Below are 144,179 nucleotides of genomic sequence, written 5' to 3'. Positions count from 1 at the left end.
AAATGAAAATCCAAACAAAGTAAAATTTTCAAAAATCGAATGTGGTCATGTGGATTGTTGCCAACATGTTTACCCAATAATCTTTAGTTGAATTCAATCTTATCATATTTTATCCATGTGCATTACATATATAACTACATATACGATCCATATTAACTACGAATATAGTTGATGTTAACGATATTCATAAATATTATCTACACATACAAGTCATGTTGTCTACATGTATATTTAATGTTAATTACATATACATGCCATGTAACATGTATGTGTTGATACCTCAATTCTAATTATGTTAAGAGTAAACATACTCTATGTTAACCAAACACACAACCATATTAAAAGCCATGAAACCTGTTAAGGGAAAAGTTCCTCAACGAAAGAATCCGCGTCGAACGTCGCGGGAACCTTTGCCCGTCGATCACTCTGGCATCGAAAACTAGGGTTTGTGCGTTTTCCACAAAAAAAAAAGACTTGAAATCTACTTGATCAAGTGTCTTGCTCCTAATGACTATTGATTGACTAGATCAAGTGACTAAATCTACTTGATCAAGTGCTTCATTTCCAACGAGTAACGAGATAAACTCGGGGAAGTTTGATCAATAACAAAACCCGTGTCAAACAGGCCTACTAAATTGGGACGGGGGGAATATTTATAGTTAGACAATATTTATATATAGATTCTATACTGATATGGAAATCAAATTGTGGAATTATAGGAATTTGAAATAATTCAATTTCTTATTCAAAGAATTTTAGGATACCAAACAAAGGATTGGAATTGTAGGTTTGTAAACAAAATTTAGTTAACTTAAACATATATTCGTTTTTACATCAATATTATAGGTTTTGAATTTAATTTAATAGCAGCTTTCAATTTAATGGCAGTTGACATACAAAACTACACTTTATTATATAGTATTTATATAATATATTTAATTATATATGCTACAGTAAAACGGCCCGACCAGTGGTTGGACCGGTCAGACCAGTTGAACCGTAAACCAGTAGCTTCGTCGGTTCGCTTGCCGGTCCGGTCATAAACTTTCCGAAATGGAAAAATGACTCAACTATAGTGAAACGGAGGGAGTAGTTTTTTTTTTATCTTTTTCGATTTAATTAATAAAAAATTGCACGTGGCAAACAGCTGGTTACGGTTTCGAACCGAAACCGTGAGAATTTACCCGAACCAAAATCGTCGATTATTTAACGTGGTTCGGTTCAGGTTCAAAATTTTTTAAACTGAAACCATGCCGGAACCGCTGGTTCCAAACCGAAACCGCGAAAAAATATCAAAAAATTGTGAAATCAAACCGGAACTACAAAAAATCGACTGTTCAGAACCGTAAATAACCGTTAGAAAACCGTCGGTTCGGAACCAAAACCGAAAGCGGCGATTTTGGAACCGGAATCGTAACCGCGAAACACCCTCGTGGTTCGGTTCCGGTTCAACAATTTCCAAAACCGGAATCGGCAGTTCCGAACCGTAACCGCCGGTTCCTGAACCGTGGGCACCTCTACTTGGGGCTGAATCTAGAGATGCCCACGGTTCATGAACCAGCGGTTCCGGTTTTAGGAAATGTGGAACCGTAACCGAACCGTGAGGCTATTTCACGGTTTCGGTTTGAAAACCGGTGGTTCCAGTTCCGGTTTCGAACCGGTTTTTAGACGATTTTTTTACGGTTTCGCGGTTTTCCAGCGGTCACGGTTCCGGTTTGGAACCGGCGGTTCCGACACGGATTCGGTTCCGGAATTTTGGAACCTGAACCGAACCACGGTTCCAAAAGTGACGGTTTCGGTTCGATTTAAATCTCATGGTTCCGGATCGAAACCGAAACCGTCGGTGACGGTTCCACGGTTAACTGCCTGAACTGAAAACCTTGGGCATCTCTAGCTCAATCTTGGTCGGGGTGAAGGATGTTCTAATTAAAGCGTGGGTCACGAATATATTCTTTTAAATAAGAAATATGTAGATAATGTGAGGTGGGCCTAGTAGTCAAATCAGAAAGTCCAATATATGATTTGGGCTGAGACCAGCTCTAAATGGAAATGTCTCCAATTCCAAACTTTCGATACCTTGATTTGACAACCATGGATTCTGGAATTATTCTTCTTTCATTTTCATTCTGTGAGGAGAATTTTGGTGAGGGTATATTAATTTTGATCCATTATTGGCGAATTGTTCGTTATACTAAGCTTGTTTGACACAATCATAAGTCGTAAAGTAATTTATTTATTCTATATTATTATAAAATTTATTTACTTAAGTATCACTCATCGTCTCAAAATAGGTGACTAACAACATATACTATGTCTTCACATAAGCATAATTGCAGAAATAAATCCTACTAATAGTTACGAAATGTACTATTCAATTTACTATATCCCAAAAATATTTCTCGAGTTAGTGTGCGGCAAGCTCTCATGTGTAAGTAGTAACATCTATTGTTAAAATACAAGTAATAACAATAATATTTGTAGAATAGGAAATACAATTATATTATGTGGAGTACTAGAAAGATTCACGAAATCATAATCAGATTTAATAATAATGATAAAACTATGTCTCAAATTAAAAATAATGTACACTACTTTGATACCAAAAATCTGAACACACCCAAATAACTAAATTATATGGAGTTGTGTGATGTGTTTCTTATAATAGAGTAGGCATAGGAATCAATTATTATAAATAATAAAACATACTTCAACTTAAATTGTACTCCAATATATATGTTTAAAATAATTATTATTTAAAATTATTTATATTCAAAATAATAATTGTAGATATGATTTATTATTAATATTTATTGTGTTGGAATCCACGAGTATACCAATTTATGGATATATAAGGGCATTTACAATGGTGGCTGATCGCAAGGGCCGAGTATCGACCACCCCATAAGCTCTCAATGGCCTCCATTGGAGCAAGGGTCAATCTCCACCCACCATATGCTCTGCCCCAAAGCCGATGGCGGATCGCCTCATCAGACGATCCGCCATCGGCATGGGCCCTGAGATAGGCCCCCATTGCGGGGCGCAGGGGCCGATTTTCAATTTTTTTTAAAAATAATTTATTAAATTTCTTCCTCTATAAATACTCATCCTTAATTAGGTGTGAGAGAAAAATGTAAGTAGAGAATTAATTTATTATGTATTTTAATTTAAATATTTTGATATTGACATTGAAATTAAAAGAAAATAGTGTTGATGTGGAAATGAGATATGCTTTGTGATGGGCTCCCCTCGTAGAGAATGGGCTCTGAGATAGATGTGGCATGAGAAAATGAAGATAGGCTCTAAGATGGGCTCCGAGATAGATGTGGCATGAGAAAATGAAGATAGACTCTGAGATGGGCTCCGGATTTAAGTCTCCCATTGCGAGTGCTCTAAAAGTAATAAAACAATATCGAAGATATTGAATCTGATATCCTCTCACATAGATATATTGAATAGTATTAATAATTAAAATCCAAATGACCAATTTATTTGAACTAATCGATTAGACTTATTATATATACTTTTCATGTATAAAAAAAGAAAAAAATTTATACTTTTCATGTGAAAAAAAAAATTTATACTTTTAAAAGGAAAACAATCGGTTGTTGTACTTGAAAATTGAATTTCATACAGATCTAAAATGATACTAGTATCTTATATCCATTGAAGTGATAGAAACTAAAATATAGTTAGTCTTCTAGGGTCCCCATTACACTTTGCAAAATTATTCTACAACAAATTTGTCTGAGTGTCTCATGCACATCAATATATATTCACTTTCAATAATCATAACCTTCGAGACCATGAGACAAGTGTGGGTCGACTTTGCTAATGTTTCAAACTTTCAATTTTGACATATATACACACGCATTTGGCACATCAATTTCCAGCTGCATAATTCAGTTTCTTTTTTATGTGCTCTTCATATTGACGTGTGGTTAATTCTGGGCCTGACAAACTTAAATCTTTTGAGTTGTAAAGTAGTTCCATTTCATTATTTACAAAAGCATTAATTAAATAGGTTGTTGATCTAAAACATGCTCAACAAAATTGGGGGAAGGATAATGTATATATTATATAGTGTTATATAAAGTGGGAATTCAACTATTCAATTCAACATAGAATATTAGGAACTTAAGCTATTATTTCTTGAGCAGAAACTGGCCAGATATTGGGTTTTGTAGGATGCCCCTAAATTTTAGTTTATAAATGTGATTTATGGTGCTTAGAAATTCAACAAATGAATGATTGAGGAAGGGCAATCTTGTGTCAGATTTGAATTCATAAATCACAATCCAAGCAAGCTCTGATTAAAGGGTTATGTCTACCACCTTACAACACTTATATATGGTGTCCCGAATGATAATGGTACGAGCTAGTGACACAACATATATACAGGTACTACTAGATAAGATAAATAAGACCATGTGATGGACAAGTGAGCAAAATCAAATCCGAACCCTAGCATTTCAGATGTGAACTTAAACTGCTAGAAATTAAATCATGAGTTAGCAATTGATCACATCTCATAACGAATATATGTTGTATTGAATATGTTATTTATCGTTTGATTGTTGTCTGATCTATGGTAAGATGTTGTTTAATTGGATTATTTTAAGGTCATAGTTATTCTTGTTTGATCTTCTGACTATTTTTGCCAATAATAATTATAAAAATGAAAATTGACTCAAATTTGAAGTTTGAAGTTTTGTGTTCAAGTGAAACGACTGAATGCACGCCTCAAGATTAATAACAAGCATGTGATTTAAGCACCACCCTAATCAATTAAGTGCATTGCCTCTTCCTCTTTTGGGTTGGAGAAAAATTAAGTTTAACACTTGTTGAATTATTGATCTTTTAACATAATTGTCTCTAGCTATGCATAATTACAGTATTTTGTTGAACTATTGAGTATTGACCTTTTAGTGGACGTATCACACATTAAACACATCCAGCATAACTATAATTGAATACCCAAACTATCACAGTCCTAAATTCCAAAATTGACTAATGAAGGATTAGGTTGCTCATTAGACAATAAAAAATAGACATTGTTTTGATGCTAGCTCATATCATATATTCTACGTTATCATTTGACAAACCACAAAATCTTCATGTGACCAGAAATTGAATTTCAGTACATTTTGTAGTTTTGTGATATTTGGGATATATTACTGTAGGGGAGTGTTATATTGCCAACTCATAACTTAATTGTTAACTACAACTAAATAATAGCCATTAGATATTTAAATTAAGGGCTTAGATCATTAATGCCTAAATGTCAATACGATCAACTAAAAACGTCAATAAGGTCATAGGATTAATTCCAAAAAATATCAATAAGGGTATTAATGTCAATTAACTACATGTTTAGTTATAACTAACTTTTAAAAGAAATCCTAAAACTTTAAATTCATGTAACATATATCAAATTAAAGATAATTTCATAAGGATTGCAACGATATCCTACATGCATATGTTCCGACGTCAAAATTTGAAAAAAAATTCAAAATTTTTTAATTTTTTCGTACAAGCAGAAAAGTCAACATATTATATAAAATATGTCAATATAATACATGTAGAATGTCAATATAAGCAATGAGTTAACATTCTTATAGCATTGTGTTGACATTCTCAAAGCATTATTTACGAAACACTATATTAATATTTTCATCCAAAACCCTAATTTGGAGTTTTTTTTATCTTTTTTTATTTTATTAATAAAAACGAAAATTACACGTGGCAAATTGTAGACCACACGTTTTCTAAAATCCTATGGCCTTAAATTAGTTGTAGTTAGCAATTAAATTATGAGTTAGCAATTGACCACTCCCCTATTATTGTAATTATGGATAGTTCAATATATTTTTCCTTGTCAATACTTTGATTATTTGATTCTAATTATGTATAGTTATAACATTTTCATAAAAAATCTATAGTCAGATTATTGCTAAAAGAAAAGCTCAAGCCCAAAAAAGGCGAACAAGCATCAACAACCATCTAAGAACCTCACAACACAAACAAAGACAAATTCAAAAGAGTCCAAAAGACCCCTTAGCCAGCAAGGCTAGTTCTAAAGAAGGACGAAATGTGTCACCCCATTCGTGTCTCTAATAACACTTATATATTCTATCGGTGAAGTAACAAGCCTTTATTACGTGAGAAATCGCAGAGCTCTCAATCGCTCATACTCCCTCTTTGTGATAGCTCGGCTACTATAATCTTCCTCAATTATCAATAGAATTTCCAATTTTTGTTTTTTTGATTATAGCATAAGAGTATTAGTGAGTTGTTGAATTGTGTAAAGCTAAAGAAAATTGGGAGAAATATCAAATACTACTACATAGTGTAGCTCTACACAATGTTTCAAAGTAACAAACATTATTTGATTGGAAGTAAGCAAGACCAAGGGACATATGTCGCACTCAAACAAGAATGGCTTGTCCAAGATATTCCCACAACCTATCTATCCATCTCTCTCTCCCTCTCTCGTGTGAGATTAGATTCCCTTCTTTCCTCCTAACAACTTGATATTATATTGTCTGTTGGACCATGTATTATGTAGTGGATTTTCTTCCTCTTCCCTTTCAAACTTTATACTACTACACAATCTTGGTAATGGAGTATTACGTTTAAACAATAGCTTGGTAATCTTAGTCATCTAATCTTTGAATTAGGCGATCTTGACAGGACTAGTTGAATGTTTGTTTGCATTTGTAATTTGCAGATTTCACTTCCACAGTCAAAATCAGATTTCTGCCTTTATTTTCAGACTTTTTGCTATTTTTTATGTATATGTAGGACCATTCTAATTGATGTATGATGAATAAGCAAGCTAAGTGGAGGGCAGAATGGACCATGCCACTTTGTGCTACTATTATTTGTCTTTTTTATATTGATAGCCTAGTTCTTCAAATTAATTGTGTGTTTATTTACTTTTACGTAATTAAGATTGAAAAGAAAATCCATATAAAGAGTTGAATACTTGAGAATTAAGAAGGTATGGTAGTTAGAGTTTTCAATTTCAAAGCTTTAATTAAGAGAATTAAATGAAGCCAAATTAGGACACGACATAAACCTAGAAGCCAAATTGAGGTGGAGAAAATGATGATTTTGCCTTATTATAAAGTCCAAAAGAAATTTGGCATTTATGAATTAGGGTGACACCACCTTCTCAATCCTCACGCGTGCTTAACTTTGTTTGCATAAATACACTGTCTAAATCTCTCTCTCATTTTTGTCTTTCCGCAAGAACCGATTTCTTTTGCTTTTATGTGTAAATAGTAAATACATGTGCTACACAGTGAATTTGTTTACGAATGATTAGATGACTGCTTAAAGCGTTTAATCACATTTGATTTTCATAATGCATTTATAAAAAAAAATTGGTATCTCTCGTTCTAGCCTTTTCGTTCGGTTGAAATATTTGCATGCGTATCTTTTCACTTCTAATCATTTTCTCTGTTCAAATGTTGGCTGCACTATTTCCATGAGGAGCGTTTTAGTACTTGGTGCTCTCTCCGTCCCAACTAAATTAGAGTCATATTTTTTTTAGATATCCAAATAAAGTTGAGTGATTTATTTTGATAAAAATTAAAATATCTAATCATTATTATTTTATTTCATCACCTACTTTACTATCTCTTTATCTTTCCTATCTCATTCTTGTTTTGTACTTTTAAACACAATTTCTTAATTTCTGTACTCAAAAGTTTTGACTCAACTTAATTGAGACGGAGAAGTATAGTATTTAGTTTTCACATTATTTTGGGACTTTTAATTGCAATAATATACTGTAATACTATAAATTTTATGGAACTATAACATTTTTAATTTTTAGCAATAAAAATACTATTATAGTTTAACTTTTTTAAAACCATATAAAGTTTATAAATTCGGGTGATGCGCTATTTTCAACAATTTCTGTATACTTTTATGGGCTTTGGATCCTCTATGTAGGATTTGGATCCTCTGCTACTCAAAGCTACAGTAAGGTGTACTATTCCAAATGACACAATATATAATTAAATAATAATAATAATCTTAATTTTTTAAAATTAAATATAATGTTGTGAGGAATAAAACATCCTTCTTAGCTTTTAGCATAGCAGGAGATTCAAACCCACTCTTACGAGTCTTTTCAATTGTGATTATACTTTAGAGCATCCTCATCCATGCTCTTAGCTAAGAGCACGGAGGTGGGCCCGGACCCACTTTTACTCCTTGTCCTTAGCTAAGAGCACAACACCCACATCCGTGCTCTTAGCTAAGGACAAGCTCAAGGGTCCCACCATTCTATTATTCAATTTAAATACTCCAATTATTAAAAACATTTCAAAATTATAAAAATACATTAAATAATAAAAATTACATAATTAAAATCCTAAAAAATAAAAATTACATAATTAAAATACTAAAAAATAAAAATACATAATTAAAATCCTAGAAAATAAAAAATACATAATTAAAATCATACAAATTAAAAATTACACACGTGGAAGACTGTGGAAGACTAGTCCTCTATGCCCAATTGCCTCTTGAGACCCCGGATCATTTGCTCATGTGTTGCAAGTTGATCCGGAGTCATCCGACGTATCGTTCATATAGAGTTGACTCAAGATGGCCCACAACGTGTTGTTCGGGGGTGGAGGAGGCACAAAGGGAACAGGGGGGGCGGGGGCGGATGGAGTCGAGGCGCGACGGCGGGGCGGTTGGCCGCCGCCTTCTTCCTTCCTTGCGGGCGGGAACTGCTCGGGCCAGCGTCGGGGCTACCCAAGTTAGCTCCGGCAAGCTGGGTAGCCACATCATCGGAGGCGCCGTCGGATAGGGCAACCGACCTGGACCGTTTGCTGTAGGAGCTGGAGGAGGATGCTGCTAGGCCGCCCCTATACTTCGGATGTTGGCGCCCCTCCTGCCAACAATCGAGGTACTTGAACGGTTTGAACTCCTCCCGTTGGTATGCCACCAAGGCGGCAGTGATGATGTCGAGCTCGTTCGTGCCGCTCCCCGCCGACCACTCTTCCTGGAGGTAAATCCCCTGGAACTTCCCGATTGCCTCGTTGCATCTGAAGATGCAATTGCGAACCATACTATCATTGCGATATATGGTTCCCGCCGGTCAGGTTTCATTGTAGAGGCGAGTGATGCGCCACCAATAAGTTTCCCCGGTTTGGTTCGTGCCGACGTCCGGATCTTCGGAGACTGCCAAGTAGGCTTTGAACATCGTCATCATCTCACCCGGAGTGTACGGGGTGCGGGTGCCACGAACAGGAGGAGTAGGAACAGAAGTAGGAGTAGGAGTAGAGCTGCTGCTCCCTCCCGATCCGGGTTCGGGTGCCCACCCGAACCCGGGGGCGTTTAGGTCGTGCACCGGGTAAGGACGGTAGCCACCCGGAGCTTGCGAACCTTGCGTTTGAGGAGGGGGCGTAAATTGGGTTTCCGGACTATATCCGGCCTCGGAGTCGAACCAATCGTGGTTCCAACCGCGATTGCCGGAGGGGTGATCGCCAGAGCCGGACATTGTGTAGTGTGGTGGGAATTTAGATGAGAGAGTATGAGGAAAAAAGATGAGAGAATGTAGATGATGATAGAATAGATAATATATGAGAATGTGATTTTTTTTGTGTTGGAGTGAGGGTATTTATAGATGAAAATGTGAATTTTGGGGAAAAAAATTGAAAAATAAATTAAAAGTGGGTAGAAAACGGATATATTTTTTTGGGAAGTGGGAAAATATTTTTTTTTTATTTAAAAACATTTTTAAAAATAAATTTCGAATTTTTTTTTAAAAAAAATAAAAAAGCGAAATTGCCAACGGCTATGCCGTTGGCCAATCAGAAGCTGCCACGTAATGGTGCTCAGCGGCACGGACGTGCTCTTAGCTAAGAGCAGCGCCGTGCCGCTGGCACGGACGAACGAGCACCGTCCCTGCTACCGCTGCGGATGCTCTTAAGATTGATATATTTGTGACCAAATATGAATTGGAACGATCCGGGAAGCAAAATGATATCTTTGTCTTTTATTTAATCCTATGTTGCGAATAAAATATTTGTATGGTCAAATTAATTTCTTTTTGTTTAAACTCAGTAAAAGGTATACACCTCTCCTTTGTGAAAATATGGCAGCTTCAATGAAATTTGAAGCCAATGTTATGATTGAAAATTAAGTCATTCTCAGCTACATATATTCTAATTAAATCTTGATTATAATTAATAGTAGCAATTAACAATTTTTAACTAAAAATTATCAATCATATTTGAATTTAATTCGGTAGATTCAAAAAAAGATATTATGCTTTTAAAATATTGGGTATGAAAAGCTCAGTTTCGTGGACAGCATGATATGTATGTTAATGATGAGTTTCAGTAGTGGTATAACGAGACTTCTGCAACTACCAAATATATTTACACATGTTTTCTAATTTATATTAGTAATTTAACAAACATACCATAAATAACAAACACGTAGTGTTATAAATTAGATCTTGGTACACGCATTAAAGCATTTTATAAATTAATACTAGTAAATAGTTTGTTTTATTTAAAAATTAATACAAGTTATTTGAGTCAATGAAACGGGTTAAGTCTTCAAATCAGAACTCAGTTTAATTTAAATAAACAACTAAACATTAACAATAACTACGGAATATATAATTTAAAAATAGTAAACAGCTTAATTAAAAATCATGAAGACATCTAAATTAAAATTGAAAAAACACATAATTTAAAACTCTTATTTACTTATGTGATAAATTGGTCTCTAAGTTCAGCAAGCATCTCTTGATACCCATAGTCGGCTCTCCTCGATCATCGACTAGGTATCTCGTGCTAGATACAACTTCAATTTGTACTAGGAGTAGTATTTTGTGACAACATTCTAACAAAACATTTTGATTTTGGTTTTTCTCAAGGATCGGGTCATCAGAGTCGTATAGTAGATTCAGGCCAACAACTTTGACTCATCATATAAGTACTTCTTGGTACCGCCACTTTCAGTTGGCTTATTCCCTTTTAACATTGCCCAAAAGCCTTATGGTGCCATGTTAGAGTCTTTGTAGTCTTTGACATTGAATCCCGACAACGGATAGGAGATATCGTTTAACCACGACAACATACGAGACATGATATTGTCAAGTTCTATGTTCTAACTTGTTGATGGAGCTGGATCCTAATCTCTTTGCCGAATATAATTGTTGACATCTTTTCGTGTGTTGGGGTCGAGATTGGAATCTTGATTGTTGGGATTGATTTGAGACAAAATAAAGATTGGAATAATGAAAATGGGGCCGAACATAATTGTTGAAACCTTAGTCGTATTCCATTTCTGATCATCTCACGTTACGTGAGTAATTTCCATTCATTATTTATTCTATAATTTCATAGTTACTTAACTATTAAACACTATTTATCTTAAATCTCATGCAGAAAGAAATGACTCAAGTAACATGAAAAACTGATACTACCTCTGTTATGGCCTAATTGGGACGTTTCTATTTTGGCACATAAATTAGGTAGTGGTGTTTATTTAATTAAATTATTAACAGTAAAGTAATAGAGAAAATAAAGTGAGAAATAGAAAGAAAGAATAAAGTAAAAGAGATGATAAAGTAAGAAAGATAAGATCTAAGAGGGTAAAGTAGAAGAGATGAGAATAAAATAGGAGAGATGAGTGAGTTAATATTACTAAAATAAAAAGTCTCACTTAAGTTGGGATGTACCAAAAAGAAAAACGTCTCACTTTAGGATGAGACAAAGGGAGTTAGTAATTTTATTGAATAGTAGTATTATTTTTTTTGAAATTCTTCCAACTCCAAAATTACTCAAATAATGTGAAATGAAGATAATAATTGAAAAGAACAATTTTTTTACAAAAAATTCCACAAACCCCATGTCCGTTACTGCGTGGGCACCCATCTCATCTTGTAATGTTCAGGGTTGGATCGTACCTCTAAATTGGGGTATCCCTCCTTATGACAATTGTATCCCTTCTAATGACAGCCGAAGGACTAATCTCTTGTGTTAAGTGTTTAGAGACTGATTAAATAATTTACTCCATTTATATGGATAAAGATCGAACCTTTGAACTCATGCTTAAGGCATGGATGATGTGTTAAACCACTAAGCTAACTATGTTGGTTCAGTTTTCCTTATTTTCGTTATGAATAGTCTAACATGCATTCCGTCTCGTTCTTTGTTTTATGAATTAAGTGAAGAAAATAAAATAAAAAGAGAAAAAAATAAAGTGAGCAATATTTTTATTTTTAAAAATATATCATTTAAAATAAAATATTACAATAAAAAAAAATGGTACAATTAAAATGGGACGGTAGGAGTATTATCGATAGAAAACGGCAGAAGTAGGAAATTGTAAAATAGTGATGGATGATGAATATTAATTGGTAGTGAATGAGAGTAAGAAGAATTAGTAGAGCAATGAACATCCCCCGCAGGCTGCAGCCGTGTTATTACTTTCGGTGCTGCCCACCCACATGTGACCTATATATACACTCTACCTCACTTATTTTTCAAATAAATATGGTTTCATTACATGCCAACACGCATCTCCATATTCCGATTTCAACACCCAAATAAGCACACAATTATAAAAAATAGATAAAGCAAACTACTAATTACATTTGATTACTCCTCAAAACACTATCACCATTATCTCTAACCCCCCTCTGCCATTTCAACAAACAGTTGGCGTGCATCTTCTCTTCTTTATGTGTTGAGATTAGAATGATGGGCATCATTTGGGGCTGGATTGCCGCCGCCCTCCTCCTCCTCTCCGCCGCCTCCGCCGATCCCAACGACGAGCGCTGCCTCACCCACCTCAGCGAGTCACTGCAGGATCCCCTCAGAAATCTCCAGAACTGGACCAAATCCACCTTCGCCAACCCTTGCCAGGGATTCACCTCCTTCCTCGAGGGCGCCATCTGCAACAACGGCCGCATCTACAAGCTCTCTCTCTCTAACCTCTCTCTCAAGGGCTCCATTTCCCCCTTCCTCTCCAATTGCACTAATCTCCAAGCACTCGACCTCTCCTCCAATCAGCTCTCCGGCCCCATCCCGCCCGACCTCCAGTATCTAGTCAACCTCGCCGTCCTCAATCTCTCCGCCAATCACCTCTCCGGCGACATCCCCCAGCAATTAGCCCTCTGCGCCTACCTCAACGTCATCGATCTCCACGATAACCAGCTCTCGGGGCTAATTCCGCAGCAGCTAGGGCTCCTGGTGAGGCTCTCCGTCTTCGATGTCTCAAACAATAAATTATCCGGTCCGATTCCGTCGTCGCTGGGGAACCGGAGCGGCAACTTGCCCCGCTTCAATGCCAGCTCATACGCCGGGAATAAAGGCCTCTACGGCTACCCCTTGCCGCCGATGAAGAGCAGCGGGCTCTCCGTCCTCGCAATCGTCGGGATCGGGCTCGGCAGCGGGCTTCTCAGCTTGATCCTAAGCTTCACCGCCGTCTGCGTTTGGCTGAGAGTGACTGATAAGAAATCGGAAAACGATGAAGGCAAAATCAGCCAGCTTATGCCCGATTACTGAGATCGCCATTCATTAATTGCTCGGATTTGATTGAATTTTGCAGGTATGCTTCTTCTTCTTTTTTTTTTGTTTCTTTTTTTTCCCCTTTTTAAATTGTTAATGGGGATTATTATTGTAATTGGGTAGGTTTAGCCATTGCATTGTTGCTTCTATCTTCTCTTCATCTTGTGATTCTTTTCCTATGTTTAATTAATCAAGCTTAGTAATTTTCTAGTACAAATATGTAAAGCAATGAATGAATTTTGGAGTTTTCAATGCCATCTCTCTCTCCCAGCCTGAAATGTTGGGTCCATAATTGAAGGTAAGAAGTTATCATCTAACCTTACATGGAAATATCTCCTTTTCCACTCTACCAATTTCTTCTTCTTTCCTTTTCAATTTCATTCCATCCATAAGCTTTGTTAATTTTGTAAATTCAATAAAATAACTATTCAGTCCATATTTTCTTGTGGAGACATTCAGTCAACTCTTTTATGATTTCATCATGTTTATTGTTTCTGGAGCTTATCTGTTCCCTTTCTTTTTCATTCCTTTTTCTATTGCATTGTAATGTAATGAGAGTACATGAATTTTGGGGCCCACTGTACATGTTAATTTTGTTTTTTTTAATGGGTTATTTCTACATAGGTTAAATTGAATTGGAAATGGGAATTGAAAAATTAATCAAATTGTTTAATTTAATTCGATATGGGTTGCTTTTGATGTCAATTTGCGTTTGGTTTAGCTTTTTATTTGTGTGTGGAATCACGATGTAGATTTGATGGGTCTAGTTTTGTGGCCCAAAAGCGTAAATTGATGTAATTTTTACTTTAAAAAAAATGAATGCCTATGGAGTGTACACGATTATAAATATAGTTTAAAGAATGATTTTTTTGGATTTGTGGATTTGTGGTGTTATTCTTTTATGTTTGGTGCAAATTAAATAAATGTAGAACGTGTTCTTCACTATAAAAAATTAAAAGTTCCGAATATCTATAAAAGTTCGATATTTTTCAAATTTCTATAATTTTAACATCTATTGCGTTTGGACAAAAATATGTTTTGGATTCTCCAATCCCAAACCACGTTATTTATTCTGAGTTATAGTAATATTCCGTATTTCTCGCATCGCAAATATTTTTTGTGTAGTTTGAGGTATAGTATAAATCACTTTTATTATTAGTAAATGAACAAAAAAATGAAAAAAAATATATAGATCACTTTTTTAGCTTGGGAGAAGGTGAGCAATGTAGTTTGATCAAACTAGACAAATTAGGAGTATTTCTTATTTAATCACGAAAATTGAGCTATGTGAAAGTATATATCTAAAATAAAATACTATGCATAGTCGATGTACGACTCTTGCAAATTGTAGTTAGACAATGTTTTCTGATTTTCTCAGAATACACACAAATAATAATAAAAGCAAGTATTTGTGAAATTAAAAATGTAGGTATAATTTTTTTAAAAAAAATTATTGAACCTTTTGATTAACAGCGAAGAGCAAAGCTGATTAGCTGTTGTTAAAGGAGCAAGAAGTTCGGTTTAGGCATATGATTGAGGTTGGTGGGTTAGTGGCTACTTTGGTTTGTCATGATTTTAATGATCTAAATTGCTTTGACTTCAATTATTTTGCCGTGGTTCATGAAACTTTATCACATGTCTCATAGGCATGCTCAACGTCATGCTTAAGCACGCGTGTGGTTGTCCAAAATTAGGCCAGTTAAATCTGGGTATCCGATCCCGAATTTTCCAAAAACTAATGATCCGAAACTGATTTTGGGTATCCAGATATCTGACTCGGGTATCCAGTCCCGAAAAATTGGGTATCCAATCCCGATTATGAATTGTTTTTTTAGAAAAGTAACTACTACAAACTTGTAGTTCGAATTGATACAAACTTGAAGTAGTTCGAATTTAAAAGAAAATAACTAGAAACTTTTAGAAATACAAAATTCATGTAACATCTGAATAAATTATTTAAATATTAAATAACATATACTCCTTCCGTTTGCTATTAGGAGTCTCATTTTTTGGCAGCACGGGTTTTAAGAAATGTTAAGAAAAGTGGATGGAAAAAAGTTAGTAGAATATGAATACTACTTGTATATATATTAGTTTTAAATGAAATGTAGTGGAATGAGTTAGTGGAAGATGTGACCCCATTACAACTTAGGGTAAAAGTGAATCGGGACTCCTATTCGCGGACGGACTAAAATGAAAAAACGGGACTCCTATTCACAGACGGGGGCCCATTTGAGTTCGGCACAAATTTTAAGAAATGTAAAGGAAAGTTGATGAAAAAAAAAATGGTGGAATGTGGATCCTACTTTTATATACTATTAGTTTTATAATAAAATGTAAATGAAAAATGTTAGTTGAATATAGGGCATATTATCATTTATGGAATATTTCAATCGGGACTCCTAAAGTGAGACACCAAATATGGTTATCAGGACTCCTAAGGTGTGATGGAGGGAGTATTTTTTAGAAAATTAACTATAAACTTTTAGAAATACAAACCTTTAGTTCGAATTTGATACAAACTTAAAGTAATTCAAATTTAAACGAAAATAACTAAAAAAACTTTTAGAAATAAAAAATCCAATAAATTTTTTAAAAATTCAAATAACTTATTGGAGTTTATCTCTCAATTTATCTCTCAATGAGTTTAAATTTAAACTCATTGAGTTCAATGGATGCCAAACTCATTCCAATCATTTAAAAAATAAATCCAATTAATTATAATCAAATAAAAAAATGAATTTACAGATTAAAATTAATTTCATTAGAATTCTTACCACTCCCAACACATTCAGAACAACTCTTATTTGGTTCTTATCAATGTATGAAGTTTTCATGGACACATATGTTGGTAGGGTATACATAAAATAATTAAAGCAAATCATGCTTTAAGTCTATTAGAAGCTTGCTTATTCAAATCTCACTGGATCACCAAAAATCATGACAATACTCTATAAATAAGGAAAGAGAAACAGATCACAGTACTCCAATCTTGTACTGCATGAAAATTTTGAAATTCCCTTTTTGGAATTTTTAAAAAGTTCATTCTTTTTTATATGTACTATGATATTCTCCCTCCGTTCCACAGTAATAGAGACGTTTCGTTTTGAGCTCTTATTTTGAAAAAATGATAATAAATAGTTAAAGTAGAGAGAGAAAAGTAAGAGAGAGAATAATGTAGTGAAGAGTCTTATCTACAATATTCTTTCTCTTACTTTACTTTTTCACCACTTTAACTATTTATTATTATTTTTTCAAAATGAGTGCTCAAAACGAAACGTCTCTGTTACTGTGGAACGGAGGGAGTATAAGAGCATCCGCAATGGTCGGCTAGCCGATTCGCGGCGCTGGCCGATCAGCTAGCCGAACCATCGGAGGCGGCCAGCGCGAAATCGGCGAGCCGATCGCCGTGGGCTGGCCGATCGCTCGGCGCTAGCCGATGCGCTGGCCGCCATTGTGGCGGCCCGATCGGCCAGCGCCGAATTTTGTTTTTTTTTTCAATTCTTTTTTTTAATTCTTTTTTTAAAAAAAATTTAATTTTTTTTTTAATTTTTGAAAAACTATATAAATGAGGTTTTTTCTATCTCTAAATTTCTGTACAAAAGCAACATCTAGCGATGGACAACAACAACTAGCCCAATATAAAATTAAGACCTAAAACAGAAACATGTCATACCGTCGGGTAGGGGTGTGCATTCGGGTTTCGGTTCGATTTTTTGCCCAAACCGAACCGAACCCGAAAAACCGAATTTAGGCTAAAATCCAAACCGAACCGAAACCGAAAACCGAAAAACCAAAAACCGAAAAATCGAAAACCGAACTTAAAAAACCGAACCAACCCGAAAAAACCGAAATTATATGAAAAACCGAAAAACCGAATATCCTAAAACCGAAAACCGAAAATCAGAGGGAAAAAAAAGCATAGGAAGTTACAAACCATGACATAACAAATGTCAACCAAAATAAACTAATAAAATTCCATGATACTAGTTACTAAATCCACAACATAATATAACAAAAAAGTCCATTCTAAGTCTTCAATAGTTTCTACATATTATATCAAAATAAATCTAAAATGAAATTCATGACAAGTCATCAATATCTTCCAAGTTTCAACAAATAATGGAAGATTGATTAGTTTGTTGAATCTTGAGTAGACATCAATGCAATACCTACACAAAAAAGAGATATATAAGTAAGGTATATTGATAAAAATGACTTACAACATATGATTTTGTTAAAAACTGGTACTATTTCGGATGAAAATAGATAAGTGGCAGTAAGTAATGTGTTTAAATGTACTCTTTGCTACCTAAACTAGCAAATGTTGTCGGTTAATCTGTAAAACTCATGTCATAATATAAATAAAATAATCAATAACTATAAACTTAAATGCATAAAACATTATAAGTTTAAATACCTTGCTTAATCTTTTTTAGATCTCCTTTTTTAGATCTCCTTTGTCTTGAGGATCCTCGGATGGAGTATCTTCAATTGCATTATTTTATATGGTATCTCCAACCGATTAACATTCATTACTTAGCATCTATAAGAGACATATAGAGATACTTGGCAATCAATTTGCAACTTAACAATACATAAATTACATTAAAATTAATGAATAAACTTACATTACAACTTGATGCTGAATAATCTATGTTGTAGATTGGAGAAAGGCGATCTACTTTTTACTTACTGAAATCTGAAATACAAAATAAAATTGTCATAACAATTGGAGAAATACTAAAATCTGGAAATTAAGATAAAAAAAAGTTAATCTTCAAGTCTAATTCTTATAAGTCAATTCACAGTAGTATAAATGTATAATCTAAGAATAGTTATGGTAAAAAGGTAATCCTGGAGTAGCTTTCTTGCCAAATGTTTCTTTAAACAACTAAACAGTTACCTAATTCCATTAGATGGTAAGGGCGAAGTTAATGAAGAAAATTACTCCAGAAAAAAAAAAGCGCTACTGGAGAAATAGGCAAATAACTAACAACAAATAACTAACAATCAAGTAATCAACTTCTCATAAATCTGAACAATTGGGCAAATGGGTCACATGAGTGTGCAATTGAAGGTGTAAGTAGAGTTTTACCTAAAGCTAGAGCCGTGAAGACGATGGCTTGAAGTTGTGGAGGGGCGACAGCGTGGTGCTTGAGGACTGAGGGGCGACGGGCCAGGGTTCTCTCTCTGACGGCGTGGAGGTGCGCCGGGCCGGAGCTGGCTGCTGGAGGGGTGGCAGTTTGGTGTTGGAGAGGTGGAGAGATTTAGGGTTAGAATGAAGGAGGAGGCGGCGGGGGGAGTATTAACAGAATCACTCACGATGGTTGATGTTTTAGCATTTAGGGTTTTATTTCTAAATATAATTAAATAATGATATATATATTTTATATATATATATATATATATATAATTCGGTTTTTCGGTTTTTCGGTTTTTTTCTTCGTCCGAACCGAACCGAACCGAAAAACCGAAATTTTCAATTGTTAAAACCGAACCGAACCGAAAAACCGAACAAACCGAACTGAATTTCAAATTTTCGGTTTGGATCGGTTCGGATATTCGGTTTTCGGATTTTTTGCTCACCCCTACCGTCGGGTGGCTAGCGGCAAACTATAACAGATTCAAGGTGGCTCGTGTGTGGAAGCCCGGATTTTTTTTTATTATGTTATTTTTATGATTTTTAGTTAATGTACTTTTTTTTATTTAAATAAAATTAATGAATTTTCCTGTATATGTCTCGTAAATTTAATTCGGTAATTTAATCGTAATTTTAATTCGGTAATTTAATCGTAATTTTAATTCCGTAAATGTAGTATATTTTGAATTATTTTTATTGCGGCTGGCCTAAATCTGATGTGGCAGATGGATTTTTTAGTGTTGCTAACATGGCAGGAGAGAGAATGACTAGCCTATTACTGACCTATTACTGGCCTATGTACCATTGCGGATGCTCTAATGCAGTGCATGTAGGTTTCAAAGTTTTGAAAGTTTATTACCCATACAATAATCAACTTTTGAGTAGGGGCAATTAGCTAGAAGATTCAAAGTTGAATCCAACCGGTAAAGTGACACGAGTTGAAAGCATTTGTCTATAAAAAGAAGATCAACATAAAATGTATTGGCAACCTGTTGGAAATAAATCAAGGAAATATGCTGAAATCAATTAATTCATTAATTGATTACGGTGAATGTGTAATTGATTGTAATTATATTTTCCTGATTTATAGCTAGGGTAAATCTTATCGTAAGTAATATATTCTTCAGCCTATTTAGGCGTGTATAATCCCACATAATGATATACAAGTTGAATACAATAAAAAGTATATTGTTCAACACTGTATTGCGTTGCAGAATAAATACAATTTCGTGAATCAACTTGAAATTTTTTGAAAATCATCCTATGAAAGCTTCATAAATCGGGGATTTTTTATATATCCCCAATGAGTATTCCATGCTTCCAAAAAAGTAAAGCTTGTAGATGGAATCGAGAGTATTCACTATTTAGGGGTGTTATTGGACCTTTTAATCTTTTAAGCGTTATAGCTAAGTGATAGTTGAATCATTTTATTTTATTTACTCAAAAATAAAATAATGAAATATATTTTTTTGAAATAAGAAATAATATAATTATATGGATTCTAAAATACCATACTAAATACTAGATAGAGATACAGGCAATATCAAATCCATACTCAGGTATCCTAATTTTATGAAAGTCTCAACTTTGAAAAGAGAATACTATTATCATCTATCTATACATATATAAAGGGGAAGTTTTGGGGGTATTTATGGAATTATCAATGGGAGTTTTGGGAGTATTTTTGGAATTACAATACTTGATGCTAGAATGAAATTCTATCACCAATGGTTGTACATTTAGCAGTGAATAAATAAAGTTGTACTTTCAATTTTATGCTCAATATTTATATAATGTAGGTTTTAGTATTTGGTAGAAATTGTTTATAAAATTGTTTATACACGTTATTTGAATACGAAAAAAACTACTCCATTATATTGATGAATGTGAAAATTATTTGCATGATATGAAGAGATTATGATAAGCATTCATAGATTACATGCTTATTTATGTTATTCTCTCCTTCGATGTAAGATTACAATGAAAAATACAAGTTTATTTACCAATGTGATATAAAATTATGCTAAAAAATGATCAAAAACCAATCACATTGTTTTATGCTTCTGCTCCATCATATTATTTGTGTGTCTTGGCTCTCAAAGAAATGATCAAAATGATTGGTCACCATTTTGTATAATTATGAGAAGGCATGTGAACCGTTTTTGCAAATTAATTTAGGCAATACAAAAGGATATGAGTTGTGCTTATACGTAATCATGATGGATATTTATTTTTTTATAATATAGCTTCAGCATTTTATATGAAAAATTGTCGGATGGAAGTTTAAAAATATGAAAATTAGGCGTTGCATACTAATTGTCCAAAATATAACTCTCATCATCATTGTAAATATCAACATTTGTCATGGCATTTTAGCCATTACTCCATATTAATTACTCAAAAAATAACTCCCATCATTATTGTGTGCATCAAATGCACATCTTAGACGTGGTGAATGTGAAAAGTTTGAGAAAAGCCTCATGGTTCATTTTTTGCCCTATAAATATGACATTTGATCTATCCACACATACCTACTTCATCTTTTTGTTCTTCCCACGAGTAGCAAGGTTGATACCATAAACTATTCCACACCTTGCTTGATGATCTACAACTAACGAAAACTAATTCGATTATCAAAGTCCGTTGTATCCATGTCTATGAAGTTGCCGTTCCTAGAGACAAAACCAATATTGTGAGTTTAGAATGTGTGCTTCGCGATCGAATGGTATGTTGTTTTGTGCTTTTTAGTTATGTTTTTGCAAGTTATATGAAATAATTAGCTATGGACTTTTTTTGTATTCAGGGCATAAGGATTCAAGCAACTATTCTACGAATTCTACACGCAAGATTTGGTGAACTGAACCCAAACATCACAAGCAACTATTAATATTCATTGCTAAAAGTTTGAAACACGTTTACAAACAACAAATAATACCAAGCCCTTTCATTTCGTTAAAAGTGGCGATCAAGTGCCAACCAACATTATCAGTTTCAAAAATTCACTAAATTATCAGCCTTTTCTTCTTCCACATATTTAGGGCATTAATTTTCTATACTCCTTCCAACTTCTTTCCCTCTCTATAATTTTTTATGAATTTCTCCACTAAGTTCGTCTCAGTTCTCCTTGCCATTGTGCTAGAGTCCTCCATCGTGATTCTGGGAAGAAAACCGGAGACGAGTTAGATGGGTAATGAGTTGGTACTTTTTACATACCTCATGATCAATTCTTTTTTGGATATTGAAACGTTGGGTAGAAGGGAAGAGGAGAAGCTCTGAAACTTAAAAGAAGTCGAAGAAGATAAAGAGACTCCAGAGGTATGGATGAAGAAGAGACTCAAAACTGCTTATATTTTAGGCTATGAACTTATTATTCGTTCCATGAGTTGGGCTTGATATTTAGCTAATGTAATTGGTTAGATTATAGTACTAAGTAATTTATAAAAATGCATTTTACATACTATTACTGAGTTCCAAGGTTTAATAAATATGTTTTAACGGCCTTAGTATAAATTAATGAAATCTCAGTTAATAATAGTATTATACAATTATGCATCATTATTGTCAATATTCTCTTACCGGCATGATCGAGTCTTTTCCATTGTATCAAAAGTTTTAAATATTAGATAATAATATTGTGTAATATTTAATGCACAATAATAATGATGATAATTAATTTTTTTAATTCAATCCAATATGTAATATAACTTAAACCTATATTATTTTTTTAATTTTAATGTTTAAAATGATTTCATTTAAATTTTTATGAGTTATATAAAAGTGGAGTTTAAGAAAATAAAAACTCATTATGATTTTTTTTGTTACAATTAAGGTAGTGAAAAGGTTTTATTTATATTTGTGATAATTATGAGAAGTAGAGATGAAAAGGTTTTTGAAAATAAATTGACGAGAGGTTCAAGTAAAAAGTTTTTTTAAAAATAAATTGATTACCTATTAAAAGTTTTCAAGTTAATTAGTAGTACATCACTGCTAAAGTACTAATCAAACGTCTGTTAATATTAATTTTTTTTTATTATTATTGTAGTAATAATTTGGGGAAGTAGAAATGTCTGTTAATATTAATTTTTTTATTATTATTGTAGTAATAATTTGGGGAAGTAGAAATGTCTGTTAATATTAATTTTTTATTATTATTATTGTAGTAATAATTTGGGGAAGTAGAAATGAAAAGATTTTGGAGGTGAAAAGGTTTTTTTTGGTTCGCTTAATAATGGAGAAAAGTGAAAAGGTTTTAGAAGAGGTGATGAAATGAAAATATTTTGCAAAGAGATATCAATATTTTTTGTAATATTAAAGTGATAATATAGAGCAGTAGTGATAATATAGAGCAATACAGTAGAAAAATTATTAGAAAGAAAATTTATATTTATTAAAATAAGAAAAAATGGTAGTGATAATATAGAGCAATACAGTAGAAATGTCTAATTTAAGTGATCCAAAATTATGGTTACATAAATTAGTAACATAAACAAAAATATAACGGGCAATAATATGGAGAATGCCTAAACTTGATGAATAGCCTAATAGTTCATCTCAATAACTTAAACCATATACGAGGTACTAATCAAATTAATAATAGTGTAAATACTGAAAAGGACTAAATCCAAATATGTAAAACGAACAGGTTGAAGTTTTGAGGGAAATTATCATTAAATGTCATATAATTGCAATAAAATCACGTCATAAGTAAAGGGAAGTCAGAATGATTTTAAGTTTAGGGTTTAGTTTTGGGGTATTTATGGAAATGTCATTTTAAATTAGATATTATTATTTACATGAAACTATTTTTTTTTTTTGGCTAAATTGTCGTAAATATTTACCTTTGAACAAACGCGAAGAAACTTTGCGTAGGAAAGAAAGAATAACACATCACATTATTTCAGGGCATAATGAATATGTATATTTTCTTTTACAATCTACCCCATATATTTTATGATTAATAGGCTATTGTATATTTTCTTTTACTAACTAATTTTTCCATAATAAATAAGCCATCGTACATTAATTTCAATTATTTAGTTCATTTCATTTTAATTGATTCTTTAAATTATTTATTTGTTTAAAGTTATTAGATTTATCAAATAGTTAACTTATTTAATGATTTATTAACTTAATGTATTTGATTCATTTTGAGTTTTTATGTTCTTCATAATTTTAATAAATTATTTATTTCCCCCAAATTAAAATAAGTGATAATAAAGTAAAATCGAACTGGGATGGAGGATAATTTTATTGATGTTTGGTTCATTTGTTGGTCATGATAAGTATATTTTAAAGTTAAGGGTTTAGGATTTTAATTTCAAGGTTTGGGTTTTTAGTTTATAGGGTCACTATATTGCAATGAAATGAAGCTCGACTAGAAAGTGTCTCACCAGTGCAATCTTAAATTATAGTAGTAGCTTTTGATAAACAATATCTCATTACGAGAAGTAAACAAACATATCTTAATATATTTTTATTATTAAATACATTTTTAATTTTAGTTCAAAATAAAGGATGAGATTAAAAATCCGGATGTAACTATAATTTGATATAACTATAATAAGTCGTGCATAGCACTGGTGTAATACTAGTTTAATAATAATATGATAAATGTGCATACGTATAGAATAGAAATATAAAAAGTTTAGTAAGTTTGACGATGTACATACCCATATTGTTAATTAATACTACCATATTCAAATTAAACTATTTATATTTTTTAAAGATATTTGACACTTTCAATATCAATAAATCAACATAATTTATAGCTTAGAGGAATATATATAGAGGAAGAGAGAGTTTGTCCAATGTAATTACACTAATACTTATAAAACCGATCTAAATGAAACATGCTAGAATTTAATGTAGTTATATATGAAAAAAATAAATACTACTACAGTGATATTTATCACTATACCATGTATTCGTAGATTTTTTTTATGTACTACCGACTTATGAGTAAATGGAAATTTTTGAAAAATAAGTTCTGGGCTTTTATATTCAAAATAATTATTGTTGGGCCTTAAATTAATAAGGAAAAGCCCTAGAAATCCTAATTTCTATACCTTCTCATTCACACCTTTCCCTCGAAAACTACCAGCATCAATGGCGAAGAGAAAGCGCCAACCAGAAAGCGACAGAAAAGAGCAACAAAAAGCAGAAGATAAACCGGAAAATGAGAAGATAGAGCAAGAAGATAAAGCGGTTGTTATAGTAGAAGAAGAACAGGATGACGACGAGCCGAGCTTCGAAGATTTGGGCCTCGAAGCCCGCCTAGTTCGCGCCGTATCGAAGAAATCAATCGAGAAGCCCACTCCAATCCAGCGCTTTGCTATCCCTCGCATCCTCGTATGTATTCTTCACAATTCATCTAAATTTGCGATTTTTTGGCTTAGTTTGTGTGTTCTGCAATTTAGGCAGGTGAAGATGTGGTGGCTCGAGCAAAAACCGGCTCCGGTAAAACATTAGCTTATCTGCTCCCGGTGCTTCAGAAGCTGTTTGCTGATTCGCCGTCTAAATCGAATCTTGCTCCCGCCGTGTTTATTCTTGTTCCAACTCAAGAGTTGTGCCAACAAGTATGCTTCTTTCAATCTAGTTTCAGTAATGTTAATCTATGCTTGCGAATAATTTGCTTGTGAATTGGCAAGGTTTATTCGGAAGTGACGTCGCTGATTGAGCTATGCAGAGTGCAACTAAAAGTTGTTCAGCTAAGGAGCGAGATGTCTGCTTCTGAATTGGTTGGTGAATTTAGTTTCTCACAATAATCAGTTTGGGATTTGAGTTTTTTATGTGAATTTGCAAAGAATGAAACATCTTATTCCTTTTTATCGTAGAAAACGTCGTTGGCTGGCCTTCCTGATATTGTTGTATCAACTCCTGCTTGTGTACGTACATGCTTGAAAAATGGTAGCCTTCAAGCTGAAGCTCTTCAAGAATCACTTTCTGTTCTTGTCCTTGATGAGGTATGCTGACCCCTTTTGTCCTGTTCACAACTTCGGTTAATAATTTGAACTTAAGTTGAATTTGATTGATATGTGGTCAGTAGAACACAAATAGTATAAAGAAATTTTTTATGTAGACCTAGACCCAATGCTTAAAAGGACGTTCAGAAAGTTTTGTAGACAAAACTTAAAGGAAAAGAGAAGGGACTTTAAGAACGGCATAGACCTGCTCGTCTACTCATGTATATATATGTGTATATATCTCTTTTATCAGCTGTTGATACTATCCGCATAAATAGTACTCCATATCTGTCGCATTGGATATAATATTTGCAGTGAAATACCAGTTTAGTTATTGTATAGCCACTGGCTTTTTATAAGTTATTGATATTCCAGATCTGTCATCACTTAACTGTGTTTTTAGAAGAAGAATAACTAGCGGTCTGCAACAATAAAAAAATGTACTATGAACTTATCAGCCAAGATCACCAATGTATCATTATATTTATAGTGTCTTTGCTGAACTATAGCAAGTTTATTTATAAGTGTGTAGTTTCTATGGATGCTCATCGTATTCACATAATGCCGATATGATTGTGCTATGTGATTTATTCTGAATATTATCTCCCAGGCAGATCTTCTGTTGACATATCGATATGAGGATGATATAAAAGCACTTAAAGCTTATGTTCCAAAGAGCTGCCAGTGCCTTCTCGTGTCTGCTACAGCAAGGTTAATTTCATATATAATACTGCTGCACTAATTAGGTGATAGTTGGGTTTGTACCTTACTATTTAACTGAAGCTAGTTGGCTCCATGGAATACTGTGGCTAGAATCTGTTATGTGTCATTTGTCATTGCGAGTGTGTGACCTACTTGTGTTTGTTAGCCCTGCAAACATCCAAAATTCCACACCTGAACATATACAATATTGTGCGACTTGTGTGCATGCTTCGACTTGTTAGCCCTGTAAACTGTGCATGATATTTTCTGAAAACAATTTTTTGTTTTCCGGATCAGTGGGAGTCCGCTGTTATTTCTTTTTGAATTTATGACATGTTATGAGCTGGGTACTGGGAATATTTTTATAAACTTAATGGGATACATGCTGCATATTTTCCGATGACTTTGATCAACACATGAAATGCATGCTTTCATATGTATTTTATCACTCTTACTTTATAATCCATGTATATTTGCTTTGATGCTGTTCTCACTTTGTGAACTGAGGAACATGGCTAGCTCTAAAGCATCCTTTAATCTGCATGTTACACAGTGCTGATGTTGAAAAGCTGAAAAAGCTTATTCTACATAATCCACGGATTCTAACACTACCGGAGGTGGGAGACGTAAAGGATGATATCATCCCCAAAAATGTTAAGCAATTTTATGTAAGTTATCATTAACTTTTTCTACATGGTTGTTAAAGTTAACTTTCTATTCTAGGCATGCTACTTTTGTATATTATGTGCACTGAATTACTATTTGTTCTATTAATTTTTTATGATGTCTGTAAACTAATGACCCTTTTGAGTCCCACCTGTCTCGGTGGATTTTTGTTTTAATATGTTGCCTAACAATGAACCTTTTGTTGTTGATCTTATTACTTGTGTAGATTTCATGTAGTGCCCGTGACAAGCTTATCCATATCCTTGCTCTCTTGATACTGAAGCTGATTGAAAAGAAAGTGCTGATTTTTGTCAATTCCATTGACACGAGTTTTAGATTGAAGCTTTTCTTTGAACAGGTAATGGAATCATATGGAGTGATATTATATTGATGCCCAATGTGAATGAAATTAAGAAACCTCTTTAAGTTTTTCTTAAGTCGACTGACCATAAAATCATATTACCAATTTACCACCTGTACAGCCACTTCTTGGCAAAACATTGAGAAAGGGTCAAAATGTATCTAAACGTATATCCTTAAACCATTAGCGTTAAGAAAACTGCATTCTGTTGAAGTAGTTTAATATTTTCTGCCTGTTGTGAATCTTGCGATTCACAGTCATAATAATTGAAGAGAAACATTTCTATCACTTATAAGTTATGGGGAAGCAACTCATTGAGAGATTATTGAATAATGGATATAGAAATACTTGCAGATAAACATGTTAATAACTGCCTACTCTTGTAAGTAATTTGGAATTCACCTACATAAATATGGACGTATACATATCACTATAAATAAAGAATAACTATTGCGGATCAAAAGACTGACTACAGTTTGGCCAATGCTATGTTCCAATATCGTGGTATCATAGTTCAACTTGAAGCTTAATTCTTCATAATATTATGTTATTGTGGATCAAAAGACTGACTACAGTTTTAATCTTGCAGTTTGAAATAAAATCTGCAGTTTTAAATGCTGAGCTGCCACAGAATTCTCGTCTACATATTCTTGAGGTACTAGTTGCAATATTCTCTTTGCTAGTTCCGATTGAATGTTAGGTTTTTCTTTTTTTTTTTTGTAAACCATTGTCTTGTACAATCATTAGTCAAACTGAGAGAACTTATGTTTTGCCACTAATTCTAAACCTTTTATATTTTTTAATGTCAGGAGTTCAATGCTGGTCTGTTTAATTACCTTATCGCAACTGACGACAGTCAATCAGCGGAAGAGCAGAATGATAAGGAAACTCGTGCTTTGAAAAAAAAATCTAAAAAGCACTCCAAGAAGTTGGATGCAGAATTTGGTGTAGTAAGAGGAATAGACTTTAAAAATGTGTACACGGTGAGCTGATGACTGCTCAACTTGTACTTAGCTTAGTATTCCCTGGTTGTTTATGTATGCCATTCTGGATGGGCTTATGGAGATAGCCTCCTTCTAATCTATACTACACTCCTTTTATGTGTGAAATGAACTGAAGATTATTTTATGCCTAGTTTTTTACATTGACATTTTGTCGCCTTATCTGTTTGAAACTTGCATGCTTCCCAGTCTGACTTAATTGTGAGTTCCTGCAAACCTGATCATTTGGAAAATTTGTGTTTTCGAATTGTTTCATCAACATATTTGTGCACTACTTTGCTTGTTTATTCGATGATTATTTCAGACAAATTGATGCTGCATATTTGTGCTATCTTATTTTCTTATAGGTGGTGAACTATGACATGCCTCTAACTGCACCGGGATATGTGCATCGGATTGGACGTACTGGAAGAGCATATAATACTGGTGCATCTGTTTCTTTAGTAAGATTATTCATGAGATCTCCATTGCACCTTCAGAAGGACATATTACTTACTATTTGTTTCACCTAATTAAACATGGAGTATTTTTTAGCAGCAGCATTATTGAATATACTGGATTTCCTCATACCCTTTTTTTTATTATGGAATCTGATTCACTAATCTGAATTCTGATCGATCTTTGAATAGGTATCTCCTGAGGAGATGGAAATTTTTGAAGAGATCAAATCTATTTTGGGCGAAAATGACACGGACTCCAAGTATATTGCTCCATTCCCCTGGCATAGTAAAATTGCTGCGGAGTCCTTGCGCTACAGAACCGAGGTAGATTGAATTCATTATTCATTTCAGTAAAATCTCATTTTACAAGTGGAATAATTCCTTGAATAATAGTAGTACTCATGTAGTTCACATTGTGATTCTACTTCTGTTTTCTTGATTCTCTTTTCTTTTTCTCCATAAACCTTTATGGTGTAAATTAGGCCGTAGTATAGAATGTCTGAGGCTACGCTTCTCCACATCCACAATCTATCAGAACAATTTTATTTTCATTTCTACAAAAGTTCGAGTAACATTCTTTGGAAGACGCAATTTTATTTATTTTCAATCCAAATACTACTTTAGAAACACCTAAACAGATATTTGTCTATGATAGTATGATCATCTTAGTTTCCAAGGCGATTGGTGGAAAAAATTATTTCTGAAGTTTGGAAAATCTACACATGGCAACAGTTATATGTTAACTTCTGTACATTCTAAAATTTTCTATCAGTCATTAATTCACTTGGTAACAATTTTTTCAACAATCATGAACTCTTGCCCTTCTCTAGCTTCCAATCCCCCGGCGGAGGAAAAGGCATGGTTTAAATATCATCCCTGCATTAAACATGCATGGTGTTTGATTTTATTTATAATTACTGATGATTGATGCTTAATGCATAACCTTAACTTTGTTATTTCAGGATGTTTCGAGGAGCATAACAAAACTTGCAGTGAGAGAATCACGGGCACAGGATCTAAGAAATGAAATTCTGAATTCTGAGAAGTGAGTTAGTTATCTTCTGACAAACTCTCATGGGAAAAGCAAATACTTCTATTTAAGACTCGACTTAGAGTTACTTTACCACTTCGGTTACGAACCCACACCTTTTAACTGCAATTACATGTCAGTATTGATATTATCTAGTGTTCTCATAGAATGCTTCTTGTCTTATTTCTGAAAATGTGTAGGTTGAAGGCTCATTTTCAAGATAACCCAAAGGACTTAGGTAAATTAAATCTTACTGGGTTAAAAAAAGGATCAACTTTTTTGTTTAAATCTGTTATAACTGTTGGTTTTCTTTGTGCAGATCTGTTGAAACATGACAAAGTTCTGAGCAAAAAGGAACCTGCTGCGCACCTTCGTGATGTGCCAGAGTACTTGCTGGATGCAACAACAAAAGAAGCTATCAAGATTGTGAAGCTTGCTAGAGCTGCCAAGGGGAATACTGGTTCTACTAATCGCAGAGGTTTCAAAGGAAAATTCAAAAAAAGCAGAGATCCATTAAAAACATTCTCTGCTGAGGTAATATACTTTTGAGCTCTCGTGCGACTGTCATCCGCTTTATTCTCTTCTTTGCTAGTTGCCTGATAAAGAACACTGGCCCAAAGCTTGTGAAGCATCCATGTCATTGCAATTTAAACAAAGTCTTGGTTTCAGGCACCAAAGCGGGGCCGCCGTAAAGGTGGAATGAAGAGGAAAGGTAAAAACCAGGATGAGTGACACTAACACCAGAAAAACATTATCGAATTATATTGAGGTACGAATCTCCATATACATCAGATGTGAAAGTCTTGGTTAGGGACACTTCATCTCTATCCGCATTGCCTTAATATAAACAATAACAAGAATCCTTTGTATGAACTTTTCAGGATAGGAGGTGAGACTTAAAGCTTCAATACTAGGACAGAACAGCAGTATGGAACATTCCAAAATAGTGACAGTGTTAGTGAAAGTTTTGGTAGATTGTAGATTGTAGATTACATGCAAGCGAGTAATTTATATATTCAAGAATTGTAATGTCTATTGGCTAATTAATTACTCCTTGATGAAATTTTTTATCGTCCCTTTATTGGGTTTTAAGTGTCACATGCCTTTTGAAATTGAGTGATCAATGGACTTTTTGTCAAATTAAAAATTTTAATATTAAAAATTTTAATAATATTTTTTAATGTATTAGAATCAAATTTAAATATATAAATCAAAATGAGTGTTAAATGAGAGTGATGCTCAACAAGGAGCTAGCATAAGATATAGTCTCTTCGTCCTGAAATATGAGTCCTATTTAGTTATGGCACAAGTTTTAAGAAATGTAAAGAAAAATGGGTTGAATAAGTTAGTGAAATATGAATCTCACTCATGGATACTAGTTTTATAACAAAATGTGAGTGGAATAAGTTGGTCGAATGTGGAGTATATTTATAATTCATGGTAAAAGTGAAATAAGACTCTTATTGTGGGACAGACTGAAATGACAAAATATTACTCTTGTTGTGGGACAGAGGGAGTATAACATATCATTCATCTCTATATATTTACACACACTCTGTTATATCTAAAGTAAAATAAATAATTAAATTAAATTTTATTATGTGTTAAAACCAAACTAAATTCTTCTTAGAGCATCTTTAACCATTTATACTAAACTCTAACTCATTTAATTGTAAATGTCATAATATCAATGATTTTACTCCAATCATTTACACTAAACTCAAACTTAAAAGAATATTTTCTATATTATGTCTTTTTTACTCACAAAAATTGCAAAAAAAAAAAAAAAAATTGGTTTAGGTTTAGTGTAAATCTAAAGATGAATATTTTTCACTTAAAAATTAATAATGTGATTGATTTTGGAATACTATTAGAGCTAAATATCTATTCCATTTTCAATTGACTCGCACCTTGTTCATTGACTCTCATTGCTCAAGTGCAATTTCCAAGGGAAGAGAGACTAATACGAGTGTGTGTTAGTTAGATAAAAGATTTACATATTTTTTTACATATTTTTGTTTTGTTGTTCATTAAATTAGAAATTTAATATTATAAATAGTAGCTATTGTTATTTTTTAAAATCAATTAATGAAATAAATAACAAATACTAGTCTTTTATCATCTTTGTTTTTTATGCATACAAAGCCTAATCCTTCAGAATGATTGATTATGATGATGCTGGATTTTCTCATGATTTTCGGCTATCTTTCTACTTGATAATGGTTAATTTCTATCGTGCTTTCATCGTAATTTCTTCCTCCGAATCACCGTGAATATGTCATACGCCTATACCGGATATCATTTCTGGCAGGTGGATTTCTTGATAAGGAATTAAACCCTTATCGAGACAATCAAATATTCAAATATACTAGGGAAAAGGAAACTTTATAAAAACTTAATCGTATTACTAGCAAATAATGTTTAATGACTTGTTATTGATGCATATGAGCAGATTATTCTTAAAAGTCATATAAATAAAGTAGTCTGTTTAATTAGACAATAAAGTTTAGTCTTATAATTTAAACAGTGTTCACTCTTGCTCTCTTGAAATTCTGCGGCAATTGATTGATCAACAAGACATGCTGAGAAGCAGTCTTCACCGGCGTTCCCCTAATTCCACCCTAAACCCTTCACCAATACTATCTCAATTTCCCCCCTTTTCCCGATATTTTTCGAATTCAAATCAAGACCAAGATGAAACTCACAGGGACCCTGACGCCCCTCCCCGCCTCTTCGTTGTGCAGCCAAGGCTCCGCCCTCAAACCCATTTGAAGGCCAAGCTGGAGGAAGCCCTGAATCTTGCTAATTCTCTCGAGCAACAGCGTCACGAGTTTAGTGCCACGGAGTCTCCGGACAATGAAATGCCGCCGCATCTCGTTGTCCAAAACCCCGCCGCCAAGTCACCTCGCGCCGGTTATTCTTCCATCCCCTATTTTCCTTCACCTTTATTTATCAGTATGCTTTTCAATTTTTTAATTGGGTTTGGGAACTAACTGTGCCTTGTGTTGGATTTTGGCTTAACCTTTAAGAATGGCTTCTCATCTCTGCAGCAATTCATTTAGTCATAGTTGCAAAAGAATGTGTCTTTATTTGTGTTGGTGTGTATTATGTTGTCATGCCTTGAAATGTGTTAACAAAATTCAAAATTTTTTGTGTTAAATGTTGAGTCATGTTGATATGAAATTATGTGGAGCCATGGAGGATTATAATCAATGTCGAACTAATTTCAAGCTCTGAACCGTTGAACACGGAATTCATTTTTAGTTTGTTTTAGTTCATTTTATACGGAGTTCATTTTTTCTAGAATGAACCAAACCGATCTTAAAATGTATACTGTGTTATGTTAGAAAGAACTTCATGTTGGTTTGATGGTTCTGCACTAGGAATCAGTTCTGCATATATCACATCCCGATATATGGATTTGTTGAATTTGGAGAAATGACAGAAAGGTGGTGTCTAAATTGATGGTTAATCAAGTGATAACTAAAATAGTTTGACACCTAGTATGAATCAAGAATGCTTCTTGGGGCTGTTGGTTGCCTTTCACTTTATAGAATTCAAAGTCAGGTTTTTTGACTTATAAATAACTGAAACTTAATGCCGAAACTGCGCAATGTGGCAGATACATATTTTGGACTTGGGACTGTGGAAACAGTTAAGTGCCACATAACTAATTTGGAAGACAAGGTATGACATTTCATTTTAAAGTAATTATTTTTTTTTGTCTGAGATTATGAATAGAACTGATTGAAAGAAAGTGAATGAATTTTGCTGTGGTTGTTTTGTTATCTTACTGATAGGAAGAGGTGGATGCTGTTTTTGTTAATGCTACTCTTAGGGGTATCCAGCAGCGGAATCTGGAGGCAAGTTTTCTGTGTTAATCATATGGTCTTGTCTTGGCAGCTTTTCAAAATAATTTTTCAGAAAGTCTTCGTGGTGACTTTTCTCACCATTATGCGGCTTTCATACACATTCTTACAGAGGGCCTGGGGCAAGCCTGTCCTAGATCGTGTTGGCCTCATTATACAAATTTTTAATGCTCATGCTCAGACCAAGGAAGCTAAATTACAGGTAATCTTGAATTTCTATGCAATTTTCCTAGTCTTGCTCTACAATTGATAATCAAAATTTAGCCTTAACAAGTTTATTACTTTACAGGCTGAATTAGCAGCTCTGATGTGTAAAAGAAGCAGACTTGTCCGAGTTCGTGGGCCCGATGGGCGTAATACATTTGGGGGATTTGGGGGATCTGGAGAAATAGAAGTTGTTAGTGCTAGAGGGTAAGTTTGGTGTTGCTGCAATCAGGAACTTCTTATCTGCTTATGTATTTCTTATTACCTATCTTTTGAAACCTCTTCTCCTCCCCCCTGGAGAGATGTCATGTGCAGAGACTAATATCTGTTGCATTTGTATACAAAAACATTCTCTTCTGAATTTAACTTATAGTGATTCCAGTATTAGGATTGTCATATGTGTATAATTGATTTTGCAGGAGAGCAAGCGGAGGGCGCGGTTTTATCAGTGGTGCTGGAGAGACTGAAATTCAGCTTCAAAGGCAAAGGTATGCTTTAATATTTATCACAACAATATTGCTTCTGTTGGCTATTTTGTATTCGTTGCACTTGGAGAATGATTTCTTGTAGTAAGTATATTAAAGTTCAAATTTGCCCTGTCTTATTTCTCTGAAATTTATGTTTTGGATGGATATGTTAGTCCAAAGCTCTCTGGTGAATAATATGGGTATGGCTTTAAAACGTGTTTCCATCAATGTAATCCAAAATACTAGTATGAAATAACACTGTGCAAGAGTGAATCGTAGTGAATGTGAGACTTCCTTATTTGGAATGAAAGCATGTATTGGCAAAACATAGGACCAGCAAATGCATTTAAAAACACTTCCCTTCTGGTTTTGTTTATATTTCTGCTTTTATTTGCTTTCAGAATCTTGGAAAGGAAGCAGAAGTTGTTAGCTGAAATTGCTGATGTTAGAAGAACTCGAGCCATGCAGCGTGCTGCACGGAAAAGGCATGAAAGGTTACCAGGACAAGAAATCCCTACTGTTGCTGTAGTTGGCTATACAAATGCTGTAGGTGATGCATATCGATTTCTTTATTCAGTCTGCAATCTGCATTTGGTTCTAGACTAACGTGATACCAATTTGTCCCCATAAACTTCTTCCAGGGAAAGTCTACATTAGTTAGCAGACTCTCAAACACCTATCTTTACTCCGATGACCGGTAAGACATAGGAATTTGCAAAAATACTACTTGTGAAGTTCTTTCTCCCATTTCTTAAGCAAACTACTTTATGAGTCCCTTAATTACCAGAACTTCACTTTATCTTTTGGGTTTGCTATACATGTGAGAAACATCATACGATGCAACATCTGGACTTATCTAGCGTTAGCCATTGACACGAAGTTTTTCTCTGTCAGATTGTTTGCAACAGTTGATCCTAAGTTAAGAAGTGTTAAGCTTCCATCAGGGTAATACTGTTGTCTAATTACTGTTTTGATAGTTCCAATTATATCTTAGTATCCGTCATTAGGTATTGATTTTATTTGTATATTAGGAGAAAAGTTCTGCTCAGCGACACAGTCGGGTTCATCTCAGATTTGCCTGTTCAGGTAGTGAAATTCTTCTAAATTATCTTTCCAAATCGACGCCTACTCTCTGTGGTCGCTGATGTTTTATTCTGCAGTTAGTGGAAGCATTTCATGCTACATTGGAAGAGGTTATCGAAGCTGACCTCCTAGTGGTATGTGTTTCATCGAAAAACATCATTCCTCTTCCCGTGAATTGGTTCTTTTGGAATGTCTTAGAAATTTATAAGGTTTGCAGCATGTACTGGACTCGAGCGCTCCAAATCTTGACGAAAACCGGGAGTCTGTAATGGAAGTTCTTAGGAGGATCAATGTGCCTGAAGAGAAGCTCCAAAACATGATTGAAGTTTGGAATAAGGTAAATAGCTTGAAAAGCTTCCAACTTTCACGTTTCTTGATTGCATATCCTTACGTGAGTTAACATGGAGCCCGAATTTCCTTCCAGGTCGACCTTCTAGAGGAGAAATCTGAGATGTGCGATCTTGATGATGAAGAAGAAGAAGAAGATATCGATGCCACGTGTGATCAACATGATGACAACCAAGTTATCAATTGTAACGACCCAGGTGATCTTGAAGAGGACATTTATCACAATCATTCGGATGACGAGCAAGAATCCAGGCTTAGCTTCGATGATTGCTCCAATACTGTCAACGGACACTTTTCAGGGGAAGATGCGACGGCTATAGCTGCTGATAATGGTTCTGAATTTCAATCAGAATCATCCGGACTTCTTGTCAAAACATCTGCTGTAACTGGGGTCGGCCTACAACAACTGCTTGAGCTCATCGACAGCAAGCTGAAACCATGTCGAGCGGTAGAAAGGAATAGCTTCTTCCATAGTAAGTGGAGACCACCGCGTCGAGAAGATAGCGATATAGCAGTCTGAGCGATAGGATTGCCTACTTTGGTTAGGTTTTGGTGCACAATTTGACATATACAACCTTTGGTAATGTATCTTTCAGTTTGCAAGATTATATTCTATGATTAAATTTGAATTGTGTTTGGTTCATGAGATTGAATCTCATGATTTAATCCTAGATGGATAGTCATATGATAATTAGTTATAGTCTCTTATAACTTAATCCTAGAGTATATCTTGCCACTATTTTATATAGGAAATTGAGCATCACCTTATTGTACTCATATGAATGTTATCTTATGATTATTTGCTCATCAATAAATATCATCATTTTAAGAAATCTTTAATTTGGGTTATCACTCTTTCTTTTTTTCAATTATGTACGTGTGACTCAAGATATGATTCATACTAGTTGTTACTCCTCTTTGACGATAGGTCCCAAAATTACTTGACAGAAACATATGGTCTTAAGGGCATGTGCATTAAATAAATGGATCCAAACTGTGAGAATTGGGGGTGCGGTCCCAACACATTGGTTGAAGGGAGAGGGAGACGGGACGCGGTCCGAGACCACCGGGTGCGAAGATGCTAAAATTCTTTATATTTACGTATTTATGAATTTTTGCTTTTATAAATACAACACCAAACAATCACAATTCATCTGCATTTAAAAAATTCTCGTTAACATATGCAATTGATATTGGCAGCCGACTACTGAATGGCCTAGGATGTACGTGCCCCCCCAATATGCGTCCAATATTGTTTTTGTGATAAGCTCCAATCCAATGGGGTGCAATGCTAAGTGGTAACACAATGGTAAAGTGTGATGAATATTTTAAGTGAATTGGACGTGACTCTCGATGTTGATGTTGCACAAGTGCACAATAACAAATCAGCAACCAGCATATTGACGCTTTTGCAAACCTATTTGGCTACTACCTCCATGTCACTGAGTCAACATGTCAAGAGTTGTGTGAACAAATTTTGTCAAAGCCGACCATGCATGACTCCATTTTTTATGTTCGGCATGCACGGGGACTAAATGAATTTGATAATAATTAAAATAGATGAAATAAGATTAAAAAGTTATGCTGTGATTTGACTTGGCCGGGTACACAATGAAGTCAGAGTTGGAGGTGTTATGACATAATTTAGGCTTTGATTAAAATGCTAACATGAGAGCTCAAAAAGTGAATCACATTATGATTTAGGTGAGTTGTGGATAAGCTAGCCCAATTTCAGTATGGAAATGAGCCCATCACAAATTGCCCAAATAATAAAGATTATGAAAAGTTACGTTTTAATATCTGTAATATTTGTACTAGGCACAATCGTAACTAGATATCTGATTTATACACCCTAGATGTCTGTTCAATAAAAATTGTTCCCAACTATATATAATTACAATTAAAGACCCCAATTTAACACAATTAATTATCCAATAATTCAAATTCCGGTCATTAAATACGTGGCTGGACCAAAATAATGGTAAAAATGCTTTTATACTGAAAATTGACTTTTGGATTCGAGCATTAATTTTTTCACAAGTTGTAAAAAATAAAAAAGTTGGGGTGAAAAATGAGGAAATTGGACATGAGAGGGGTCTGGTTTGGTTAAGAAATCCTCTTTAGGAGGCACGTCAACATAATAGCCAAAGCAATGAGATTTTGCCGGCTGCTAATTACTTCTAACATTACTAATTAAATAGTATCACCTAATTAGCAGATTGGGAAACACCTTTTCGCAACTTTTAATCCCTACTTTAATTTCCACATTTTGGCAGAAGCTTCGTTAAGCCTCTAAATTCCCAGCAGCATCACTGACTTTGCCCAAATTGAATTAGATTAATGTTTAAGGATCTTGATGCTGATCACACTTTAATGCGAAAAGATTGCATCGACACTTTGTTTTGACTATAAACTCAGTCTTAACCAATAAACCAAGAGAAACTCAATTATATTATGAACATATATATTAGATGTGCACTTGTCTTCATAGCCTCAAAAGCACCGGAATTTTCCTTCTTTTAAAACAAAATTACGTAGTACTAATTGTGTTAAACAATCTTTGGGCGTATAAGAAATTAATAAATCAAGTACTAGTATTGATTTTTAGGTTATTTATAGAATTAATGAGATCATTTTTTTTAAGTATTAGATTCAAAATAAATGTTGAACTCTTATTGAACTTCTGATAGAGATTAGTAGATGGTCAAAAGCCACGGTAAAAGGACATCATTAAATCAAACCACAATATCAAACATTTTCCCGATTTCCTAAAGAAATGAAAGGTGGATAAAAAATAACTTCCTAGGATTCAAGAAGAAAAACTCATGCCGTGGGCGTGGCAAGACAAGAGATTCAAATGAAAGCGGGCAACGAGGGACAAACAAGGTATTGGTTAGAACATTGGACGGAAAGGAGCATCTCAAACCACTATTTCTTAGACTTTTCACCTTGCCTACCTAGAAAAGGAATATCGTATTCAAGACATGTAACTGCGTATTTTTATGGAGAAGGAATCTCTTTGATTGAGCAGAGAACTTCATTAGTTGGAGATTTGTATCTAGCCATTGGTCATGTAGTCTATATTGCAAATATGTGGGATGTGAGAATTTGGTATTTTGTCAAATCTCCTACTTTCTCTATTTCTAACTTTGTTTTGCAAGTCAATCAAAAGCTAGATGAGGAGAATCCTCATGATAAACATGGTAGAAAAAAATTGTCTTGATGCTTCAGGAGTCGAAGATGATTAGTTTGCTCTATCTAAGGAGGACTACACATCATTTAACTACAAAATTTTCGAACAATTTTTCGTATCACTCCTGCAATCCTTGGAACATATTCATGTGTATCTCTTAAGAATTGTGGTTGTTTGAAAATAATGTGGTTGTTTGTGTTCTTTGTTAGTATTACCTGGTCCATTTGGGATGTTTGAATTAATGAAATCATTTACCAAATTTATTTTCTTCATTTTCCAATGATATAAATGTACATATATCCGAAGAAGACAGAACAAGAAAGAAAGAAGCCCAAAAATCCCGTTTAATTTGGACCTAATATTGAGTGGCCTCATGTTGTGTTGCATTGTGTGGGAACAACAATGTACGATTTCTCTAAAAATCTTGTCACATTCTTTATTTTAAATGTTGGATATAATCACAAACAGAGCTACATCATACATGAAGGTGATTGGGGCCTATGGATCTCCAACAATTCTAAAATTTTCTTAAAATATTTTAATAAATATATTTATGATGATTATTATTTAATGAATTAAATTTGAGAATTTGGAATTCAAATTATGCGGAAACTTCATTCCTATGGCTAATTCATTTCCCTTTCTTTGTTATTTTTATTTGATTTAAGATTAATAACAAGACGTTATAACAAAAATTTCTGACTGGTTGTTAAATTTATATAAGTCGAGTTTAATTAATGTTTCGATTTCAAGAAATTTTGTTAAGGAAGTTGTGAGATGTCGTCTTGAACCCGCTAGTGTAAAACATCTAGCTCTGTGTCTGGATATAATGGCATATGATCACAACTACTAGTTTGGATATATCTATACACTCTTAATCATTTATCAAACTCTAATGTCCCATTTCTTCTATACAAAATTGTTCCCATTCAGACACTAAATCGTGCTATTTCTTAAGACAACATGACCCCAATTACCTCACCTATATTGGGTTTGTGGTGTATGTTAATTTTGAATGCATTAATTCGTACAAAATTTCAACACATAATTAACGCGTCTCGTACAAAATTTCATTGAAAACTCTCACTATCAAGCAAAGCTGGAATAGTCCCATCCAATAAGCCCACAAGCTTTACACTGTATGGGATGCACTATATATCCAAAATTATATACTTTCTTTTACAAGTTCTATCTTGCATCCTTTTACGTTGATTTTATCTACAATATAATATACAAGTAGACATGTCAATCGGGTCAATTCGCTCGGATTATCGGACTATTCGAATTTAGGGAGTTTAATTTATAGGAGTTATCAATTTCCAAATAATATCGGGCTATTCGGATCAATTCGCTGGTTTTAAATTGAATTGACATACATATATATACAAGGGTGATTGCTACATCTGACAACTAATTTATACGTGTATCGACTAAGAATTTGGTATTTTGAAGAAACATCCAGGCCTAGAACTTTCTTAAATGGGGACCTCAAATTTTGAATAAAACAAAGTGTCAGAATGTGATTAATTTGCTATGTCAAATGAATTGTTGCTCAAGAAATTAAACTGATATAAGCATAATTATATAATAATATATGTGAGAATCTATGTTGATGAATGTATTTCTTATGTCTAATATTGTAATATACGTACGTATATATAATTGATGTGTAAAATTGAATAACAAAAGACTTGGTTAATTGCTTATAGAATGAAATTGATAGCGATAGATTTACTATTAGAGCATTACTCCCTCCGTCCCACAACAAGAGTTATATTTTGTCATTTCGGTTCGTCCCATAATAAGAGTCTTATTTCACTTTTACCATAAATAGTAAGTAGAGAGCACATTCTACCAACTTATTTCACTCACATTTTGTTGTAAAACTAATGTACGGAATACAAGTGAGACTCATAGTCATATTCCACTAACTTATTCAACTTATTTTCTTTACATTTTTTATAACCCGTGCCATAATTATATAGAACTCATATTCTGAGAACGAGGGAGCGTAAAGGAAATTGAATATCCTCTGTATATTCACTCTAGATAATTCAACTGTCGCACTTTTTTATTTTAGTGTTTGTCACAAAAGATAGTCACATTTACTTTTTGAAAAAATGTTCTCTTTCACATCAATATAAAAATATATTTATCTTGCCACTTAATATAGTATTTCCTCCGTCTCATAATAGATGTCACACTTTCCTTTTTAGTTTGTCATAAAAAAATGTCACATTTCCTTTTATGGAAAAAGTTCTTTCTCACATTAATATAAATATACTATTTTCTCTCTTCATCTAATACACAAAACAACATTTTCTAAAATTTCGTGTCATTCTTCAACTATGCCATCTACTATGGGACGGATGGAGTACAAAATAACATTTTCTAAAATTCTGTGTCATAACACAAATATAAAATCTATTATGAGACGGAGGGATTACATAATTATGAATTGCTTACTCTTCTTTGTAAGTAAATGTACACGTGAAAATTATTCAGCAATAATTTTAACATAAATAATAGGAGTACTACTTAATACTGATGTTTCAACGTCACCTGTTTTATACTAACCATTGGTATTCTGTTGTTGATTGAAGACGAACAATTTTGAATTATACAATATTAAATCCATCAATAAACTCCAATTTTTTTTTTTACTTAGAACCGGAGGGAACTAACAATTTTCACATATAGCACTATAATCCTTCCCTACTAATTCTTAGGTTTGACTTAATAGCATCAATTAATGCTCAGGTTTGTTGAGTAAGACAAGAATTAAATAGACCGCGCACGCAGAGTTGATTAAGGAGTCGATTTTCTCACGACTTTGTAGTAAAGTCAATAGCTAGTTAATTAATTTATCATATAACTCTCACATAAAATGTAGTAGCAAATTTAGCATGAGAAATGCTGATTCAAGTTTACATGCATATTTACGTTGCTTATGTCGTATGTTATGATCAAGTTGGTAACCGTTGCTTTCATTGACTTTTCAACTTGTCTTTTTGCGCAGACCATAAAGCAACTTCATTTTCAATTTGTAATATTGTATTAATACCATTATCGTTAAAAACTCAATATATATACACTTCTTCCATCTTACAATACAAACAGTTATACACATCTTTTTTTTATATATTTAATACTCTTTCTTTCTAGAAGAGTAAATGAGGATAATGTACCTGGAGAATGTGGGTGTCAAATTTACCTTGTAAGAATATTTGTTAGTTAGTGAGAAATGGAAAGCTAATGAAGCTCATGCTTTCAAAAAGTATTAACATTTTTGGCTTCCATATTTCTTTCTACACATATTGTATGATATGCATAAACAAAGTTACATGTCACTCAATTCAAACGATGCGATTCAATGAAATGACACATTCATCAGCAACTAGATATCTGATCGATAATTAGCTTTAAGTATGAAGTAATTTTAGATTTTTGGGTTTGTTGCTGTACTGATTAGTATATGTATATATTAACAAGGAGTTTAGTCACTGGATCTGCCAATAAAAATTCTGCATAAAAAAAAAATTAACATATATCAGAAAATTGTAATGTAATATAAAATTAATATTTATATTAATAGATAAATGGGATTTGAAAATGGGCCCCCTTTACTTGGAAATGAGGGTGCAAATGGGACATATGGTGTGGGGGTAGAAGTGAGGTTGAGGAATGGAGTGAATGTGGGAGTCATGTTAGATGTCAGCATAAGCAAATCCTTCTCTAAGTCTAATGGTCCATTCATCCACTGTAAGAGGGGGGGTAGTAATCGTCTGTGGTGGGGGCTTTCACATGTCCTATTCACCCTCTTCTCACTACATGCCACGTGGCCCCCCTCTCAGGTTAAACTATGATACTCTCCTACCTTGCTATGTTGCAACAATTAATAACGAAAAACTATTCCTAATTTTGTATTCGCCGTCGCAATATTGTACTTCTAATTATATAGTGTTTATATATATATATGGGGCAATAATTAATATTGAACATAATACTATGTTTTATAATATTGGTATGGGATTTTGGCAGGCTATGAATTAGGAATTGTGTTGGGATGAATATGAATTATGAAGTATGATTGACTAGCTTCAAATTTGAAAAGATATTGGTTGCTTGACTTATGAACTTGCATGTGCTCTTGTTTTCCCTATACATGTGAAAGGAATTGAAGTCCCATATGCCTAATTAAATTTAAATGTAAGTGGAAATCGTGATTGGGCCACACCAACAAAGTCAATTGGTTTTCGTATTAAAAACTCATCAATCATGGTCTTTTCTTGAGTGAATACTATTTTCTAGATATTTCAGATTTTTTTTCATATGTTTTATAACGTTTCAATATTATGGAACCTTAAACTGAGATGTGTATGTGTGTGGTCTATTTAGTTTTCATGAGTTTCATGAAAATTATTCAACTCAAAGAAGTGACCATATTATAAATCATGCGATTGCATAAATAGGTACTGATAAATACTATATATCCCTTGATTTAATTACACAACAATAATGCATGTGGATTAAATTCAACCCAAAAAAAAATAAAAATTGCCAGGCAGTGCTCAAATGTAGGCAATGTAAAACGAGATAACCCAATGAATAAGTAGAAACGCTAAAATGATTGATTTTGACATAATTGATATATAGAAACATGAATTTCTTAGATATGAAAAATTAGATTCTTATAAAATATGATTTTCCAAAATCTCACTACATTAGTATGACTGAGATGTCATATCTTGTCTGTGGATTAACTTCAATTAGTTAACAAGGATTTGAAAGGATGAAACAAGTGTTTACCATTTGGGAGGCCGACTCTGCTCATTGGTTGGGTAGGATTAAACATAATGATCAAGAGATAATTAAGAACTAATCCAAGTCATTACCAAACTTCATGCACGTAGCTCATAACTACAAAAATTAATTAATCTTTTTGTATCTGCTTTTTTCTTAGACAAAAGATAGAAGTCCCTTGATTTCATCCCTATATTTGATCTCTTGATCTCTCTTATTAATTTACAAAGAAAACTTTCATTGCTTGAATTATCCCGTTAAATTAAAAAGATAACTGTATATTATATGGAGTATATTAATATCATATAAATTCACTGCTTGAATGATCTTGTTAAATTTTAAAGATAACTATATTTTAAATTAATTTCATAAATTCACAATTTTTACCTACGCATCCGCGTAATCATTTATCTAGCATATGAAACGCAACTTTGAATCATTTATATATATGTATTGGCATAATAATCAGGACAAAGAGATTTAGTCAAATTCATGTATGTCCCACGATATTAATATTTAGAAGTAAAATTCACGAATTTTAACATTTTTCTCAATTTTTTAATAAGCAAACATTTCAATTTTCATTTTGAGTACATTTCTATTGATTTGGTGCACGCGTCTTTCAAATTGATGACATTGTGAGTTATTTGATATATGTTGAGGAAAATGATAAAAGTAGGGCGATCTCATTTTCGCATAGATTTTTTGAATGTCACATTCATAATTATATACACTTTCACTCATAGACCATGTAGGAAAATTAAAAATAATGTTAAAATTCATAGCTTTTATATTCGATTTTAAAGTTGCATGATGCACCAAAATATTTATCAAATTAATGTCTTTTGACAATTTACCCCATATTCACGATTATACAGTCTATCCTCAAAGATCCTTTGTCATTAACGATTTATTATGGTATTTCATGACATATACCAAGTATTTTGCGATTTATATCTCATAAAAAACAATGGTCGAACCTTTATTGTCCCATTTTCCCAAACTAGAAAAAGGGTTGTTACATCTGATAGTATCATAAATGTTGTTAACCGCTATAGTAATGTTCAAAATTGTTATATCGCTCACAGCCTCACACATAGGCACATAGAATACCCAATTAATTGCTACAAGGACATGCCAACCCCAGTTCCAAAATTCTACTACCGTCCACGAAAAATAATCTATTTTTATCATTTTGAGTGTCCACGGAAAATAGTCTCATTTCAAATAAAACTTTTTCGCATATTTTATCCATTTTTTCTTCTTCCCTCATACTTTATCTCGTACTATATTAATATATTATTAAAACTAGTGCCATTAACAAATGAAACTATTTTTCATAAAAGTAGGAGTATAATTTAAATTCAAATTAATTCCTAGCTACAAATAACATATAACTAGTGTTTCGGTGATACATCGCGGAAAAATGCATAATTAGTGTAACTCATGATTAATAACAAAATTCAAGACGAATGTTACAAATTAAATAAAATATGAAAATAAACAAAATATATTGCACTGAATAATGGAATCAAATTAGAGATTCTAATTAATAGTGCTCTCATTCTTGAACATTTACGTTATGCAAAGTTGAGTATTACATATATGGAGTATGTAAAATCTAAATCATTCGTCGCGAGTTAAATTAAAAAATAATAATTTGAGATACTGCTTCAAAAATTAAATTTCAAAGAATTAAGAGTTAAACATACTCCCTCCGTTCCAAGATAAGTGACTCATATTCTTTTTTGAATGTCCCAAGATAAGTGACTCATTTCCTTTTTTGGTACTCTTTCTCTTATTTTTTCTCTTTATTTTATTAACTCTCTAACTTTATTCACTTTTCACTTTACTAATAAAACCTTATTTCCTTAAATTCCGTGTCGAAAAGTTTATGGTCACTAATCTTTGGGACGGAGGGAGTATATATACTCAGAGGGTAGGTTCAGTATCCAATTTTCCATCAGTACTGACAAAAAAAACAACGGCGGATTTAAACAACATCACTTTAGTAACTTATGAAAATCACAGGTAGGTGGCGATTCTCAAGACATTAATATTGACGCAATATATACCGTTAATTTTCTATATTCAACAGTGATATAAATGTCATGCTTTAAATTTTATTATTTTACATTATAATTTTGGTGGTTTCATACAATATTTGTGTTCTCCTAAGTAAATACCACAGTACACCTGCGACGCAACTTTAAGAGAAATATGATTATAATAAATGTCCGGTTAGTTTTTATTGTTTTGAAGCGGGATGTCAGTGCACCCCGCAATTCGTTGGCTTATTCGAATAGTCCGCTAAATTTAATGGTTATGGTTAAAAATTTTTAGTTGATAAAATTGCAATCCGGTTAGTCCGCAATCCGAGTGGGGCTGACCAGAAACCCACTAGGTTGGACGTATATGCAACTATATATTGTCTATTGTACCATCAACTTGACAACTAATTCGACATTTCATTGATTATTTTTATGACATAAATAACTAAAAAAATATACTCCATATAATGTGTTAGATTTTTTTAATACTATAATAAAAGATAAATAAATTAGAAAACTTAAATTTACTATAAGAAACATTTTAATTTCTAAAACATATTTTAAATTTTTTTGTTATATATTATATCTATATTTTATTTTATTTATAAAATCATATATTAATATTTAATCATGTTTGAGTTTTTGCATATATATCAAAATTATTATAATTTAATATTTTACATCTATGAATATGACTATTTTTTATTATTATACATTGGATTGATGACATGTTAATTTCGTCGGTAGCAGTTCTATTAGGTCATTGGACTAGATGAAACCCGGACCTTTAGGATTAGAGTTGAGCATATATAATCCGTTAAAATTTACAACTTGGTCCGCACACACTTGATTAACCCACAACCCGAGTAGTGTTCCACTTAATCCGCTGGACTGACCCAATTAGCATCCCTAGTTCTGAATATGAAAAACCCATCACCGAATCTTTAACTCAAATTATAGTCAAACAAATGAATTCAAATATAGCATAAAAGAGGTTCCCGGATCATCTATCAAAGATTATGGTTCCCCTCAAATTAAGCAAAAACCAATGTTGCATATTTGCTTTCTTGCATACTTTTTTTTTCTTCTTCAATGATGGGCACATTTTTTCCAACTAGTAGTACTCTAGTAGGTGAAATTGCTGAAGACAATGTCAATATAGGTGTTTATTCTAACTATTAGAATATAATTGTAAAAGATTTCAAACATATGAAAGTGTATATATTTGGTATCCTCTGTTGAAAAAGATGTTATGTGCATTTTTATATTCGATAAAAATAAGATGGAAGTATTACCTAACCAGAAAGGGGAAATAAAACATTGCTTTTGTGGGCATGTTGATCTGTCTCTAACTTTATTGAATATTTTATGGATTCACATTTGGGATCAACAACAATTAGGCAATAGGCCTCCAAATCAGCGGCCATCAGGTGACTTACCATTACTATTTTTTTTTTGTTCTTACAAAAAGACATTTGCTAATTCATTCATGTTTTTGGTTACTTTTCTTTTAACCCAAAATGGGCTTTAAATGCTTTACCTCACCTCTATATTCTGATTGCGACATTTCAAATGAAATCGAGTGGCTCTATTCTATGGGCGGAAACTCATTGTTTTGTTGTTAATTTTATGCAATTATCATATTTCCCTATTTTGACACTTCTACTAAATAGGTGGTTTCCATTTTGTCCTATATTTTTCACATTCCATATTAGTTATAAAATGTTATCTCGTTGTGATAGATTTTATTCCAAATGTAGGTAAAAATCCATATAATTGAAACGTTTCCAATGGTAGGGAAAGAGGCAAATAAATATTTAGAGCAAGTAGGGTGATGAAACAAAATTAATTGCATCCACAGTTTTAAGAGAGAGAGGGAGTGGGAAACATGAAAGTAAGAGATGGGCCCAATTAGCCGGGTGAGATACGGACCAAGCCACGGTTGCGGGTCTAGTTTTTACATGGCCTTTCTTCTCTTTTGCTATTATGTCTTCACTTCTAGGATTTTCCCTGTCGACAACATTATTTTTTTTAATTATATATCCTTTTTTCTACTTCTCTTTCAAATGTTTCGTTTTCAATACCCTTTTTGTCTTATTTTATATCATCCGTTTCACTTTCCCTCAAATTTTATAAATAAAACATGAGGGATAATAATACATTAGTCAAATGTGTATTTTTGTACAGTAGTCTTATCACTACAAAATCACACCATCATAATTATTTCTAGATTTTATATCCATATTTAAATTGAAATAATTGTTCATTAAAATATACTAGTATCGATCAATTAAGGATACTGTAAATTGAAGTCATATAATAGTCTAAAAATTCAATTGAATATAATATTGTAGTAGTAGAATAATAATAATAGAAATAATTGATCTCATTCATAATCTAATAATCGAGTCAAAACATACTGGACCACCTGATGTGCCGAAGCTCCTATATATATACATATGCAATACACCAACTCTCCATCGACAAACCTTCTCTCAACTCTCCATACTAACAACTCTCCCTCTCTCTCTCAACCAAACTTCATTTCTCCTTCAAACACTCGATCTTCATTACAACATCGGTGATTGATCCATCTAGAGAAAAAAAAATGACGCTATCAAAGAAGGCTACTTGCAACTCTCACGGCCAAGATTCTTCCTACTTCCTCGGATGGGAGGAGTACGAGAAGAATCCCTACGACCAACTCCACAACCCCAACGGCATCATCCAGATGGGCCTCGCCGAGAATCAGCTCTCCTTCGACCTCCTCGAATCTTGGCTGGCCGCCAACCCTGACGCCGCCAGCTTCAAAAGAGACGGCCAGTCCATCTTCCGCGAACTCGCCCTCTTCCAAGACTACCACGGCCTCCCCGCTTTCAAAAATGTAAGCATGCATTCTTTTTTTCAATAAAAAAAATAATTAATACTACTACTCTTTTACTTACGTTCAATCTAAATTATTCAGGCAATGGTGAAATTCATGTCGGAAATCCGGGGCAACAAGGTGAAGTTCAACCCGAACAAGCTAGTGCTGACCGCGGGCGCCACCTCAGCCAATGAGACTCTCATTTTTTGCCTGGCCAACCCGGGGGAGGCGGTCCTTCTCCCGACCCCTTACTACCCCGGGTTCGACCGGGACCTCAAGTGGCGAACCGGGGTCGAGATCGTCCCGATCCACTGCACTAGCTCCAACGGGTTCAGAATAACCGGGCCGGCCCTCGAGGAAGCCTACCAAACCGCCCAGAAGCGCAATCTCAAAGTGAAAGGCGTGCTCGTCACCAACCCGTCCAACCCGCTCGGCATAACCCTGACCCGAACCGAGCTCGACCTTCTGGTCGACTTCATCGACCAGAAGGGCATCCACCTCATCTCCGACGAGATCTACTCCGGCACCGTCTTCGACTCCCCCAGCTTCGTCAGCATCATGGAGGTTCTAATAAACCGGAACTACATCAACACCGACGTGTGGGACCGGGTCCACATTGTCTACAGCTTGTCCAAGGACCTAGGCCTCCCCGGTTTCCGCGTCGGGGCGATATACTCCAACGACGACATGGTGGTCGCCGCCGCCACAAAAATGTCCAGCTTCGGCCTCGTCTCCTCGCAGACACAGTACCTCCTCTCCGCCATGCTCTCTGACGACAAGTTCGCCCCGAACTACGTCGTCGAGAATCAGAAGCGCCTCAAGGACCGGCACGCGATGCTGGTTCGGGGGCTCAAGGCCATCGGGATCTCCTGCCTCAAGAGCAACGCCGGCCTCTTCTGCTGGGTCGACATGCGCCACTTACTCACCGCCAACACCTTCCAAGCGGAGATCGATCTCTGGAAGAAGATCGTCTACGAGGTCGGGCTGAACATCTCGCCCGGTTCATCATGCCATTGCCACGAACCGGGCTGGTTCCGGGTCTGCTTCGCCAACATGTCAGAGGACACGCTGAACCGGGCGGTCCAGCGCATGAAGGCGTTTGTGGAAACCGCCCGGGCCGGTTTTTCGCAGAACCAGACCAGGAGCGGTTCGAGGAGGAAGGCATTCACCAAATGGGTTTTTCGGCTATCTTTCCAGGACCGTGACGGCCGCGAGCGATAGGCATCTCAATCTCAATTATTTTTCGACTTCAAATTTTTTTTTTTTTTACTCAATATGTTTATTATAATATTGAGTTTCTGGTATTCTTTTTGGGTTCGGGTAGAATGCACTCTGTCCATGTGGACGTGAAGTGAAATGTACGTGGTTCATTATTTGTATTAAATCGCTCTCATTTTTCAACTCGAATGTCTTTACGTTTTTGTTTAATATTGAATCTTTTTCACCTTTATCGGATTTAAATAATGGACAAGTGTCCTAAAAGTTATTTAAAATGTCGGTTAGTTTCAAACTAAGAAGAGGTCAACGGAGATATTAAAGGGATAATGACGGCTACGGCGTTAAACGTCGGCATATTTTTCAGAGTGACATTAATTAACCGACAAATAAAACTATGCTTAATTGTGTTCTCGTGTATTAATTGTAGTGATAATTATTACATGTGTGAAATATTTTGACTTGGACGGCTGCAAAAGTAAAACTTCATAAAGTCTTAATCTTTCAGTAATTATAATCGGCAAATTAAATTGAAAGGCTTAATTTATTTAATATCCCCAATAACTAGTTAAAAAAAAGGTGAAAATCTCACGAGTGTGGTACAAGTAGAAAATCATGTAAAATGATGTATAAAATTCAGGTTTTGGAGCCTCAAGTTTAGCCGGTAAAAAGGTTCATGCATGAGTGATTAAGCAATAAGCAAATCATGAAGAAGTTTTTATGTGAAATTAATTCGCGGTTGGAATGAAAACCTTGCAATAAAAACTAACAAAACCGCTCTTTAATTATATACATATGTGAAATTCAGGTTCACACTATACACTAATAAAAGAGAGATGATCATTGATTCATTTCTTACAAAACACTCACTTTAATCGTATTGTCAGATTATTATCTAGCTTTTAATAGTGTATTTCTAGCCTCTCTTTTTTTTTGAAATTTATTATTTTCTCATTAAATTATACAAAGAAACTTATATTACAAAAAATAAAAAATGCATATAGTATAACGGTTTTTCTTCATCTAACTTCTTTTATTTTGGTAGAGAAAAGTGACAGTAAGTGCGGCAGGGGGCACGGGTTGAGTTGGCTGCAAGTAATGTTTTTTTAATTGCGAAATAATTAATTCAACGCCGACTTGATTAATTCTGCAATAGTATTTAATTATAATTAACGCGGTTTCCCCCACTAATTCAAATCTTCTTTTTTTATTAGGCAACATAATCTTCAAAAAGTTCACTACTTTCTCACTTATTGAAGCACAAAGATTCTTTATTTTCTAATACAAGTACTTAATTAATTCAGTTTGTTTTCAACTAATTAATTAGTCTTTCGTTTTTTTCTTTGGGAGATAATGACAACATCACACTTAGTTAATTAACTTAGTTGATTAGCAAAGCATCCCCCCACCCCCAACTTTGTTACTCCAAACGACTTTGCGAAAAAAATAGTACACCATCCAAATTAGTCAATTTATTTTTCCGTTCTGGTACATCGATCAAAATTAGTCGACTTATATTTTCAAAAAAAATTCACCACATATTATACTGCTAATATGTGGGTTTTGCTATCTATTAACATTAATTACTTCAATTATTTTTACTTCTCTCTCATATTTTAACAATTTCGTAAGTAAAACTCTGTGTTGTCTCTGATCTATGTGTAGGGCACTCGATGACCTTAAATCCGGAGCTCATCCCATCTTAGAGACTATCTCCATTTCCTCTTGCCATGTCAGCAGCCCATTCCAGAGCCTAGCTCATAGCACATCTCATTTCCACATCAGCACTGTTTTATAGAGTATAAATCACTTTTAATTGTTGGTGTAAATTAAAGACAACATAATTTTAAAAAAAAAACAAATTTCATTAAAAAACAAATTTCGTTAAAAAAACAAATTTCATTAAAACAAATTTCATCCCGGAATTAGTAGTGGACTCATCAAAATTCGCTTAGCTAGAGAGAAGTAAAATTGGGATTTAGATTGTAGAGGGATGAATGTGAATTCACGGGGAATGAGGTATATGTAGTGGATTAAAGATGAATTAAATTTTAAAAAAAATAGGAGATCGGATGGGGTGGAGCCCTTGGTGAGTGGAGATCAGCTCCCTCTTCACAATGGGAGCCGATAAGAGGCGATGGGGTGACCGATCGCTTGGCCCTCGCGATCGGCCACCATTGTGAGTGCCCTTAGGCCAGGGAGAGAGAGCATGTGGAAATCTACTTGAGAAAAGTTAAATTGCCAAACTATATAATCTTTTGCAATTTTGCATAACCCATGATTCCACGAACAAATATTTTGTCAAATACAGTATAAAGTAAAAGAAAAATGGTATTTAAAGGTTTGATGATTCTACTAATTATATAAATATATACTGGTATAATTTAACAATAAAAAATTATCAATGTTTAAGAAACTTTTTTATTTATTCTTAGTATATTTGGACGTATGTATATTTATTGGTCCATGATCATACATTTCTTTGACTTCTGACCAAAAATTATGGGCATGATTTATCCTTGTATATATAATTAGCATGGCTAAGGGTGATAATTGGCACTTGCCGACTTTTGTGATTCTATTCATACCAAATTAAAATAAGAGTCAGTATGATTTCATTATAGAAATCGTTTTTAATATGTATTTTTGTGAAATTGGACTAAAGGAATTAATATTTTAAGATCGTCGTTTCATTGATATAAAAAAGGGCAGTGATAAATTAACAAAAATTGTATGTACAAAATTGGACATTTTAGGCATTTTACATCTATAATTACATTGATGATGATTAATTAGTTTATATATCACATATTTACCCTTTCATAACTATTTAGTGAAAAATTAAGTTGTTAATTAAATAACTACAGATTTAGGAAAGTATAAATAGTTCTATCTCAAAGCTGCATAATTATAGATAGATCAAAACTAAAAAGATGTCATCACATTTTTCATCATACATTTTAACAAAATCTGGGGTAAGTATTTAAACACTCAACACTTAAATGCTACACTATAATACAATAAAATTTAATTGAATAAATTGACATATTAAATTTCAGTCACTAAAAGAACGTCAAATAATGTATTTAAATATTTAGAATTATCATCCAACTAAATTATAATTTATTATTTCAATTTTTAGTATTCCAACTAATTAAAGATTATTATTTAATTTATTTGTAATAAAAATAAATAATTATAGTTATTCAAAACTAACTATTTCATTGTTCAATGGAATAGTAATGAATATTGTCATCCAACTAATTAAATATCATCACGTCGATTTCCTTGATTAGTATACATTTTGACTCGAAAATTATGAAATGAATATAACAATAAAAAATAAATTAAAACAATAATAATCATTTAGTCAATTTACTTGGCTACTCTACATCTTGACTACAAAATTATGAAATAAAATTTATATAGTAATAAAAATTATATTAAAATAATAATAGTCATTCACATTCAACAATTATATTATTATTCGCATCGAACTATTTTATGATTGAATTACTCTAAAAATTATAAATGCAACTACATGTTTTACCTGTGTATACTTAATATCTAGTATAAACACCCTTCATGTTAATTAAGAAATAAATAATGATTAATATTTTATTACTATAAAAAAACTTATCGCTAAAGGTAATTAAAATAAAAAAAATGTATATATATGCTTTTGGACATTTAATAAAAAAGGAACAAGCTTAGGAAAATATTAAAGAAAAATAAAACAAAAATAAAAAGAAAGCGCAAGAAATATTAAATCATTATTTATGACTATAAGTATTTTCTCATGCAGTTGATATTTCGGTTATAAAATTGTTTTATTATTTTAATTTAATTTTTTTCATATATTGAATTATTTCATTGTAACTATATTGATGATTTATATTGCATTACAATTTGGAATGAAATATTAACAAAAAAACCTAGACAAGTTATGAAAAAATAATAGTATGAATGGCAAAAAATAAACTAGATACTAAACTATAAAATGATCAAATATAAATTTCTTTTAAAAAATAAATAGTACAGTACGTTATTAAATTATATACTAGTATTTATTTTATAATTAAATATAGTAATTTAATTATGTAGTGTGTTAATCAATATTACCCTAAATAGTTTAAAACCTAAATCAATGATATTTTCCTAAACTAGTACAGTTAGAAATATCCAATATTAATTACTAAGGGTAAATTAGTCATAAAATTTTATCCCCAAAATAGAATTAAATTAAAGGGTATTTTGTATATACAATTGTTGTTAATTTATCTTTTCTCTATAAAAAAATACGGTTCCATTAGTTGAAAATTGAAATCGAATCACAATTTCAGGTCATTCAATTGTTATTAATTAATATTTACGCGATATCAATGAAAGTATCACCAAAACTTTCTAGTTAGATTTGTATATCTCTCATTATCTAATAATTATACTAACATATCTTAACTCTCTAGTAGGTAATTGTTGCTTAAATCATTTAACTACCATATCATAACTAACTACCAATAATTTGCACTCCCTATTATATACAGATGATAAGAAAATTATATGAAATGATGCATAACCTGATCATCGTCAAAAAAATATTTTTCAGAATTATTTCGTAATAATTGTTCGCACGAATCTAATACAAGAATTCGGTCGTTACAAGATATGATATTGAACATGATTTTTCCAACTCTATTTAATTATTATGATAATATCCTAACTGATCGAGTTGACATGTGATGCGAGAGATTTGGAATCTACATTTTGAATTGATACCCTTAAATTAAAAGATGCAATTATACTCAGAAAGTAACCTTCTTTTTCGGGTTGCATATTTGCAAGTCTTTGAACTAAAAATTGAAGTAGATTAAAATTAATTTATAAGTATTAATTCTAATAAGGGATAAAATTTTAGAGATACTTTTCTCTCTGAACCAAAAAAATTCATAGGCTAAACATACCACCTAGCTTTGATTTGACTGGTTTAACATTATTTCATATATAAATATATGATTTGGTATTATTATTAGGATGTGCTCTTGATTAATTTTGAATTTTCTTATAATGGAAAAAAAAAATCCATATATATCAATCAGGGTGTGCTACTATGCTCTCGAATAATTGTTAATTTTCTTATTTATGAGAAAACAAAAAAAAAAAGAAACCATATTTATGTGTGAATTATTGGTCTTCAAATTGACCATATCCAGTTACCCATGTGCCTTGCATACATATACCTTTGATTATTCATGTGATGATTATTATTTAATCTTCAATTGGTCATTCTTATCCTTTTTCTAATTGTGAATGGAATGAATATTTGATGCTACCAAAGTCCAATGGTCGTACTTAAATGGTTAATGATAGTTAAATTCACAGATTAATCTCTTTAATTTGATATGTATACATTCCTATTATTACTCGATCAACTTTGGGTGAAGCATATCTTATGCATGTGATGGATTGGATCTTCATAATTCGCTTTGCATATATAATTACAAATATTCTATTGCAAACATTAATTAATTTTCTACTACAACTGGGATAAAGTACTATAATAAAGCGCTCCTTAAGGAGTGACTTATTATGAATAGAAAAAAGGCTTAATTACTAATCATAATTAGGAAGATAGATATATTCATCTTTCCGACGAGATTTCCACAATTATTTGGTCAACACTAAATTGTTGTTGAGGGTTATATGTTCGAAACTGTACTACATCCGATCTTATCAAAGCTAAAATGATACACTTTTCTTTTTATTTTGACACAAATAAAATAACAAATTGCTATTTTTAGAAACTCTTTTTCTTCAATGAAAATATTTTAACTCTCTTTCTCTCATCATTTAAACACATTAACCAACAATTGTTTAAATCTCATGATTGCAGCAAAAAGGCAACTCCGTCGCCTTGACAGCCTCCACACTTCAGCCTGAAATTATGTAAGGGGGTTCAATCAGGGTATATAGTAGCCCGTTAAAGGGGAGGCCTTAACGCACTGGCTGCCGAAGCCCATCTCTCAAGGCCTCACATTTGTGCCTGAGAGATGGAAGCAACTACACGATAGTAGTGAGATTCGAACCTAGACTCATTGGGGCAAGATCTGACCCTCCGTTGCCAACTACCCTGCCCCTGCGAATGATTAAAATCTCATTAAGATTAAGAAATATGTCCTCTCAGTGTTTGACAGAGGGAATACTACTTTGAAAACGAAATTATTGAACTTGATTTGCTATTCATTCTTGATTGTTTTGTTAAAATAACTATATAAAGTTCTCAAATTGAACTTTGCACTACATAAAAAAAAGTAAGTGACATTAACATGAAATTGCATTAGATTATTAATAAATGTTACTTCTTGACACACACTAAACATAAGTTGTTATCTTTCTTAACTCGTGATGTTTGAATATTTTATCAAAATTTTATCATCAAATTATAAAAGGAAAAAATAAGGAAAAATTTATGGTCAACTCACTCAAATGTTGGGCCAACCCTATCGCTCTCGGGCCATTCTTTTATTGGCCGACCAAACTTTTTATCTTTAGGGCTATTTTTGACTCTAATCTCCATTTTATGATTTATTTGAGTAAGTTTTGGTTTCCGATTAAATTGACATTCCTACAAATTAGTCTTACAATTTTATACTCCATTATGATAGGACCACGTGGGATTGGCCAAAACCTGATGATTTTCTCGATTGAAATCCCCAAGTGAGACGTAGGAGATTGGATGCAAGGCGCTGCTCATTTTTTCGATTTTAGATATTTTCTTTTTCTATGTCTTCATTTCTAAAGGAATAAATAGTTTTCAATTTGATTTCTTTGACAATTGCGATTGATACTACTATTACTATTTATCTATGAGTTAGTTTGAGTGGTATGGAGGGTCATGAGTCATGTGGGATTCACATGCAAAGAAAAGAGAACATAGAACACCTGCTGAATATGCAAAGGCTAAGATATGATTTTAGGTTGTTTCCCTCCATAAACAACCTGGTATGCTTGCCTCTCTCATCAACACAAGAAACATCATGTCTTGTCTCAATCTATAAATCTATATATAAATGTAAATGAAATAATTAAGTAAGCATTACCCCACTACCCATGCCATAACATTCAATATCAACAGCCACAACGAATTTGGACCATCTTCACCAACACATTCATTAATGACCCCTTAACTTGTATGGTTTGCATGTGATGATTATCAAGGGAGGCCATCTCCCACTCTTTGCACTCAAATATAGGTAGGAGTAATTTACATTAATTGTAGTATTACTATATCATACACATACGACACAACTACAAATCCAAATAATTTTTAAAAAAATCGATATATCATAGCCGTAAATAAAGACCTTATGACCAAGCACATAGTATATTTTGTCTTATTCTTTAACTCTTAATTTTCTACAATGTATCCCTATTACATGAAATCTAATGATTTTCATGGGGTATTCGAATGTCCATTTAATGTACATAGCATTGTGTTTCTTTCCAATTATTCATAAATTCAACAATCCAATACGGTGGTATTACTTCATTAGGAATTTTTCCTAAAAATCATGAGTTTTGATCCAACCCATAACTCAAAAGCTGATAAGAAAAAAAGCACGAGATTTAACATTGTTCGCAATTGTCACGAGGGGCGTTATTCTAGTCACACTCGTGTTATAAATGACGATAATAAGTACATGTTGATAAACTTCTTATTAGCTTACAAATCGCAAGTGTACGATGCAACTATAGCATATATATGTCAAGCACGAGTATGGTATCCATGGCGACTAATTATCTAATCATAATAATTGCAATATCATTCTGTAAGTTCGTATGGGCCGTGTGATTGTCTTGTGGCCAAGCACAGGCTGGTCATTGGTGTATCATGTATGCATGGGTTTGCGTTTTCATGGCCTCGTGCACGGTCCGTGCTTGCATCTTTACATCTATTGCACCTTTTAGGCCTATTTCCTTCGAACTCAACAAACTTATCATTGTTAGGAGTACTAGTTAAGAACTATTTTAAATACCATATAAATTCACAAACTACTAATCCAAACAAGACAATAATAATTCCTAAACATCACTTAAATACCGAGTTTATTATATGTGTCTTAAATTAATGGATGGTGTGGTGCACTAGGTGACACAAACATGTACTATACGCCGTTGTTTTGATTTATACGTATATTTTTTATAAAAACTATATCATTTATTTAAATTTTAAAGTTTGACTCACTTTAATTTTTATCCTTTAATACTAAGAAACAGCAAAGTTCTCCTCCATGTTGCTACGTCGTCGCTAATGAGTTGCAAGTTTAACCAGAATTTAAATAAAATTTATAATTTTTCTGATATTTTATTCCACTTTATTTGATAGTAAGAAAATCCCTTGTATCTCGCCTAGAATATTTCCGAGATTCCTGACATTCATCCATTAAGTAAATTTCTTTCTCAATCCGGATTTTAACGTAAAGAAATTGTAAATCGAATCATTAATAGATTAAGCTTTGTCTGGGATCTAGGTAGCATTTGATTTCTCATGTTCAACTATTCTAGGTCTTTTGTTTCTTTTCTAAATTGATTAGAATTTCATTATGGATTAATAACCGTATAATACTATAATTAATATATTTGCAAAACTGTAGAACGGTACTCCCTCCGTCCAACAAAATATGTCACACTTGTGGGACGACACGAGATTTTAGAAAGTTTTGTTTTGTGTGTTAAATGGGGAGATAAAATATAATTTTTATATTCATGTGAGCGATAACTTTTTCCAAAAAGGGAAACGTGACGTCTTTTGTGGGACAAACTAAAAAGGAAAGTGTGACATCTTTTGTGGGACAGAGGGAGTACCATTTAGGGGTGGCAAATCGTGCGTATTGTGTCGTTATCGTGTCAACACGATAACAACAAACACGAACACGACCCGTTAAGAAAACTCCAAACACGAATACGAACACGACTCGCTACCCTCATACACGAACACGACGACACGAACACATTAACGACACAAATCACTTCGGGTCAATACGACACGATAACAACACATATATGACACGACACAATAATGACACTATAATAATACTATTATAATATATTAATATTATTTCTAATATTAAATTTTAATTTTTAATTTTAAAATAAATAAAATAATATTATTATTATAATATATTAATATTATTTCTTAACGTGTAACACGAACACGACACGACGTTTTCGTGTCGTTATCGTGTCAACACGATAAGGACATGAACCCAATAAGCTTTGACATATACTCATTAATTTCGTGCAGGTTCGTGTCGTGCCAAAAATTATCAGCCCTAGTATCATTGTGTGTTTACCTCATTAAGGTTGCAAAGTCACAACAAAGCCCAAAGGTATTGGTATTGGTATTAGTATATGCTCCAATAAAACTCATCAATTATCATATTGATGGGTAGTCGTTCTGGCTGGGTATTTTCGTTTGACAAAATAAAATTGAAAATTAAATTTTTTTGACTTTATAATAGGGAAGTAATACTGAACAGTCACTACTTAAGGATCCAACCAAAGAGTACTAAAAAAGCTTAAGATGTATTGACACTATTTTTGATCATCTCAATTTGAAATTATCTAAGACGTGTGATATTAATGTATTAGGGAGAAGAAAGTTAGTATTATCAAAATACGAAAGAGGCTGAAAGCAGTTTGAATGTTTTTTATATTTGGGCCTAAAAGCCCAGCAAGTGAAAATTGCAAATCGAATAAGGGCCGGGTTTTGTTGGGCAAAATTATCTTACATTGATGGGATGAATTTTAGTACAGCCCATTTTCTGACTTGAGACGATCATTACTTAATCTCAGCCAGGTAAGCCATTTTCACTTCAAGTGCTTTGCTTTTTGATTTTCAAAATCATTTTTAACAAAATCATGAACCATTTTTATAATAATTAGGAATATTCAATTTCAAGGGGGTGTGATTGAGAACATAAGAATCAATCATTCAATTCTCAATCAACTCATACCTCTCGCATGATTAAGGAGGACGAAAATAGAAAAATACTACGAGTAGCCAAAAAGTACTAGTATAACTTTCGAAGTATGATGAAATTTGTTTTGGTGTCACTAAAGTTTGAAAGATTCAAGATACGATCTCTAAAATTCTGGAAGAAAGATACGGTCTAATGCACGTTATTCTTGCTTTCTGTCAGAACTAGAATCGCAATATTAGACATTGTCAAAATAGTAAAAAATAAAATAAAACTCCTTCCACCTAAAATAAGATCCATTAATATGCATTAGATTTTTTAATCTAATAGTTTTAAATCATGGCATATGAAAATATTTTTTTATTCTTTTTATTAAAAAAGATATTTGATAGTACAAATTTTAGGATTACTAATATAATTGCTCTTAAAGATTAAAAGCCCACATAATAACTAATTGTTATAGTTAGAAATTTGGAATTAACTACTACTACTGTTACTAAATAACTATGCAACTAATAAGTGGCGAAGCCAGGATTTTGACGTTGGGGTTCAAATTACTGTTAACAGTTGGAGGTATTCTTCGGTATTAGTACTGCTGCAAGCTAATTTGGCTTTAACAGTAGAAGTTAACAAACATTGTATACAAACGGGATTGAACTTACTACATGTACACTGGACCACTATATCATTGTAATGTGGTAAACAAACATTGTATACAAACGGGATTGAACTTATGACATTTTCGCACTCGTTAACGAAAGTCCTGTGGTAACTTCATGGCATGTACACTGGAACACAATAATTTCAAGGTAATTTTCTAGTATTTACATAGGAATGTTCCCAAGCAACACATTTTTCTTCTTGACAGAAGTTAAGTGATATATACTCCTAAAATAGACAAAGGAGGGACATTACACACGGGATGTGAAATCTTTATCATGTTGATACAGTTATGATAGTCATAATATAAGGACATTAATCCTTATCTTTACTCATCCCAACAGCTTAAGATGGCCCTTTTTGCTTACTTAACAGTAAGTTTCTAACATAACAATAAAAACATACCGCCATTTTCCGATGCCCAATTTGCTAACACCTAACAACTTGTAGCCAAAACGTCAAACGTGTCCTTTTCTACTTTATATTTTTCTTGAATTTCATGGTACTTTCTCAACAATTATACTTTAAATTCATCCTTGGAAATTATACCTATCCTTGAATAAAATAATACTACAGGCAATAACAATAATAGATAAATATGATGCATCATAATATTTGACTATTATTATTAAGTTAAATATGAAATAGAAGTTAACCAAATAAAATTTTGTAAAATACTTAAGGACACTCGTATGCCCCTTTTTATCCCGCATCTACAAAATGATGATTCTGAATCCTCTATAAATGAGTGGATAATTCCATCTTTACAAGCTATTTTAAAGGGGTGGGTGTCTCATTTTTAACTTAGTATTGGAGCAGGCTAAAGTCGATTATGAGTTTTTATATTGCAAGTGGGGAAGTCTGTTGATCATTTTGGTTCATACAATGGGTGGGCGTATTAAAACCGCTCACCATCTTTCTTAACTATAGTAAAATGCATTATCTTTTTTTCTTTTTCATTTAATAAGATGATTATAATTGGGAAAGTCCAAGAACATGCATATAATCCTAATTTGGAGTGTAGGACGTGATAGGCCAACTCAACAATCAATTCTAACCATCTTAATCCAACAAAATAATTGAAACCGAAGAAAGCACAAACAATGAGTTTGATAATTTTAAAACTAAATGGAAAATAAGAATTGAAGATTCGGATTGGATTTGCATATGAAAGTGACAGTACAAAACATGACAAACGATTAAATTAGAAAATAAGATGGTTATTGAGAATAAGGTAGTAACCTAGGCTCATCCAAAACAATCCAAGGTTGATAGATGTTCATTTCTTCCCAGTTTATAGCATTTGCCATTGGCAAAGAAGTGTGAAGCTGTGGCATCATCGCACTATATATTCCCATTTGTGATGGAAGATCAATCATGGCCGTTGAGTTCTCCCATACGTTGTTGTGATGTTGGAAATCAGCTTCCAAATTATTAGTACAAGACAAGAAACTTTCTTGGAGCAACGGCGGCGGCGGCGGTGGAGGGTCGGATCTGATTCTTTGCTTGGGGAAGAGCTTCTTCTTGAGCCTGGTGTTCCAGTAGTTCTTGATGTCGTTGTCTGTTCTTCCCGGTAATTGAGCCGCGATCACCGACCATCTAAATTATATTCCCACATAAATGAATTAATCTCATCATGCAAAATTCATGTATAAAAGTGTATTTTTTTTAAAAAATAAAAGAACTGGAACCACTGTATAAGTCTTATTACGTACAGACCTGCTTCCGATGGTGAGGTAGAGGGTGCAGATTAAGTTGTCTTCGTCTGCGGTGAAACCGCCGTGCTTGAGGTTAGGCCGGAGATAATTGAGCCATCTAAGACGGCAACTCTTTCCGCATCTCTGGAGGCCTATTTTGGCCGGGAGGGCGATCCAGTTGCCGCCGGTGCCGTGAGTTTGGATGTGGGATTTGAGCTTGGCGTCCTCTTCGGGAGACCATGGCCCTTTCTTCACCTTGGCTTTGTCGCAGCAAGGAGCTCTTCCCATCGCTATTATTTTGCTATTTTGCCTCTCACTCTCTACTCCCCCCTATTTATGTATTCTTAGTTTTATTATTTTATTAATCTATCTTGTTTTAAATACATTTTGTTTTATTTAATAGAATTAATTACTCTTTTATTTTTTAAGAATACGTCATCAAGATTTACTACTAATAATATATATTGACGGTTAAACATTGTAGTAGACTTGGTCAAAAGTATGAAGATAATAACAATGAGAGAGCACTCAATGTGATTCTCGACTTATTGTAAGGTCAAGTATGCTTCCTAGATCACGGCAAATCTGTACGAATAAAAAAAAATTCAACTATAATAAAAAGATACTCCAGTACTCCTAGTATGAAAGAAAAACAAGTACAAATACTTAAAAAAAAAAGTAATGATTTTGGCTTCGTTCGGTATCAAGGAATTGATTAAATACTAAAAAATATTACATTGATTTTATGCAATCGGGATGGGATTGGATTGGCTCTATTCGATATTGTGGAATTGGATAAAACAATACTTAAAAAATATTCATTGATTCATAAAGAGAAAAGGTCCATTACCGAATAGTAGTGTTGTTAAGACATTTTTTCTAACATTATAGTATTTGACAATCGGTTTATTATCCATTTTGAGTGGGAGAGTCATAAACTAGAAGTGTTGAATGGACATATGTTAGCTTACTTTAGCTCAATTAAATCTATTAGTTTTGTGCAATGAGTTAGTCGATAGATTAGGTTAAGAGATATTCTTAGTCTTGCTATTCTATTGTAAGTACTACTTCTCAAGAATAAGAGAGATTATTAATCAATTGAAGTGAATTAATTCGTACAGTAAATTAATTAATAATTTTCAATATAAAATCTTTTGATTGATATAGGTCACATATCTTCTCCTTTGGTCTCGATTGTTACAACAATTGTTTTTCTTATGCCACTTTAATTGTGATTGATATGTCTGGATAATATACCAACTTAAGGTTATGTAAGATTGTATTGGTCTTGGTCTTTAGTCTTGTTTTCACTTATCGTTATTTTAGCTTTTACCTTGTTGGTTTTGATTTTGGTTCATCACTTTGAATGGTTTGAGCGTTTTTTCTTTTGTCAAAATGTAACAAAAGAAATTGGGTCCACACTTTACTTGAATTTCGATTATTTTGCAATGTATGAAGTAATTTTTCTAGTAATTATTCCACCGATACTCTTGTACTCTGACTAATGAGTAAGAGCTTTCAATCCACACATGATTTCCGATCCTATTTATTTATAATTATATCGATCACAAAAAATGTTTTCTTTAATCTATCCATGTATATGCACGCTCTTGTTGGTATTACATATAGGTACTTGATTGGAATGGAATATATATTTCATGTGGGGTCATATTTATTACCCCTCCGTCCGTCATTAGGAGTCTCATTCCTTGGTGGCACGGATTTTAAGAAATGTTAAGAAAAGTGGGTGGGAAAAGGTTAGTGGAATAGGGGTCTCACTTGTATATATTAGTTTTAAATGAAATGTGGGTGGAATGAGTTAAGTGAAAGGTGAGACTCTATTACCATTTATGGTAAAAGTGAACCGGGACTCTTATTCACGGACGGACTAAAATGGAAAAACGGGATTCCTATTCACGGACGGAGGGAGGGAGTATATAAAATTAGGTTATGTAAGTAAGGAGATTAATTATATAGTACTAGCAGTAATATCTATCCACATGCAATGACAAATGAAAACAAAGCACCTAACAAATGTATGTGGTACGGTGCACCTGTAAAGTAAGCTTATAATAAACATCACCTTAATAGGCTGGAAATTTCATGTATACATATGTTTTGTCCATATTAATTTGTAATTACTCATCTTTCGAATCTTTATAATTCCGATTATATCCTAAAATCCATTTAATTTGCTTTAGTTTTTATTTATTTTATTAGTCTAATACTACAATATCCATACATAATTCATTACTATGGGTGTAATTGCGACTTTGCATTACATATATTCTTCTATTCAATTTTTCTTAGAAAAACCCAAAACGGACATAAATGTTCTAACTGTGCAGTGCCAATGAATTATAAAGTTCAATAAAAAGATATAAGGAAGAAAAAGAAAATGAAAGAAAGGAGAAACTATCCACACACTCACAGAGGCACAAGTAAATTATTGTCTTATAATGTGAACAGAACAGACCCTCTGAGGATCATAATTAATAATTGTCAGTCATCAATAATTATAACTAAATTATTGTAGTATGTATAATTATATATAGAGAGGGAAAGAGGTGTTTTCATTTCCGAACGTCTCTTATATGTTAATCAAGACCAATTTTATATATATAAAGAGGGAGGTGTTTTCATTTCCGAACCTCTCTTAGATGTTAATCAAAACCAAATATGGACAACAAGATTTGTATATCGAACTATTGATTAAACGATATATGCCAATGTGATCTAACTGAATACATTTGGGCAAAATTTTGCCAAACACAACTAGTGATTTGAATTTTGATTATGTATTTTATCATTTCCAATAAAGTATGCTTTTAGGAATTCAATTATGTATACTCTGTCTTTTAATAAAACGCAATTTTTAAATTTTAATAAATTTTATTATTTTAATTAAATTGAAATAGATATATTATAACATAAAGTAAATAGATCAAGATAAAATAAGTGAGACCAATAAATAATTAAGGAAAGGAGTGATGGATTGTTGAAATTTTTTCTAAGAAAGGAATGGGTTCAAAAGTGGCTTAAGACCTTGAATGGTGTAGTGAATGAATAGATTTTGGTAATAGATCGTGGATGAATTTAAATATTTTAATATTTATCAATTTGGAAATATGTTTGGGACTAATTGAATTTTGGCCTCATAATCCATGTGATGGATTTTACCGGTTACACATAACCTTTTTTTCATATTAAATACATGTATTGAAAAAGTAAATGTCGTGTATTTGAAAGATTTTGACTCAAAATCTACATTATAAAGTTTCAATAGATTAAAATAATACTCCCTCCGTCCTGCTTTAGTAGTCCCATTGGCTTTTCTGCCTTCTTCTCTATATTATTCTTTCTCTTAATTTACCATTTCTTCTCTTTAACTATTTTTTTTATCATTTTTACAAAAAGAGGACAGAAAAGTCAATAGGACTGCTAAAGCGGGAAGGAGGGAGTACAAATTTTGTCTTTGCAGATAGCGTTAAAGACAAAATTCACTAAAATGATATTTGTAAACGTAAAATCTATTTTACCCGGTATTTCACTATTAGAATGCTTTTGAGTAAGGGTTGCTGAATTTTAGCTATAATTTACAACTACTATTAGTACTTTCGGTTGTGAATTAAAAGTTTTTGTTCCCCATTCACAACAGTAAGTATTCTTAGTTTTGAATTGGTATATTATCTACAACTATAAATTAATACGGAGCATTTTTCACTACTTTAAAATTAAGAACACTCTAATTTGTGAATTGGCAATTTAGTACTTAATACACAACCTAACCTACACTCATTGTAAATGATGATATATAAGGCTAATTCACAAACTAGCTATATAGTCTAGTTGTGAATTATATAATTATTTTGTCACCATTCACAACGCTATGGTTTGAATTTGGTCGCATATTAAAAGTTTACTTTCTCCTATGATCCTATCTCTACCATTTGTTGTTCTTGAAATAGCAATTGAATTGTGTTGCCGTATAAACACAATTAAGTTCAAGTCAAAAGTGAGTAAAAAATTAAAGTACAAATTTATACTAGTTTTTATTCAAGCTTCATTGACAATCATGCAAATTAACATAATAATTCAGATGCTTTTGAACATTTCAAGGATAAAATTTACATAATTGGTCGATTAACCCACGGTTCTACTTGTTCTAGAAAAGATAACAAGAAGTTAAAAGAGGTCGACAGCTAGAGCCACCACCATTATTTTCAAGGTCAAGGAATGTTCTCCTTTGGATATATTTAATTTATCTGGACTATCACGCACTAACATATATTTTATGTTATTAACTTTTGACAATTAATTTCAGCAGCAATCCATTTTCATACACTATCTAGAATATAGTCGCCCATATTCAGATAGGGTATGACTTACATTTTAGTAATGCTAGTACAAGATTAATCATTGATATAACCATACAATGACTGATATGAAATAACGTAATTAAGGGCCTCTTATTTTCTATGCAGTGCTTACATTTAATTTGGAATTGATAAAGTATAAGACATAAGGAGAGAGAAAAAAAAAGTAAAGTATGAAAGAGAAAATGAATACTCTCTCAGTCCAATAAAAATATGGGCAATGGATATGGCACGGGAATTAAGAATAAAATTGGTAAAGTAAGAGAGAGGAGGAGAAAGGTATGGTAAAGTAAGAGAGAGAAGGATAATGTAGTTATTAAATTGATGTAACTTTCCAGAAATGGAATACACGTATTTTGTGGAACTGACGAAAATTGAAAGTGCAAATATTTTTATGGGGCGGAGTGAGTATAATAAAATGGAAGAAACTTTTCATTTTTAATATGAGACTAATTTTGATGGACGGAACGAATAAAAAGATGCGACTAAGGGTATACCGTACCGAAAAATGTTGTATGAAAAATTGCGGTATACCGAAAATTCGGTATGGTTAATTTTTGATACCGTTACCTTACCTTGATTGAGGTATACTGCATTTTTACGGTATACCGAAATACGGTACTGTATATCGTAATACCGTTATACTTAAAAAACTATTTTATTCCAAAAATATTTTTAAAAAGTTGGATTTTGGAGGATTTTTCTTTTTAATTTATTTTGTATATAAATATATTAAATATAATATAATATAATATAATATATATATATATAGTACTCCCTCGTACCCGAAAAATATGAATTATTTCCTTATTAATTCATCCCTGAAAAGTATGAACTTTCTAATTTTGACACAGTTAAACAGTATATTATCCCTACACATCATTTTATTTACAATTTCTACCATTACACTACACTACTAATGAAGTGGAACTCACTATCCACTAACACTACTTACCAGGGGCGGACCCATGTATAAAATGGGTAGGGCTAAAGCCCTTAATAAAATTTATTTTAAGTTTTTTTCTTTTATAAATTTTTATAATTTATCTAAATTTAAGACAAATTATTATGTAAAAGCCCTTATAAATAATCTAAAACATTCAAAAATATACTTTAAAACAAAATTTAGAAATACAGCCCTTATCATTATTTATTTCTGCGTCCGCCCTTGCTACTTACACTACCCTTCATCTTTCTTTCTTGCTTGCTCGCTCCGTTCCATAATAGTCAAGTCATTTTGTCATTTTGGTACGGTATCATACCGAAAATTACTGTATACCAAAAAACTGGTATTTTTGATACGGTAAGTGCGGTATTTTAATATTTCCCTCCACCGCTCGATCAATTGATGAGACTATTATTTATAGACCGGTGGAATAATATACTTTTGTATAATTCGGATATTGATAACTATGTCTATATTGACTTAAAATGTAGGAATGGAACAGTGGGGAAATAAAATACTTGATGTTCAAAAAGTTGATGCATAAAGGCAGCAATCATAGTTTATGTAAAGAAAATGAAATTACAATAGCACAAAGTTGGTGTGTGATTCTACATTTGCTAAACCATTTGACCCGTTCCTCAACTCCCACATTTCAAAGTGTACTTTTCCATAGGGTTATTATACATAGTACAAATACCCCTGCAAGAGTGTGGAAATTAAAGATATATAAATGTATACAATAAATAAAAGATTAATTATATGTAAATATAAATGCACACACAATTACATACTAGTAAAATAAAATTTCAAAAATATGATATTGAATAGCGAAATATGATAAATCTTGAGTTTGAAAATATTTTGATAAAAACTAATGCATCAATAGTGTGTCTATTATGTTTTTTTTTATTATAGCGTTGTTATTTTACAATATAGTACATGCTACATGAAAGGACAAGATCAAAAAGACGTTATGATTTTAAAATTAGTTACTTTTAAAGTAGCATCCTTGTATACGTATAACATACATTAGAAAGTTAATTATATTTTATTTTGTATAGTTATTTATTTTATCCAAAAATCATCACAAAAGTGTCGATTAAGCTCTAAAAAATGTTTACGGGTTAGCTCTACTCAGACTGTGAACTAATAATCAAGATGAATATTTTATCAAACTAGAAATTTAGACGAAAGGATATAAACAAATTAATTCGAAAAGGCACGAATCAATGAGCAAATGTAGAAACTTCTTTCGACGCATAGTTACACATTAAATATTTATAAAGTGGGTAGAAAAATAATTGCACCATCTCTGACTTTAATGTTACTACAAAGTACAAAGTGATTTTTTCTTCTGCTGTTCACATGCCCTTTTTTGCTAGTGCAATTATTCAATTAGAATATGATAATAGTTACCTTTGAAACTACTAACAAAAAGAGCTCTTCAATCTGCAATTTTCCTTCTCCAGGTTACTTCTTCCTCACTTGAAACTAAAAAGTTTAATCAGCTAGTATCTATGCGATTAGTATATAGTCTTAGTGACTTTTCCATAAAATAAATTAATCCCTTTAAGTAATTACGAAAATCCAACCCCACAACAAACAGACAAAATAATTTTTTTCACTAAAATTTGGTCAAAATTGGCATGCCAATCAAATAGAGAATATATTTGGAAATCATCTATTAACGGGCTGACAATTTTTGATCCGACACGATAATTCGACACGAATCCGCACGAAGTTAATCCGACACGAACACGCATATTTAGGATTTGGGTCCTTATAGGGTTGACCCAATAAGAACCCGGAAATTTTGGGTTGGGTCGGGTCGGGTTGGGTTGGGTTATCCGTTAAGAAAAAAAAATATTTTGATTATTTCTATTAATTAAAATAATATATTAAATTTTAATTTTAATTATTTTTATTAATTAAAAAATATTATAATTTTAATTTTATTAGTAAAAATATGATTAATACTATTATTAATTATTTTTTTTGAAGTTTATTAAAAAAATAATTATTTTAATTATTTTAACTTTATTAGTTAGATTTAATTTTAATATACTTTAATTTTATTATTTGGATTTAAAAATTATTTAAATTAATTATTTTAATTTTATAATATCTTATTTTATTGTGTAATATCAAATTTTAATTATATAATATCATATGTCGGTCGTTATTGTATAGCGTTTTTATTGTGTAGTAACTTACTATCATTAAAAGATGACCGATATTTTTTTGGATGACACGAAATCTGCACGAATCCGACACGAATCTGTTTGGGTTGAACCGATAAGGTTGGGTCGATATTGGGTTGACCCGATAGCAACCCAATCCACACAATTTGTCAGCCCTGTCTAAAGTTCTAACCAACTAGCACTTTTGCTTATTTTATTTTTTTCATATAAGTTTTGCAGTTAAGGATTTAATTAAGACTTGGATAAAAATCTAATGCATGTATCGAGATATCTTTTAGTTTTCTTCTCCTTCATGTATCCTTTAGAGAGAGGTGGGAAGAAAGAGGAAAGAAAATGATCAAACTATAGAGGCTACTCTGAACTTATTCAAACTTCCTACTACAAAATTAAACAAGCTGTTCCTCAACATATATTTATTGCATAGAATAGACAAATGGGTAAGAAATCAAAATTTAGGAGCAGAAAAGCAAATTACAACACAAGACGCTTCTTTTCCAAAGTCATAAGTAGTTTCTACAATTCAAAGACAAGAGAGAATAAGAGAGGCTACTTGAGCTCAACTATCCATCCCATTGTATCCTCAGCCAGCCCCATCTGCAGGCTCGTCAGCGCCGAATACAGCTGCTGTGACACACGCCCCACTCCTCCGTAAGTCACCCTGCATTCACCAAACAATACGGTATTACATTTCCCTTTCTCATCCTTTTTCCTCCCAACGTAGTACTACTATTAGTTTTGATCACTGTAACAAAGCGATACCTTTTATTGAGATAGGTTATGCTGCCTACAGGTGAAACAACAACTGCAGTTCCCGTGCAGAAAACTTCATCAGCTTCAAGCAAATCGTCCACTGTCACATAACGTTCCTCAACCTGAATACCATAAAAACATAAGTAACAGTGAGTACGCTCTTTATTTGGTCAATCCACTTGATGCAAACTATAACTCGATTAGTCATAATGACAAACTTGAGAACCAGCAAAAGTACCTGGAATCCCTGACTAATAGCAACATCGAGTATGCTCTTCCTGGTGATGCCAGGTAGGATGGTGCCTTTTATCGCAGGAGTGGATATCACATTACCCTGAGGATTCAAATATTCAATTTTAGGATAGATTTTAAGTTTTCATGGACGAGGAACAAATAAGAATGACGGATAGAACAAAAAAACAATAATAAGATTATCACAACAGAAAGTTCAATATGAGAAATTAGCTTCAGACGGACCCAAATGATCCACTTTAATCTGAAAGTTTTTTGTGTCTAAAATGTACTCACATTATTATGTTCCAGTAAGGCAGTACTAAATTTAACATTGTATAGAAGACGGAAAAAGATTGTTTGTGCAGTGAACACATAGCATATGAATCACTATCCCATTCCACTCATTACACATTTATGTTGGGAGGGAAGGAGTATTACAGAAGGAGATCCTTGACCCAGTAAGGGAATTGATGAAACACACTGAAATCATGAAGATGCCATACCTTTACAACAAACACATTGCACGAGGAGACTTCCTCCAAATATTTTTTGTGAGTACTATCTAAATACAGTACATCAGAGAACCCTTTTGCTTTAGCAGCACTCTGCGCCTGCAGAACCTAGAAGTGATAGTCCAGAAGATGTAAATAGTCATCAACACGAGGTAGAAATCAAAACCAGAATGCAGAATGGTATTTACGTAAGACCATAAGTTAGTAATCGATAAGATAATAGGGTCACTAAGCAGGAAGAAGCTAAACTACAGTAAGCAAGAGAATATCTTGACCGCAGTTAGACAGTAACGACAATGCACCAAAGTCATAACCTGATTTGGCATGTTTGAAGTGTCAAATCAAGAGAAAGCTCCATGAGTTTACTTGAACTAGCAATAAAGCTGTAAGCAAGGAACATAAAAAATTGTTAACATCAACATAAGAATCACTTACTGCAGCATAGTTTCCAGTGGTCTTTACTCCTCCGGTACCACCAGGTGTTGCACGATGCATTTGTGTCTCCACAATTAAATTTATTGGTGCCAATCCTTCCTGTATCATAGAACAAGGAATGAATGTGAGATATATTATTGTTCCAGAAATACAAATTTTGTAAAGGGGATGTCTACAACAAGAGTAGCATAATTTGCAGCTTATAAACTAATAGCTTGATGTGCAAAGCCCATTATAAAAAAAAACAAGAACACCCAAATCATACATAAACATGACAAGTGTCCTTCATGTGCAAAAGGTAACATAAGCATATATTGAACTACCTTGAAATAGTTGCCTACGGGTGAAACATAAACCAAAAAGGTGTACTCAGGAGCCGGTGCAAGACCTAGAACAGCTCCGCTTCCAATAAGCAATGGTCTTATATATAAAGATCCCTTTCCTGGCGGAGGAATCTGAAATCGGCAACAAATAGATGTTTCAATGCAATTGCATAACTAACTACAAGTTCTCAAACTCAAATAAAAACATTACCCATCTTTCATTTGCTAAAACAGTGGCTTTAACCGCCTCCAAGAACTGATCAACAGTAGGAGCAGGCATGCACATGCGCACGGCACCCTCTCTAAGCCGCATCGCATTTTCCTCAGGACGGAACAGTAAAATATTACCATCTTCTTTCCTGTAAGCTTTTAGGCCTTCAAACAATCCCTACAAAATGGCAGACATACTCAAATTCAAAATCCAAGCATCAATCAAAAATGGCACAATAAAACTAACCTGGCCGTAATTCAAAATACCAGCAGACGGGCTCAGCTCAAGGTTCCCAAATCTCTGCAATTCACCATTACAAAATGCTTCACCTTGGGAGCACTTCATCATATACATATAATCAGTGGGCACCAATCCGAAACCAAGATTGTCCCAGTCAATGTCAGCTGAGATTATTGTGAGAGGTGTTTTCATTTCCGAACCTGAGATTATATGTGAATCAAGACAACAAGATTTGTATATCCAACTGTTGATTAAACGATACTCTTATATATGCCAACTGATTTTTCCCTCAAATTTCAATTCATCAAAAGGTAAGCTTTTATATATACATGTCATTGATGCAACTTTTTATAGCACTAAAAATAAACTATTGGATACAACGTAATCTCTGAGTTGTTGAGTAATTTAATAGTAGTACTATATAAGAAAGATTACGATGAATTATTTTCATAGTATTAAAGAATCTAGTTTAAGATTTGTAAAATTAAAGTGGAATGTAAACACATTTTGATAAAAGCTAAAGCTAATGTATATATGTAAATTAATTAGTATTTGATCACACACCTATGCACGCTAACGTTCTTCTACCCTTAAAGTCATAACATCATTTCAACCTTGTGCTGCTATGTGGCATAAAAAAAAGTTAGTGGATGATGCAGATGAATTTCTGCGGGTTGCATTATAGATAGTTTATTTTGTATTATAGACATAAAACATCTATATAGATAGATAGATACATTATTTTGTATTATTATAGACATAAATTGTTTATAATTCAAAAGAAAACAGTCTATAATACAAAATAGACAATCTATAATTCAATCCGCAGAAATCCTTTTATAGTGTTTATTAATGTTTTTATTTTGCATGATACGTGCTACGTGAAAGGACAAGGTATAAAAATAAACAAGTCAATTTATGGGTTTCTGAATCAACCCTACTCAGATTTAGGAATAATTGATAGCTGGTACGGGCTAATCAGTTGAAAATTTTATCGAACTAGAAATTTCTAATACTCTGTACTACTAAAACGAAAGGATATAAACAAATTAGTGCCAAAGCCAAAAAGAACCCAACTCGAGAAGGCACGAATCAACAAACATTCGCACCATCTCTGACTTTAATGTTAACTACAAAGTGATTTTTTCTTCTGCTGTTCACATGCCCTTTTTTGCTAGTGCAATTGTTAGTTAGCATATAATAATTGTAGTTGCCTTTGAAACTACTAACAAAAAGAGCTGTTTAATCTGCAAGTTTTCTTCTCCAGCCTCACTTGAAAAGCAAAAGGGCCTAGTATCTAGGCGATTAGTGACTTTTCCATAAAATTTATTAATACCTTTAAATTATTTTAAAAAATTCAACCCCATAATTAGCAGATAACATATTTTTTTCACTAAAATTTGGTCCAAATTGGCATGCCAATTAAATAGAGAATACATTTTTTTCTAACCAGCTAACGCTTTTGTGTATTTTATTTTTTTCATTTAGTTTTTGCAGTTAAGGACTTAATTATGATTTGTAAAAAAATCTAATTCATGTAAATAGTTTTCGGAATATAGACTATGATATAAAATATTATCGGAAATTAGAACTATTTAACACAATCTAATTAAAGACCAAATTTTATAACCTTATGAAATATTATCTAAAATTAAGAATACTCGGATAACAGAATTATTTAATCACGCATGACGCACAGTCAATTGTGATACTCCTACTTACTAGTATTTATATCTACTTTTATTTATCACCGGTGTTAAGTTAATCATTTCATTAAACTCTGAGGGGTAAAATTTTTGAGAGAGATGGGAAGAAAGAAAGAAAATGATCAAATTACAGAGGCTACTTTTGAACTTATTCAAATTTCCTACAAAATTTAACATGCTCTTCCTCAACATATATTTATTGCGTAGTCTAGATTAGACAAATGGGTAAGAAATCAAAATTTAGGAGCAGAAAAGTTTACAGCTAAATAAAGTTATGACTGAGTTTGGAGGTCAAGGTAACTGAAAGTGCAAATTACAACACAAGACGCTTCTTTCCCAAAGTCATAAGTAGTTTCTACAATTCAAAGACAAGAGAGGATAAGAGAGGCTACTTGAGCTCAACTATCCATCCCATTGTATCCTCAGCCAGCCCCATCTGCAGGCTCGTCAGCGCCGAATACAGCTGCTGCGACACACGCCCCACTCCTCCGTAAGTCACCCTGCATTCACCAAACAATGCGGTTTTACATTTCCCCTTCTCATCCTTTTTTCCTCCCAACGTACTACTATTAGTTTTGATCAATGTAACAAAGTCTATACCTTTTATTGAGATAGGTTATGCTTCCTACAGGTGAAACAACAACTGCAGTTCCCGTGCAGAAAACTTCATCAGCTTCAAGCAAATCGTCCACTGTCACATAACGTTCCTCAACCTGAATATCATAAAAGCATAAATAACAGTGAGTACGCTCTTTATTTGGTCGATCCACTTGATGCAAACTATAACTCGATTAGTCATAATGACAAACTTGAGAACCAGCAAAAGTACCTGGAATCCCTGACTAATAGCAACATCGAGTATGCTCTTCCTGGTGATGCCAGGTAGGATGGTGCCTTTTATCGCAGGAGTGGATATCACATTACCCTGAGGAACAGATTTTAAGTTTTCATGGATGAGGAACGAACAAGAGAGCGGATAGAAAAAAAAAAAAAACAAGAATATCACAACAGAAAGTTCTATATGAGAAATTAGCTTCAGAGGGACCGGAATGATCCAGTTTATATAAGCTCAGCATTCAACATAGACATCAACCTCAAATGAAATTACCACCACATAAATATCTGAACAGACAACTAACCAAATCACAACAAATAAAATGGCTTAACTTGGATCATATAATCAAGTTAAGCGAAGTCACATGGAAAGAAGTCAAACTCAAGTTATTTGTCTAACCCTCATGCTAATCTGAAAGTTTTTACACTCTAAAATGTGCATTATTATGTTCCAGTAAGGCAGCACTAAATTTAGCATTGTGTAGAAGACGAAAAAAGATTGTTTCTGCAGTGAACACATAGCATATCAATTACTCCCTCCATCCCAATACAATAGGCTAATTTTTCCATTTGGGTTGTCAGTTGTCACTACTTAATAGACCCCTTTCATTTAAAATAAAATCATTTTCAAATGTGCCACTCATTACACATATGTTGGGAAGGAATAGTATCACAGAAGGAGATCCACGCAAATAGAAGTTAAGAAGAACTATGGCTAAACAGCCAAAGATACCAAAATCATACTGAATAAAAATCACCATATCATTGATCCAGTGTGGGAATCGATGAAACACACTGAAATCATGTTGGTGATGAGAAGATGCCATACCTTTACAACAAACACGTTGCACGAGGAGACTTCCTCCAAATATTTTTTGTGAGTACTATCTAAATAAAGTACATCAGAAAACCCTTTTGCTTTAGCAGCACTCTGCGCCTGTAGAACCTAGCAGTGATAGTCCAGACGATGTAAATAGTCGTCAACATGAGGTAGAAATCAAAATCAAAATCATAATACAGGATGGTATTTACAGAAGACCATAAGTTAGTAATTGATAAGATAATAGGGTCACTAAGCAGGAAGAAGCTAAACTACAGTAAGCAAGAGAGTATCTTGACCACAGTTAGACAGTAATGACAAAGCACCAAAGTCAACAAGCCATAATTTGATTTGGCATGTTCGAAGTTTCAAATCAAGAGAAAGCTCTATGAGTTTACTCGAACTAGCGATAAGGCTGTAAGCAAGAAGTAAATTGTTAAAGATGGAAAGAGACAACTTAGAGGAAGTCTTGCAAGGAACAAAAAAAATTATATAGGGAGAAATAAAATCTACATTACAAAGCAGTTAACATTAATATAAGAATCACTTACTGCAGCATAGTTTCCGATGGTCTTTACTCCTCCGGTACCACCAGGTGTTGCACGATGCATTTCTGTCTCCACAATTAAATTTATTGGTGCCAATCCTTCCTATATCGTAGAACAAGGAACGAATGTGAGATATATTGTTGTTCCAGAAATAAAATTTTGTAAAAGGGATGTCCACAACAAGAGTAGCATTGAGACGTTAGAATTTGCAGCTTATAAATTGTACCTTGTTATGCAAAGCCCATTAAATAAAAAAAAAACAAGAACACCCAAATCATACATAAACATGACAAGTGAATGTTAGAACCAGATTCCTTCGTGTGCAAAAAGGTAACATAAGCATATATTGAACTTGTGGCACAGGCATGTAAAGGGAACTCAAACTACCTTGAAATAGTTGCCTACGGGTGAAACATAAACCAAAAAGGTGTACTCAGGAGCCGGTGCAAGACCTAGAACAGCTCCGCTTCCCATAAGCAATGGTCTTATATATAAAGAACCCTTTCCTGGTGGAGGAATCTGAAATTGACAACAAATAGAGAACGAGCTATTAATGTTTCAATACAATTGCATAACTAACTACAAGTTCTCAAACTCAAATAAAAACATTACCCATCTTTCATTTGCTAAAACAGTGGCTTTTACAGCCTCCAAGAACTGATCAACAGTAGGAGCAGGCATGCACATGCGCACGGCACCCTCTCTAAGCCGCATCGCATTTTCCTCAGGACGGAATAGTAAAATATTACCATCGTGTTTCCTGTAAGCTTTTAGGCCTTCAAACAATCCCTACAAATTTGGCAGACAAACTCAAATTCAAAACCCAAGCACATTGCTACATATCAATCAAAAAACGGCACACAATAAAACTAACCTGGCCGTAATTCAAAATACCAGCAGACGGGCTCAACTCAAGGTTCCCAAATCTCTGCAATTCACCATTACAAAATGCTTCACCTTGGGAGCACTTCATCATATACATATAATCAGTGGGCACCAATCCGAAACCAAGATTGTCCCAGTCAATGTCAGCTGATTCCAATGCAACATCACTGCCAAAATCAAAGAACCCCAAATCCTAGTGTCAGAACTGAAGCGAAACCTTAAATTGCTACCAATCGTGGAAAATTAAAAGAATAATTCCTAGAATCAGAACCGAATTCGAAAACAAAGAAGTCAAAATTCGAATAATGCGGCACTTCATATATTTCCACAACAGCAAAACCTGGCGGGCGACGCCACACGAAGCGAATTGGCATTGTTGTTACTGAAAGGAACGAAGCGCGATTGCTTCTGCAGCAGCACAGAATCATGATTAATACGATAAGCATAACAGAAATAAGCAGGTGATAAATAAGACGAATAGCAATGATTGCAGAGACGGAAAAGGGGCGAATTGAAAAAAGTACATTGAATGCGGCAGTTGCCTGGAGAGGAAGAAGGTGGGGAGAGAGAGATTTCTTGTCGGTGAGAGGAGGGAGGAGCTGGATAGCGCTGCGGGCGGGGCCGAGAAGGAGGGTGGGATTGGGGTGTAGGGCAGCAAAAGCAGCGCCGCTCTCCATTGTTTCACTCAAACCTCTAATTTCTGTTTTGACTGCTCACTTCCAAACAACAAATGCGTATATCACTTTGCTGCTAAATCTTTTTGCTCTAAATAATTAGGGTTGCTTCACTATAAATCATTTTTATTAACGAATATTTTGAAAGCTAATCAAACTCTATGTATTAGTATCCAAAAATATGCTAATACGTGAATATCAAAGCAGTTCTAAAAATAGAAATGTTTGTATTATAGTATATGAAACACTGAAAAAAGTTCGACAAAAGGAATATATATTTCTTAAGTTATGATGTGTCTATTGTTTTTAAAAAATTTAATAATATCATTTTACTTTTCGTCGACTCCAATTCCCAATTTCTTGGATGGATATCATGTACTAATTGCGTTTTAATGTGAGGGTATATTTGACTAATAAAATTATGTTAAAATATTGGGTAGGTATGAGGCTATAGTATTTGACTGATAAAATCACGTTAAAAACAGGGTAGGTATTTTTATCTTAAACAATACCATATGCAAGTCTGCAAGTAAACGAAATTTTGTTTTGCCTATCGACCACATTTGACTAATAAAATTAAATTAAATCGTCGTTATTATAATTATTATAAGTTTAATTCATTTTTATAACACAATTATATTCTTGTTTATTGAATCAATTTTAACTCATCCATTAATCATTCGGTCATTTTATAACACAATTATATTTTTGTTTATTGAATCAATTTCACTATTTCATCCAATACTAGACATTATATATTAAAACATACAAGATTCTTGTAAGAAAATTGAAAATTGAAAACTGAAAAAATGAGCATTATCAAACTAGGGGGTTAAAATAGGCTATGGTCGGAAGATAAGTCCATCCAAAGCCGGCACTCAAACATTAAACACACCTATGATTAATACCTCCAAAATACAGAAAAGGAACAAGGATCAACATCTTACATCAAGAACACCAGTCATGAAAAACACCACTCTAGAAGATCACTATAGGCACACATTTTACACGAAACTAGATGTGTTAGTTGGATCATTTACACCATGAAACAGATGGGACAAGTCGCATTCCGGATACTAAGCACTACTAGCTTGCATACATCATCACCAAAACCAAGAGTATGCATTTGCCTGAAAAATACCATAAAATAACTTTTAAAATAAGAAGAATACTTGAATCAAGTAAATGACAAGATATAGGTGAGGCATATACTTTCTAAGAAATACTATTCCACGCCAACTATATGTCAAATAAGTGCAAGATTTCTTCACCAAATCCCTGTAGAAAGCTATCCTATTATCTTACTCCACATCACCATTTTTATCAACTTTCTCATCAACTCCAGCATCCTGCAAAAGTGAATTAGGAATTAGCTTCTTACAAACTATAGTAAAACTGATGATTGTAGAAGATAATCGAATAGCAATCCTAATGATAACTGACAATAACCAACAGATAATGAAACATAATAAGCCCAATAAATGGAGCAAGTAATATATGACTTGTTTAATCAATGACGGCCTCACGTGGGTGTTATATTTTAGGGTTAGCGTAGATAGACAAAAAATAGTACTAATGCCTTGTTTACTTTAAAGGACTGAAGTTTTGAGATATCCCAAGACCCTTGACAACTCCAATCATTTGAAGTAATTTGCTGGATACATATCCCATGGAGTGACAATAGAAATAAGTGGTTAGTTTCTATCAGGTCCAAGAAAACAAAAATAGGCGGTGATGTGGTGTGATCTAAACATTAATCCAGCAAGAGTACTGTGCATACTAGAAATTCAGATCTATGAATACATTTTAAATAACAAAACAGGCAAGAGGAAAATTTCGAAGAGCACTTCTGGAGGAATATGCAAATTATCTAAATGAAGCACACTTCAGCTAACAACAGATAATCCTTGGGATTTCTATTTGAATAAAGATGAAAATAATTTATGCATTAAACTACCTCACTGCTTCCTGTGAGCCTTTCAATGTCAAATTTTGTCACTTGTTCAATTGTAACAACTTTATCAATATAGACTGTGGTCTCTGTGCCAACTGGAGTTTGATCAAATGGTTCGACAATATGATTGACCTTAGATGAGTTTGAGTACTTCTGTGGCAAGCTGCAGAAGAGAGAAAACAGGAATTGCAATAATTAGTCAAAAAACAGTATGCGATAGAATGATCATGAAATGATATGGGTCAGCAATAAGTATTTTTGAATGATAAGTACCATGGAGTCATATCTTCTGATCCATGATCTGTCATATCCTTTTCTTTCTTAAATTTTTTGTTACTATGTCTCGGTTCAAGAATTGTATCAGCACATCGTTTGAGCCATGAGAGAGGAGCAGAGAGGGGAGAAGAAGACTTATCGGACTCTTTTCTACCAGACCCATTATTAACTATCCCATTTTGATCTGAAACCATTTCATTCGGTTGACTCACAAATCTTTTAGTTGAAGTTTTCTGATTCTTTGACTGCAAGTTGGATTGCATCTCAAGTACAGAAATAGAGTCTAATCTTTCTTTTAAAACCTCCAACCCCTTCAAGGTCTCAATCTGAGAAATGATGCCCTCTCTATCAGCTCTTAGTAACTCTCTTTGATTCTCCAATTTTTCTCTTTGTACCTTAAGCTCCTCTATTGAACTATTTAGCTCAGCCCATTCTTGGTCCCTCTTTTCACGATCTCTATTTATCTCTCTTCTCTCATCGTCAAGCCTCTTCATTTCAGAGTTTACGTGTTCAAGTTCCTTCCCTACTCGTTCTTTAAGAGAATTAATATGTTGAAGTTCTTTCTTTTTTTCTTCCTCAAATTCCTTCGCTCTTTCTGCAAGATAATTCTCAATTTCTTCACGTCTCTTCTCAATAGAGTTATTCAACTCCTTCTTCTGCATCTCAATATCCCGCAAGAAATCATCACGCTCTTTCTGCATCTTACTAAACCACTCAGCACGTTCATTCTCAAGTTGTTTCATGAATGACTCCCGGTCATGGGAGAGTGACTCAAGATCACGTTTATATTGGTCCCTCAATTCATCTTTTTCTGCTTTCAAGCTTTCACGCTCATCATTCAGAAATTTGGAGACACTTGACCTCTCCTCAGCAATACGCTCTGCTTCTTTTACAAGCTGTTCCCTTTTTTCATCAATTAGCTCCCACTCAGATTCAAATTTTGCCTTCTCTGCTTTCAAGCGGTCTGCCTCAGCCTCATGTTCTTGTTTCTGCACACTAATATTATCAATCTCTTCTTTTAGTCTCAATTCTAGCTCAAGTAATTCATTTCTTTCAGTCCTCATTGCCTCCATGTTCTCCTCTGCATCACTGATCTGTTTCTTCCTCTCCTCCAGCAAATCAGAAGACTTCTTAAGATCAAGCTTCATCTGGTGGATCTCTTCCTTCTCTTGTTTGAGAGAACATTTCTTTACTTCTAAATCTTCTTCCAGAGTGCAAAGATTCTTTTGTTTCTCTTCAACTAAACTTAATCTCTCTTCTACTTCCTTCTCTTTTTCTTCAAGGCGCTTTGATGCAGCATCCAACTCTCTTTCTTTTTCTGAGATGAAGTCCTCACGTTGACTGATGTCAAGTTCTCTTAATTCCCATGCCCGCCTCTTGGTGTTAATCTCCTCTTCTAAGAACTTGCGCTTCGTTTCAGCTTCTGCCTCAAAAGCAGAATTCCTTATTGCCAAAGCTGCTTCTTGATTAGACATTACTTGTTGATTATTATCCTGAGAGTTAAATCAAACATGAATTGAGATTTAGAAAGAAAAGATTAGTTCTATAAACAATAAAGGACAGGATACTGTTAGGTTGGCTCCATTGCTTCGGTTCTGGATATATGCTCAAACAAAATCTACATGGTAGAATCAAGTAGTATGGCATGACAGTCTCATTCTAAAACAAAAAACATAAAAAACAAATGATAACAGCTAACCACAATTAATAGATGATGAAAACAATAGTTCTAAAAAAGTTGCATGTGTCAAACATTTAACAACACAAGCATAAGCACAAAAATAATGTCATTGCTAGAAAGTAATATAATGCAGAAATAAGCATGTTTCATGTATGGAAGGATCAATATTAATACACATACCATACAATACAAGGAGAATATCATTGCTACGTTTCTTTTGTGTGCAGAACTTTTATTTATTGTTTGTATTAGAAAAGACAGAAAATTAGAATACTCCACCAACACCCATGTTGAAATTTAATGTGTTAAACTAGAATCACAGTAAGAGACATTGTTTATTATGATGTTCAGCTTCCGGTTCCAACAATTTTCACAAGAAGTCATTATTTGCTCGTAAGAGAATAAACTTACAGATTCTTTGCTTGTAATTTTAGCTTGCATCAGAAGTGCCTCTTCCTCCTTCTTGAGAAGATCACATTCTCTTTTGATAACAGCCTGAGCAGGAGTGCACGAGAAATTTATATTAAAGTTATATCATGAATGCAGCTTAAAATAAAATATGGTCTATTGACATCAAAGTGAAAAATAATGTTATAAACTAACCTCCTCTCTTGCTGATAAGGTACTCACTTTTAGCTCAAAAGAGATTTTTTCTTCATTTAAGGACATACGCTCTTGGGAAATGCTTAACTTTAATTCACCAAGCTCCCTCTCTAATCTCTTCAACTCTTTGGTTTTATCTAAAACATATTCTTCTCTCTGGTTCAGCAAAGCGTGTGCATCCAGTAACCTCTCTTGCGTTTGCTGCATAACTTTTTGCCTTTCAGATAGGGATTGCCTCTCGAGCTGAATTTCTTTCTCTTTAGCTTCAAAACTAGAATGTTAATGATGAAAAAAAGACATCATCAGTAACTTTAGCAATAAGTAATGCTCTACATATAGAAAACAAGAGAACATCCAGATATGGCTAACCCCAACCAAATGCAGAGAAGAAAAACGACTGTTCGAACAATGGACCAAGAATACATCCCCTATACCACCTTAACAAAGCTAGCATACTTACAGATAACAGTAAATAGATACCTGGTTATTATACTATGAAAACTGCGTAGACATAGTTACATACCAAACTATCTAAATATATAACCAAGAAAGGTAAAAAGTGCAATCATGGGAAGACAGCTTTTTTCGATGCAATCATGCAAGAGAAGTAAGATTACCAACAAGAACTTACTCAGCCTTAGATGACACAATGCGTCTCCGTAAGTCATCTTCACGTTCTTCAACTTCATGCAACTTTCTTTCAGCAGTTCGATGATACCGAGTCGCTTCTGCTTCAAGTGACTCTGCAGCCCGCTTTTTCTCCTCAGCCTCTGTTAACTTCTTCAAGGCATCTTCCACCATATTTCTTGCTTCTGCAAATTTACTATCGGATGCCACCTTCACCTCTGCATACTCAGCACGCATTTCATGCAAGGTCTTCTCGATCTACAGAGATTTTCAAATTATAAATACATCAATAACTCACAGACCACATAAAGGATCACTAACAAGAACAGAGGAAGATGAAACTACATTCTTAACGCATTCTTTCTCAATTCCGAGAGCTTTCCTGAGACTGTCTTCTTGTTTTCTAGCACCAGCCATGTTGGAGACATGGGAAGCCCGTTCACGCTTATAATTCAGCTCAGCTGTGTCGGCAATCGATTTAGCTTCATCATACTTTGAATGCCATTCGTTCCTTTCCATTATAAGTAGGCCCATATGATGCTGGTGTTCATATACCTGATCAAATGGACAAGGAACATCAAGCAGAACTATTAAAACATCACAAATGATCAAAGCTAAATGGATTAACTTCGAGCATTGCACGCAGTCATTTTTACGAGTCGGGGCTACTTAATACCCAGCAAAGTTTAAGGTAAACATCGCTGTTACTAAAAACAGCTAAGGCTCTAAGAAGTTAATGAAATCATCCCGCCCGTTAGAACATTCAAATCATGCATCAATTTTACCCCCTTTCTTTAAAATAGCATAACTTTAGTAAAAATCAAAACCTAAATCCCAATCTTCTCGAATAACATTGAACCAGCAGGGCAACAATAACAGTTATAGCAAATGCACGTTATAGAAATTCAAGAAAATATGATAATCGGCATGGATGATGCGTAACGAAAATAGCTTAATTTTAGTAAAGCGTAAAAAAGATGGTATAGAAGGAGACCTCGGCTTCTAATTTCGCAATATAGGCAATGAGTGCCGCCTTATCTCTCCGTTTAATCGAATCTTCATCAAAACCTGCTTCTTTGAGCCGCTTCCAAATGGTTTCGTCGCTCAATGGGGTTTTCAAAACCCTAGACGAACCAGAATTCGGAGTCACTCCAATTGTTACGGCGCTCCGCGGCGTCACCGCCAATTTGTCCGACCGCGAAGTCGGAGTCGCCATAGACGGATCAGGATCAGTAGCTGTTTCTCGCACTAAAATGTCTCGCGCGAATTGGGGTTTTCTCAACTTCAGTGGGATCTCTTTTTGGTTTCACTTCATGGAAAAGCTGTGGTGTGGACTCCACCACTCTCTTCTTTTCGCATTCGTTTATTTGGTCATTCTTGACCCTACGACGTCGTATATCTTCGAAAATACTGTAAAATTTTACTACTGCTTTGATTATAGTATTACTTTCGAATTTAGATTATCGGATTTTAAACTTTTTCAAAATTTACACCACATATATTGGGTATCGGATACTGTCTGGATACTATTTTATTAATTGCTATGACTTTCCATGATTAAATTATTTACTAATTATGGTTTAGATTATATTAAAATAACAATTATAGTTTCATATTTAACTTTACAAATAGATCTTTTAATTAAATAATTTAAGAGTTTCTGTGATTCGGATGAAGTTATAAATAAGGCATCAGTATCACACAAGACTACGAGAATGATTTTATTTTCTCACCAAAATCACAAGTATTTTTATTATAATTGACATTTTAGTTCATGATAAAAAGAAGAATAGTAAATCTTTGGATTTTAACCTATTTCACATAAACAACTCGAATTTCATATTCCAGATGTTTGGTTAAATTTCACCAAAAAATAATATCATAGTCATAATTTAGAATAATCCAAAATAAAAACCATGCTTAATTAACGTCTTGATTCGTTTTCCTCTATCTTATTCCACAATTTACGCAATTATTTATGCCACCCAAGTTTTTTTATATAATGAAAATAAAAAACAATATTATTATATGAAAGGGTAGTGATAAATTAACAAACATTGTACGTTGGGATATAGTATTTGTCAATTTCTATCATTTGCAATAAATAAGGAAGTTAACTATTTTAGTAGTATATTAATTTTACATTATAACCCTTCATGTTAATTAAGGATTGAATATAATACTTTCAACAAATATTAAAAAGAAAATACTACTTAGAATTTTTTCTAATAAAAATATTTTACATTATTTTTTTTATAGTTTGAAAAAAAATATATGAAAAAATGAGTTAAAAGAGAAAACAACAAAATAATAAAAGATAGTGAAAATATTATAATTAAATTAATAATAATTCAATAAAATTTAATTTTTGAAAACAATATAATATTATATTATATTATAAATCACTTAGAGATTAGTTTAGCTAGTATGTTATATTTTCCACTTTCATTTATCTTAAAATCTAATTTATACAGTAGTATATTTTTTTATTTGGATCTCGTGTGTTCATTATTTTTTATTTCATTTTTTTCAATTATTTTAGTATGACCCCTATTATATTATTAATGTAATATTTTTTAGCAATGTCATACATCCACATAATATCATTCAATGACAGTAGTTTCTTAATTATATAAAATTTTCATTTCTGAAATATTATCAATGTATATTACATTATATAAAACAAAGAAAAATCACATAATAGCAAAATAGTATTTATAAAAGATAAAAAAATATTATTACAAAGAAATATATTAAAGAAATATAAATGGAATATTTTTTTGGCAAACGAACAATTTCTCTCTTTGAAATATCTACCAATATGTACTATAATACTTGCAAAATTAAAAATTAAACAAAATATCAGTATATATGGCATAATACGAGAGAAATTCCAAATAAAAGATTATTTTGCATAATTTTACTTTATTATTAAAAGGAATAATTTATTTATCTTCGTATCACTGTGATAGTTTAAATAAAAATGAACAATTTTTTTATTCTTATTAAAATACATTAGATGATTATTCTATCTAAAATTTTATTTTGAATTTCTGAATAACATTGGATATATTCAAGAATAAAATCAGTTACATATTTTCTAAAACAAAATGATTAAGGAAATACTGTAATAGCACAGATTTTCTCCTATAAATGCCAAATAGGGTTAAAGTAATAATATATATATGTAATTAATGAAGCTATCAATTCGAACTAATTTGATCTTATCTTATTTAAATTTGAAGGACAATTTGTATATTTAATTTTTGTTAATTTATCTTTATTCTATATGAAAATTGTATCAAAACATGTATATATAATAAAAACATATCAATATTGAAACGTAATAAACTTGAAACAATTATAAATTATAATGTTCCAATGTTAATTGGAGATAAAATTCCAGTCATAACAAAGAATTAAAACAAAAGTAATTAACTGTAGAATTAAACGAACAATATCCAAGTATATATATTTTCTCAATTGAAATTTTACGTCTTCTCTACCGTAATAGAAAAAGATGGGGTTAGGTTACACTGTCGAGATCTTTGTTGAAGATTACAGAAGAGGAGTTCACCAAGCCACATATCACTTTAGTTATAGAGCTAGTTGTAGGATTGTAGGATTCTTTTTCTGTATGCGGGTTATCTGGACTGTGCCAGCAAACTCATGTCGATTCTCCCTCAATCAGAAGAGAACAGGATGGTTGCCATACGTTCATAGGTAAAAGTAATTTTAATACTCCATTTCTTAGTGGCTGAGTCGTATTCCTTTTTGAATTATCATACTGTACCTGAGTCATTTTTTTTTTTTTTTTTGCAAAAAACACTTCATTTCGTCTCTCTTACTTATTATCTCTTGCTTCCCGTCTTCATCTCTCTAGCTACCTTTTACTTTTCAAACTTTGTTGAGTATTTATTAGTTTGCCTACTTTATTTAACAAAACAATAGAAGTAACCATGAAATTTTATTAGGTTATTTTCTTTATTTGAATACGACAATACCATTGAATAGTTAATTGTAGCCCATTAAAATAGGAGTATTTTGCTTAGTCGTAGACAGCTCTATCACATCCCGTGTGGCCCAATTATGAAGAAATCATCTTGCATCAATATGTCTTTTTAGTAGACCAGCAATTAACTTGTTATTAGAACAAATTGACAAACTAAAACTCAACATATTTGACAATTTTATTAATAATCTATTTTAATATCTTATGCTTTTCTTTATTTTAATGAGTCGTCTTCGACCAATCATCAAAAGTTAACTCCTTACTCTGATTATACCAAAAGATCATAGCCAAAATATGTTGGCTTCTAAATTCAAAATAAAGTAAATTTGTGATTGTAAGTTACTAAGGAATGGTATAGCATGTTCGAATTTTTTTAGATGACAATTTCAATTTCTCTGTGAAGTTATATTTCGTTATATATATATGGGCTGCAAGTCCAAATCATCTAATGATATGATCTATATGAGCCAGCCCAAAACGCTAAATCCAAGCCCAATTTCCGGAGAAATACAAGTTAACCCAAAAGCCTAAGGCATAAGAATGTTCCAAACACGTTTTTGACAAGATAAAAAAATGTTTTCTCGAATATTATTGAATACCAAAAAATGATTGTTTAAACAGTAAGACATCTTTTAAAAAAGGTCTTAAACGTTTCATATTTTTTTAATTATGCGCATATAATGGTGATCCTGTTCCAGCATCAATTCTCCCCATCATATAATACATATTCTCGAAAATGGAGGAATAAATTACAAAATATTCTACCAGAAACGTCATCGTACGGTAGTAGTGAAGATTATTCCAAATTTATAGTTTGAATTGAATGAGATATAGGTAGAAAAAAGTGTCAAGTGTTCTGGAAGTATGGGTATGTTAAATTAAAGTAGAATTCTGTGGAATATTTTGACATTCGGAAATGATATAATGAATCAATGATGATAAGCTTGGAATAATTTTTTAGAGCAAAAGGTAAGTCGCACTTACTTTTTAACACCTTTTAAGAATAATTCTTTAACATTAATGGAAAATGTAGATATATTCGTTAACATGAATCTTGTTTGTAGTTTCTCTTCACTTATTTATATTTTAACGATCAAATGTAGTTTTATGTCTTTGCGGTGCTATTTTCATATTCGAAGTGTAAAAATATGTGTCTAATGAGTTTAAAATGTTGGATACTTAAATGATGTATTTAGGGATATGTTTAGTATTATTCGAGTTGATATTTTTTTAAATAATAAAATTTTCACCCTAACTCCATAAAATTATTGGATTATTCGGGACAATTCACACAATTTTTCAGATTGAATTGGCGTTCCTAAATGTATCATTGATTGTATAATTATTCACAACTTTATCAATTGTCATTTAAAGAAAGACAATAAACTTAATAATGTTTATTTTTGTTACACCATTTATGCTAAAAGGTAATTAATTTTGAGTTTCTGAATATAGATATAAGATATTGTACCCTACATAAGATCTTTAGGAACATGACCATCTATATCAGCAGACATGTTTACTCAACTCATAATTTCAGCATATGGGCATACATTAACCAAGAAAAATCTAAATATATCGATATATAGCATTTATCATTGAGCGGTTACAAAATTAAATTCAATTATTTTACTACCATAAAAGTATATGGTGCAGAAAGCAGAAAACATACAAGGAAACTCTGTCTAAATTTCAATGTACTTTCATAAAAGGAAAAGAAAAAAGATTCTTCGACATATCCACATAACCAGAAATTGTTCCTAGCATTTGCATTATTCTACTTTTTTTTGCTCCATTTTAACTGGTAATATTCGTCACCGCTTCCATAAATTACAACCTCTAAATACCTTTTTGCTATGGTTGCTTGTCGTGTGAACACTAACTCTTCTCAGGTTAGTCTTTTCCTATCATTGGACCCATGCATTAATTATTAATATATACTATAACGCTTTTTTAGTCATCTTTAGCCAATGTTGAATTCTAACATAATATTAAAGAAATAGAAGAAAAAATTTATTCTCCCTTCCAACATAGTCAGCATGGTGGTTCAGTACCTTGTCCCTTAAGCATGAGGTCAGGGGTTTGACTCCTGTGTGTATGTGAATAGATAAACTATTTGGTCAGTTCTCTACTACTTAGTGTGCTGACTGTTGGGATGAGGGTTAGTCCTATAACTATCGGGTGAAGAGATAGTTTGAAAAGCCAAAAGGGCAATGATACTAGTAAGACTATGCAACCACATGGAGAGCAAACATATCACGTTGGAGGGATGAGCGGAAAGACAGGGACTAACAACGGACATCAAGGAACCTTATCTTCCCCAACACCAATTCCTCAACTAAATCAATTTCCCCATCATACCAAATCATTGCCGGTCCCCTTTGTCTACCCATACTCCTTTACCAATAATAACTTCACCAAGCAAGAAAAAGTGGAGCATCAATTAGATCAATAGTTTAAAGTCCTCCACCGTCTATTCCATTTTTAGATAAAATTATATATTTGATTTAGTGATTTAACTTATTATACTAGTATTTAAAATATTGAATTTTGGCCAATTTCTTTTTTTGCACACACAAAATAAATTCCGCTCACAAATTCTTGATTTAACTTATTATATAATGCTAGTCAATATATATTTCGATTGTAGACAACGCCACATGCCTAGCTAAATAGCTAAAGAGCATCAACGACACTGATATTCTCTAAACTTGTCCTGCAGAGATGAGAACACATGGTATGTGTTGCAGGGGTGTTTAATTAGCTAAGTAAAATGGTAACGGTTGTCACTAAAACTTTTTTACGTATTTGTATTGATTTCATAACAATTTTGCATATTTTTTGTTTTCTTTGATTGTTTTTTTTTGCCTTTTCTGCTTTTCCTTTTTTTATACTCCGTATATTACCATTATTTTTTAATGTTTTTGAATTCAATATATAATGAAAATTTTATTTTAAATTGTATTTTTGACATTCAATAATATGTAATGTTATAATTTAATTTTGTGATTTAAATTATATTATGTGGAGTATTTAACTTAATTTAATTAGAATATATAATAATTAAACTAAAATAGGAAAGGGAGTAAATATAAAAAGTAAAGGCTGTAAGACCTTTGAATGGATTGTGGGTTGCGAAGTGTTGCTTGCTAAGTGGTGATTAAAAAAGTGGCGTGAGACTTAGTTAAGAGACTGTGAATCGTGAATGTTAATTATTAGATTATTGACGAATTATCCATCGCTAATAATATATAATACTATCAATTTCGTAAACTGCTTACTGGTGTAGTACGGCTTATAATAAAACTATTGCTTTAGTAGGTGTACATGGGTGAGCTTCTAACAATTAATTATTGCGAATAGTTGTAGTTCAAACAACATCATCATTATCTTCGATTAATAATTATTTAATCAACAGGCCATCCGACATTATTAATTCATCAATTTGTTAATTTCCCACTCCTGCACACACGAGCGACAGTAGACGACTAGCTATGTAGTATCCAACTATTTTATTATTAGTATAGTTTGGAATTAATTAGATAAGATTTAGGAGATTAGATTAGATTATGGCATGATTAGCATCTGAACCTACTTTTTTTGGTTTGCATAGCTGGATAAAGTGCTGTTTCGGGCGGATTCCATTTAATTTTTCTAGACAATGTTTTAAATTTCAAGCCATGAGAATGTCGCCTACAAAAATAGCAAGAAAAGCCGATAATAGAAAAAGGAGAAAATAACTACACTTTCGTAGTATTTGGTTCTAATCTCTTGTAAAACCATGAAACTACAATTGTTTTAGATGATAGTGCAATTATTCTACTATGATAAATGTAAGGTAGGTAGTTTTTCCACAAAATTAGATATATTTTATAACTGAATTGAACCCAATATTATATGATATACATATATATATATGTGTGTGTATGCATGAGCAATAATAGAGAATTATAATAGGAGGTGTGAACAGAATTTTGATGGCCAAGTGGAATTAGTCATGCATCTTGCATTAGCTATAAATTTATAAGTAACGCACTATTTCTATTTACGGAATAGGCGTGTATGGAAGCATGCATGTATGCCTGCACAAATCCTTACATACATCCTAATTAAGTAATTAATATGCTTTGTGGAGATAGTCAATTAAAATAAAAGTAGTGCTACGACTACTACTTACGTCGATGTATTATTTGTTTAGACATTAGTAATAATATATAGTAATATAATAAGTATAAATATAAGCATAGAAAATTTATGATACATCAATGAGGTGAGAAATGAACCGGTTTCCTAAATTTGAATTGCTATGTTCATGCTCAAAATTTTAGGTCATGAAAATTGTATGAGATGTGGTGAAACACGCATTGCATTGCATATATTTCATGCCTTTTTGCTGCTCATGCTCATCCCTGCAAATAATTGAAGTTGTATTATTTTCGCTTGTAACTCAACAATTATTAAGAAAATACGTAGATAAACTAAAATTAAATACTACTCTATGACAACAAGATCTCAGATATGAGAGAAATTAATGAAGACTTTTATCGGTCTATGTCCTGAACCCAAATTGATAATTATTACACTATCCGTCCAACAAGAATATGCACTCTTTCTTTCTTAGTCCGTCCCACAAGAATATATACTTTCTAATAAGGTGGAACTCATTCTCCACTATAAGTACTCTAATTATTTTTTTTCTCTACCTTTCTCTAACTTTACCAATTTTACAATAAAACCTGTGACGAACCCAATGTGCATATTCTTTGAGGACGAAAAGAATGTTAGGATAATTGTCAACTAATTGCAGTGTATGTAATATTCTAACTGTAGCGTATGTAATGCTTAGGTCCTTAATGCTCTATTCACATATAGCTAATGCTTGGCAAAAATCTTAGATCTCTGGGCATTACATACGCTGCACTTAGAGTATTATACAACTGTTATGCATATGTGTTTTGATATAAGAATGAGTTTGATATTAACCCTACCCATTGTCAACTGGGTTGTAATATACGCAAAACTAATTTCTAATGCCGAATTATCGAACTAACAAATACTCTATCCTACGTAAATAGACTGAATTTCTTTTTTCGTCTATCTCATAGAAATAGTCCAAATCTATTTATATGGAAACATTTTTCCCTTCTCTTTTATTTTATCACTTGTGGGTCTCATCATCCACTACATTATTTCAACTGTATTTTTTTTCTCATTCTCTATTATTATACCAATACACATTGAAGCAAGTGTCATCCCCAATTAGCCTATTTTTATGAGACAGAGGAAGTAGTTCATTATTCAATCATTTTTTTTTCATTTTAGAAAGAATGAAGTATAAAATGAACTAAAACAAATAGAAAATAAATAAATGTTCTAAAATGAACTAAAACAAAATACAAATAAAGAGTTCAGCGACTCGGCGCTAGAAATTAGTTCGACATTGATTATAATCTCATATACTCCCTCTGTCCCAAGGAAGATGATCCCTATTTTAGGCGGCACGAGTTTTTATATAACTTTATTTTTTGTATTAAGTGGAGAGGGTAAAGTAAGAGAGAGAAAATAAAATAGAGATAAAAATGTGTCCAATTTTAATATTAAGTCATCATTAGTATAAATTAAAAAGAAAAGTGGGTTAACTTCGTATTGATTGAATAATACATATGTGCATAGTTTGTCTTAAATTAGTAGTATTTAAAAAATGGGGAGTATAGTTGGAAGGAGAGAACGGAAAAATAGAGTGCAGACAATAATTGCTATATAGTGAGTTGAGAGAGGATTAGAGTAATTGATGATTAAGTGGTGGCCTAACTTTACTTATGAGCATAGCCGACAAGGAATTATATAATGTGTTTGCAATCCTACAGATTAGTAGGCCCCACTCCCCATCACCGTTCTAGTTAAGCAAAGATCCTCCTTGTGTTCATGAATCATATTCCCATCAAACCCAGCCCTACCTGATTTAAATAAAATAACCATTTTTTATCCTGAAAAATCTAGACTCATTAAATTGAGCAGCCAATTTGTAGTCATGAATTCAAACCACCCGAAAAGCAAAGTAAAAGTTCTACTTTTTTTTTTATATTGAATTAATTCACTATTTATGATTGTGGAAAATACATTCCATCCCTGTGGAAGACAAAAGGAGGAAGAGTTTAGTCAGCACAAGTAACATCAGAACCCTAATTCCGACTAATCAAAACAAACATGGTGTGAGAGACATGTCATGTGGTCTGCTCTTTAACAGTAAATATTAGTAAAACTAATACTCCTCATTTCCATTATCAACATTCAACACTACCTTTTCAAAATCATTTTATTTGACTTTCCTCCCTAAACACATTATCGCATCTTCCATATTCACCGCTAAATTCAAAGATAAACCGCTCCCAAATAGTGATAATTGGTTGCTTTATCTTCACCAAATTCAAGCCGCTAAAAGCGTTATCCTCAAAATTAATGTTCACACAAAGTGCCCAATCATTATTGCAAATCTACACCCGTTTCTTTCCACTATTATTCTTTAGAATATATTTATTTGCTTCAAATATGAGTCATAATATGACTAGTCATAATAATCATACTATTCATTATTTAATATTTACATAATACTAGTGATATATTTAAATTAGTACATTAATTCAATTATCTTATTATAATACTTCTAGATTTCCATTTTATTTTGTGCACAAAAATTAGTTTCATACTAGTATTGAAAATGGAAAGTTCCCCATAAACACAATTACTTTTACTGGTACGGTACAGTATTTTTTTCACAGAATCACTGTAATCGAAAACAACACATCTTCTTATATTTCTTACTTAATTCTTTGTTCATCTATCTATTTTATTGTCTTTTTTAAGTTATTCTCTTATAACTTAACTCACTTAAACAATTTTCTTAAGTTCCGTGTTTAAAAAAATAACAATTTGACGAAAGGAGTATTAATTATATCGTCTCAGTTGTAACCAATATTACTTTATCCATTTTTTCTTTTTCTTTTTCCTTTATATTTTATTAATTTTCATTAAAACTTGTATTGATGAAAGCCTGGAAAGACTAAAATTTTATGAATTTAGTTATCAAATACTTTGTGACTTAGTAGAATTATGGTTGTAACGAAAAAAGGCGGTGGATGACATAGTTATAGTGGGGATGGCCGAATGTCAAATCGCATATTGGTAGAGAGAGAGAGAGGGAAGGGGTAAAAGAGAATGAAAAGTAAAGTAAAAAAAAAAGGATTGGGTTTGGGCGTGGTAATGGGTGGCGAAAGGGGCGGAGAGAATGATTCTGTTCAAGTGTGTTCCCTATTTCCATGTGAAACCACGTCATGCCTTCTTTTGATGGATTCTTGACTTGTGAGTGTTTTAGTTTCCTCGTTGTTGATCATCGGATAACAATAAGTGGGGTTCATTTGGTCAACCATGTGTGTATGTATGTGTAATACTCCATCATAGGCAATAGCAAGAGAGAGAAATCAAAGAATCAATGATAAAGATAGATACAATCATAGAGATAGAGTGAGTGACTTTTCACCATTTCCTCTCACACAAAATTCCCTTCCTCACTTATTCCCTGTGTTGATTAATAATCATACAACTCACCCACCCACCCACCCACCCACCGTTCCTCCCATTACAAAACCACCCTCTCCTTCTCCCATTCCTCATTTCAATTCCACACACACAACCACACAACACGCTTTTCTTCTCTCTATACTCTGTTTTTTTTTTAATGGGTTATGACGATTTATGCAACACGGGCCTCGTTTTGGGGCTGGGATTCTCCTCATCCACCGCCAAAAAGCCCTCCAAAAACCTCGATTATTCTACCAAAACCGCCCAGCCATCACTGACCCTCGGCCTCTCCGGCGAGACCTACGATCTGATCCTGAAAAAATCCGATTCCGGAGGAATATTCAACGATCGTCACTCCGCCGACCTCTACAGGCAGGACAGCGCCGCCTCGTCCTTCTCCAACGTCAGCGTGAAGAGAGAGAGGGAGATCGGGAGCGAGGAGGTCGAGATCGAGAGAGTCTCCTCCAGAGCTAGCGATGAAGACGACGATGGCGCCAATGGCCGGAAGAAACTCAGGCTCACCAAAGCGCAGTCGGCTCTTCTCGAGGAAAGCTTCAAGCAGCACAGCACTCTCAATCCTGTAATTCCTCATCTCTCTCACTAATTTATTCAAACACCTTGATCTCATCATCTCCTCTCCTGATTTTGATGATTTTGTTGATTTGATCAGAAACAAAAGCAGGATCTAGCTCGTGAATTGAAGCTCAGGCCGCGACAGGTCGAGGTGTGGTTCCAGAATCGCAGAGCCAGGTTCGATCCTCGAATTATCCCCAATTTCAATCGGTGACCTAATTTCTTCATCAAATCGCTATTCAATTTTAAATTGATTAACATTTCAATCGACAGAACTAAGCTTAAGCAAACGGAAGTAGACTGCGAATTCCTGAAGAAATGCTGCGAGACGCTGACGGATGAGAACCGACGCCTGCAGAAGGAATTGCAGGAGCTGAAGGCGCTGAAATTAGCTCAGCCGCTTTACATGCAGCTGCCGGCGGCGACGCTCACCATGTGCCCTTCCTGTGAGAGGATCGGCGGCGCCGCTGCCGAAACCGCCGCCAAGAGCTCGTTTGTTATGGCGCCGACGAAGCCTCATTTTTATAATCCCTTCACAAATCCGTCGGCAGCTTGCTGATCGAATGAAAAAGGAGTAAAAAAAAAAAAAAAAAAAAAATTGGAAAACGGTAGTATATACGTGAAAAAAGATGGAAGCATTCCCACGACCCTGTTTTTATTCGGTTAAGGGCTTGTAGAAAAAGCAAGATATATATGTTCATCTAATTTACAGAAATTAGGAAATTACTAATCATGTTTTCTTTTAGTATTACTTTTTTTTTTCTTCCCCACCTCACTTGAGTGTGTGTAATAGTTGTAAATTGTACTAGTAATTTATTTTATTTAAGATATATTTGAAGGGATTATTGTTTTTATACTATTGTATGTAGCCTTTTTGTCCCACTTAGTTTTTTTTTTTTTTTTTTCCAATTATTGGTGTATGAATTGCTGATTAATTGAAAATTATATAAACGGTGAAGACAGGAATACAAAAAGGATTGGGTCACGTGGATTTGTTTTTGCACAATTAATTGCGATGAATGTTTGGGAATTGAGAGAAAGATTGGGCAGCATGCAGAAAGCAACGAGTGTATGGAGTCGTGTACGTACCCTAATAATTTGCTTGCACCATTTAATTCAACGTTACTTGGAAAATAAAATATTTGGATTAGCTTCATCTCATTCAACAAAATTAATTTAGATTAAAAGGTATACATAATACATGCAACTGATAATTATACTGAGATTCACTTTATAATTTATATTCATAGTCAGTCCCCTTAATTCAAAATATAATTGAATTTCCATAAAATTTACACTTGCAAGATAACAAGACCATTGACAAAAAAAATAGCTATAAATCCGGACAAAAATAGTTTTGTGTGAATAGAAAGAATAAATATAATTATAATAAACTAGAAAAATGAAAAGTAATTGAGGATTGGTGGGTCCGGGGCCACGTGATGTTTTTATTGTGTGATATCCCACCATAGACCAGAGTGATATGGGGCAATCTTTTTCCCGCTAACATGAAATTATGAAATCTGGGACGTCTATGTTTTTAGGTTGGATTGACCCCACTTAACCTCTTTCTTCTCTATTTTCCAAACATCTAATTATCTTCTTCCCTCGTATTATGGCACACGTATATAATATATTATGAATGATTAACTTTTAATCTACAATTAGAATTTCATTTCAGAAGTCCAAATTATATGTTCCTTCCACATATATATAATACTCTCTCTATCTGTCTCCTAATAGATGTCACACTTTTCTTTTAGTTTATCTTATAAAAGATGTTATATTTCCATTTTTCGAAAATATTTTCTCCCACATTAATATAAATATATTATTTTCTCTTTTTCACTTAACACAAAACATCACGTAAAATCGCATACCATTATCAAAATGTGTCATCTATTATGAGACGAAAGGAATACTAAAATTTCGGGTTTAATTTACAAGTTTAGGCGAGAATCTTTTGTTAGCAATTGTGATAGAAAGACTACACTTAAAAATGATACTGGTACATACACTTGAAAAAAAATATACTCCGTATATACACTTAAACTATTAGCATGGGTCAAATATAAACATATTGTTGCTATGTATGTGTGGGAACCACTTTAAATTGTTTTTCACACTTGAAAGTAATTTAGATAGTGATGTAGTTTTTGGTCTGAAATTCAAATCGGCCTCAATAATAGTAGTACTAATGTGGACACATCTATCTATATATACACGTATACTTTAGCTTAAATGAATTATGTGCAAATGCCAAATTGTACCACGATTTTGTTTATTACTTTTCTAATAAATTCCAAAAGAACTATTACTATTATTGACAATTGATTGTGCATACAGCAACTCCAAACTTTACAAATTAAAGTAGTCATGTACATCGGCGGACGCAGAAATTTTTGTCAGTAGGGATTTTACTTAGAAGTAGAACTATCAACGAGAAATTAAAAATAGTCTTGTGAACGGAACAACTTTAATGCGTATTAGTAACGCACCAGAGATAAGAAGAAACAGTGGGTAAAGACGTAAAGTGCATGAGGGAAGGAGAAAATTAGTGAAGAAATTTCATAAATAAAAATGACACTAATTTTTGTGGACATACCAAAATAAAAAATTAGACAATTTTTTGAAAATGAATGGAATGTTTTTTATGATAAAAATATGGAGTATATAGTAAAAATAAAACAAAATATTTTTGCATAATTGAACTATAAAAAAAGAGAGAAAATTTTATCTTATGGTTTAAAGTCACTAAGAAAACAAATTTTGAGTTTCCATGGATTATTGGCAAAGAAAATTGAAATAATAGTACTTAATAAATTATGATTCATGAAAAAGTTGTAGCGGTGAAGAAAATATACAATTTATTGAAATCATTAATTGGAAACTAAGTTAATAGATTGAAATTTTAGTTAACACTCCTAAATAAAAGTAAAGGTTTAACAAGAAATATATATTTTTTAAGAAATTCATATATTTCAAACAAATCATACTGAATTTAAGAAATTGCTGCACATATAATTTAAAAATCAACCGCCAATAAATGAACCAACATGTTTTAAAGTAGCACTACATCTTTACACATTTTACAAAGAAAATTTATAATAATATAATAGGAGTAATATTAATTGTTTTAGTATTAATTTATTTAATCATATCATCTTCTTTCTAAAACCAACTCGATATCAACCAATGGTCTTCATCTCATCCTCTCCAATTTTTGCTATCTTGATTGTTCAGCCCCTTCTCACCATGAAATTTCTGTTGATTTAGTCTTAAACGGCTTCAGTTTGGCAGGGCAGATGATACATTTCAAAATTTTTGAAAATCTTAACAATAGCAAAAAACTTGAAAAAAAAATTTGGGTAAGGCATTAAGCCCTCCCCTCCATGAACGCATGGGCGGACCCAACTCAATGAAATATTTTTTCTACTTTTTTTCTATTGATTTTTTTAAAAATTTAGTCAAATTTAGTGTAAAATCTAATGTAAAAGCCCCTACAAATTATTTAAATTACTTAAAAATATATATCAACTTAAAATTTAGAAATTTCAACCCCTATTAATATTTATTTATGTGTCTGCCCCTGCATGAACGTGTGTCTGTCCCTGGTTATGTATAGGATTTCAAAATAGGGTAAAGATTCAAATACATGCATCCCTTAATGTTCCCTTCTAAGATTAAATAAATTGCACCACTATGTTTAAGTACAAATAAATCATTAAAATAAAGATTTCCTGATATACATGCACGGCCATACCTATTGGTGCTTGAAAATTATTTTGTGCCATCTAATTAACCGTAATTAATTTCCATATCCAAAATGCTTTATTACTTATTTACTATAGTATTATAGAATAACAAATGTATTATATAACCTTAACATTAAATATTAGTAAATAAAAATCAAAGATTTATAGTATTTAAAATCCATGTTGGTACCATAATTACTCAAGAGGCTAATTTTGTACCATGAGAAGAATATATATGATGTATGTGTTTGAATTATTTTCATGTTATACGTTTGGACATTGTGACGAAAAGTGATTCAAAAAATTGATTATTATGGGAAATGATTTATTTTGTCTCTTCTTTTATTTGTTTTGTTTCTTTAGTAGTTAATCACGGAATGAACATGGAGTATAAAATTTCATAAAGGCAGTGGAAAATGCAAAGCAAAGGAACAATCATTATCAAGTGACTTTCGTGGAAACTACGAGTTTCAAATGTGACAACCAAATCATCATTGTTATCGTCACTTATCACCATGGGCGTCAAATAGTTTTTAAGGGAACCATCGACGTCACAATAAATTCAACCGAGCATGTATTTTTGTGACATAAACTTATCCTTCACATAGATTTTTTTTAGAATTTTGTGGGAGGAGTTCGAGTACGGGGAGAGTTAATCAATTTGTATATTGATTAATCGAAAATGTGCATGATATTTTATAAGAACTTTCAAGATTATAGTACATATGAAATTTAAGGTGATTGTATTTTAGTAATCAGTAAACGATGTTACTGATGGAATTTATTTGTCGTTAGTCACGCTGAATCCCGCTGCATTGGAAAAATGGCGAACAGGGGGGAGAGCAACGGGGGCTAGGTCGAAAAGGAAGAAGAAAATTATAGTATGCAAAATAACCGTCACAGGGTTAAAATTGGAATAGCACTCTGATTTTAATTTCGGTATTACTAGCGACAGTTAATACCTTGGTAATTAATATTCTCATTCTTTGGAATAATTATATTAATAAACCAACAACTCTATAGAAGACATCTATCCGTAGGTAACATTGGTTATTAAATTATCGACGACGGACGTCTGTCAGAATAATTTCAAAGATAGATTTTTTTTAAATTTTCATTGTTTAAAATATTTTCCGACGGCCCTATGTTGTCATTAAATTTTCCAATGGTGATATCCGTTGGTAAAAATTGGGTAAATTTGGCTCAACCCGTCACAAACGATATCGTAATTAGTCGGTAATTGTTGTATTTTTTGTACTCCAATTACGTACTCCACTTAATTAATCTATTACTATTATATCTAATTTACATTTATATCTAATTACAAACTCTATATATGCTCAAAATCATTGAAGTGGTAGTAGAGTGTTAGATTGTAACACTCTCAAAGATATAACATCCCTCTAATTAAGTAATTATTACCTAAACCCCATGCATATTAGTTTCAATGCTCATTTTAGGTCATCGATGACGTAATCCATCATTTTCCTGTTCTTTCCAGATCCAGACAAAGGATTGATTGCTTGCAATATTGATTAAACTGATGACAAGAAGAAGTCGAAGTATTTTGTTTGTAATTTCATAATCAAGAGTTGCAGAAGAGAAAGAAAACTAAAGTGAAGAATACATACACAAACACGATCAAATAAATTCAATTTTCCCAATTTCAAAATATAAAGGGAAAATGACCTATGAGAATGAAGAAAGGGCAGACAAGTGACAGCAAAAATAAGGGTTGTGTTGTGTGTGAATATTATTATTTGAAGTGGCGTTTAGTCTCATTTATTGAAATTATTAAAATTAATGAAATTGGATACGTAGTGTGTAGTAAGGAAAATAGAGGACAGGTGTCGAACGTCGAACGATTTGTCGGCGCATTGTCATGCCTTTTTAGAGTGGCTGACTCGACGCCACCTCTAATTTCATGTTTGGATTGAAAGTGATTTTTCGTAAGTTCCATATTTATAAGCAAAACATTTTATATCTATTAGAGTGGTTTATAGTTGATTAAGTTATTTAGATCGTCCTCGACTCATAAGATTGAAGTCCAATTCATTTACTAGCTAGGAACTTTCAAATTAAACAATCATATTGCTATAATTTACAAGTCCGAACCCAAACTCAAAACCTTTTCTTTTATCACTTTTCATACTTTGGGAATAATGCCTATATAATTTTCAATATTACTATTCAAACTGTTTATAATCCATATATTTTTAACAGATTATGTTTGCGTGTATCAATTTTGTGTGGTCATTTATATAAATATTATTACTAATAGAAACATAGCTTGATTAATGTATACTGTATAGTATATGAAAATATGGTAGTAATAATTTTTTTTTATTGTGTGTGTATTTATTTATAAATCGAATAATCGTATAATACATAATACGATTGAGATATACACTTAAAATAGACAACTCTAGAAAGATTCAATTATATAATAGAATCTTTTTTATTTTATTTTATTCATTTAAAATAAGAAGATATTTATTTTCTTTTTTATATCTATTTTGTTATTTTATCACCGTGATCATTTAGTGTATATGCACATGAAAAAACTTATAATAATAAAAAATGTATAATACTAATTTTGTTGAGAAGTTTTATTTTTAAATCAACTTCTTGTTTGAATAATTAGTTAAATTTTTTTATCTACTCCAATATCTTAGTTAACGTGTTATCCAAGAAGAAAGTTCCATTTTTTTTCTAAATTGTTTTTGTAATAATTGATGACAATTGTCATTTTTGTTTGAAACTAATACTCATTTAATAATTTAAATGTTCATGGCTAATTAAAAGCGCGGAACCTAGATGATTAAGTATAGGGCTGGGGAAAAATACCGAAAAAATGATATATCGCTCGTATCGTATTGAAAAAAATCGAAAAATTATCGAATTTTTGGTATATCGTAATTTTTGATACGATACAGTATCGTATCGTAAGTTTTCAATACGACAACGATATGAATTTCCTTATATCGCGATATATCGTTTTATATCGAATATACGATATATATCATATATATCGAAACATATTGAAATTCAATACATATTGAAGATTTATATTATAAATATATACAAATCCATTTAATTCATTCGTATATTTAGAAAATATATATATGAAATCCTAATAAGAACACTATTTATTTTATTGTGTTGAAGTTTTATTAATTTTTGTGCTATTTTGAAATATATTTTTCGATATACAGGTATTCGATACGATAACGATATTTATATTATCCATATTGAAAGTTCGATATATCGAAATTTGATAGCGATAACGTTTCATATCGATATTTTTGATACGAAACACGATACAACGTTTTCGATACGATATATCGTATCGATCCACCCCTATTTACGTATTTCCTAATACTATATTTTAGAGAATTGTGATCTATGCAAAATTGAATCTTACTGCAAAACACTAAGCTAAAAATATAAAGATCATTTTTAGATATAACTGAAATCATTGTAAGCATATTTTTAAGTCACCTTAGAAAGATGGCCTAAAATATTTTAAAAATGACATTCAAATCTGAATTTTATAAAATGAGCTAAAAACTATTCATAATGACATTCATATAAGATGTACAATAATAATTGACTATTATAGTAGATTGGAAAATCCTATAGTCAGATTATTTTGATCAAATCCTGTATTTAGATATGCATTTTGATATATTTTTTTCTATAAAGAAATCTGATTCAACATTTTGAGTTATTTTCTATAACGAAATCTGATCAAAATTTGATTTTTATATTAAGAGATCAACAATGCTTCACCGTCTACTTTATTTTAATTTAAACCATCAAATAGTACCGTCAGATTATGAAGGTAGTTAGTATGTATACACAAACTGTGTATGCGTAGATCCTAAATTAAAGAAAACCCTATTTGTTTTAGTAGAATACGTATACGTACATCAATAAATTTATTATATGACATAAATAATTAGCAACCAATATGATTAACAATCAATCATCAGCGCCATTATTTAATTCTTTATGGTACAATCACACGCACACCAATTATTGTTATAATTAGAAGATAATGCGTAACCAGACACTTCCCCAACAAGAAAATAGTGACATTTTAACTTTTATATATTTATAGATAATATCATCATGAAAAGAATATTAACAGAAACTCAACTATTTTTATAATTTTATATAGATCAATTCAATATGATGCTTTAAAATTTCTTTTATGAGTTATACAAATTTTAAATATAAAAATACTGCGCGTAAAACCTAATACATAGTACAGAAGTAGAGTCATTTCATTTGTTGCACTCGTTTTAGGAAAATAATTATAAATAATTTAAATAGAGAAATAGTAAAAGTAATAGAGAGAAATCTATATATAAGAATTAAGACTATTCTCTACATGGTGCTTTATTCACTTAACTATTTATTATAGTTATTTTTTAAAATAAGTGCAGAAAATGAAATGATTAAATAACGTGCCGGCCCTGATCATTATGTGATGTGTTCGAATACACGAGGTGTATATTACTCGTATTAAATAATAATAGAATTTGTAGTTTATCTTTTACAATTTTGGTGTCATATATGTACCTATTTTACCTACCACATATTCACTAGAATATTTATTAAATATGTCAATATTTATTGATTAGTTCTAGAAAACTTAAAACAAACGCAACTATTTTGATACTCCTTCCGTCCATGAATAGGAGTTCCGTTTTTCCATTTTGGTCCGTCCGTGAATAAAAGTTCCAGCTTATAATTATCATAAATGGTAAATAGACTCCACATTCCACTGAACCATTCCAATCATATATCATTTAAACTAATATACCTAAGTTAGACCCATATTCCACTAACTTTCTTCCATCCACTTTTCTTAACATTTCTTAAAACCCGTGTTGGAAAGAGATGAGACTCCTATTCGCAGACGGAGGGAGTACGTTCTTTTGCTTTTTGTAAGTCGGTTTTATTTTGTGGTACTCTATTTGTTCCTAGAAAATATGAACATTTGGTTTGACACATATTTTAATGCATAATTTAAAAGGTTAGAGAGAGATAGAGATAATTTTTTTCAAAAATATTAATAGTAATGAGTCTCACCTCGTTAGAAAGAAAGAAGTATCAAAATTAGAATATTCATACCTTTTAGGTATGAATTAAAAGAGAAAGAGTTTATACTTTTCAGGGTTAGATGAGTATTAAATATAAATTTAATGTGAATCGGTTAATAAATCGTTATTAATAGTAATTTTTATTAACTCATAAAGTTAATTTTGTTCTAATGCTCAAACTTAATTTTATGTATAATGTACATTTATTACTTTGCTGTTGGAATAACATTATTTTCGGTTTTAAGTGCGTCTAAATGTTCAGACTTCAGATACTCTGTCAATTTGATTTAGCAAAATTGTCACTCTTTAAATGCATGTCTGTATTTCCAACGTTTCTCGAATTCTTTATCTTCCAAATTTCAATCAAATTTATTCAAAATAATGGGGTCGGGTAAATTCACATTTCAAATATTGGATGCAATCCAAAAAGTGGCTGCAATAAGCCAATGATATTTTCGTAACATTTAAATCTAACCTCTATTTAAAATCAGTATAGTTTAAATAGTTATTGGGCTAGATCCATTTTTTTGTACAATAAGTTGGGCTCCAATTGTGATAAGCCCATTATCAAACGAAAACTTTTTGCAGAAAAAAATAATACGACTCCAAAATAAAGTGCAATATTTGACCACCTCCGTTCGCTAATCGCCGCCGAGAAATTGGCCGGAACTGCACGGTTTTTCACATGTATGACGCAGTTTAAATGAAGCTGTGTATTCAATTTCCGGTTACTGTATAATTCACTCCAATTTTGCTCCACTAGTTTTAACTTCTATCAGAGACGGTGTTCGCTGCAATTGGATACTAATTTTGCTATGAATTCGGAGATGGAAATCGGCAGCAAGGTACATTTCACGCTTTCATTTGAATCTCGTAGACATTGGATGAATTGCTTGTTAATTGTGTCTCCGGCATTGTAGAAATTCACTGACAAAAATAGATGCCGGGAGCTGGCAATGTCGTCGTCATTCTGCCGCAGAATATACGCGGAGGTAATTTTCCCTTCAGATTTAATGAGGAATGTTGTCTAGCGTCTAGATATTAGGCATAAATTGTATACGAGTTTTTGACACAATGCGCATTGTTAATTTTTTGGTGTGTAGTAGTGTGTGTGCGTGTTTCCCCCAATGCGCTTCTGCACAATGTATATTCGATAACAGAGGCTACCTTTACCATTGGTGCAAAAGTGCTTAATTGAGTTGCAGATGTTCTTATATGTTATGACATTATCACTTATTCATCTTTTGATAAAATATGAAGGCTTTCACACTTAGATCATAGTATCATACTGCGGTTTTCTAGGATTAATTCGTGGACATCTACAGGTAGAAGAGGTTGGATGGGAGCACCTTGTCAAATTGGGGGAAGATCTGACATTTATTAGGTTCCGTATCATGTAAGCATATATGATTTACAATTACAATACTTAACACTGTACGTTTCTGTGAATTTTCAATGTGGCAGAGCATGTTGCATTTACTTTCTCGGAAATACCATTTCTTCAAGTGATGAGAAATGAAATAAACCAGTTCGTATGAGTGTGTGTACATGTGATTCACTAATAGTGGATTTGGAATATCACTCAGGAGAATTTATCATAGCATTAAGGCTTATGCCTAATGCTAGTTCTGTTTAATCAATGTGTATTATGTATGATGAGTTAAATGGGATGGGAAGTTGGGAACAAAGTAGTACTGCTATTGCGGACCAGGAAAGATGCTCCGAGTGATGTACAAAGTCCACTTTTCTTCATTTATCATAAACAAAATTATGACATGGAACTAGTCCAAGTATTTGAGCTTAGTTTCGAGTTTCGACTGCATGCATGTGAAGCACTTCTGCATGAGGCTCAATGCTCTTGGTGTAACATGGTCTATAGTAAGTGCTTACATAAAATGACCTTGAATGAGAGGGAGTGAGAACTATTTGTAAGTGTAGACTATGACCATTCATCTTTTTCGGTTATAGTCCTTGGTTGTAAATTTATTTGGCCTTAATTTTTTCTGGGCACATCACTCTTGTTGCACTCCAATTTACATAGAAAAGCTTTTTACTCAGAATCTACATATGCATATTAACAAGTGGATATATCAAATTGTAACGTTTCTGATTGTTACATTTCATTTTTCATCTTGCTTTTTGATGCATGAGTCTGAATAGATCGCCTTTACATTTCACCGAATAGGTAAAAACTTAATAAGACCCGGAAAACAGTCTATTGCTGTGTCATTTTTCATTATTACTGTTTATATTTTTCGTAGATGCTCTTAGTCATGAATGGTGCATATGCTAGGGACAATAAGAGGAGAACGCATATTCTGGAGATAACCCTGGATAAGACCTATCCAAGGTCTCCACCTTCATTATCAGCGGTTTGGATTTCTCCATGACCATTTCTTTTTTGGTTGATTGTTCTCCAGAAATTTGTGCAGGAACTAAGATCTTCATCATGCCCTCAGGATGTGCCTTATAATTCTCATCTGGAATGGTCATCAAACTCGAGATTAAGAGATGCTGTCCGGCAGTTTCAGAGGGTTGGTGGAAGTTTTCTCAATTTTGTTTCCAATTTTTAATTAATAAAACTTGTTTTGATGCATGATTTCTATTTGGTCATTGCTATGCCTAGCATGTGGATAAGCTCCAGGACTTTTGGTTGACTTTGGATGACATTGATCGGTCTTTTTGCGTAATTGATCCAAAGCACTCACACCTTGCAGTGTCGTATCGCCAGATAAAAATAGGTTAGTTTGTATGATTAGTATTTAGAGATCTTAAACATCACGGAAAAAATCATTTTACCAAATCAAATGCTGTCTATTGAACTAATTTTAATAACTCATACAGTTCCTAGGTTTATTGCTCATACTGCCAATATTGACTTTTTTCTAGGAAATGATTGCTGTCTTGTACTATCTATCAATGTCGATGATCCAAAATCCTTGCCAGAGTAGGATTCTCTAAACAAACAACACATATTTTAAAAATCTTTAGTACAATTAGTAATGGTATCAGAATATCTTGTACTGACTGGACTTTTTATCTGGTAGATGTCGCTTCCTTGGTTCAGATACGGAAGTCAACATTTTGAGAGATATTTGGAAGCAAAATTGTAAGAAATGGTATACTTTCAAAATCTTTTTTCACTATTTCTGCCGCCTTAAACAAGTTACTGGGTGAATGTGAATCTCTAGCATGTGGTTGTGCATAAGATAAGGTGCATGCTTATGGTTCTGATCTTCTGGATATCATGGATGAACCTGTTTTTTCTTAATTAGGGCTGTCCTATGTAAATGTTTGGCACAATATATGTGAACAGCAAAACACTACCAAGTGCTACTGATATTTTTGTTGTACTATGCTGTCAGATATTACCAATTTGACTTTGGCCCTAAAGTTAAAACCTCATATAAATGCTGAAACTTATTTTTTTAAAAATGGTGTTGTATTTAGCTCTATTTGCAAGATGATTAGGAACTAAAACTAACCTGCAGCGATTTCTGATAAATGTAAAGTTGTTATGGTTTAGATTATATATTGCGTACAGCATTAGCATGTCCAATTGGTGCGGTTAATTAAATTTCTTAGGTTAATTAAATTTCTTAGATGACAATTTTCATATTTCCTCCATCCAAACCTTTATCATTTGTTGTAAATATAGATAAAATTAAATCTTTTTGTCATATGATGTAGTATTTGGTCTTAGTTGCTTGAACCCTCATGAAGTAGTTTATTAGATACATCTGTTTATGCTGCCAAGTGTTGTGTCACTGCCATTGTACTGTTTATTTACGATCTTTAATCGATAAATACATACAGCTTCTTATGTTTGCTAATATATTCTCTTTGATTTTAGTTTATAAGTAATATTCACTTTTTTCTGGAGATAGGACAAGAGAAAAATCATGTCCTGAAAATTTTCTGCATATATTTGGCAATCAGTTGCCACAACCTTCACATCTCCAAAAGAGTGAGGAGCAGGTTGAATGTGGCATTTGTTATGCTCAATACCTTCCGACAGGTTCTATCTTCGACTTCCAATTTGCTGGAGTTGGCATTGCTGCTACCACTCACCACATGCTACCTCAAATTTTCTCACCATGCCTCTACCACCTAGTTGGAAACACATTCATAACAATCAGTTTTTTTCCTTGCTTCTAGATGATGAACTTGGTGCCAAGAGTGGAACTGCAACTGATTATTCATGTGAAAATGGGAACTGCAATCGAGCATTCCACAGTGTTTGTCTTGGCGATTGGCTCTGCTCTATTACAACGACAAGGCAGTAAGTTATGCTATTAACTTATACTCAATTTTATGTAAATGTTAATGATAACCATTAGGGATACTGAACTAAAAGCAGACAAAGCAGCAACAAGAAAGTAATTAACTTCTGTTCAAAGAGAAGAAACAAGAAAAAAGAAAAAAGAAAACGCGTATACTCCGTATTCCTTAAGTTCCGTAACCAGATACGGTTTCAGAATATAGTTCTGCATAGCATCGATGTACATTGCTAGATCTCTGAAATGAACCACCATCATACTTTGTATCTCCTATTTTCTTATGCTAATGTGCATCTGCATTTGAATTTAGGTCATTTGATGTTCTGTTCGGGAACTGCCCTTACTGTTCAGATCCCGTTGCAGTCAAACTCAGCATGAAGAAGTAAAATTTACTACATTAGAGAGCAAAACACCGGTTCCCATCTTGAATTGTGAAAGCGTATGTGAAGAATAGATCTAGTATTTGGTCTTGTAATCTATGTAGGCCATTGGAAATGTGTGTTGAGAGAACAAATCCCTAGTTTGCTTTACTATATTCAAATATGATGAGTTTTGGTATCGCATGAGAATCTCCGATTAAGATTTGGTGTGCAATACTACAGCTGGTAGTGATTGATATCTAGTCATGATTGGACCCACGCAATGACAGATTCTTCATCCTACAAGTTGAATTGCAACCCCTTTGGCTATGGGGCCTCCCTCTGTCTCTGCTTATCATATCCATATATCTTTAACACTGCACAATTTAGTTACTGCAATTCCAGTACCCCATCTCTTCTTCTCTTTTCCTATACATTACATTTTTGGAAACTAATGTCTGCTGTCCAAAAAGTACTATTGCATCATACAACTTTCCCAGACTTTTCTCGCAAAGTTTTCTTTTAGCTTTAAACGAGAACTCATTGACCATTGTCATTTTTTTCAGTACTAAAATCTACGATTTTTGACTGACTATAGGAGTTGAAGAAAAACATCAGATATCTTTACAAAAAATTAATAATATCCAATACTTGGACATGATTGGCTTACAATATACTATTAATTCATGGGAAAATATTGTTCCCTGGGTCTGGTGCAGGCCTGTTTTCCAAATGCAACATATCCCAAATAAAAATCTTCCATATCATAAGACAATAGTATATAATAATGGAAATGAATATAATTCAAGAAAGAATAACGGCTTTCTTGATAATACCATCACGCAAAAAAAAAACATATCGCTTTCAAGAATTACACCGACATCAGCTTCCCAATCCCATATTACAAGATATACACATTACAAGAAACTCAATACCAAACAAATAAACCCACACTTAGCTTGCTTTATAGTATAACATAGAGAATGAAGCATATATATGATCATATTCCGGCGAGACATTCGGGTGGGACGACAGGGAAGCGCGACCTGTCGGTGCAGTAGTCGTAGATCATGTGGTTGGTGCGCACCCAGCGGTAGCGCCTGGCAGCTTCCGGGGTGAGCTGCTGATAGGCTGCGCCCTCCCACCAGTTTCTGGGGTTGGAGGCGCAGGTAGCTGGCCCCGGAACCTGACAGCCTTCGATGTCGAAGTCTTTGTAGTAAGCGTAGAATGGGGCCTTGCTCCAGTTGATCTTCTCCAGGCCGCCTCTGGTGGCCCAGTCGTCGGCCTCCCATAGAGTGGAGTAGACTCCCATTGGTTGGAATTTTGGGTATGGAATTCCTCTTCTCTCATTGTTTTTGTACACTCTTATTGGCACTTCATCCACAGAGAATCTGCCAAAACCAAATTAAATATATAAAACATAATTATGATAATAAAATGGTGATGATGATGTGGGGACTTACATGATGTGGTGATGGTTCCAAAAGATGGTGTAAGTGTGGAAATCAAGAGAGGGGTCGAACCAGAGATTGATCCGTTGCTCCTTGTCACCTTTACCATGGGCGTACACATTGGTTTGAACGGTGTAGGGCTGTCCCGACCGGTTTCCCAAGAACTCAAAGTCCAGCTCATCGCGGACGTTGAATTGGTCTGATATCATCTGTACATGTATGTACACATCCACAAATTAGTATATATATATATATATATATAAGTTGAGACCCAAATGGTCTCAAAAGCAAAAACAACACACAATATCATACTCATAACAAAATAAATAAAAAAATGAAGGAATGAATACATAGAAGGCGGTGACGGTTCCAGCAGAGTCACCGGGGACGAGCTTGATCTTCATGCTCACACGTCCGAACAGATATTGGTTCTTGGAGGCGAACCCGCAGCCTTCAATAATATATGGGCTTCAAATGATTAATTAGTTGAAGAAAACAAGAAAATGGTATTAGTAAATAGTAATACCAGAGGATTGATCAAGAGTGAGCTGAATGGCTCTGCCGCCATCCAATTGGCGAACGTGGGAATCGGCCCATGCGACTCTGAAGTCCTGACTGAAGGTCGCAGGCCGACCATTGACGCTCAAACTAGACAATGCCAAACCCAAAATACATACTATCACTCCACTCAGCGCCATCTCTACTTGTAATATTAACATCCCATTCTGGGGGTATTTATATTCTACTACTCCTACATGGTAGAGACTAGAGACACAGCTTTCCACACAGCTAATTCTAAGCCGTCAAATGGACCCGCCATTTCTCTCTCTCTCTCTCATACATCACTTCCATTATAATCTCCTTTCTCAATTCCCAATTAGCCTCTTATTAATTTTACTTATGTTTGCTCTCATCAAATCATACTTAATCAGTTCATCTAATCATTTTTTTATGTTAACAGTACATAAATACAATTTTAATTTTCAGACCATAATACCCTTCAAATACTATGCCCCAAACTTAATTCTTCTAAAAATTCAACTTTGGTATATAATGGAATTAAGAAACAAAAATTCTCAACGCAATTGTCACCTGTAAAAAATTCGGAGTGTTAATGAGATTGTACGAACAAAGAGAGAATATGTTGTAAAGGTACAAAATGTTTTCTATAGGATGGGTATGTTATGGTTTGAAAAAAGTCTCAAAATGTGCAAAACCACTTTGAGAACTTCCATGATAGTAGTATATTTTTTTTGTGCGAATGCAAAGTTCAGATCCTATTTACGTATAGTTTGGTAAATTTTTGAATTTGAGTAAGTAGTACTCCTCCGTCTCACTCTAAGTGGAGCATTTGCTTTTTGGCACGGAATTTTTTGTAGTTTTGTTTTGTGAGTTAAGTGGAAAGAATAAAGTAAAAGAGATAGGAAAAAGTAGAGAAAATGATGTTTCTAATTTTAGAAATATGTTATTTAAAGTTGGACATTCCAAAAAGGAAAATGTGTTACTTAGAATTGGACGGAGGGAGTATTACTAAATGATATAGTAGTACATCTGTACATATAATAGTCTCTGTCATATTAATTGATTTTATCACCTTGTTTTAAAATTATAGATGGGGCAATGAATTTTGTGAAAGTGTGAAACACAATTAATGAGGTATAAGAGGCTCTAAATCTCGAAACGTGGGGAGTGAAGGAAGAGATGGTGTAGTAAATGAAATGGTGAAATGAAGTTTAAGAGGTGGAGTGGTGACGGCAGAGACATGGGGAAAGTGGTACCACACATTTGTTTTGTTAGCATGGAAATGGCCAAATATATAAATTCAATCTTTTTGTTTGGTGCAGCATATAACATTAAATGAGATGTCACCCAATCACTGTTCCAATCCAATGATAAAGAAAATTAATTTATCATGTATCCACATCCATATATAACACTCATAGTGCCAGATAAATTATGCTATTGCCACACCTATTCATGTGGTTAGACACTCCTAATGGTTGTTATACCAAAGACTATGGTTTATTGGGATGATACTAACACAACAATTCGGTTCTTATAATCAATATATACCTCATATAAGATATACAGAATGATATATATAACAAAGTACTAAAATTAATGAGAGATCTATCTAGAGTCTAGAGATGGAAGACTTCTTTAGTGGAGGAGGGAGGGCCAATATGGAGGATGTGGACTTGGTTTGACAGACAAGTATGCATATTAATTTGGCTAGATTTAGAATTTGCAGCTCAGCAGCCATCATAAATGTTTGATTAGTGACTAAATTTTCTAGAATCCTTTATTTTTTTGAGTAGGATAATTTCTTAAATATATTGTCGGTTGAAAGAGATCAGACTACTCCCCCAAAATTGAAAAATGGGAAGGGTTAGACTATAAATTTATTTTAAAATAGCAAGTAAGAATCATGATTTTTTTTGTAAAATATCTATAAATTTGTTGTGAAAATGTATTAATCCAAATAACAGGTTTATTGTTTATTCGCCCCCGATTCGATCCCTAAGACAATAAATTTACCAAACAAAGTGATTAATCTTCATAATCTAGCTAAGAATCATAAATAGTTCATAGTAATTTTTATTTCAGAATGAATTTTTGTTTTAGCCAATCTCATTAATTCATGAATGCACCTTTTATATGTAACTAGTATATATTTTTATATTTATAACTTTTATACTGATATTATTTGTTTTTCAACTGCGAACATCTTAATTTATACCGATATTGTTTAAATTAATAATGTAGGGGGGGGAAGGGGGGACAAAATAAATGGGATCATATTAACATATATATATCGTGTAAATAATGAGCTATAGAGTCTTGTTTATTATGTGCTGTATTAAAATTTTACTTAGTTAATTGATCGATTTTTCTACTTTTTAAATGATTAATTCATATCTGAATTTAATAAATATTATAAACCATGCATGATTAGCAATGGAAGGCTAATTATTCAAAAAGGGCAACAAATAGGGGTTGTAGGCTATTGTAGCAAACTGGCAATAAGATTAAAACTTGAAAACGTAAGTTAATAAGTGGCCCGTGAAAGGCAATGTGGGCCTTTGAGCTGGTGGGCCTAATTTGGAGTCAGATAAGAGACGCCCAGCGCCACATAATCTCTCTCTCAACTCTCAAGGATCAATCGCCCTCATTATTTCTGCTACAAATTTATGAAATTGTATTGGATCTACACTGCATCCATAGTTTTATGCATACGTGGACTCAGTATCACCTTTTAATACATATTCATTTTTAGCACTTTCTCTGTAAATAGTACTCCAAGATCATCCGCAACAGGACGCCCTAGCCGATAGGCTCGTATTAGGACTAATAAAAAACAACTCTTATTATATCACTACGACTTAATTCCTACAACATGCCACCTCATCAGACTTCCACGGCTCAGTAATAGGCTAGCTCTAGGATTAGCCGCCGCCTTAGCCAATCAAACAAATTCACAAATACGAAATTAAAAATTTGACACGAATACGGAGTAAGTGCAATAACAAATTCACTAGCCATTTTTTTATTATCTATAGATGAGAAATGAAGAGAGGAGGAAGAGAAACTCGTTAACACAAGTGGTGCAAATGAAATGAAGTTCATCGAACCGGATATATAGAGTTGGAATATTTAAAAAGAAAAAAGAAAAAATGCGCTCACCGATTGTCAGCCGATCGCGTCACCACAATAGTGGACGAGCAATCGGCTAACACCCTCCGACCGCGCCCTAGTGATGCACTATTTTTTAGCACTAAAAATACCTGCAAGTTTACAGGGTAGATCTAGTATAGCTAAAGGTCAATATCGGGATATCGAACACAGGGAATAAGATTGCAACTGGCTATCATATACTAAGTGTCATATACTATCTAGAGACACGCATTATTTTTGGTTTTTGGTTTTATAAACCAGACATAAATATAAATAAATAAAAGAAAATAAAATAATACAAAACAGGCTAAAGAATGTAGAGTTTTAGAATCCAACTAATATAACCTAGTGATGATTAATCTAATAGAACCTTTACCTTTATGTGTCTCCGGGATTATTAGGAAAGTCGCGATTATCAGATAAGCCCTCTCTCGAGTGTACCTATCCAGTAGATTAGACTCTAACTATCAAAGTCTCCTTCTAATAGATTAGATTCTAACTCCTTAAGTTCCTAAGACTCAAGCCCTCACAAAGGGACCCCTCTCTCGAGTGCAGATAAACCTATGTGTTGTACTCGTTCCTTTTACCACGTAAAACTAGCTATCTCTCGATTAATCTAGTTAAACGAACATAGCTCTAAAGTTGGCCAGACAAAAGAACAATAAAAGCACAAGAACAAGCAAAATAATCACAAGAGCTAGGAAAAAGTTCACTTCAATAAATCAAAACATGTTCATAATAGTCTTCACCAAAAACCATACAAAAGATATTTAACTACTCATAGACAAGTAGTAAAAATCAATAAAAGTACTAGACATGAAAGAAATTGATAAAACCCAAGGTTGAATCTTCAATCTTCAGTCTTCTCTTGTCTTCAGTCTTCTCTTGTCTGGATCTGCAGAGCTCTGCTCCAATGGAAGATGGATGATTTTATGTGTGGATTGTAGGATGGAAGAAGGTAGAGAGGGATAAGGATTGGAGGCTCTGAGATGAATTATGAATTAGGTTAAGGAGGTATTTATAGGCTAGAAAAAGGTTTAGAATGGTAAATAATATTCTCCAATTAATTGAAAATAAACCCTAAACCCTAAATATGATATTTTCAAATCCTTCAATTAAAAGGAGAGATTTGGGCAATAATATATTCCTTCCTTGAATTTCCGCCAGCTTTGACTGCAATGCGCAATGTTCGTAGAATAGTCATAACTTTCTCCACAGAACTCCGATTGAGACGATCAAGGTATCCACGAGAAGCTCTTTCGAAGACGAAGAGAATGGTATGAATTAAGCACTGATTGGACTTCAAAATCGTTGGAAGAATGGACTCGAACAGAGGCTGTTGCACCTTGGCCTTTTTGCACCTTTTTTCTATCTTTTTCTATCATTTATCAACAAACACATCAAAAATACCAAATGTATAACATATGTAATTTAAGAACATAATTTGCATGATTAACATTTAAAACAAGTCAAATCTAGTCCTTATAAACATGCAAAATCCGTGTTTGTCACCTAGTGCTCGTCCATGCCGCGTTAGTCCGTCCCGTTCGTCTGCTATTGCGAATGCTCTAATTACACAATTTTAAGTCACAAAAAAACTTATGACGAGAGTAAATTAAACCTATCGAGTAAATCTCATTTAGCCCACAATCACATATTTTAACTACGGTAAAAGGTCTATTTTGTCCCATCATTTGAAGTGTTTATCCGAAAAGGTCTATCATTTAGGTAATTATCATTTAGTACTCGTCACTTTATTTTCGGGATAAAATTTCATGTAAAATTTTATGGCGATTTGAAAGTCGACATGACATCTGAAATTACACGCCAATTACCCAAATTAAACATTGTTTTTATGAAAAATTACACATTAATACTTAATCGAGGTGTAATTTCGATTGTAACGTTGATATTTTGATGGTTAGGATATTAAAAAAAAAAACATTTTATTCTAAAAATTAAAGCAATGGGTACTAAATATAATTACTTAAATGGTGTGATATTTTCAAGTAAATATGAGACGAAATTGAACATTTACCTTGTTAACTATAAAATATATTCACTTTTATTGATAATATACCCATGCATAAATAAGAATTAGATTAAAAGGCAATTCATTTGACATAGTAAACATATTTAAAACTTACATAAGTACAAGTAATATACTACTATATCATATTTAGCTTCTATGAATACATGGAGTATTAAATGTAAATTTAAGTATTTTTCAATTTTCATGAACATCAATTTTGCGATAATGGCAACTAGACTGATTGTCGTTATATGGGTGTTTGATAGAGAATGATGGATATGCTTCCGTACAGTTTATTACTAGCATTTAACTTTGTTTTATTAATAAGAATAAGAGAGGTTCACTAGAGATCCATACTATACATTCAAAGTTACTCTTCTTTCATTATTTTGATATTGAATTTGATGGCTTATATATTCACGGTAAGTCTAAAGAAATTTGTTATTTGTATTTTGTATTCAATAATGAAAATAATTTATTAGATTAAGATGTAAACCACTATCTTAATTTAAGTTGGTTATATGGTCAAGTCAGTCATTAGCTCAGGAACCTATCACGTTCTCCACTCTTGGATAATGTTTATTGATGCATGTCTGTGTTAATTGGTCAAAATATGACATTGACACCACACAATTTTGATATGCTAAAAATACAAAAACATCAACAAGTATGACATAAAGATAATTGTGTCAAATCATACTCAACTATGCATTTTTATTTTTTCATGTGGTAGTAGTATTTATTGTTTTTAACTTTAGAAATGGATCGGAGGAGTGGTAGAATTTTGAATCCTACAATTCACTACTTAGAAACTCAAGTGTATTTAGTGTCCCTTTAGAAAAATGTAAAACTACTCTTTTCATAATAAAATGGATAACATATCCTCTTTTAATACTATGAAACGATGAAAATACCTTCGAATGAGCACATGCTAAATTGAACACTTCGAAAATGCCCAAAAGTGAGGAGTGGATGCCATACAACTCATGTCTAGTTTTGTGCTTTAACTTTATAATAAGGGCCAAAATGGAGTACTGTTTTATAGTGTGAGTTTTATTTGCTACCACTTGTACTTTGTATTGCAATTGCATTTATTGGAAAAAGGGGTTCTGTCAGGAAAATCAAATTCACTGTCATCTAACATTATTCTCAATCCTAATCTAAAAAATGAATTTCATGAAAAGTTCGATTTTGACAATCGGAAATTGTTGTTTTGAACTCTCATGTGCTTCTCTAAATACTCAGTTCGAATTCATAGTTAGTGTCTTGGTGACGTCTTTCCATTAGAGCATCTGCAACGCGAAGAATGCTTTCCATCCATTTAGGGGAATGATGATATCGGAATGCACATTTTGTCCCCCATCTATTATGCGTCTATGAGTTGTTTAGCTGATTTTGTTTATCATTTTTTGTTTATTATGCTCATAATTTTGTTGCTTAGCTCAACAGGTTTGGAGTGCATTTTTTTATTTCACCGACCAATATTTATTTTTATCATTATTTTAGTTTTTGCATTTTTCTTTATCTAGTCTTTATTTTAATTGTTTAATATTCATTATTTTGTTTTAATTAATTAATAAATTTGTATTTTAAGTACTTTTCTACATGAAATTACATTTTCTTCAAATCTGAGTAATAAAGATTTTTAACTCATACTATCATAGGAGATAAAATATAGTAATCCACATAGTACTATATTTTACTGTATCTCGTATAAAGTAATAGTACTAGACATACTATATTCATAACTAGAGATTGTAGATTGAAATGTAATTAAAATGGGGAATGCCTACATCGAAAGGGGTTAAGGTTATCAAATGGAGTATCAAGTTTATTTGTACAGGCTCATAGTCATAGGAAATTACTATAATTCACAATTTTACAGTATAAATTGAGTTTGAGATGATATAAGATCCCTGGCCTATACAGAGATAGAGGGTCTACACTCTGAATGAAATAAATATATGCATGGGTGAGAGATGTACTTAGACATATCAGAATTAAATAGGGTTCATCATTCATTATTTAAATTATTTACATGGACTTAGACCCTGCAACCACCTTGTCCCTACTGCACCGGTCCACATATTTAATGACATGCATGCAAGCCTAGTGATTTCAAATTTTCTTTTAATTTCTTCTTTATTATCCTATAAATTAATATTTACCAATTTTGAGAGCCTTTTACGTGGATACATTTCTTAAGTGAGGCCGACGCAATTTGAGCCCAGAGCTTTTGGTTTTTCGTAAGAAGCCCAATTCTAATCTTCTTGGTCCATTTAAATAGACCATTTTGGTGTTGGGCCAGCTTCTATGCCTTCCACCAGTTTTTGTTTCTTTTGTCATCACAGCCCAATAATATTTATAACTAAAGGGGCTATTATACTTTAATACTTGCATTAACAAGATTAAAATTTGAGATGACCTCTATCTCTACGCAATATTTGTGATAGAAGAATCAAATTGTTTTGAATGGAACAGAGCAATTCATATGTAATCTAGTGCTTTAAGACACGACAGCATACACTATCAAGATTCAAGACATGTCAAGAGAACAAAATGATCCATATATGCTTTATACTTTAAGGGGCGGTGGTTTGGTAGGATAAATGACTTATCTATCTTGGAATTCTATGAATAAAAATAACCTAAAATATGTGTTTTTATCATATGTATAAATTATATTTGCTTCACTTTTTACTCAGAGCATAAACACTACACTACGACAAACCATGCGTGGACACCGTGTAACACGCAAAATTGTGTTTCTACACAACTTGTGTATCATGATCTCAAGCCTCTGCATGTTGCACAATCATGCGCTAGAGCCAATCAATTTGAATCAAACATATCACAAGATCGAGCGAACCGAGAGAAAACATAGAAATCTTAGTTACTTGAATTCGAAATTAATTAAGGCTATAAAGTCATATTCCTTTTTGGACTGTCTCATTGCAGTTGATTCATTTACTTTTTTGGCAAAAAGCAACCCTCCTTATTTCTATTACTTTATTTCATATCCTACTTTAGTTTCTCTCCACTAAACTTACTTAACATAATTTTCTTAAATTATATGCCAAAAAAAATGCATCTACAATATAAAGAAGTACAATCTACTAATCATGACTTACTAAATAATTTAAATCTTTAGACCTTAGGATATTGATCTAATGATGTGAATGCCCTCAAATATATGAAAGGAGTAGCAAGATTTTAAACTTGATAATCTTACACTCGCTCCTTCCTATTACGTGCGACTCGTATTTTTTGAAATATTGATTAGTATTTAAGCAAAATACTCTCTCAGTCCTCCAGTAGGAGTCCAATTTTTGAGCGTCATGAGTTTTAAGAAATGTTAAAAAAAGTTGGTGGAAAAAAGTTAGTAGAATAAGAGTGCCCATATTGGTGGCTCTCTTGGGCATGCCCAACAAACTTGGCCCTGCCCATGAAAACTTGGTCACTACAATGGTGGCCTGGAGGGCCACCAATTAAAATTATTTTCTTACATTTTTTGTTATAATTTAATTTAGCTAGAGTAAAAATTATTGGACTATAATAATTAAAAAAATCTAAATTAATTTTAAAAAAATTGACAATTACAAGTAAATATATTTATTGAAAATTCGAATTTTAATTATTTCCGTAATTAGGGGGTGAATTGAAATCACAATCCTTAATTAAAAAGTTGACCAATTTAATAGGGATTTAGTTTTAGAGATCGATTTGTTTCAATTAATGCTAAATTTTTTAAAACTGTCAGCTCTGTCACATACTCTCTCTATCTCTCTCCCCACTTCATCTTCTCCAAAATGCTACAAATACAATTAACACAAAAACTGAAAAAAAAAAAAATTGAAGCCATGAACAGGGCCGCGGCTCTTGGCCCGCGCAGTGGCGAGCCGCGCCTCGCGCCCAAGGGCATCGGCCTGGCCGAGAGCTCGGCTCTCTCTCGTCCACCCCCCTGGGCCATGTCCCTCTCTCGCCTCGGTAGTGGGGTGCCGCGCCTGGGCCGACTCCGGGCCAAGGGCCGCGGCCCTCCCACTGTGGACGCTCTAAGGGTCACACTTGTATATATTAGTACTCCCTCCGTCCCACATTTGTAGTAACATTTAGTTATGGCACGGCTTTTAAGGAATTGGTGGAGTGTGTAATTAATAAAGTGAGAGGTGGAGTGTGTAATAAATGAAGTGTGTTGGTGGAGTGAGATGATGGAGTGTGTAATAAATGAAGTGAGATGATGGAGTGTGTAATAAATTAAGTGAGTTGGTGGGTCCCTTTTTGACTTTTTGGTTTGTTATTTTTGTTTTGATTTATTTTAATGCAGATAATGGCATTTGAGTGTAATTTTAGTGAATAATGGGGTAAAATTTTATGTGCAAATATGGTAAATTCTAAATGTTACTCCAAATGTGGGACGGACTTTTATGGCAAAATGTTACTACAAATCTGGGACGGAGGGAGTAGTTTTTAATGAAATGTGAGTGGAATGAGTTAGTGAAATATGAGACTCTATTATCATTTATGGTAAAAGTGAACCGGGACTCCTGTTCGCGGACGGACTAAAATGGAAAAAAGGGACTCATATTTGCGGACGGAGGGAGTATAACAAAATTACTAGCCTCCATTTTATCATCACTTCACCTTTCTACTTTATTTTCATTTTAAAATTAATGGTGAAAGGTGTGACGGGGGGAGTATATATGATAGGCAAATTATAGAGTCTGAATGGCTGTGTATGCGTTGTCAAAACTCCCATCATCCTGTCTCCATTTTGAGCCATCTCTGTTGATGTAGATTTATCCACTGCCAACTATATATTTCCACTTATCGAAAATCTAAACTGCAAACTAAAATTGTTTCATGGTAGCTCATTCTCACTCCCAATCCCAATATCAAATGGGCTTCTGCTGCGCCCAACATCTCATTTTCTCCATTCCACTTCTCCTTCTCCTCATTTCCACCACATTATTCAACGTTGAAGGTACATCTCTGCATGCATTCACTCACATGAATATGATATAATTAGTCCTAAGCTTCAATTTTTGTATTTATGTTTCAGGCCGAAAACTAGCTCAAACACCTCACAACTCCCAAGTAGAGGAAGAGAAGACAATGTGGAGAGCCCAAATCGGATCAAGGCCGCCTCGGTGCGAGCGGCAATGCAGCACCTGCACCCGCTGCGAGGCCATCCAAGTCCCCACCAACGCCCGCATCAACAACTCCGACCAAGCCAACTCCAATTACAAGCCCATGAGCTGGAAATGTAAATGCGGAAATCTCATTTTCAACCCTTGATTTTACTATTAAATTAGTAGTACTAGTATTATTTCAATTTGGAAAGCAATTAGGGGCTCTTTTTGTGGGCATCTCCAACTTTTCCTAATTTGTGTGTATATTATAGTAAATGCAATCTTACCCGCCAGATTGATGGGGGCAATCATATAGTAGTAGCCAGTAGGAGTAGTATATAAATGCATGATTTGATGATATCGCAGCAGAAGAGATCCTCATTTGTACAATATGGCATATTAAAAGATCTGTGCCTTTGGAATCGGTCCATCCACGTCCAGACAATAAATCCTTTGCTACTTCTAGCTAAACCCCACCCTACCTATAAATCAAGCACAATTCCTGTATTACTATGCGTCTATTGTCTCACTCTCAATTTCAACTAAATTCAATTTTCAATTTGATGGAGTATTGTATTTGGAATTTATGTGACACCGTTACGATGGGTCTTTCATTGGCAGAGGAAATTGAGGCGGACACGCAATATCAATTATCCAAAATCGCTACACATTTGTATGTGTTGATGATTTACATGTGTAGCTAGGTGTACATAGGCATGCATGCAGGTGTTTTTTCAAGAAATTTTGTCACATCATCATTTCATTTCATTGTTATCCATTCTTCAAGGAAGTTGATGCGTGTGATTCTGTTTCCATTTTTCACATAAACTTTCCTCTGAATTTTAAAAACAATAAAGCTATGCAACCAAATTTTGTACAACTAAAAATTGGTTTATTTAAAACAAAATGTAATTTATTTATGTATTTAATTAAAAAGTATAGACATATATATAGTATAGGGAACGTGCATAATATTATGGTATTTGTGTATAATTTTTTAAATTTTTTTGAATTATAAAATATAATTAATGCATATTTTAATTCAAATTTGAAAAATAATAGAGAAATAATTCAAATATAAAAATAAAAAATTGAAAATGAGACCAAAAATTAATAAAGTGTTTTTAATTTATTAACTAACTATATTTATTATTTTAATATTTAATTAACACATCAAAGTTACTAATATAATTTTGTTTTGGTTGTACAAAATTTGATTGTTTATCATTACTCTTTTAAAAATGGGATGCCTGTTGAAGTAAATTTTGCAACGTGCTTTAGACTTCTTGTTAAAAGCTTGTTCTCATCATCATTTATATTCATCAATTGAATCATGCTATGTTGCATTGCACTTCCATACCTTTTCAATGTTTCTACTCTATCTGTGTTTCTAAAGTTGTATAGTACATGAAATTTGAACATGTTATGAAGAAACTTATTTTTAGAACATGGCTTAATTGACAAATGAAATTTTCCCGTCATGTCTTATCTCTACACATAAATGGAACATAATGACTAAGAGCATCAACAACGGGTGCTTGGAGGGGAGGCATTGACATCGCGATCTCGCGGAGGCGCCCCCTCCGTTGTGGGAAGATGACGAGAGACATGGAACAGGCGAGGGAGTCCGCCTGTTGCGCCTCCCATTCCCGACGCTGGAAGGGGTGGGGGTACCATTTTTTTAATCTCAATTAAACTCTATAAATTCACATCCACAACACCTAAACTTCATTCTTCATTCAATACATTTATCTCTTAGACTCTTACAATTATTCTCTCTAAAATATATGAATCCAACATCGGATGAAAATGCTCCTCTGAAACGGGCCACAGAATTATTATTTTTTAATAAAATAATTTACTCGAATTCCAATTTTACTATTATTAAAACAATGAATACCATGGCGGAGAGTTATGGCATGACGAGAAATAATCTATTGTGAATACTCTAAGAAAATGTGACACTAGACAGTAAATCCGATGCTTGAATCTTAATGTTTTATTAGTAGTATAAAATACTTCCTCCATTTTACAGTAGTGGAGTCATTTTGCTATTTCGATGAATCAACACATTTCTTTTCTCTTACTCTCTCTTCATCTCTCTACCTTTTACATTTCAAATTTTATTTTTCATTTACTTAATTCACTTAACACATTTTTTCTTAAATTGCGTAAGAAACGCCTCACTACTGTGTGGAACAGAGGGGTAGAGTTTAAAGCAAATACTCCCTCCGTCCCACTAAAGATGACACATTTTTCTTTTTAGTTTGTCCCAATCAACTAAAAATGAGAATACCTTTTATGTCTACTTTATTCGTTCTATCTTACTTTACTCTCTACACTTAACAAATAAAATTAAGTTGCATAAAATCTCGTACTGCCCAAGGAATGGGTCATCTTTCTTGGGACGGAGGGATTAATACTTAATCTTATAATTTCATAAATACTAAATAAGGATAATTAAAAAAAGATGGGAACGGTTATCGGCAATAAATAAAAAAAGGTGAGGTGTAAGGGCAGAGAAATTGAGACAGAAAGAAGATGGATCATGAAAAGCTGCGGTGACAACCTATTAAAATCAGGATTCAAGAACAAGACATCTCCACAACCAAACGTCATTCGTTTGCCCTTACCATCAAATTTCTTTTCATACATCTCTTTCTCACTTACAAGAAAGATACCCATTATTCGAGACTCGAAATATTACTAATATGGAGTAGCTTTATTGTATGGGGTGGGGTATGTATTTACTGGAGTATTTACATTTGGGATGTCTTAGTCGATAAACCTGCTCAAATCAAAAGTGAAGAGAATGTTTCCAAAGCAAACAGCCAAAGTGGAGTTGATTCCCAAAAAAATTTTGAATGGGGAATGGCAGATCCAATTGAAATTTCACAATCCCTCTAAAAAAAAGAACCAAACTGTACCAAAAGTGCAGTTACACATCAAGAATCAGAATCTGAATCTGAATCCCCATCCCATCGCATCCAATCCTATCCTCGGAATCATATGCTCCTCTATCTAGACTTATCATCATATCCATCTGCCCCATAATTATCAACTTCTATATAGATTAATCAGAACAAAAGATTTCTAGTAGTATTATCAATCGATAGACGTGTAAAAACTCCATGGTTTAATAGTGAATAGGAAAAGATTAAAGGAATCAGGAATATAAATGGTCCATTGCACTCATTGGGCTCTATAAGCAGCACATTTTAACAATCCATTTTTATTGACGGAGAAACTAGTTCCACTCTTGGATCTCTACTTAAGAAACCACTCAACATTTCAACACTACATATACCACTACTCCGGAGTCTTAAGACGATGCGGTAACCTACTAAATTTGAATCATAAGCAAATAACATCAGTATCAACCAATATATCATCATGTACATACAATGGGAGCCAGCAATTGCTTGATAATCGTATACAGATTACAAGCGACATCCAATTAGGTGAGCTGTGACTAGCATCTGTTCCTCAACACGATCATTCATCGATTTCAACATGATAATCTTCATTTTATTTCTAACCAAGTTGTTATAAAACATGGACAAACTTCTGGATAGCCCAATAATATTAGGTGCCCATCTTACCAAGTAGATATACTGAAATATGAGGAAATATAGTTAAGGGATGGGTAATATACAAAATGACCATTGAAATACTATAAAGTAGCAGAAGGCGGCATTGATTTTTTAGACAACCTAGGTTCTTGGATCAAGCATCACCAATCAAGCCACCTCAGAAAATGATGGTGGTCTTAAAGAAAAGCAAATCCTATGAGGTATATGGTAGTTCTCTTCCCACCAAAACAAAACGCTAATGTGACCAAGACAAGAAGCACTATCCGGTTTTGTATTCCTCCCAGAAGAGGGCCACGAATTTTTAGCAATCAATTTCAAAATGGAACACTTCATTCAATTTTTAGCCAAGAATTTTGGAGTTAAGCCAGGTTTTTAAAAGAAGATGACATTACAACCCTAATGCTAATCAACATCTGGATTTGATCATGTAAAACCCAAGCAATGCAGTCTTTCTGCTGACAGTCTCACTAAACCCAGTACATGACGCAATTAACTATCCAGTTATGTATACTGAATTTCCTATATGGGAACAGGGAGCAAAGTGGCTCAGTTATCCATCATGCCATGTTGAGTCTCTAAGTTAACTATGCATTTGATGTATATCTAGTTAAATAGCATGTGGCCCGATTATGGCGGCCCTTCATGGTTCTTGTGATCTCAACTTAAGCCCTAACTACATAAGATGGGTTCATTTTTTTGTACTGAACCAATAATGACTATACGCTCAATAGTCAAGAGATACTCATAGCAAAATGCATATTCAATCAGCAATTGATTAATTGTGCACCAAAAAGAATTCACAAACTAAATCAAAGGTTTACAATTTTCCCAAAGTAGCATTAAAACAAGTTGAAATCTTCACCCAGTAAACAGCAATAGATCCTAATTTTTACTCAATCAATGAAAGTAGCTCCAAGGAGTTCATTATCAAGAAGTTCTACTCAATATGGCATATATAGAATTAGTATTGATGTAGAACTTCCAAGGAGAAGTTCGTTAACAAGAACTTTGCTAGATATGGGTATAGAAGTAAGGAGTTTCAAAATGAGAGGTTAATTATAATACTCCAAAAAACTGAAATCAAGTGGAGATATATAAAAAACAGAGAATTTTAAGAATATATGATGCTAGGCAGAGAGAATGAACATAAAGGATATCAATCAAGTTTAGGGAAGTAATCGTTGCAAGTCCCTTCGAAGTGTAAAGCACTCTGGTTAGAGAGAATGAAAGCAAAAGTTTCTTTAAAAGCAGAACTTAAACTTTAAAAATGGGACAGGATGAGTTCCCATGACGATTTTAAGTCCTTAAGCATATTATGTGCTAAATTTTAACAGTCATGTTCATGCAACCAGATTATCATAAGCATTAAAACTTATCAACTTCATTGCAAAATCACAGTCTTAAACACATTAAAAATATAGCTGCAACCACGCCACTGGATGAGAGCAATTCATATGCTACCAATTTGTCGTCCAAGAAAAAAAAATGCAAAGAAGCAAATAACAAGAGGCAGAAAGCCTTTCTAATCCTCCACTACTGTCAAAAAAATATAAGCACCGCGTTTATAAGAGGATACTTTATTTGTTCATTGTTATGGAGTAAACCACAAAACACAAATTCGCCAAGTAACACATTTAGCATAAGAGTAAACTACATATCCAAGTTGAATGTGTACAGAGATTTAAGACCTGCAAGATCCCGCAAGACCGTTATGTGTGAGCATTCCATACGATTGGCCTGCAACTCCACGTGCTTCTTACAAATTATCATCACTATCAGAGAAGTCCATAGCATCTCAACTCCTCAGTGCTGCGACCATTGAATACTCTTAATGTCAATACCATCCTTATACATCTCATACAGAGGGCTCAGTTCTCTCAATTTCTCCACCTGCCTCACAGTGAGCTCGACGGCCCTATCAATTTCCTCCTCAGTTGTGAACCTCCCGATCCCATACCTTATTGAGGTATGTGCCATATCTTCGTCCACTCCCAAAGCCCTTAACACATAGGATGGCTCCAAACTCGCACTTGTGCAGGCACTACCACTCGACACAGCTACCTCCTTCAGCCCCATCAACAAACTCTCCCCTTCAACAAAGGCAAAGGACAAGTTCAAATTCCCTGGATAGCGGCTCTCCTCACTCCCATTAACCACAACACCCTCTAATTTTCCTCTAATTGCATTCAACATCCGCTCCTGCAGCGCCCTAATCCTCTTATCATCATATTCCATTTCCTTCATGGCCAGCTCACAAGCAGCACCGAACCCAACAACCAAAGGCGTCGGGACTGTGCCACTCCTTATACCCCTCTCTTGTCCACCTCCATTCATCTGGGGCTCCACACGGATTCTAGGGCGCCTCCTCATATACAAAGCCCCAATCCCCTTTGGCCCGTAAATTTTATGCCCACTCAACGACATCAAACTTATATTCATCTTATCCACATCAATTGGAATCTTCCCCAAAGCCTGCGCCGCATCAGTATGCAAAAGCACGTTGAATTCCTTGCATAATTTCCCAATTTCCTCCATCGGCTGTATCACACCAATCTCGTTATTCACCATCATCACCGAGACCAGCCCGGTGTCGGGGCGAATTTCAGCCCGGAGCTTCTCCAAATCGATGAGCCCGTCGCTCTTGACCGGAAGATAAGTAATTTCAAAACCCTCCTGCTGCAAGTGGCGGCACGAATCCAAGACGCACTTGTGCTCCGTCTGCGTGGTGATGACGTGGCGCTTCTTCTCTTTGTAGAAGTGCATAACCCCCTTGACCGAGATGTTGTTGGATTCGGTGGCGCCGGAGGTGAAAATGATCTCCTTCGGGGAAGCGTTGATCAGCGCCGCCACCTGCGCCCGCGCCGACTCGACGGCTTTCTCGGATTCCCAGCCGTAGAGGTGGGTGCGGGAGTGAGGGTTCCCGTAGCGGGAGAGCAGATAGGGGAGCATGGCGTCGAGAACCCTAGGGTCGACCGGCGAAGTCGCCTGCATATCGAGGTAGAGGGGGCGGCCAGATATCTTCACTCCTTTCATCGTGACTCCGCTGGAATCCTCCTCCAGAGGCTCCACCGCGGCGGCGGCGGTTGAGAAAGGTTTGGGGAGGCGGCGGACGATTGCCGGCTGGATGAAATTGCGGCGGACGGCGGCGGAGAGAAACTTGGAGAACATCGTGGCTGTTGCCCTAACTTGTTTGATTTGGGGGAAACCTTCAGCTGCTCTGAGGTTAAACCTAAACTCTCAGAAATCTCAGATTCTACTAATTTAGAATTATTTTATTTAGAAAAATAGTTTACATAACGGGCTAAAGTCACCGTCACCAACTCGTGGGAATATCACCTGCGCTCAGAAAGTTGCCACGTTGCATTTTATTTGATCCTTTGCGTATGGGCCCGGATTTCTGTTTATCCAATTTATAATAATAATGGGCCTGACTTCATTTACATTTGATTTTTGTTACGACATTTTTTGGACTGTCCATGATGTTGGGTTGGACTGGACTGGATAAATTAAGAATTCGTATCAGAAACTGTACTTCATAAATAATGGTTTAATTAAGCAATTAACTACTATTTGACCAAACTTTATACTCCTACTATTTATGGCAATTTACTCTATATTAAATCTTTCCGTTCGCCTATCCTCATTATCAAAATAAATGAGGGTTACTAATTTACTATATATGCTCACTGCACTAACTTTGCTTCACTTTCAAAATTTGAAACCAATTTAGCAATATATTGAAGTTAGTTAGAATATTTGTTTTGTGATCTATGTTGGCAAATCACACTAATCGGATCATTATCGGGTCAACTTGATAACTATCCAACTCAATAAAACTTAATACGGATTTGACTTGTTAAAAAAATTGTCAACCCGAACACGAACCCAATCAACTACCTTGAAACTCGAACACGACTTGCACTCAACACGAGGTTTGTGATATAAATGGGCTAAAACGATAACGAACGAATCTGAAATTACACAATTAAAACCTAATATTACACGATTAAAGCGAATTTTAAACTTGGTTCACAATTTAACCTTACAATATATTACTATGAATTAAAATAAAGCACAATATTATTAAATTATAATTAAAGTAATAATATTATTTTGTAATAGGTTATGTATCCACCCCGAACTCATTTCAAAATTATTGGATTCTTAATGAATCAACCTAATAAATACATGAATCCAATAAGGCTTGACTAAAATCTATTAATTTTATGCAGGTTCATATCATGTAAAAAAACTGTCAGCTTTAAAGCTATGAAGCAAGAAATACAAAGGATAAGAAACTCATCACCTGATTATGTTATGTACTACATTTTAAATTATTTTTAATTATATAATAACAAAATAGATGTATTATTTTAAAAAAATAACTAATCATATGACATAGTTCTCGTATATATTTGTCACCATACCATTTTTTCGTATATATTTGTCCCCAACCCATTTATTTCTTTCAACTCTTTATAAAAAAAAAATGTACGTTAAAATATCTAATCCGAAAAATCTAATTCAAATTAAATCAAAATTATTTAAAATTCCTTTCAAAATTTTCAAATATTTGGATGGACTCGGATATGATTATTTGAAAAAAAATCGGATGTTCAGATTGGATATTTCAAAATCCAAATTATATATATTTGTATTTCTAATTAAAATATATGATTATAATAGTAGAGAAATCTATAATAGTAATTATAAACATAACAATTCGAAAATATGTGTTCAATAATTGTAATAGTATTTGGTAGTATAAGAGATTTTCAAATTTTGTTATTGAATTTTCAAATTTATACATTATTGGTAACCGATTTCAAATTTTAATTATACAATTTTGGTTGGAATTGAGTTTTATAGTTCAGATTTCGTATATTTAGACAATTTAAACCGGATTGAATCGATTTTTTGTAAAATTTCAAATTTTCTGATAAAGTCGAACTGAGCAATAATCCGAAATGCTCACCCTTAATTAGTGTGTAACCTAGAATACATTTTCAGTAAATGTGCATTCAAAAAAATTCCATTAAAGTTTGATAAATTCTTGATTGCGAAGTGTCGGTTGAGAACATGGGATTTATCAATAGACAGGCACTACTGGACAGCTCTCTCTCTTTCTCTCTCTCACACACATATGGCTGACTTGATTTGAGATCTGTTTCACGCATTCTGGCAGCAAATCAGCATCCTCATTGCTCCCTTTTATTATCTGAAAATCTCCTTTGACCTCACTCGCCCACCCACCGAAATCTCTCTTCCTTTCCACACTATCTAAGTAACCTATCAATTACTCATCACATTACCTTTTTTTCCACCTCTTTCATAAACACTGCTGCAAAAAACCACACCTTTTGCATCACGGATCTACGCCGCTCTCAGGTTTCGCCACTCTCTTTTTCCTTTGCCATTTTCAAGATTCCATTTTGATTTCGCGATTTTTTGGATCTGTTTATGGAAAATTATACTCCTAATTGCATTGTCTTAATCATCATTGCCCTTTTTGATCGCTCGTAAAAGTTACTCTTTCATCTCTGTTTGTTTAATTTTGCTCAGATTTCTTTTGCAGGGTTTCCAATTGAGTTGGATTTTCAGTTATTTTTTCCCGCAACTATTCATGTCTCCATCACTAGGGGATTTCACATGTTTCTGATCTGTTTGAATGTTTGTCTAATTTAAGTTGCTGTATTTGTTTACTGCCTCTTCTTTGGAATCATCATAGGATCTATTTGGATCTAATGAAACAGTGATCTAATGAGGAAATAACTGAGCAAAACAGATGCAAGTTATGGCTTTATCAAATATGTAATGGTGTTTTAGCATTATATTGTGTTTATTTTGGACTATTCTTCTATCAACTGATCATTTTGATACAGCAATTGCAGTTTTATTTTGATAATTTGTTTCTAACTTTGTATTGACTCTGTATTGTTTGCAATTTTGTTGATCTTGAGTTGTATATTTGTAATCCAACTCTTGATTTGTATTTCTTTCGGCTTTGCAGCCTTAGCTCATCACGAATTGGAGCTTTTTTCTGTGTGTGGTTCGAGTTCAGTTGGGATCATGTTCAAGCAATCACCTCGTAGAAACCAGAGGAATAAAGGGATCAAAGTGAAGCATGTATTGCAGATAAGTCTGCTTCTTGGAGTTGGGATCTGGTTGCTTTACCAGGTGCAGCAATCTCGCACTAAGAAGCTGTCTCTAGAAACCGCCGATGTTTCAGGAAAGATACAGGATGGGGCCGATAATATCAAACTAGGGCGGAAGGATCTCCAACCGAGGATAGATGGTGAGGATCAGTCGGAGGAACAAGAGCAGTTTGATGATGAAAACAAGCCAGATGACCGTTGGCAGGAGAAGGAGAAGCCAGCAGGAGAGAGTGAGAGTGAAGGTGATGGAAATGACGGAGCAGGGGATAGTAGGAGTGATGGTGAGGAGAAGGAAGTGAAGGGAAGTGAAGAGAATGAGAATGGCGAAGGTGATGTCAAAGAAAATGGGGACAGCGCTGAAAATGGAAGTGTGAGTAATGAGGAGAAAGACAATGGTGGTAGTGAAGGGGATATAAAAGAGTTTACGAGTGAAAAGAAATTGGAGGAGAATGAGAGCTCAACTGAAGGAATTACGGAGAATGTGAGTCTGGAAAAGAGTGAAGATACGACACAGCAGGACAACAGCGAGGAGGAGAACAAAACTGATGAAACTGCAGGACAGAATGAGAGTGAGGAGAACAAAAATGAAGAGACTGCAGGGAAGAATGAGAGCACAGAAAATAAGGGTGGAGAAACAACGGGGCAAAATGAGAGCACAGAGAATAAGGGTGAGGAAACAACGGGACAGAATGAGAGCAGTGAGAATAAGGGTGAGGAAACAACGGGACAGAATGAGAGCAGTGAGAATAAGGGTGAGGAAACAACGGGACAGAATGAGAGCAGTGAGAACAAGAGTGAGGAAACAACGGGGCAGAACGAGAGTGGTGAGAATAAGAGTGAGGAAACCACGGGACAGAATGAGAGCACCGAGAAAAAGAGCGAAGAAACCAAGGGACAGAATGAGAACAGCAATAAGAGTGAGGAAACGACGGGGCAGAATGAGAACAGTGAGAATAAGAGTGAAGAAACAACAGGACAGAATGAGAGCAGTGAGAATAAGACTGAGGAAACAACAGGGCAGAATGAGAGCAGTGAGAACAAGGCTGAGGAAACAACAGGGCAGAATGAGAGCACCGAGAACAAGACTGAGGAAACAACAGGGCAGAATGAGAGCACCGAGAACAAGACTGAGGAAACTACAGGCCAGAATGAGAGCAGCGAGAAAAAGAGTGAAGAAGCCGATGGACAGAATGAGAACACCAATAAGAGTGAGGAAACAACGGGGCAGAATGAGAGCAGTGAGAACAAGACTGAGGAAACGACAGGACAGAATGAGAGCACCGAGAATAAGACTGAGGAATCAACCGGGCAGAATGTAAGCACTGAGAACAAGACCGAGGAAACGACAGGGCAGAATGAGAGCGCCGAGAACAAGACTGAGGAAACAACAGGGCATAATGAGAGCACCGAGAACAAGACAGAGGAAACGACAGGGCAGAATGAGAGCACCGAGAACAAGACTGATGAAACGACAGGGCAGAATGAGAGCACCGAAAACAAGACTGAGGAAACGTCAGGCCAGAATGAGAGCACCGAGAACAAGGCTGAGGAAACGACGGGGCAGAATGAGAGCACAGAGAAGAAAGCTGAGGAAACAAGCAATGATAATGAGAAGAAAGAGACAACCAGTGAAGGGCAGAATGAGAACAAAAGTGAAGAGGGTGAGGGTGTGGGTTCAAATGAGACTCCTAACACCACTGAAAGCAATTCTGGAGAGAGTGGTAGTACCACTTCGTACAACGACAGCAATGGCAGCGATGCTGCTGGTGAAAGCAAATCATCTACACTTCCTCAAGAAGACAAAGAGGCTAATACGAACATTGACGCCCTTCCACAAGGTGGAGAATCCAACAACCATGAGGCCACCGCGTAAGGCCACTGCCATGTGATGTTAGTTTGTACTTGACAAGTCTTCTTCTTTGTTGGTTTAGATTCTTTTTCCTCTTTACTTTGTTATATATATTGCAAAAGCAATGCTTGTACTGTTTGTATCATTACTTACTGCTGAGACTTATCAAGCAGCATGCTGTATCCAAGTTTTTTTGCTCATTCATGTTCTTAATGTTTCGTGAATATAACATTGACAGTGTCTCCATTCTTATGCTACTTTTTTTTTGTAAGTTACAACTCACACATACCCGATGTGATTTGAACACTTCAGTCTATTGGTGGGAAGAGTTTTGAGTATTTAGTCTACAACAGTGATCTTCCGCCATTGTAGCCACCAGTAACTTTGTTTTCATTTCCATATGCTCAAACAATCTTCCTAAGCTACGCCATTTGATTCTAAATAGATGAAACTTTGGTGTGAGTACGTTTTTTCTTGCTGCATGTAATTTATTAAAACGGTAATTAGATCCGAATAACACTTCTTTTGTCAAATTCATATTTTGCACATGTGATGTACTTAACCGATTTGCCGTACATATCCAAACACAATTGTTTTGTGCATCAATGTTTTAACTTTTAACCTATGTGAACATTTTAAACATCCTCATTAATAAGTTGGAGACAATAGTGAGAAAAACCATTGAAAGTTTGAATGTTTGAAGACATCATTTTCAGTTCGTCACAAACCACAATTTGGTGAAAGTCCATATATTTAGCGACAATAGCCCTCCCCTTGTATTAATATGCGCATGTGGTAAAATAGTTTCTTTTAGAGCACACGAATATAAAGGCACAAATGATAAAACGCTTAAGAAAGAATACTGTATAGGCTGCTTCATGGATTCAACAATTTTCTTTCTTTAGCAAACACAAGACAAGTGAAATTGTAATCTGATACAGCTGCACAGAGGCAGGAAGAAACCCAATTCAATTATTCTTCAATTTCAGTTTCATTAAGAGAAAATAACAGATTATAAAGGAGAAACCATCAAAACCACATTCCAAATCCCCTGGTTCGAGAAATTATCAGCTGTCAACACAACATACTGTGGAATTCCAACAGTACAAGTTGCAATGTGCAGAAGAAACTAAAACACCAATTATTCCGACAGCCTTCTCATTGAATAGTCCAACAAATCAATGGTGCTTTACCTCAAATAGACCATCTGGACCTGCATTGCCACATATCCAAGTCAACAAAATTTGATCACTTTTTCAATCTAGAAATAAAATAAAACCACAAGCAGGATTTTAAGGTTGATGAATGTTCATATTTGCATTACTCTCATAAGGAAATTCATTAGATAATTTATTTATGCACCTATAACAATCATCTGTGAAGTTATATAATGTACTATGCCACCAAAAGTCCAAAACCAATAATGCCGTAAAGTTAAATAATGTATCTATGTGTATAGTTTGTAGGATGTCCTCAAGAATGTCCACACAGAACACCATCTATTCAGCGCAGTTTGCCTCATTACATAGAATAAGCATCTTGATCTTTTCAAATAAAAAGATTTTAAGTGTCCAACAGCAACAAATAGCTGAATTCCAATAACCAGGAGAAGTTACAAGCAACATCCAGTTATCTCGACTAGTTTCTTTTTTGACCTTGAATCTCTACTACATTCTATGAGAACAAATTCGGAAATATTACATTAGTCATATTAACAACGATTTCACTTTTGTCATGGATGGAGTATTTGGCAAAAGATTTGAGCCTCTAATACAAGTAAAATTATTTCAGAAATGTAAAACATGGTCATTTACGAGCATTCTCCCATATATTGACCCTCAGCAACACATGGTTGCTAATAAACAACTAAGCAAACTAACGACCAACATACTCTGGTCTTTATCGTGTTAAAAAGATTCCAACATCTTCTAATCAAAATTTAAGATTAGTCTAAAAATGTTCCCAATAAGTATTAACAGAAAGATAAATATTTCCATAAAGGCAACCATTTAAATATCCATACACATAAAACAGTAAACATACACCAAAACCAAACAAGATAGACAACATTGACAAAACAAGATACTATGAAAATAAATCAGAAGAAGATGGAAGCACTCACCCCAAGGAAACTCCTTGTTGCGGATATGCAAATACGGATATGCCTGCAACAAAAAAGTTATATCAGAGCAGAACCATTGACAACTCTGCAAGGCCTACAATTTTAGCATTGTAAATATAAAATAAATAAATAGAATATCAAATGCATTTGAGACACATCTAAACCAAATTCTTACAGGAGGTTCGTCATGGTGGGGATGGCCCTTGGAGAGGATAAAGACAGCGAGACCAGTGCATGCCACTATTCCCAAATATGTTATCTTCTCCCACTTCGAAGCCTCAGCTACATTCAACACCACGAAACAAACAACAGAACGCAATCAGATCAAATCAATCGAGTCCACATGTTTCAATTAAAACAAAGCAGTCAAAATCCTAGCCCATCAAAACCTAATAGAGAAGAAAATCCATACATAGGAGGACAAATGGCATCGAACCCCCAAATCCATTTTCCCCCAGATATAGAAATTAAAACCCTAGATTCCATAATCGCAACCCGAAAAACACATACCAGCTTCGTCGTGATGCGCCGAAGCGGAGAAAGAGCGCCTGGACGCGGGTGAGACGCGAGGGGTGGATGCGCCACCGCGTAGGGCTGAGCGGAGGCCAGATCTCATAATCGCCGAAGCCATTTTTGTGTTTTTTTTAATCCTTGTGTTTGTGCGTTATACCGATTTAAGGCTTCAGTTGAATCAGTATATATTGTGATAAAAAACGTGCTTCCTTAACAAATGAAAGTCGCTGGAAAATCCTTAAAAAGCGTTGCATAGTCGCATTGAAAAATAAAATATTTACTTGATTTCCACAAAATTTCAATCATTTACAAAAGCCCCCAGACATTTTCAGAAAATGGCAACGATACCACCCTCGTCAATTTCCATTTTTTTTCCAAGTTTAAAATTTAAATAAACTAGTTCAAGTTGTTTAAATTAATCTTGACGAGATTGGGTCTGTAGGCCCACATTGATTTTGGCTGTTTAGGGACTAAGAAATAACTCTAAATTTGAGGCAAATTTTAATTTATCTGAATTAATGCTCATGATTTTCTCTACTGAATGTTCAAAAATGACTTCATTACATTTCCAGAGGATGGAGGAAATGGAACACTTTATGCCCATCTTCTATGCCCTCCTACTATATACACACAAATATGATAAGTGATGATGAGATCCATTACTCATGTTTGAATGTATGTAGTAGGAGATAACATAAGTGATCTTCATTAGAATTGGAATGGGCGTTAGGAGGGGTATAGAATGAAATTTGATCCCATTTCTGGATCCGGATTTCAAGACAATTTTAAAAACAATAAGTTCGAAAGAATTAATTTGGACATATTTCCAGCTTCAATAATGGGGATATATATATATATATATATATATATATATATATATATATATATATAGAGTCCTATTAACCACAACTCCACTCTTAAAGACCGAACTAGAGACCGAATCTTGACCATATGATCTTGAATTTGATGGATTAGATTAGATAATCAAAGGTTAATTTTCGCACTTCATTATACACTCAATTTACTTCAACTCGGGGGTATTATAGTAATTTCATAATTAGGGTAAAAATTCAAAAAATTACTCTTCCTCTCTCACGCGTTTTTTGCCGGCAAATCTTCTCTCAAAAGCTTCTCTCAAAAACCACTCTCCTCTCAAAACTTCTCTCTTAGTTCATCTTCATCTTCATCTTCCATCGATCGTCGCCGGAAGAATACCACAGAAATCGGCTATAAGTTCAACATTTAATCGCTAGATTAAGTATCAAAATGGTCGATACTCGCAAAACTTCTTCTGAACGCCAGTTGAGTTCTGGCAATATTTCCGATAAAGGTAATACAATTTGAAGCTTTGAAAACTTCTTACTCGTAATTTAATTCATCTAATTCCTAACCTAGATTCTTATTTTCGTCAAAATAGTATTGGAATATAAACGCAAGCAGCCGGCAAAAATAGAGACAATCAAAAAGTCAAATCGGAAGCCGGATGAAGTTGCTGGAAAAAAAATTACAGATACAGAAGGTAAACCTAGAATTAAATCGGAAAAATGAAAAATAAATTATGACAATGAGGTAACACATGATCTGTTGGATGCTTGTTGATAGAGGATTTGTTCATTAGTATTCGAACATGAAGTTTCATCAGAGAATGTAGGATTAAACATAACTTTTGTAGGTAAATCTTCCTTGAATGAGTTTAGGATTTTAGAATAAAAATTAACTGCTGCATTGTTTGATGTTTTTGAAATAAGAATTGGTTGTAACTGAGATTGAGCTTGTTGTTTTTTGATTTTGTTGTTTATCATTGTTCTTGATCATGAACCAGTTCGGGGTTTGGAGTGAATTGCTTGAATCTTTTGATCTATGTCAAGGTTTGCTTTGTATTTGACTTTGCCTAAAATGCTTTTGATCCTGAATCTCTGATATAATCCTGTAAATGAAGTAATAAAATCTTATACTGAAGTAAATTCCTAATATACTGAAGTAATTTGATCAAATGAAGTTAAAGCCCTAATATAAAAACTATCTTGTTTAGAATGTGTGGCTGAGTATGTTGAGATGCATCTAGTTTTTCCAATATCCAAACTGTAACATGTGCCATCTCTTGCTAAAATGATCTATTACTAAAATGAAGTAATAAAACAATATAATGAAGTAAATGACACTAAAAATGAAGTAACAAAACATTATAATGAAGTAACATCTTTAACTGATGTATTGTTTGTACATTAAAATAAACTACATATTATTTTTTATGAAGTAGTAAATTGATATAATGAAGTTAGTTGTGTCTTTAATGAAGTAATATAAATTGAAAATCACATTAAATGAAGTAACACAGTATTCTCAGTGAACTATATGTTGTAAATTTATTCTATATTCTTATGTATAGGTGAAAATTCGTCTCAAAAGAAGAAGAATGCAAGAATTTCTTTAGACATCCTCTCAATGTTCATATGCAAGTACTTCATTCATACACCTAATTACTTAATTCATATTAATGAACACATTAATGAAAATAGAGACTGTGCTATATACAGGTGACAATAAATTAAAGCCTCCAGATCAAAGTATTATAACCACAGAGAAACTAAAAGGTTTAATTCATAAACTCACATTATATTTTAATTTAATACAACATGTCATTTAATAAATTGGAAAGATGAAGTAATAAATTGATATAATGAAGTAATCTATCTACTAAATGAAGTTATCATCTAAAAGGCTTAGAAATAATTCTGTGCCAGAAATTAAAAAGTGAAATCTAAGCTATATAATGAAGTTAATTGTGTATTTAATGAAGTAACATAGTGTTCATTGAGAACTAACTGTAATTGATAATGATATCTATATTTATTTTGTAATCTTGTGTTTAGGTGAAAGATCCTTACAAAAGAAGAAGAATGCAAGTATTTCTTTGGAAATTCTCTCAAATTACTTAGGCAATTACTTCATTCATACACTTTATTACTTCATTTATGTTCCATGTTACTTCATTTATACAAACTGTGCTATATGCAGAGGACAAGAAATTGAAAGCTCTAGAAAAGAGTATTATACCAACAGAAAAATTACAAGGTTTAATTCATAAACTCACATTATATTTTGATTTAATACAACATGTCATTTTATCCATTGACTAAAATAGTCCTCTTTTTTTTTCTTCCAGAAATGTTGAAAATGAAAAATGTAGCTGTTGGTGATAATACTTCAAAAGAGCATACTAATGAAGAATCTGAAGTCGATAATGAATTGCGTACAAAGAAAAAACATGACAAGTATCCAGCAGATCACGAAGGAGATAAAAACAGAGGTATATCAAATTAATGTTGGATTTTTGTTTCATATTTAATATCTCGTTTGATGTTTTATTTAAATTAACTGATAAATCTATAATAGAATTGTGTAATACCATATTGAAGTACTACAGTGCTCTTTTTTTTTCCAGAAATGTTGAGGATGAAGAAATTATCTGGTGGTAATAGCTCTTCAAAGAAGCCTGCTACTCAAAATCTAGATAAAACAATTCAAGCATCAGGTTTGCAGCATATGTAAACAAGTTTTAATTATTCAATAAAAAATAATAATATAGGTGACTAACATAGATAAACTGACATGTTTTAATGAAGTTAATGATGAATTGAGAACAAAGAAAAGACATGACAAGCAGCCTGTAGAAGAAGCTCAAAACAGAGGTACTACCCTTGTGTGTGTTTCACTTCCTTGTATCTGGAATTTCTTTACTCAACATTGATTATATTGTAGTGCAGAAAGAGCATTTAAAAATGTGCATTATTGACATCTCTTTTGACATAATTATTGGATAGTAATGAACTATATTCAATAAATATGAACTAACTTAAGTATGTTATGAAGTATTTTTGAAATGTTATTGAATTAGCTTAATGATACAACAAATTTTAGTGTTAAACCTTAAGCGGTAGTAATGAACTATATTTAATAAATAATGAACTAAATGACAGTCAGTAATGAAGTAAATATCACATTTTATTGAAATATAATGTTAACTCACTTCATTAAGTCATGCGATTGCTTCATTACATTAGTTTATTACTTCATTTAGTCGTGCTATTACTTCATTCAGTAATGCAATTTAGTGTCAAATATGATGTTAACTTTTAAACATTTTATATCATTATCATTATTAATTATAAACATATGTTAGGTATGAAGAGGATAAGAGGAACTGAGCAAGAACATACTTCACCTACTGGGGAAGATGTAAACAGAAAGATAGTAAAGAAAGCGTCAAAGAATGTTGATAAAGTTGCTGCAAAGAAGGGCACAGGAGTTTCTGACAGAGTTCTGTGTCTTAAAAGAGGTCCGACAAAGTTTGTTGAAGCAATAAAATCTCTGAATGAGGAACAACAAAAGGCAGTAGAAGATATGGGTTTCGGGAGTCTTCTTCATTTCAATTTGACCTTTATTCCAGCAAAGCTTGCATATGAGATACTAGATAATTTTGATATAGATACATGCGGAGTAAAGTTCAGACGAGGAATACTACATATCGGCGATGATGATGTCCATGCCACGCTTGGTTTACCAAATGGTCATTTGAAATTTGAAAGGAATGGACATCAAAAGTTGGACAAATTCATCAAAGAGATTGCTGAATCTTGTAACCGAGCTAGAAAAAATATGGGTCCTGATATGTTTATGGAAAAAATGTTAAGTGATGTTGAAGGTGGGGAAATGTTCAGGAAGATTTTCTTGATTTTATTCGACACAATCTTGATTAACCCCTCTGGAGACGGATACTTGACAACACAGATTGAAGAGGTAATCGATGACATTGATAATGTCAAAGATTATAATTGGTGCGGTTATGTGATTGATTCTCTCCTTCATGCCCACAAGGTTTGGGCTAAAGACAAGAGCAAACCATTCACTGGGCCAGTTTCATTTCTGGTGGTAAGTAACTAAAATATATTGCCTTGAATTAATCTGTTTTAAATATGAAGTATTATTTAGAAGTGATGAACTAATGCTAAGTTTCATTTTGTAGCCATGTTATGTTGATAGGATTGTTCTTCAATCACGGCTCGTCACAAGAACATTCCCAACAATCAAGGGCTGGACAAACAAACTGCTAAACAAAAGACAGAAAATGGAGCTTGAGCCTGGGCCATTTGGAAGAGGCATTAAGGAGGGTATTTTCAATCCTCAAAGAAACAATCTGTTTGAATTGGGTGGAAAGAATGACATTGCCAGCTTATCTTGCATAAAAGGAAGTGATATCTCTGCTGCTGCAAAACGTAGAAAGCACTTTTTCAAAGTTATGGGAATTGCAGCTGATGCACTAAGTGAACTTATGAAGAATATAGAAGAAGATGCAGAAGATGTCAAGAAAGATGCTTGCTCTAAAGTTGCAGCCAATTGCTCATTGAAAATGATGGGCGTGCAACAGATGGGACAAGAAGAAGACGGCATTGAAATCCAAAACATGTCTCAAGCAATGTCTCAAGCAATGCAAGATGACGACGTTGATGATCCAGAATTTATCGTTGCAGTTGAGAAAGTAATGAAGGTGGCAGAGCTAAGAAAAAGATGGGAAACTGAAGGTCCTTCGTTTGATTTAGGATTTGAGGTTGGAGGAAGGAACGTAAGTGGATGAATGGCTTCTTGGTTGAAAACTTGGATGTTGTAGTATGGGAACTTTGTTTTGTTGTGTTGTAATTCATATAAACAATGGGATGTAACTAACTGACTTATTTTGTTTTGTATTTGGGGATGAACTAAACTTATTTTGATGTAAAATATGAAATGGTTTTTGTAACTAACATGTTCTATTTAGGCAATGGAGAACAATTGTTCATTGGGTTTTGTTTGTATTGTTGTTTATAATTGACAGGTTGATAATACACCGTCAAGGGACATATATACCGGGAACTATATCTTCGACGCTGTACAATTCATGCCCGTAGATGATGTGAATAAGGTAAAATTTTACCTTGCTTTTTATTAAGTCTGTTTGAAGTAATATTTCTGTATAATGAAGTAATTATCGTACTGAATGAACTATTTTTTACCTTGTCCTTTATTAACTCTGTTTGAAGTAATATTTCGATATAATGAAGTAAATGTCATACTGAACGAACTATTTTTTATATAATACTACTGGCAGAATCTTAATGTACAAATGCCAGATCTTACATCGCCATCAAACTTCAGTGTTGATGCATGCCTTATGGATAACTTAAAAGCTAATATAATGGAGAAGGTAAAATCTGAATTTTCAGAAGCATACATCTCAAATAATGAAATAGTTTGTCTTTGGAATAAATAATTTTCTAAATCAATACCAGGATTTGAATACATTATGTGTTGTTCAACATGGATCAAATGTGAAATTTGCATATAGATTGCATATATGAGATTGTATATACATTACGTAGAAGATGTTATGTTATTTAATGAAGATTGCATATAGAAGATTGCATAGTAATCCAGTTCATTATGAATAAACTATCTTATTTAATGAAGTATTTTGTTATGTTATTCTACTTCCATAATCTTAGTATACAAATGGCAGATATTACACAGCCATCAAAGTTCAGTGTTACCTTGCCTTTTATTATCTCTATTTGAAGTAATATTTCAGCATTATTAAGTAAATGTCGTACTGAATGAACTATTTACTACCTTACCTTTTATTAACTCTGTTTGAAGTAATATTTCAATATAATGAAGTAACTGTCGTACTGAATGAACTATTTTTTACCTTGCATTTTAATAACTCTGTTTGAAGTAATATTTCAGTATGATGAAGTAACTGTCATACTGTATGAACTGTTTTTTATATAAATCTAAATTACATGATTAAAAATCTTTATCACCCAACTACACACAACAAATGTCAAACCTAACAAGCACCGAATACTTTTTACTTCATTATATTTATAATATGGTTCATTATGTAGAAGTTCCAGTTCATTATTAATTAACTATCTTATTTAATGAAGTATTTTGTTATGTAATTCTACTTCCAGGATCTTAGTATACAAATGGTAGATGTTACACAGCAATCAACGTTCAGTGTTGATGCTGGACATATGGAAAACTTAAGAGTTAATCTAACGGAGAAGGTAAAATAACAATTTGAGAAGTATACATCTTAAATAATGAAGTATCTTGTCCCTGAAATGGATCATTTTCTGAACCACTACCAGAATTTGAATACACCGTGTGTTGATGAGCATAGATCCAATGCGAGATTTCATAAAGATGATGGAACCAAGGTACAAATCTAATTTACATAATTAAAAATATTTATTCCCCTACTACACACAACATAAAAGCATTGAAATGATCCTTTGCTTTTATTGATATATGATTGTCATACTCAAACAGCAGTGCATACTTTGTACTTCATTATATTTACAATTTAGTTCATTATGTAGAATATTAATGTGGATGCGGAAATTCAGTCAGTGTTGAATGCTTATAAGGATATAGACATGGATGATGATTTCATGGAAAGTTGTTTGGTTGGTAAGCCAGTGTCAACTGAGCTCATTGTTTACAACGCCAACAAGGTAAGCTTGTGCAAAGTCATAGATAATTTGAAGTTTGTTCTTAATATGATGAAGCTATAATAATTGATTTATTTATTGCAAACAATAGATCAAAACTTTGAAGGAACGGATAGATGTACGTACTAGAAATGAGAAAACTGTGTCTCATGCATTGAAATCTCCATTCAATGAACGAGCAGTTAAGATTACAAACAAGCTCAGTAAAGATGAAAAAGAATCATATTACTGGATTCTTACAACACATAAAACAGAAGAGTATGATTTCTAAATTGCTTTCTAACATTGTATCGCATTATTTTTACTAGTATGTGAAATTCTAACATATATTAAAAAATATGCAGACTTGAACTTGTTTATGACGATGACGTTGTAAAAGTTACAAAGATGGAAATGTGTTCCTTGATACCTAGGAAATTAATCGTGGTTGGCGTTATAGATGCATGGGCTTCCTACCTCAACAATATGGAAGAATTCTGATCACTGTACTCATCAAGACGACTATTTTTCACCACTTATCCTTGTGTAAGTAAAAATTATTTAAATTAAATAATATTAATTGTTGTGAAAATCCTAACTATGTTAATATACAGTTGTATACAATTGTTACAAAGCCTCAAAACATGGATGTCAGCAAAATCATTGCAAACTTCTGTACCAACTTGGACAGAGAGGTGAAGGAAATACCGAATTTCAAATGGGAACATGTGGACACGGTACAAGCATCATTCTGAAGTATCTTAATTTTTTATAAAGTAGTAATTTGAAAAAAGGAAGTTAAAGCTATACTGTATAAACCTATGAAGTAGTTAATTGCCAAAATGAAGTAATAAAACTTAATAGTGAAGTAATAGACTCTAAATATGAACTATCTATTTACTGTTTTGTACTCAGTTGCTGTGTTGTTTCATATTCTTCAGATATTTAACAATACTTCATTCTCCCAGTTTTTTACTTCACTCGAGTGATCTTTTACTTCATTACATAGGTCTTTTTCCCCATATGTGCAAATGAGCATTATTATGGTATTTGCTTTTGCTTCAAAAGAAATGGAATTGCTGTACTAGATAACTCTGAAAATGGCGACGACAATGATCTCACAACCAATTATAGTGACATTCCAGAGACGCTGGTTTGTATTCTTCACATATGATTTAATTTTATTACACTTACATATGATACACAACTAAAAATAACATATATTTTATTATACATGCAGAGATCATATTTTTGTCAATTCCTCACCAACATTGGTCTTCACAAACAGTGCAAGACAATATCCAATGCTAAAATACAGAGATTCAAAATGCCATGG

General features: G+C 33.3%; 15 protein-coding genes and 1 long non-coding RNA gene across 17 annotated transcripts; 8 read left to right on the top strand and 8 right to left on the bottom strand.

Moving 5' to 3' along the window:
• The first annotated feature begins 12,482 nt into the window (after positions 1–12,482).
• Positions 12,483–13,828, top strand: LOC125201992 (receptor-like protein 44). Its single transcript, XM_048100305.2, has one exon. The coding sequence runs from the start codon at positions 12,738–12,740 to the stop codon at positions 13,545–13,547; it is 810 nt and encodes a 269-aa protein (XP_047956262.1). The 5' UTR covers positions 12,483–12,737; the 3' UTR covers positions 13,548–13,828.
• A 3,666-nt stretch (positions 13,829–17,494) lies between these two features.
• Positions 17,495–18,898, bottom strand: LOC125201936 (uncharacterized). Its single transcript, XR_007173002.1, has 4 exons — positions 18,649–18,898; positions 18,182–18,252; positions 17,971–18,096; positions 17,495–17,722 (listed from the first exon to the last, which is right to left on the bottom strand). It is a non-coding gene; the product is annotated as an uncharacterized LOC125201936 (long non-coding RNA).
• Positions 18,899–24,762: 5,864 nt separating this feature from the next.
• Positions 24,763–30,953, top strand: LOC125202467 (DEAD-box ATP-dependent RNA helicase 16-like). Its single transcript, XM_048100864.2, has 16 exons — positions 24,763–25,041; positions 25,110–25,268; positions 25,341–25,430; positions 25,527–25,655; positions 26,266–26,366; positions 26,911–27,025; positions 27,250–27,381; positions 27,974–28,039; positions 28,194–28,367; positions 28,733–28,828; positions 29,015–29,149; positions 29,788–29,870; positions 30,056–30,093; positions 30,175–30,389; positions 30,525–30,624; positions 30,737–30,953. The coding sequence occupies exons 1-15, from the start codon at positions 24,799–24,801 to the stop codon at positions 30,585–30,587; spliced, it is 1,839 nt and encodes a 612-aa protein (XP_047956821.1). The 5' UTR covers positions 24,763–24,798; the 3' UTR covers positions 30,588–30,624; positions 30,737–30,953.
• A 1,414-nt stretch (positions 30,954–32,367) lies between these two features.
• LOC125197622 (GTP-binding protein, HflX) lies at positions 32,368–36,542 on the top strand. The gene is made up of 13 exons (XM_048096329.2): positions 32,368–32,768; positions 33,478–33,542; positions 33,656–33,718; positions 33,837–33,926; positions 34,014–34,135; positions 34,348–34,416; positions 34,797–34,941; positions 35,037–35,092; positions 35,290–35,340; positions 35,427–35,481; positions 35,556–35,612; positions 35,696–35,815; positions 35,903–36,542. Exons 1-13 carry the CDS (start codon positions 32,435–32,437, stop codon positions 36,344–36,346), a joined length of 1,671 nt encoding a protein of 556 aa, XP_047952286.1. The 5' UTR covers positions 32,368–32,434; the 3' UTR covers positions 36,347–36,542.
• Positions 36,543–48,372: 11,830 nt separating this feature from the next.
• On the top strand, positions 48,373–50,167 carry ACS5 (ACC synthase 5). The gene is made up of 2 exons (XM_048100508.2): positions 48,373–48,757; positions 48,839–50,167. Exons 1-2 carry the CDS (start codon positions 48,482–48,484, stop codon positions 49,958–49,960), a joined length of 1,398 nt encoding a protein of 465 aa, XP_047956465.1. The 5' UTR covers positions 48,373–48,481; the 3' UTR covers positions 49,961–50,167.
• Positions 50,168–61,727: 11,560 nt separating this feature from the next.
• LOC125202479 (transcription factor RAX3-like) lies at positions 61,728–62,599 on the bottom strand. Its single transcript, XM_048100879.2, has 2 exons — positions 62,311–62,599; positions 61,728–62,190 (listed from the first exon to the last, which is right to left on the bottom strand). The coding sequence occupies exons 1-2, from the start codon at positions 62,574–62,576 to the stop codon at positions 61,812–61,814; spliced, it is 645 nt and encodes a 214-aa protein (XP_047956836.1). The 5' UTR covers positions 62,577–62,599; the 3' UTR covers positions 61,728–61,811.
• A 7,648-nt stretch (positions 62,600–70,247) lies between these two features.
• On the bottom strand, positions 70,248–72,699 carry LOC148931636 (branched-chain amino acid aminotransferase 2, chloroplastic-like). Its single transcript, XM_089065913.1, has 8 exons — positions 72,523–72,699; positions 72,277–72,453; positions 72,066–72,197; positions 71,743–71,841; positions 71,299–71,415; positions 70,800–70,895; positions 70,571–70,683; positions 70,248–70,469 (listed from the first exon to the last, which is right to left on the bottom strand). Exons 1-8 carry the CDS (start codon positions 72,628–72,630, stop codon positions 70,358–70,360), a joined length of 954 nt encoding a protein of 317 aa, XP_088922039.1. The 5' UTR covers positions 72,631–72,699; the 3' UTR covers positions 70,248–70,357.
• A 1,762-nt stretch (positions 72,700–74,461) lies between these two features.
• On the bottom strand, positions 74,462–78,036 carry LOC125202709 (branched-chain amino acid aminotransferase 2, chloroplastic). The gene is made up of 10 exons (XM_089063686.1): positions 77,834–78,036; positions 77,650–77,717; positions 77,299–77,476; positions 77,037–77,213; positions 76,812–76,943; positions 76,428–76,526; positions 75,886–76,002; positions 75,052–75,147; positions 74,823–74,935; positions 74,462–74,722 (listed from the first exon to the last, which is right to left on the bottom strand). Exons 1-10 carry the CDS (start codon positions 77,984–77,986, stop codon positions 74,611–74,613), a joined length of 1,245 nt encoding a protein of 414 aa, XP_088919812.1. The 5' UTR covers positions 77,987–78,036; the 3' UTR covers positions 74,462–74,610.
• An 825-nt stretch (positions 78,037–78,861) lies between these two features.
• On the bottom strand, positions 78,862–84,462 carry LINC4 (crowded nuclei-like protein). The gene is made up of 9 exons (XM_048126678.2): positions 84,119–84,462; positions 83,470–83,679; positions 83,129–83,382; positions 82,498–82,768; positions 82,306–82,389; positions 80,211–81,706; positions 79,941–80,100; positions 79,196–79,332; positions 78,862–79,113 (listed from the first exon to the last, which is right to left on the bottom strand). Exons 1-8 carry the CDS (start codon positions 84,338–84,340, stop codon positions 79,285–79,287), a joined length of 2,745 nt encoding a protein of 914 aa, XP_047982635.1. The 5' UTR covers positions 84,341–84,462; the 3' UTR covers positions 78,862–79,113; positions 79,196–79,284.
• Positions 84,463–94,793: 10,331 nt separating this feature from the next.
• LOC125200735 (homeobox-leucine zipper protein HAT22) lies at positions 94,794–96,141 on the top strand. Its single transcript, XM_048098485.2, has 3 exons — positions 94,794–95,294; positions 95,385–95,464; positions 95,561–96,141. The coding sequence occupies exons 1-3, from the start codon at positions 94,872–94,874 to the stop codon at positions 95,844–95,846; spliced, it is 789 nt and encodes a 262-aa protein (XP_047954442.1). The 5' UTR covers positions 94,794–94,871; the 3' UTR covers positions 95,847–96,141.
• Positions 96,142–104,755: 8,614 nt separating this feature from the next.
• On the top strand, positions 104,756–109,135 carry LOC125201977 (zinc ion binding protein). The gene is made up of 12 exons (XM_089064168.1): positions 104,756–104,840; positions 104,917–104,998; positions 105,074–105,145; positions 105,479–105,549; positions 106,447–106,525; positions 106,613–106,687; positions 106,780–106,894; positions 107,043–107,100; positions 107,201–107,272; positions 108,041–108,171; positions 108,312–108,435; positions 108,744–109,135. The coding sequence occupies exons 2-12, from the start codon at positions 104,969–104,971 to the stop codon at positions 108,817–108,819; spliced, it is 903 nt and encodes a 300-aa protein (XP_088920294.1). The 5' UTR covers positions 104,756–104,840; positions 104,917–104,968; the 3' UTR covers positions 108,820–109,135.
• Positions 109,136–109,532: 397 nt separating this feature from the next.
• LOC125202532 (putative xyloglucan endotransglucosylase/hydrolase protein 7) lies at positions 109,533–110,963 on the bottom strand. Its single transcript, XM_048100941.2, has 4 exons — positions 110,770–110,963; positions 110,594–110,694; positions 110,256–110,452; positions 109,533–110,183 (listed from the first exon to the last, which is right to left on the bottom strand). The coding sequence occupies exons 1-4, from the start codon at positions 110,960–110,962 to the stop codon at positions 109,793–109,795; spliced, it is 882 nt and encodes a 293-aa protein (XP_047956898.2). The 5' UTR covers position 110,963; the 3' UTR covers positions 109,533–109,792.
• A 9,693-nt stretch (positions 110,964–120,656) lies between these two features.
• Positions 120,657–121,528, top strand: LOC125206563 (EPIDERMAL PATTERNING FACTOR-like protein 2). The gene is made up of 2 exons (XM_048105833.2): positions 120,657–120,931; positions 121,010–121,528. Exons 1-2 carry the CDS (start codon positions 120,811–120,813, stop codon positions 121,243–121,245), a joined length of 357 nt encoding a protein of 118 aa, XP_047961790.2. The 5' UTR covers positions 120,657–120,810; the 3' UTR covers positions 121,246–121,528.
• A 4,644-nt stretch (positions 121,529–126,172) lies between these two features.
• On the bottom strand, positions 126,173–127,934 carry NFS1 (nitrogen fixation S (NIFS)-like 1). Its single transcript, XM_048126021.2, has one exon. The coding sequence runs from the start codon at positions 127,838–127,840 to the stop codon at positions 126,476–126,478; it is 1,365 nt and encodes a 454-aa protein (XP_047981978.1). The 5' UTR covers positions 127,841–127,934; the 3' UTR covers positions 126,173–126,475.
• A 1,840-nt stretch (positions 127,935–129,774) lies between these two features.
• LOC125214869 (uncharacterized) lies at positions 129,775–132,876 on the top strand. Its single transcript, XM_048116075.2, has 2 exons — positions 129,775–130,060; positions 130,683–132,876. The coding sequence occupies exon 2, from the start codon at positions 130,742–130,744 to the stop codon at positions 132,698–132,700; it is 1,959 nt and encodes a 652-aa protein (XP_047972032.1). The 5' UTR covers positions 129,775–130,060; positions 130,683–130,741; the 3' UTR covers positions 132,701–132,876.
• Positions 132,877–133,525: 649 nt separating this feature from the next.
• Positions 133,526–135,479, bottom strand: LOC125193465 (cytochrome c oxidase-like protein). 2 transcript variants are annotated; one of them, XM_048091291.2, is made up of 4 exons: positions 135,309–135,477; positions 134,974–135,080; positions 134,799–134,841; positions 133,526–133,889 (listed from the first exon to the last, which is right to left on the bottom strand). In XM_048091291.2, exons 1-4 carry the CDS (start codon positions 135,427–135,429, stop codon positions 133,855–133,857), a joined length of 306 nt encoding a protein of 101 aa, XP_047947248.1. In that variant the 5' UTR covers positions 135,430–135,477; the 3' UTR covers positions 133,526–133,854. The 2 variants fall into 2 exon arrangements, with proteins under 2 accessions (XP_047947248.1, XP_088920054.1); XM_089063928.1 differs by having other exon boundaries at positions 133,814–134,841; positions 135,309–135,479.
• Positions 135,480–144,179: the final 8,700 nt, after the last annotated feature.

Source organism: Salvia hispanica, chromosome 2, assembly GCF_029641045.1.
Source record: "Salvia hispanica isolate PSC_SH4W2 chromosome 2, Shi_PSC_v1, whole genome shotgun sequence".
NCBI classification, from domain to species: Eukaryota; Viridiplantae; Streptophyta; class Magnoliopsida; order Lamiales; family Lamiaceae; genus Salvia; species Salvia hispanica.
The sequence above is the reverse complement of the archived record's forward strand: the minus strand, read 5'-3'. Positions and strand labels throughout refer to the sequence as shown.

Coding starts and splice junctions, on each gene's coding strand:
- LOC125201992 (XM_048100305.2), top strand. CDS start 12,738: ATGATGGGCATCATTTGGGGCTGGATTGCCGCCGCCCTCCTCCTCCTC.
- LOC125202467 (XM_048100864.2), top strand. CDS start 24,799: ATGGCGAAGAGAAAGCGCCAACCAGAAAGCGACAGAAAAGAGCAACAA. Junction 28,040..28,193: donor CTCGTCTACATATTCTTGAG/GTACTAGTTGCA, acceptor TTTTAATGTCAG/GAGTTCAATGCTGGTCTGTT. Junction 28,829..29,014: donor CTGGTGCATCTGTTTCTTTA/GTAAGATTATTC, acceptor ATCTTTGAATAG/GTATCTCCTGAGGAGATGGA.
- LOC125197622 (XM_048096329.2), top strand. CDS start 32,435: ATGCTGAGAAGCAGTCTTCACCGGCGTTCCCCTAATTCCACCCTAAAC. Junction 33,543..33,655: donor TAACTAATTTGGAAGACAAG/GTATGACATTTC, acceptor TCTTACTGATAG/GAAGAGGTGGATGCTGTTTT. Junction 35,341..35,426: donor AGTGTTAAGCTTCCATCAGG/GTAATACTGTTG, acceptor TTTGTATATTAG/GAGAAAAGTTCTGCTCAGCG.
- ACS5 (XM_048100508.2), top strand. CDS start 48,482: ATGACGCTATCAAAGAAGGCTACTTGCAACTCTCACGGCCAAGATTCT. Junction 48,758..48,838: donor GCCTCCCCGCTTTCAAAAAT/GTAAGCATGCAT, acceptor TAAATTATTCAG/GCAATGGTGAAATTCATGTC.
- LOC125202479 (XM_048100879.2), bottom strand. CDS start 62,576: ATGGGAAGAGCTCCTTGCTGCGACAAAGCCAAGGTGAAGAAAGGGCCA. Junction 62,191..62,310: donor TACCTCACCATCGGAAGCAG/GTCTGTACGTAA, acceptor AATATAATTTAG/ATGGTCGGTGATCGCGGCTC.
- LOC148931636 (XM_089065913.1), bottom strand. CDS start 72,630: ATGTATATGATGAAGTGCTCCCAAGGTGAAGCATTTTGTAATGGTGAA. Junction 71,842..72,065: donor CCGTAGGCAACTATTTCAAG/GTAGTTCAATAT, acceptor TCTATGATACAG/GAAGGATTGGCACCAATAAA. Junction 71,416..71,742: donor CCACTGGAAACTATGCTGCA/GTAAGTGATTCT, acceptor TATCACTTCTAG/GTTCTGCAGGCGCAGAGTGC.
- LOC125202709 (XM_089063686.1), bottom strand. CDS start 77,986: ATGGAGAGCGGCGCTGCTTTTGCTGCCCTACACCCCAATCCCACCCTC. Junction 76,944..77,036: donor TTTTAGCAAATGAAAGATGG/GTAATGTTTTTA, acceptor TGTCAATTTCAG/ATTCCTCCACCAGGAAAGGG. Junction 76,003..76,427: donor CCATCGGAAACTATGCTGCA/GTAAGTGATTCT, acceptor TATCACTGCTAG/GTTCTACAGGCGCAGAGTGC.
- LINC4 (XM_048126678.2), bottom strand. CDS start 84,340: ATGGCGACTCCGACTTCGCGGTCGGACAAATTGGCGGTGACGCCGCGG. Junction 82,390..82,497: donor CCTTATCAGCAAGAGAGGAG/GTTAGTTTATAA, acceptor ACTCCTGCTCAG/GCTGTTATCAAAAGAGAATG. Junction 81,707..82,305: donor AAATTACAAGCAAAGAATCT/GTAAGTTTATTC, acceptor TTTAACTCTCAG/GATAATAATCAACAAGTAAT.
- LOC125200735 (XM_048098485.2), top strand. CDS start 94,872: ATGGGTTATGACGATTTATGCAACACGGGCCTCGTTTTGGGGCTGGGA. Junction 95,295..95,384: donor AGCACAGCACTCTCAATCCT/GTAATTCCTCAT, acceptor TGATTTGATCAG/AAACAAAAGCAGGATCTAGC. Junction 95,465..95,560: donor TTCCAGAATCGCAGAGCCAG/GTTCGATCCTCG, acceptor TTCAATCGACAG/AACTAAGCTTAAGCAAACGG.
- LOC125201977 (XM_089064168.1), top strand. CDS start 104,969: ATGAATTCGGAGATGGAAATCGGCAGCAAG. Junction 105,550..106,446: donor TTTATTAGGTTCCGTATCAT/GTAAGCATATAT, acceptor TGCATATGCTAG/GGACAATAAGAGGAGAACGC. Junction 106,526..106,612: donor CTCCACCTTCATTATCAGCG/GTTTGGATTTCT, acceptor TCATGCCCTCAG/GATGTGCCTTATAATTCTCA.
- LOC125202532 (XM_048100941.2), bottom strand. CDS start 110,962: ATGTTAATATTACAAGTAGAGATGGCGCTGAGTGGAGTGATAGTATGT. Junction 110,695..110,769: donor CACTCTTGATCAATCCTCTG/GTATTACTATTT, acceptor ATATTATTGAAG/GCTGCGGGTTCGCCTCCAAG. Junction 110,453..110,593: donor GAACCGTCACCGCCTTCTAT/GTATTCATTCCT, acceptor ATACATGTACAG/ATGATATCAGACCAATTCAA.
- LOC125206563 (XM_048105833.2), top strand. CDS start 120,811: ATGGTAGCTCATTCTCACTCCCAATCCCAATATCAAATGGGCTTCTGC. Junction 120,932..121,009: donor CACATTATTCAACGTTGAAG/GTACATCTCTGC, acceptor TTTATGTTTCAG/GCCGAAAACTAGCTCAAACA.
- NFS1 (XM_048126021.2), bottom strand. CDS start 127,840: ATGTTCTCCAAGTTTCTCTCCGCCGCCGTCCGCCGCAATTTCATCCAG.
- LOC125214869 (XM_048116075.2), top strand. CDS start 130,742: ATGTTCAAGCAATCACCTCGTAGAAACCAGAGGAATAAAGGGATCAAA.
- LOC125193465 (XM_089063928.1), bottom strand. CDS start 135,429: ATGGCTTCGGCGATTATGAGATCTGGCCTCCGCTCAGCCCTACGCGGT. Junction 135,081..135,308: donor GGCGCATCACGACGAAGCTG/GTATGTGTTTTT, acceptor TGTTGAATGTAG/CTGAGGCTTCGAAGTGGGAG. Junction 134,842..134,973: donor CCCACCATGACGAACCTCCT/GTAAGAATTTGG, acceptor TTTTTGTTGCAG/GCATATCCGTATTTGCATAT.